Source organism: Scleropages formosus, chromosome 21 (assembly GCF_900964775.1).
Source record: "Scleropages formosus chromosome 21, fSclFor1.1, whole genome shotgun sequence".
NCBI classification, from domain to species: Eukaryota; Metazoa; Chordata; class Actinopteri; order Osteoglossiformes; family Osteoglossidae; genus Scleropages; species Scleropages formosus.
Genome location: NC_041826.1, coordinates 2,568,958 through 2,713,136, shown reverse-complemented (window position 1 = coordinate 2,713,136; position 144,179 = coordinate 2,568,958).

The following is a 144,179-nucleotide window of genomic DNA, read 5'->3' as shown; positions in this document are numbered from 1 at the left end:
TCAGTCCAGATTCCACTGAGTCGGAAGGTAAAGGGTCTAACCACAACATTACCTACTGCTCACAAATCCTCACATGTGCATGTACTACTATTTGGTGTCTACGGTAACCTCACACATCCACCTTCGATGTATATGAACTGATGAGATCGGGAACACCTGGGGTGCTAAACAATGCAGTCCACATCTGAAAATACAAGTCTACAACAACCCATTTGATATGTTATTATTATGACTATAACAATAGAACTGGTGTCCCTTCTCTTGCGTTACAAATCAATGTTGTCATTCACTGGACTGTATAAAAGACACATGATCACCAACCAATAATACGACTTTGCGGCAGTACCCCTTCTGTGAGGTTTTTGTTAAAGGTTTTCATTTCTGCTACTTAATACAGGGAATACAGGCTCAGTTTCACTTAAATACAAAACTATCTTATATTGCTACCCTGTGGGATATTTGACATATGGCTAAGTTTGTATCCAATAGGTCTTTGGTTTACTCATCATAGTGATATATAAGACAAAGTCGGATTAGATCCTATGTATCACATTGCCTGTGTAATATGTGCACATGCTGCTCTGTTACTGAAAGATCAATGAGTTATTGGCTTCTAGTGCTACAGCAGTCATAGTATATGTTGTCTCCAGTCAAGTCTTGGCTCCAACCCACTCACATTTCCTTCTTCATCAGATGATGCACAGCTTCCCTGCTCTGGTTTCAGCCCTGTCCTGTGAGGTGGCTCACAGCAGCACTCCAGAAGTTCCAGCAGCTCTCCCAAGTTCAAGAGCAGGGAAGGAGAGCTGGAGGGAGGGAGGGAGCACCAGTTTTTACTGCCCCACTCATTTTCGTGCCCCTGCCTTCGTTAAACCAGTTAGGCCTGTTACATTAGCCATTGGAATGCTTTATGTACTTGTACCAATTCAATTATTTGTTTCTGCGAGTCAGCGGCGGGGGAATCCGGGGAAGGCACTCACATAAATTCCAGCTGTTAATTTCCAAGTAATGCAGTTGCAGCGATCATTTAAGACAGCGCAATTGCTACTGTTGTCAGGGGCGATCCCTCTCTGCAGGATGTTTTTACAGAGCATCATGGTGGTGCTTTGGCTGGACCGGCGCCTCGGACAGCTCCTGATTCACCTAATGTAATAAAAGGGATGGGGACTAAAGTGGCTCCCCATGTCTCGTTAACGACTGATTCATGGCATGTAATTCTGGACCACAGGGCTACCCCCCCCCGCCACATACTCACAGAGAGACGACTGCTGTCATTTTTTCCACAGATCAATACCTGTGTCAGGGACGATGCCCAGGCTCCCTACCTAAATTCCCTACTCACAGAGATGTACTTGCCAATCTTACCCTTTCGGTAGATATGTGCTTCCTTGCTCATCTTCTACGGCTGTGGAAACACAGTGCCAGTGCTGGGAGATGGATGTGAAGGTAATTTGTTTTCTGATATTTAAAAATCCAAATCACTCCGTGACTGGATCACAAGGTGCTGATCACAAGGAAGCACAGCACTTGTGCATTATGGTGTATCCACCAGAGACTTGCTCTACACACCGTCATACATCATAGGTCATTTAATGGCAGTGGACTTCTATTGCTTATCCTTCACATGCATGTCAGCAGCACATTTACTCACAATGGAACTTTTAAAAAAAATTTTCTAAGATACCTTTTAAAAGAACAAAATGTAAAACAACTGTGTCTGTGACAACATATGCCAAGAAAATAATAGATTATTTGTCAACTGTTTAACTGTCAAAAATTTTTGTATAGTAACTGAGACTTTTCCCTTTCTCTGAAAAGGACTCATAATGCTTGGATTGGAATAAGATGGATATCTATTTTTGCATCTATCTTTCTTTCTGTGTATTGGGAACTTCACAATGAATATACAGGTACACACACACACACACACACACATTTTCAGAACCGCTTGTCCCAGATGGGGTCGCGGGGAACCGGAGCCTACCCGGCAACACAGGGCGTTAGGCCGGAGGGGGAGGGGACACACCCAGGATGGGACGCCAGTCCACCGCAAGGCACCCCAAGCGGGACTCGAACCCCAGACCCACTGGAGAGCAGGACTGTGGTCCAACCCACTGCGCTACCGCACCCCCCGAATATACAGGTATATACAGTATATTGCAAATGTAAATATTTACAAAACATTCTGTATTATTACACAAAATTGTGGTTTGGATTTATTGCCTTCCTGTGACTTATATAACTATTTCTTCAGATATAGATTAAACCAAGTCTTGAACAAAATTACTGACAGGTTCACCCAAGAAGGGACCCCTGTAACTTACAACAAGTTCCATAACAGGAAACTCTTTCTGTAAAAAAATTCCAGCAAACCGAACTTTCAGAAAATAATTTCTGTAGACACTTGCAAAGGAATCGTAAAAAATGTTAAGGGTAATATCAGGTGCAAAATGTAAACAGCGAACAGTCTGATTAAATAGTAAAACAAACAGTGTAAAGCTATGTCCTCTGTTCAACCCTCAAAATGCTTAACAATGTGCCATGTATCCACAGCTTGATGGCTTGGGAAAAGTTGTAAACTTTGACAGAAGGCTACGAGCGACATCCTCTGCCAAGGCGTGTGTCAGTGTCCCAGAGTTAAAACCAGCGGGCTGCTCTGTCCGTCTGCTAATGTGTGCCTGAGTCCAAACGAAAGCTCCGTTCAGCAGCTCAGCCACAGCTAAACAAACACGGCTAACAAACAAAATCACTCAGCGTCGACAGGAAAGCTGCTGATTTTAATTCAAGGTAACAGCCACGTTCTGACAAGAGGAGCAAGAGGCCCCATTGAGTTTTGGTATTTATATCAACTCAATGGAGCACGCTGCCCATTTCAGTCGTTTCTTAGTGGAACTAAAACATTACAGCAGCGAGAAGGTCGTGAGAAAGAATAGTTTTGATAGGGGAACTGCAACATAAAACTATTGTAAACAAAGTATTATTCCACTGTTACATGGTGGTATGAATAGGCAAAATTTATTATGCAAGCCCTATTTTAGAATTTGCACCCGATATACTGAAGTTAGAACAGGTAAACAATCTTATAAACAGAACAAACACAGCAATTAGGCATAATCAGATCTGAATGTTGTGCTTATGTAGGGTTGCTTTTTAACAGTCAGCTGGATCTAATTTCATGGCATTGAATGGTTTTGAGTCTCCTAATCTTTCTCCATCTTTTTCTTGGATTTATATTTATGAAACAAAGCACTGCTATGTAGCGTGATGGCTATCACAAGGGTTTTGGTTCCGTCTGCTCGCTTCACTGAACTAGATTTTTTTTTTTCAAACATACTGCGGGCTCCAGCCCAAAAATTTACCTTTCCAAGATTCGTGAGTCAGTGCTTTTTACACCTGGATGAGTTGTGATCTCACCTGGTTAATAAATACGTTACCTGTTTAAAGTCTAAAGAACAGGACCAGCCGAGCAGCAAGGGATCTGCAGGCATCCTCAGTTAAAACCTGACACGCTTCGCGACGCAGCTGTGTCGCAACGAGCGAGCTCTTCCTCTTTTGGTGTACCACACCTGGGAGTCACTCGACCTGCCGTCTAACGGTTAACTGGTGCTCCTCTCCAGCGCAATATCCTGTTGCGCCAGCTCCCCTCGACATACCTCAGTAATAACAAGGCCGTAGGAGGTGATGTAAACAAGTTGACAGTGAAGGATGGACTCTCTGGCCAGCCATTGAGGACACAAGCATCTTTCCATCCTGTGTGCCGCTGACCTCTTGAAGGAGGAGTCGTCAGGGTGGAGGTATTTCAGGTAGATTTACAGCTGTGTTAATTTGTATTCCTTTCCAAACCAGGAAGGCACCAGTGTTACCCTGAAGGCAACAGGTACAAGGTACAAACTTTTCATCACCTCACCTCCCTTTGAATTCAAGACACAGCCCTGTACCAGTTACCCTGTGTAGTGAAAATTTACTTGTTTTTGTGTAAATAACACTCCTTGCTTTTTTAAGGGGTTTCCAGAGAAATGAAACAGTAAAATGTTTTGGTCATTCAAAAATTTTCATGGAATGAAACTATATAAACAATTAAAAAAAGAAAATTGGCGATTGGTTGCAGAACATATAAATCAGACACTTTGGGGGACCTTGCAACAAAACTGCTTTTCTGTTTTCTTCTTTTTTTCCGGTGACAAACATTCAGCTAGAAAAGGAGAGAACAAGATTGGGGAGGAGGGGTTGAAAGCAGTTCCTCCTACGAGCTGTGTTTTCAAACCACCAATATTGCCAAGAATACTTACTGGGAAAATGAAAAAGTTACATATACAATAAATGAAAAAGTTTGCCTGGACAGGGCAATCAGACAGTAATCAAAAGCACTGTTGGCTTTCGTCTGGTTTGGCTTTGTTAGTGTTTTTATTTTATTTTTTTTTTTTGGCCTTCTTTTCCTTCACTCCTCTTTTGTGGCCCTGCTTCCTCTCCCTGTCTCCCTCTTCCTCCCACTCTTTCCACCTACACTGATTGTGCTGGTACAATTTAGCAATTCCACAGTCCCACTACCCCTCGCCAAAGAGCCTCCAGTGCCCTGTGGTCCAAAACACACTTCACGACAAAGGTGCACATGAAGAATGAAGATTCTGTATATGAAAGCTTTGTGTTTTTGGTAGAGGGTCTTTGTACACCCTGGTGTCTAGATCCTGGAACAAAATACAGAAAGAATGGAAATTTCAAAACTAGTTAGGAACACAGGGTCCTTGTTGCTGTTTATGCTTCCTTTAATTGCCCATACTATGTAGGGCTACCATGTTAGTTTGGTTACAGCCAGTAAAAAAAAATAACTGAAATTTATGTTGACGATGTTCTTTCTAGAGTAAAATGAACCAGAATAATTGTAATATATTTTTTCCTGAATTCTTTTTAAACTGAAAACCTTATCTCATTTTAAAATAGAAGCCTTTTTAAAAGCCTTTAAAATCCGCAGAATGTTTTACTTAGCCTGCTGAAACAAAAAACAAAAATATTGTAAGGTGAACACATTTTTTGCAACACCTTGCTTGAATTCACAAGTGATTTCAGTAAGCTTGTAAACAAATTCATAAAATTGCGTTACCAGTTGTGATGTTGGCAAACATCATAGGCGATCTTGTTGCGCATGTTTATCGACACTCGCACTCACCCACCTGCTAAGAGGTGCCACGCTTTAATGAAATTGTTTGAATATCCAGGCGCGTTGCTAAGAAACCATGTTCTTGTTTCCCGGGATGCGATGCTGACGGATTCCTGTCATCAAATAATGATTAGAGATGTTGCTAACCTCAAGGTGCCGGGTGCGCTGAGCGATATATTCAGGCTAAGATGTGCACACTGCTCGAGGAAGGAAGGGGAGCCTTTGTGCAGGAGCACTGGCACTAGTTCCAGCTATGGCAATTAAATGGTATGTGTGTGTTGTGGAGGATATAACACTTTCTCTCTGAACTCTGTATCCCTGATACCTCTGACGGCTCTGTATTGTGATGTGATTGGCCATGCCAGATATTTACACTTCTGAAGGAAACACAAACGCAGGTCTCACACGTTGGGCTGTGATGGACCAAGTCCACTGATTTGTTCAGCACACCTAGCTTGGTGGTGCAGGCAAAATTCTATGCTTCGTATAAGCATGAACGTACTTTTTCCTTGGCTTTTTCACTTAAGCTTTTTATCTTTTTTTTATATATATAAAATGGTCATATAGTTATTTCATACTGATATTTGCAGAGCTGAAATTCAATCAAATCTGGTTTGACACTGTTGTAACATCATAATGTGCTGTGTCCCATTGTGAAAAACTGAGGACTGATGCATATATGGTTGAAAATTTATTTTTAGGGTTTTAATTCCCTCTGATATCAGCCCACCAGTAACCAAATTCATGACGATATTGTCATCTATTTGTTTATTTATGTTTACCCAGTCAGTAGAAGACCATGAGACCAGACACATCATGGACATCCCAATTTGCATCCAGTTGACAGACTCCTCCAACTAGAGGAGTTGGTTCATGTTGCAAGCACCCTGGGAAGCTGGGAAGTGCAGCAGAGGAGGACATTAGCTGGTTCCTAACCCTTGTACACTGGAAAGTCAGCAACAGTGAAATTACTGGCCAGTTCACCCTTGGTTCAGATCAATTGTTCCCTTTTAATGGAGAAAAACTGGTGCCTTGCTTTTCCCACCACGGCATCTCGTACAGAGAAGACAAATGTATTTAATTGAAGCAGCCTGACACGATAGGGACTTAAACTGGCATCCTTGTACACTCCCAACAGAGTCATCCACCCACCCAAGTTATGCTTTGCATAATCACTAAGGCCTTAGTAGAAATTTGGGATACAGAGAGATAAGAGCTGTAGAGAAAAAAGGTTCCCTCCTAAACATTAAGTGTTTGAATGGCAGAATGGCAGTTTTAAATCGTGATGAATGGAACGGCTGTCTCATGCAGGACCAAGATACGTACAGAGCAGCAGCTAACATGTCTTGTGACCTGCATCTCTAATGTAGACCGAGAGGTACGTTAACATGTGAAAGATAAATTTCATCATTAGCCTTTGATTTAGGATCCTTTCCCCAGATATGAATTCCACGGTGGAATCTGCATTCCAAATCAATCGTCAGTGTTGCAGCCCATAAGAAATGCATTGTAGATTTGCCACACTTTCTGGAATGCCCCTTTCTCATAAGGCATGTTACGCTGTCTAGTGACTCAACAACACATTTAGAAACAGAAAAGCCACTCCCAACCATAGAAGGAACTTGACCTTTCCTTGCATTGCCTCCCACCTGAATCAAAACACGCGTCAACAAATACCAATGCACAAAGCAGACACAGGTGATGTAGCAACAATGCTAGCAAGGCGTTCTGGACTTCTAACAATTTTTTTTTGTTATTTCAGAGACACAGACAGCCATTGTGAGAGGTTATCAGTTTCTTAGGGTTCACTGGGTGAGTGGAAAAAAAATGGCAGAGGAAAATTAAATGGAGAAGAGAGTACGATGACACACCAACAGGGACTAACAGGAAGAGCGAGACTAGTAACATTGACCAACATGAATGACACTGCAGCCGTGCTATTAAAAACCACAGACTGTGGTGGTTGATTACACACACCTGTTAGCCTGGAAATTTAGTAAGCCGAGGTAGAAGGGGGAGAAAACGGAACCATGGCCAGTCCATCTTTGCCAACAGTGAAGAACCACAATCACGCTTGCAGTTAAACAGAAAAGAGACAAGGCCGGGTCTGATTACATAACTGCAGTGTAACACTGGGTATGGTGTGTGGGAAGCAGAGATAGACATGGAGAGGAAGGGGGGGTAGCGCTGTAGTGAACTTGGGTTTGGGAAACATTCGCTGTCATGGCGACGCTTTTAAGCGTGAACACCTGATAAGGCCATCATGTCCTCCATCATGGTAAACAACAGGACAGGACACTACATGCCTCCTTCCTTCCTTCCTTTAGCCCATAGTGCAAAAGTGGTCAAATGAGATGTCATCCTGCATATCATCCAAAATTTTTTTTGGGATATTATGAAGAAAAACATTAATGTTTAAAGACTAATGTGATAGATATTGTTTGAGAAGTCAACCTGGCCAAAGGTATCAGCTAAGTATTATTTAACAGTCACAGTTAAAAGTAGCCTTGGAGAAAAATGTTGGCTAAATGATAAAGGCAAATGATTAACCAATGATGATAAACTCTGTGCAAGTGTTTTTGGCAATAAATGCATACAGTGACTATAATGACTACAAAACGTTTATCCTTTGCAGAACGACAGCGAGAAGTGTAATGTTTGTGTTAGCTTCACGTTTGCTCAGGAACACAACAAGGAAAGCTTAGGCCATCCAAAAGAGCGCCTACCTTTGGGACATGCAGAGCAATGGCGTGCAATTATATCCTGCCAAGGGTGGCGAGGATTCAGACTTAAAAGGCCCTTCTGAGTGACTCATAACAGGCATCCTTGGCAGACGCACACCGACTCAAGACTCCAGGCTGCCTCACCTAAATTAACATCAGGCCGGCCAAGATTAGCAGTAATTAAGAGGACGTGCACAAGCCAGGTTGCTTCTACTTAAACACTGTACGGGACCTTCTCAATGAAAACGGCATCAACACAATTTTCTGAGACCACATCATGCAATGTGCATGAACACACGGTGGTATCAGGTAAGAGGGCTATAATCCCACTAGCAGCCAGCTTCACGATATTTAGACAGCATTATTTTTCGTGAGGAGCTTAAAGAGACAGTTGCACAGTACCATTCAGGGCTGATTGTTTCCAGCATCAGGTGCAGCAAACTCGCTCCCAGAAGGGATCCAAGTTAATTATAGAGAAGAAAAGAACATTTACGTTTTCCCAGATGCAAACATGTCTTGGAGCTGAAATACTACAGTGCTGAGTAGAACGTGTTTAAGCTGGGTGTATGCATTGTGGGACAGGTGAGCTGGCTGCACTTAGTCAGGATGGGCAAGGCTATGGGGGTGGTGGCTGGGTGAGCGGTTGTGCTGTCAAAGGGCAGTAATTAATGATCAAATGTTAATGGCGACGGCAGGGTACCCGGGGCCCCTGATGCCATTAATCCGGCCCAGTGGAGCCCGACTTGCTCCGGACCTGCCACAGCTGTCACCGTGCTCGCTTAATTACGGTGCTGCTCGAGGGCACCGGCTATGCTCCCTCTGCCTAAGGGCCAGCACAGCAGCAGTCGAGCGGCACTGTGAAGGGCACATACCTCCCAGATCGTTCAATGTGCAGCATCTTCCCTTTGCTGTTGACAGCTGTCCTAATGATCACGTTCAAAAATGTGCAAACAGGTATTTTGGCTGTATATAACTAAAAAACACAGCATAAACATCTACATTTACAACCCTACTTATAGAGCAGTAAGTAGCAGAGTTCAAAGAAATGGACTTGCAACTGGAAGGTGGCTGCTTCCAGTCCTAGAAGGGAACCTGCTGTTGCAGCATTCAAAAAAATAAACTGAATTGTTCTCGTAAAATATCCAGCTGTACGAAAAGTTTGAAATGTAAGGTGCTTTGGATGTGTCTTGACTAAGCAACAGAATGACACTAAGATGGTTTCAGAACATAGACATTTTTATATTTCAGTTTTTACTTTTTACCTTTATTAACCTTCTATATATCTTTATTAAATGAAAACACATTGGACAACATGTAGTGACTATAAATACGAAATTTGTATCAAAAAGGCGTGAAAACAATCCAAAGGAAGGAACAATGCACATTGCGTTTTTTTTTTTTTTTTTAAAAGCAGGGAAAATTCTTCTGATAACTTTACTATCATTGGAGTTAAAAGTAGGGTTACTAAAAACTACCAACTTATGGTAAAAAAGAAGTTACTACATCCCGAAAAAGTGAAAAACTAGATATGAAACTGAAGATTGCATTATTGTGGTCAGAATTATAGTGTCATCATGAGTTACCCTTAAAATAAAGTTAGTGTCAGTCTATCATCTTAAAATTAATACATGACTGAGGAAAATAAACTAGCTTCCAAAAGATGTAAAAGCCATATACATACAGTGCCTAACGCACATAATAATCCCTCTCATAATTCTGTATTCTGCTTGGAATATCATTTTGAGTTATATGTGTCCCAGATCACCTGAACACAGGATTCTACTTGCAGATCAGTGGGAATGGTTAATAGCATAACACACCAAATATTCTTTCAAAGAGAGCTGTGACAGTGGTCTGGTTGACATGCACTTAGAAGCAGATTCTTTTAGAAATAACCCTCATAAACAGGAGAGCATACCTCTTCCTCCCAAAGCATCAACAAGAGTGGAAGAGGAGTGTGTAGTGGTGTGTTCTCACTTTGACCAAAAACATTCATATTTCATAAGAGCAGGGTGAAACGGTGCATTCAGGGAAGCTCTTTGCGCAATGTTGTTCCTGTTGTGTGGGAGAGAGATGTAACCCTCCCTCTCAGCTCGAGAAGATTACTCCTGTACCTGTTCTCACACACATCTTTAAATTATTCATCCTGTCGGGGCCTCTCTGCTGTGAAATTTTGCTTTTACCTGTAGACCCTGAACTGAAAGGTGCACTTAAGTTTTGCAGATAAAAAAACAGAGGCAACTGAGACATTATTTCTGCTCCTTGAAGGGAGAGTGGTCCATGGAGATCGGAACTCAAATGAAACATTGTGAGGTATCAAAAACGTTCCTCAAAATATCACAGACAGAACAGGAGAAGAAAGTAATGTTTTCAGATCAGTGTGAAGAATATGACAGGACTGCAATGTGGGCTGCGTTTACTGGGGAAGTGAGGTGGGCTCAGGATAATTCCTTGAACCCCTGCCACAATCTTGGTGTTCATCAAGGTATAGGCACACTTGACTAACTGTGCATGTAATACGTAACCGATAGTTTTGAAAAGGCCATGGTTTTTTGGATAGGCCTGAATCACCCGATTACTGTTATGGAGACCAGTGACTAGTAATCGGGAGAGTTGAGACAGGGGTCTCCTGACCTGCAGTAGAGGAAACGTTCCTGAAACCAGAAGCACCTCGGTTTTAACCAAACAAATAGGCATTGAGGGACTATTGCTGGAGATCAGCCTTTCATTGTTCACTTTCAACATATCTAGTTCATCATACCAAAACAAAAGTGGACTTTCAGTTTAGTCTTACACTTAGGTCTTTTTGGTTCTGAAAGACATCTAAGATTTTATCTACTTCACTCAAATATAGAGTGGTTGCTCACAAACAGCTCTGAGGAGTAAGAACTCTTAAATTCTCAGTTATATATGCTGCTCTTTATGTTCTTTTCAAAGAACAATGGAAGTGTCCTAAATGCAAATGTGGACTGATTCTTTAATGAATGCAGCGGGGCCTCGTCAATCTGAAATAATCAGGGAAGAGCTCCTTGAGATGAGAGATTATCAAAGAGGCTTTGTATGATGGCAAGTAGATTAACACCATCAAATGTTCTCAGATTTAATGCATACAAAAGGTTGCGCAATCATTAGGGTAAAAGGAGCAGAACTTTTTTCCGTACAGATACCATCGTGATTGTGACTTATTTAATTATATTACACACCTCTCTGTCTTGAAAGATGCTATTTTTGATAGTGAAATAATGTTGCTTAGAAGAAAAGGGTTATTACATTTACCTTTACATTTATTCATTTAGCAGACACTTTTCTCCAAAGAGACATACAACTCAGAGAAAAAACTATTTTTGCATTATATCTGGAGAAAGAGAGGCATAGTTGCAGACATATGATTCTTAAGTAAAACCTAGTTTACTTTCCACTTGATGCACTGATGTTCATTGCTCGAGTAGGTGCACAGAACTCAGGATATACTAATCCTGATCACCTTCCTACAATTTTTAAAAAAAAAATTTTTTAAAAAAGGTACATAAACATTTACATACAATGCAGGAGTAGTGGTTGTGTAAAGATTTATCTGGGCATGATCATAAAGTTACGGTGCATAAACATTTACACCATACATGAGCTTTAGAGATCATAGCCGGAGTGAAACCGGAAAAGGTGAGTTTTCAGACCCTTCTTAAATGTAGGGTCTCAGCAGTTCTGAGTGAGAGGGGGAGCTCATTCCACCACAACAGAGCCAAAACTGAGAACCTCCGCGCTTTACCTTTTTTGTGCAGGAACACCCGCTATATATTCTCGTATTAGCTAAGGAAATAAGGACGGAAACTGAGTTAGTCGCTCAAAGTTGAAATAGACATGGGAAACACAGGTGAAAGCAGGCTTATCTTTTGTCCAGAGAAATCTAGAAATCTCTGAACATAAGCGGGGGTGGGGGGTGCGAAGGCGCGGTGATTTCAGCTGGTGCCCGCTATATGACGGGTCTGGGGTTCAAGCCCTGCTTGCGGTGCTTTGCGATGGACTGGTGTCTTGTCCTGGGTGTGTCCCCTCCTCCATCAGCCTTGTGCCCTGTGTTGCCAGGTAAGGCTCCGGCTTGCAGAGACCCCACTTGGGACAAGTGGTTGTTGAGGATGGATGGATAGATGGATGGATGGATGGATGTAACAATACCTATGTCTCAGGGTTACAGGAAATGGTTTTAATGCTCTGGGGGCTTTCTGGGGTTGTCTGGTGTGTCTGACAAAGCTGGTGAGTCGGGGCATGGGCATTTGTCCTGGGGCTAGACTCTAGACACACCCATCCAGAGATGGTTCCAGATGTTTTAATATTTGGAGTCTGAAGCTGAACAAGGATTATAGCAAAAATTATCATGGAAATCATTACCTTACTTTTCTTATACAGTCTTATACATCGAACTGCATAGAGTGAATCTGAAGTTATTGTAAACTTATTTAGCAATTCTATCATAATGAATACTCTGAAGTATCATAGATAATATTTGCAAAAGTTTAGTTTTAATTATCTTAACAGATGACTATATAAAGGCAAAATTGACATTACTTATACATCCACACACACACACACACACACACACACACACACACACACACACAATTGTCTGAACTGCTTGTCCCATATGGGGTCGCAGGGAGCCAGAGCCTAACCCAGCAACACAGGGCGTAAGGCTGGAGGGGTAGGGGACACACCCAGAACGGGATGCCAGTCCGTAGCAAGGCACCCCCAGTGGGACTTGAAACCCAGACCCACCAAAGAGCAGGACCCGGTCCAACCCACTGGGTCACTGCACCACCATGCCCCCCTCCTACCTATACATCCAAGTAATTTAAATGTTTTATGTATTAAATGTATTAATTCATGTATATGTATTAATTTTGCTACTTTCAGATGTTATTATTTTGTTTTAACAAAGATACAGTGCATAAGCTTTGAGACACACACAACACATTTGGATTCCTGAGAGATTTATAATTTGGTTATGTAACCACACAAACATATATGTTTAATATACACACACACACACACACACACACACACACACACGTCTACGACCGCTTGTCCCGAGCAGGGTTGCAGCAAGCCAGGGCCTAACCCGGCAACACAAGGCATAGGGCTGGAGAGGAAGGAGGCACACCCCAGACCAGACGGCAGTCCGTCACAAGGTACCCCAAGCAGGATTTGAATCCCAGACCCACCACAGAGCAGGCTCTGACCAAAACCGCTGCGCCACCACACCTCCCATATTTAATACAGTTAACCAATAAAAACAATGTTTTAAATGAAATTATATCATGCGAATGTAATTAGGCACGTTGAAACATGTCCTACACAGCTTCAAAACCCAATATATATATATATATATATATAAATCGTTGCAACACTGAAAAAAAAAAAAAACATTATGTAACAAGTGAATTTTATGGCACTAGGTTACAACTATCATCTGATTCCAAAGAACTAAAATATCAGCCTAAAAGTCCTTATTTCTTTTACTTATAATGTTGAGCCGTTTTTTTGGGAGGGGGGTAGAAATCACACATTTGTCCTGCTTTAAATTGATTAGCGATCAACAGCAGCAGAATGGATTTGTCTTGTTTCCTTTAAAAAAAAAAAAATTGAAATAAATATTTAATTTTGTTGGCAATTAAAGTGTGTGCATCACCCCAAATTTCCAGACAACAGGCTCATTTGCAAAAGGGAAAAGAACTACCTTATTATCTCAAGCTGTAGTTTGTGCTTCTTTTTGTGTGTGTGTGTGTGTGTGTGTGTGTGTGTGCCCACACTTTTACTCCTGAAGTACTGAGCAGGGAGGTCTACAGAAGCACAGAGGAGGTTCTGATATAAGCCTTTTCTCTGGGCTATGGCAGCATGGCAGGATGCAAGTCGTGTACCCGTCCTATCCCATGCCGGCCGAGCACAGCAGAGCCGAGCCGAGCCGATACGAGCAGAGCCTCCTGCCCCCACACTCTCCTCCCGGCACCGGGGGCAGCTTTCTGCATCAGAAGAATTCTTGGCAAATGAATGTGCTACCTCTCAGGCTAATTAAATTAGAGGGGATCAAAACTACAGAGCGGCTTTTGTGGTGGACACAATGTTGTGCTTCATGCATCTTCGCTCAGGGTGGAATCTCTGCCATTTAGCCCCCTCTCTGCCCGCGGCACCATTCTGGACTTTCTAGCACAGTCAAGTTTCCTAATTTGCCTGAATGAGGAAGAATTATTAACTGATAACAAGGATGCCGGGCCTTGTGGCTGCAGGCAGCGATGAACGGGGACGAGCGGGGAAGGGTTGAACTCCACGCCACCTGAAGCGCATGCAATTTTTATTAATTCCCGCCTAAAACGAGGCATTGAGGAGTAAAATTGCTGTGCAAATGACAAAAACAATTATGGCTGCGATTCCTCTCTTGTGGAAATGTGCGAAGCTTTGTTTCAGAAATAACTAGATAAAGCCACTAAAAAGATTACCAGCTTTCTAAGTTATCGACTGCTCATCTGCCTACATTTGAAGGCCAGAGTCGTTTGTTAATTTTTCTATTTATACATATTAGTATACAATATGTACAATTTGTACCTTTATGTCACATACAGTATTTGGCCTTATATGGGTGATAGACACTGCAATGGACTGGTGCCGTATCCGAGGTACACCCACTGATTCCGGGATAGGCTCCGAACCACCCCGACCCTCATAAGGAGGAGTGGTTAGCAAAAGCTAACATATAACAGTTAACATTACTTCACTGAAGTAATTTTACCGTTTGCACAACTGGATACTGTATATCACTGCACACATATTTCTCTGAAAGAAATAAAATCATAGCGCACCGTGGCATGTGAATTGCTTCAGCTTACAAAACCATATCCTTAACCCCTGGGCCACGTGCTACCCAAATGCTTTGCAAGCATCACATTTTGAAAAATTAAAAAAAAAAAAAAGAATCTTACAGCATAGGCATTCTTGCCAGCATTTTAGGTCTACGCTCTAAGATTCATCCATTAACATTTAAAAGTAGTACGCATGATCGAGGTATTGTATAGACTCGAAATGCTGCTGTAAATGATTTGGAATTGGATGAGCAACAGAATTTCAGAGTGTGTTTTGCACACCTCCGGATAATCTCTCCGAAGTCTGAAGATGGACAGCCCCCTGCGTAGTACTGGCCTTGTTGCGGAGGTTGGTGCCAAAGGATTAACAGTTAATACATTCATCAAAGGGCCTCACCTTGTCATTAATATGAGGATACCTCGTAAGAAATGTTAAGAAAACATTTGCATGTCATGTTGGGCCCTGCCTCTATAATTACCTCCTCGTTTCACATGCTGGGACACCAAAGGCCAGGCGTCTCTTTCACAGCTCTGCAACGGCAGCTATCCTGCACTCTACAGATAAATGAAATGTACAACTCTTTTTCTTTTTTTCCCCTCCTGTCTCCTGTCCGCCAGAGGCGGCCCATTGGGTTGTCTGTTCTCAGACTCTTCAGAATGGAACAGGACCTAGCTATCTGCACAGAACTGGGACCGCAGTATATTAAATCTTACATTCCCTGCCTGCTCATATTTGGCTTTCTTACAGAAATGAAACAAAGGAGAACCTTATTACCATTTCCTTTGGACTGTGTAACACTTCAGTCTCAGAATCAAACATGGTTTGGGACTCGGACAACATGTTCTTTAACTGAAAATGGAAGAGTAAAAACAAAATACATGGTACATATGCCTGCAAATGGTACAGCATGTGACTCCTGTAGCTATTCTTTGTTGTTCTGTCCGATTTCAGCGAACATGTTTTTTTTTTTCCTTTTTTTTCCCTCTTTAAATGCACTAACTGTGACCATTCTTCATCCAAGTAAAATTACAAACAGATATGCTTTTTGTCTTCTTTGGGGGCTCTAACATAATGGAGCCTGAGGGGGTGGGATTTTTTTTTTACTCAGTGTTTGGGTTCAGCAAATGGCAGGACAGCTGATGGGCCTGGCAGAGCTACAAGTCTGTGATTCCTTCTGTTGTGGAGAAAAGAGAGGGAAAAAAATGGGATTGTTTTTCCTCTTCTGTGGAATATGAATTTAGTGTTTTACAAGTAATAGAATAGTGCTCCTTTTTGCAGGAATAAAAAAAACAAAACAAACAAGCATGAGCTTGTCTCCAGTTTCACTCTTTCACCTTGGTGACCAGGCCCGGTCGAGCAGTTTGTATGATGATCTCCTTAAAGCGCACGGATCGAAACCTGTCCGCACGCGCAGACCGCTTGAAACGCTACTGGAGAAACATCCTTCTAACATAGTGTGCAGCTTGCTTAAGTGACTCATTACCTTGTTTTTGAAGTGTTGTAAAGGCACTGCTTTCCCTGGGAGGAGATTTAGCACACGAGGCGTGGAGTAGCGCAGCCCTTTGATTCTGCTAGCGGGGTACGAGCGCGCTCATCGCTGGCAGGTGCCTCGCACCCCGGACAGACCTCGCTAATTAGCCGCAGTTCACAGAGAACTTCGTTAGTGCCATCCAGGAAAACCAGAGCCATAATCACAGAACTCCCAGGCATGCCAGCCATTTTCACTTGATCAGCACTTAGTGCAAAATTACAAAAGAGAAAAGGAAAGAAAAAGCAAAAATAATTTAGCAGCATCAATTTTATATGTTGCATCAGAGAAAGAAAAAATACTCTGAAAACTTTGGAAATTAATGACAGAACCTCACATCCCATTCAGTAAGAAAACAAAGTCTCTGAGGCTAAAGTTCCTCCTTCTTTCCGTGAGAAGGAATCCATGTGGTCACGCTGACAGTTTCACATTCCTGCTTTGAGCAGAAAGTTACAACGATCATACTGGAAAGTGACAGTGACGCCGCTTGAGACCTGTAAAATAACAGTAATGGCAAAGAGATTTAACGACTTTCAAAGACGCACCATGGAAACTGGACCAAGAGTTCAGAGGCTGTCATCAAATGTGCATTACCATGATTTACACCATTCTTAAAGTAATTAAGAACTGTAAAAAAAAAGACAGAAATGATGTATGGCTACAGCATAACTTTAATAGAAATATAGCTGTAATGAAGTTTAACCAAGGGGGTTATTTAACATTTTTCTAAGCTTACTCCTTGCACAGCGTTTCGAGTATCAATCAGTATCGAAAAAGTAGTTAATATTTTTTCTGTAGCTTTGGTGGTTGTGGGTCTATAGAGGACAAACTTTTGGTCATCTGCCGGCTCAACTGAGTTAGATCTGGATGAGATGTGTTTGAAATGAAATTTGGAAAACAAAAATAGGACACAGTAACTAACTGGGCATCACAAGAGGACAAATGACATTAATTTCCATTGCTATCATTCAAATGAGAACTGTATTAATTTGATCATAAGCATGAGATTCAGCCTCAAACATCGCCTCTGTTATGTTCCAATACACTGCATTTTCTTTTTCTAGTTAATTTCATTAAGTCCAACATGAGGGTTCTTGCCATCAAGTCTGTCACAAGTAAAATTATTGTATGGTATGTTCACTCACATGGTTGAGAGCAGTGAAGGATTTATTGGAATATGGCATGCTTTCTGAAGATTTTCAGTTCATAGTCAAATGCAACCAACTTATCCCAACATACAAAACCCCTTTTATGCAAACAGTACAGCAAATTGCTATGGCAACTACAAAACAGTGTGTTGTCATGAAGAAAAAAAAAAAAAAAACATGTTCCTTGCTGCTTTCCTCCGCACTCTGCATTTCTTCTTTCCACATTGTTTTCATAAATTTGTGATTTATCGAATTAAAGACTAAAGTTTTGATTAATTTTTTTCTCAGCTTTGTTCGATCCATTTCGATCTGTGCAAGTACTGAGCATTTTTAGAATCAGCACAATGAAAATATTAAGTATCTGTGAGCTCATACCTCTGAGAAAGGTTAACACACACTGGTTAGCCCCCACCCCTTCTATTTATACACGCACACACACACACACACACAGATGGTTAACGACGATGGCGTAGATGGCCCAAGTGTGAGCTGCGTGGTGGGAGATAGATTCATCTCTCGATGCTGGGGTAGGCTTGGCTAATGCACCGCGGCGGGCCTCACTCACAAAGCCCCCAGTTTGATGTATGGGGGGAGAGGAGGGGCAGTGCCCCCTGGGTGAGCGGGACTCCCTGCTGCTAAACGCCGTCTGGGTCAGGCCACTCGGGCCGCAACAAAGGCTTCTGCTGTCTGCCCCCCACCCAGCATCACCCTGCACCCACAGCCACAGGGGCGCACTGGCAAGCTTTGGGGTCATCTCTTTAAACTCCAAAGGGGAGCCAGGGAATCAGAGAGCTCTGGGGACAAAACCAAAAAAGATCCACTGCAAATGAAATGGATCGCTACAGGTTTACACGCAGGAATTGGGTGTTCAGGCACAGTTACACTAGCAGCTGTCAGAAGAAGGCCGCTCTGTGTTCACCTGGACAGGGTAAATAATGACGGAGGTATAACACTGGGGCAGCTGATAGTGGATAGAGGTGCTGCCTCAGGTTCTGAAGGTTGCAAGTTTGGATTCTCCATACTGCTCCAATACCCCTGAGCAAGGCACTTCCTCTAAATTGCTCCAGTAAAAACTAGCTCGCTGTACAAATTGGAACGTAATTGTAGGTAGCTTAACATTGTAAGTTGCTTTGGAGAAAGGCATCGGGTAAATATAGCACAAAGCCTGTGATTTTATGCTGTGCTCTCTCTCTAATACTTGGGATGAACGAGAAAGCATGTGCTTTAGGAAGTGAAAGCAGTCATCAGCGCTCTCATCAGCAATTCCCGTGCATTTTTAACGTAACAGCAACACATTAGTTCCTCACTTCAGGCATGTCCACCTTCCCTTCACTTTATTGATATGTGTGCTTATTTATTCATTATTCATTTTTTACTCTTCTGTTCGCAGGTTGTGAAAAAGTGAAATCCTCTTGCAGGAGAAAATTAGTCTGAGGGAAACATAACTCCGCTCGATGGGTCATAACACAACTCCGGGCCGCTAAAAAAAAAAAAAAGGGGACCACAGTTTTAACACAGCACTGGCATCAGTGATAGAGGTGAACCATCCCACTACTACCTTTGAACTAACCTGGTTCCAACAGGACAGGTTTCTGCTGAGGTGATGTTTGCTGGGGAAGAACGTGTGGAACTGATCGAACAAACCATGCAGTAGACGCAAGACACAAAGCAAAGCTTTTTCTAGTATAAGTGTTTCTGAATGCTGTAGCCGTTGAAGCCCTTTCTACATGTAGTTGATGGCTCAGAAATACTGTCTGCCAGGCTGTCGGTGAGTGAAGCCTCAGGGGGGATGGAGGAAAAAAAGGGTTAATAGGCAGACAGCTGTCTAAATTGTAAGTTGTGTACTAATCCTGTGAGAATTAAGTCCTTCCTGTGTACCAGGGGATCTCCCGGTCAGCTCCCAGGACTGTTTAGATTTTAGAGCACGATAAACCTACACAGCCAACAGGTCTGTTATGAGTGGGAACAAAAACGGGAGGGGGGGAGGCACACCGCTTTTTCTCATCGCTAAAGTCAACTTGGAAATAATACCTTGTCTCTAATGGGGCTCAGAGAAGCATTATCCAGCATAAATTGTTTTTCAGCATTTTTCTTTCACTCATGTGGAAGGAGTTGGTTTATAGCGCTGGCTGCACCGGACACACAAACCTGTTTCGATTGTGAGCAGTGTTCCAGGTAGATAACCGAGTCGCGGGGCAGAGCGAGCGGCTGCGTCGCAAAGTACAATTAGTTTTGGGCGGGAGATTTGTTCATATATGTGAAATGATGATTTGCGTTTTCACGTTTGTTCCCTTTCTATTTTTAAACGTGAGCAGATAAGCTTGATTTTTTGCATTCGGCGGATAACACAGGAGCTCGAGAACGACTGCGCCTCGTGATTGCTGGATGGTGCGCGCTGCCACAACAGCGAATGAGCTGCTCGGCTGCCAGAGATTAAGTAACGATTCCTGTCGAAATGAATTATAGAACCTTTTGCAAAAAGTTCCACTGAGCCATACATTTCATAAGTCAGATTGCTGTTTAAACTGATTATGAGCACATTATAAAGTGAAAGGAGTTAATGGCAACCAGTCAAAACTTGCCTATCACCTATAAAATGGGACAGCAACAGAACATAGCCCCTTTGTCCATTAGTTTTGGACATTTACAAGCTATAAAAACAAACATTTATTTCAGTGCTGTAACCTCTCAGCATGGAAGGTAATGCGAAAGTCTTTCCTGATGGAAATTTCTGTGATGCCTCACAGGCCTCCCTCACCATATGAATAACCAGATGCAAAAGCGAAGGGGGGGGTGGACGAGTTTTCGAACCATCTCATTTTTAGAAAGCACGTTTGTCTCAGAGACAGTGACAAAACAGCACATTGAGGACGTGTCTGTCACTTCTCACAGGTGATGGAGTAGGGAGAGCGGCTCTAAACAGATAATGGCTGCCCTGTCCTAGGAACAGATGGTGATGGGCCTGTTGCTAGGATAAGGCCTGAAGAATTTAGTTTTAATTCCAGATTATTTGCCTTGGTGCCATGAATATCCCTGGGTTTCCTAAGGCTAAATAAATAAACAAATAAATAAATAAATAAATAAATAAATAAAATACAAAGAAACACAGGGGGCTAGAGCCAGGTCAATAGAGGCTTCTGGGAAAATGTCTGTTCAGCTGCTGAAGATCACCTGGGTAGATTGGTTTGGCATGATAACTAGGCCTTTGATGCCTCAGATAGCATAGAAAAACACCCAAGATATTCCTATAAGATGTCTGTTGACTTTGCTAATTAAGACAAACATGTTCCTCAAGGAAATTTAGCTCCCCATGTACACCGTTTGTGAAAATAACCAAGCTGTCAAAGAGCACAGTGCATGTGCACAGAGAGTCCTGAGCCAAGCCGTAAGTGTTGGTGGTCCCACTACATTTTTTTGAGTGAGACCTCTACCTCATAAGTCAATATTTATTTTTAAATGAATGTCTTTTAAATAAGCTTAGTTGTGAAATGAAGGAGGAAAGGCCTATTTGCCTTGACTCAAAGTAAAAGCTCCAGTGTCATTAAAAAAACAGTTAAAATAAATAAAATAAATAATTGTTATAAAGAAATACAAAACAAAAAAAAAGATCTTCATAAGGCCATAAAAACCTAAAATACTAAAAAAAAAAAAAAAAAAAAAAAAACAAAGGCCTGTGGACAATCGATCCCATCGACATACTTGTTGTACAGCTCCTTTCCTTTGATTATGGAGACTGAAAAGAGAGGAAGTCCTTAAACTTGACATCTCAGAGAGGCATCATAAATATTCATAACAGAATTCAACCAAAATAGGCATTGCACTACTCATATTGCCCTATTATAACCAATTTGGTGTATTTTGGTATTTATTGAATACGTTCTCTTGCAAAAGATAGTGCACAGAAGTATGTTTTGTATAATGAATACAGAAGGAAGGAGTCAGCCATCATGTGCTGGTAATGAAGGAAAATTACCTTCAGATAATACTTGTGTGGAAACACTGCAGTTTGAACTTGTCTCCCATTTAAACAAGGCAAAAATGTAACATGAATCTGTTTCAAACATCTGAAGCATTAACAAACACAGTTACTATGGCCTTGTACAAAATCCAGTTCACAAAGATTGTCAAAAAATATCAGTAAGCATAGTAATTATTTATGTTTTCAATGAAATATTGCCTTCCATCGGAAAATATAGAAATAAAAGTGATTCCGCACCAAGACCACATTACTGCAAAGTTTCAAGTACATATATTAGTCCAGGTATCAGTAGTTCCATAAAAGCAGAGCAGAGTTTGAGGAGAGATGCAGCTCTGTAATTAGTTAAGGTATAAGACTGCCATGTAGAGATAAACATTTATTTTTTTCCAAATTGCATTTATCAACAGATTAAGAGCTTTATACACAAACACACAATTCTCTAAAAACAGTTTCTCCAGTACATTTTTTTTCTTTGCCACCAGCTGCGTATGGAATCAATAGAAAATATTAGCGGTTCTTAATTTACGACAAATGCAACTTATGACCATCTTGACTTATCATGGCTGTCAGATCAGTCTTACATCATTTTTTACATATATTCCTGATGATTGGTCATAACAACTGTTTCATCTGTTGTATGATAACATCAGCTTGCTGTACTGCTGTAAGGCACCATTTTTCTTATTGACTCAGTCAGTGTATATCAGCGATTGTGTTTTATTTACAAAGGTTGTTTTATTTAGAGAATGTTTTGCAGTTCCATTTATTATCTTTTTTCTAAGTGCAAGCAAACGAAAACATGAGGGTTCTGGTGGTGCAGAAAAAGAGATTTTGAAATGGAAGGAAGAATAATAGTGCAACATGAGAACTTTATTTTTCTGTATTGTTTTAGCATGCATGTGTGAAAGTGAAAACATAAAACAAAGCCATGTTATTCAAAGTAGCATTCATACATGTTGATTACATACTTTCATGGTTCATATAATACAGTTTAGGAGGGTTTGCACTTCTGATGAAGTCGATTTATGACAGAACTGAGCCCCGTCAAAAGCTGAAGATTACCTGTACAAGGGTGATTGACAGATGGTACAATACAAATTATCATCTGTAACATTTGAGCAGTTTGGAGATCAAAAAAAAAGGTGCATTTTGAACCTCTTTTTCAATGTTGAAAGGAATTTGGCAGGTCTGATGTACAGAGGAAGCTCGACTGTGCAAAATCCCATTTGCAGTGGCATCAGGCACCGGAGTGGACAATGGCACCTATTAAACTGTAAAAAAAAAAAAAAAAAAAAGAGTAGGATGCACCAAGACATTTTTTCACTGATTGTTTTTCAAAGATATACAAGGCAAAAAAGACTCCACAAGAGAATCCACTCCACAAGACTCTTCACCCTATCAGTCATGCTACCACTTACATGGGAGCTCAGACAGAGTTTACTGTTAGACAAAGGTTTGAGATCCTTCTCAACCATATGAAGACCAAACCTTCTTTTAAGGGAGCCGAAAAGCAAGACAGCTGTGTATGGAAGGATAATGACTTTCATGGTGGGCTGACACCGCACCCCTTCAGTTAGCTCTCAGTACTCAAGGGACTACCCCTACTAGCTTCCTCTTCTTCAGCTCATCCCCTCATCATTTCCTGCCCCCAGGTGAGGTGCATAGAGGTGGGGGCTCTGGAATCAGCCAACCCTGCAGTGGGGTCCTCTGAGGGTAAGGGAATGTGTTTGCAAACTTATGAACAAGGAAGGAGTTATATCTGAGTAGCACAAGAGTGCGCACACATAGACAAATGCAAATAGCTTGCAGGTGTCACAGGAAATCTCAGACACACACACACACACAGCTCACAGGTGTTGCGGCAAATGACGCACAGTGGAAAAGTCACTGAGCCTCTGACAAGTTTCAGAACTCGTGAGCATACCCCCCCCCCACACCCCAACCCCCAACGGTGGCTCCCAGGTGCTAAAGAGAGCGTCCCATGAGCTATGGGACATCTGGGCCACAGAACCCCATGCTCTTCCCTCGCTGGTTCCATCACTGACTGAGACATTCCACATTAGCAGCACAGGCTTTCACCACTCTCTCTGCCACACCGTGTCCCACTCTGTCCATTTCCTGAACGGCACCTGCCTCTCTGCCAGTGCCGCTGCAGTCGTCACACTGGCCAGGATCTGCGTGGGTGGCTGGCAGCCGCACAACACAAAAGTTACATGGAAACAGAGCTAAGGTTGAATATTTATTAGAATAAGCCATCTGGCGTCGGCCCGTCTGTACGGGGGCTCCACTCTGGCAACAGCGCCTCTTCACCTCTCTTTGGTCTCCTGTTGCTCCATCTCTGCCTCCCTGTGCAAATGTCCCGTGTACAGGCCCACGCTCAGCTGTTTACAACCTTGGTCCGTACAATAACATTCCAGTCGCTCTGAAGCTCATCTCTTGAGCTAAGTAATAAAAAATCAACCGAGAGTCGTCCTCCTTTTTACAGAAGAGCTTCGAATGCGGGTCACTGCACTTTCGGGTTGTTCTTGGTACTGCCATCGTGAGGCCTTCCAGAACAGGACCATAATGAACACTGGTTAAGAGAAAGGCATTGACACTCTGCACTCCAGCTCCTTAAAAAAGAAAGTTACAGAACATTCCGGAACCAGTCCACCTCCTAAACGACAGCGTGTTTCACAGCGACACAAACAGGCTGGTATTGCGGCCCAAGCAGTTCCTGGATGCCGTTTGAGCGTAAGTGCATGCGTGTTTGTGAGTGAGTGAGCGTCATGTACACACCAAGCGGTGGCGGCAATCTGACTGGTGTGTGTTGGGGGGGTGATGAGCTCCCAGAACAGATAACTGAAAACCAGCTGTAGCACATTCCAATCCCCCAAGACTATGTCACATTCACACGGAGGGGAATCACGAAGCATCACATGTGAGTTGATATTGAGACGCAGTATAAATTAGGGAGAGAATTATTCGCTCAGCGATGCCCTGTGATTACTGAATCGTATTTAGCTGACACCTTTGTCCAAGTTGACTTCCAGTGCTAAACATACTGCACTAAACTCTCTGGAATCATTCACCCATCTATACAGCAGAGCAACACTCACCAGTTCACCTGAAAACAAATGTCTTTGGACTGTGGGAGGAAGCCAGAGCACCTGGAGAAAAACTATGCAAACAAGGGGAAAACATGCAAACCTCACAGGCAGACTGAAACCCGTGTGTGAATGCACACTTTTGTGTAGTCCTTTAAACACAAGAGGACTGCGTGTGTTACGAAGTTTTGTAAATTGAAAGTAGATGTTTTTATGGACTTCTAGGCACCAATGAGAGTAAAATACTACTACGACAAAAAATTGTTTCCGCTGCAGGAGCTGACCACTACACAGATTTTAAGATTTGTTTTGAGGTTTTTTTTTTTTTTTTTTTTTTTTTAAAAAAAGAGACCTTGAGCAAAACAATTTTTACGAAGACAAAAAACACCCATCAATGTATATTTACTTACTTCTTCAAATGAAACCACTCATGGAGTGAAGTATTTGTGATAAGTACAAAGAACGGAATTGATGGTTATTTTAATAAAAGCCGTTTTTTTCATTTAGGTGAATTCATTTTGCGAAAATATTCTCTAAAAAGAGAAACTGAGCAGTTTAAGAAAGGCACATGGATTACTCCTCTCAGGCTATTTGCATTATGCTGTAGCTTTTACCTAAGCAACACTGAAATCATAGTCATATAATTTTTTCCGTTTAAAAGTCTACTACACACAGGTCATGGCGGAGCACTCAAACACACATACGAACGAATGCCTTTTATACAATCAAGGGAACAATTTAACTTTTTATAATTATGCACAGCATTTTTAATAAATTTTTACAGAAGATCTTTCCTTTTAACATCTTGGGAATAAGAAACATAAATATAGAACCTGGCAATATACTGTATAACAATTAAAAAGTATTTTGTAATTATTAAGTCAGTAATAAAGTTATATAAAAAAGGCATTCTGTGACAAATAGCAGTGGAACAATATGGGTTCCATCTTGAAGAACTTTTCTTCCTGCAGCCTTTTCCCCACACTTAGGGACACCCTGGGACAACCCACCCCAGTCACTTGTGACACCCACTTCCTGTTCCTTTACAGAGCCGTGCATGAACAACAGAGCTCACTTTCTGAGTTCACATCGTCTCACTGGGTTTTCTCAGACGTTGTGCTGCCGACAGACCCCCCAGCATAAAGATGCATGAAGATACACTGCATAGGTGGTTTGGGGAGAAGAACACCTGTCTTTGGCAGCACTGCTTTCAGTGTCATTCACTACATCTCCCCCCCACAATAGCTTCAAGATGACTGCAGTGGGATTTTTGACATTAATTATTGATTGAAGTGACTTTGAACCTCTATGTTACTGGCATGTCCAATTCAATGTGCAAGAAGTGATAGAAAAAGTCATGCTTAAATAAAACATTAGCACAGCACTGCACCTCAACACAGTGAAACGGCTACAGGCCTACTGTAAAAAGGGATGCTGGCTGATGGAGACGAAGGATGGATTCTAAAATGTTTGTGCCTAGCTCTTCCATCGTTTCAGCAAACACCTGAGGGTGACGGGAAAGTTGGCTCCTTTGAGTGTGTGTTGTTTGGGCCATGGTGCCCTTTTAAGAGATGCCCAGTAACAGCAAATTTAAACGGTCTAGACTGTCATTGCATGTTGGAACTAATCACCTGCTGGATGCTTCATGTTCACCAGAGGAACACACAGGTGAAACTGTTACATTTTTAGGTTGCTTTTTTAGCAAAGCTACCAGGACCTAAAGGTAGTAGGCAAGGTAATGGACCCTAAATGGTCTCTGATCTCCTTCTTGATCTCCCTTTTATTTCCACATTTAATCTTCCACCATAAGTGCTGCTATAAGGAAAATGTCCCTCAGCTGAATCTCTCTGGCGTCTGTGACTTTTATCGGGATTATGACTCAAAATCGGGATAAAACACATACAGCTTAGAGAGAAAGAGGGGGAAATGTTTTTATTTTTGCTTTTAACCCCTTTTTAGGTCTGTTCTTGTCAACAAAGTGTCTGTGCAGTTCCGGCTTGCAGAAATCAAACTGGAACATTGGGGATGGAAATAAATTGGTTTTCATGGAATAACTTACCTTTTCATAACTAACATTTTGTCTTTCTCAGCTTCAGGTTACCAGTATAATCTAATGATATAAAATTACTTTATATACATGCAAAAACAAAACATTGCAAGCATTTTTAACAAATCTGACAACGTAGACCCTAGATGCCTTATTGAATAACATAATAGATTCAATTTTTTTAATGGTTTTTAATTTTTTGCAAGCTGTTGCAAAAATTGTATCTCTTTTAATAACAATTGCAATAGTAATTTTAAACTGGTTATGTTTTTATAAAGCATGTACTTCCTGGAAATAAAGAAAAAACTGAACCAAACAAATTGGTTTGTGTCGTAGGTACGCTACTTGCATCGAAATTGCAAAGGAATAAAACCAACTTAACTTCTCATTACCATTCAGGAACGTACTGTAAATGCAGTTTTATAGAGAAAAAAAATGCCAGCAAAGTAAATACCTTGCCAGCCCCATGAAAAATGACACCAATTAAAGCTTAAATTGCTTGTTTTCCTCATAACACACACATTTTCATAACTCTGAAATCAAATAATTGCTACTTTTATATTAAGTACAATAAAACAGAAAATATTGTGCTTGAGAAGAGTCACTGCAAGCATTTTAATAGACTTTTCCAATCTTTTCAAAAAACACAACGGGGAGGGGAAGAGTGTGGAAAACCATGATATGAATGTGAAGTTCTAAATGGAACTCCAAAGAATTATGACATCATTTATCTTTGGAGGCTGAGAAATGTGCACATGATTTAATTTTGACAAAATGCCAGGAAGAAGCATGCTGGTTTGAAAACAGACATAATTTTTAGAGTGTAATAATAATAATAATAATAATAATAATAATAATAATAATAATAAAGGTACTGTGTTGGTGTATTTTTGGGTGGCTGGAAATCATTCCTAATACTTGTGTGAGCATTAGATTTGTCGGGCAATTTCTGATTGACATCTGACCCTATTTTTTTTATTTTTTTTAATTACCACTTTATTTGGAACATTTTGCAACCATTTGGAGAGGAGGGCTAATGTCAACACTGACACCATGTTACCCCTCAGGCATAAAATATAATTTCAACACGATAAAACTTCATACAGTCTTTCTTTTTTGCCTATATCACTGTGTTTTTGACCTTCATGTATAAAACGCCATTGTCTTTTTGGATGGGGCTGCTGTGATGGAAAACAAAGTTTCTGAGAATTCTGACAATAAAATTCAGTCACAATGCATCGGATCATATTTGTTTTGTCATTGCTCCAAATGTTTCCTCAAAACACCACCTTGAGAGCTCTTCCAGTCATTGATATCGGCAAGATATACAGCAAGATACAGAGTCATGAAACCCTTACAGTTTAAGAGAAGGGCATTCTGTATGCATGAGGGTCTCCCACACCCATTACATTTTCATCCTTTGGAATGTCTTCAGTCTGTGAGCTTAAACCAGCAATAGACTAATTTATGTTGTTTTCCAAGATGATCTTTCTGGGACCAGTCAATCAGGAATTTCCTGGAGAATCTGATTATAAGGGTGAAGGCAAAGCTCCAGACCATTTTAAAATGTTAGATTTTTCCACATAAAAAGAAACAAAATGCAATATTAGAATTGTAGTTGTACCTTCCCAGAAGGCTGTGGTCTCAAACCTTGCATCGCTTTAATATTAAAGCAATGCGTTTGATTAATTTCATTATAAGATGTTTATGCAGCCACAGGGTATAATAAAAGCTCAAGGTCACTCTTTACAAACATATTTAACTTAACATGTTTGTGTTTTTGTGAGGGTGCAAAGTTTAAACTGAGTCCACTTGACTAGAGGTGTGAAAAACTAAGTCACAGATGACAGAAACATTTGTCTGTGGAATAAACAGCACATTACATTGAAACCAATGTGGTGTCAAAGTACTGTTACATGAAACGATAAGCTAATTACTTAAAAATGTGTTCATATTCCTCTGTGTTGCCCATCATTTTACAGCGCATATTTTTCCTACCAGTGAAACCTTTTAGTAGGAGCCCTTCAAAAGTCAATTCCACCGCAGTAGGAACGGATAAAACAGAAAAAAGGATTCCAATATTTGAATTTCAGTTGAGCAAATACACTTGTGGAGTCTAAACGGAATCACTGCGAGTCTGTAGATTAGCACATTAAACAAATCAGGGATAATTATGGTACAGACAGTCCCACATCTCTGCAATCCACACATGAAGCAATTTTGGCTTCGGTGAGGCTAGAAACAGTCGGAGGAGTGGAACACAACATAGTCTTTGCACTAGCAAGCAGTCATGGGAATTCATTTCGCAACGTCACTCCTCTCGTGCATTTTAATTATGGAAGTCACCACAAGCACAGAGCCCCGAGATGTTTTTGTCTGTTTTCAACTAGCAGGCCAACAGAAGTGGAGGGTAAAAAACGCCACTCCTGGTGCAAATTATTTATATGTTCCCCTACGAGGGGCGTGCCTCTCCGATGCAGCCATTTGATCTTCGTCAGGGTCACATCCATCTTGTCTTTGTTCTAGATTAGATCCACCCACATTAATTGTGACTTTAACTGTGCTGTTTTTCCCACCGCTGCAAACAACACCATTTCATAGAATAACGGCGCAGTGAGAAATTAATGTCATGTGCCTGCAGGATGCCCGACCACCAGCCCCATCAGCTATTTGAGGTGGCGCCATAATGCCCATGCTGCAAGGCTCCATGCTGAGGAGCCTCACTTAACCGTTACATTTGACAGCAAACTCCCCTCAAACCAACACCCACTGAAATTAAAACATTAGCTGCACGTCTCCCCATTGATGCTGATGAAGGAACTGCAGGAAGTTTCCTCCTGTTTTTCCCGTTTGATACAACCAGCAATAACGCTACCCTTCCTGCTCTGGTGTGACCGCAACCACAGTCGGAAAGACTTCAGTCCCTCCCTGTTGTAAAAATTTCTCATCTGGAACGTTGCTCTTACAATGTCCTGCTTCAGTTCACACTGGCATCTGCAGGACACTTTAATATTTAATATGTTTCTGTTTGCATGTGTCTGTGTGTGCTCTCCACGTAGCTGTGGTTTCATGACTCCTGCCTGTCGGGGCCCATTCTGCATAACTTCTGGCCAGCAAGGCTGGTGTCTAACAATGTGACATGGCTGGGGAACGGGGGGGGGGGGGGGGGGGGGGGGGCTTTTGTTAAGTAATTAAAGAGCTGCAATGCAAGAAAGGCATCAGTCTCGGTGTCAGTCAAGGTCTGCTCTTGCCCTTACCTGCTTTAGAGTGTCAACTTAATTTTCCCAGTAATTAATCACCTTCCATGCAGAACATGAAGCAACTTGTTGGAGGGGATCACTCTATAAAGTTGACTCATTAATCAAGAGGCAGAAAGAATTTCTAGACCATTTATAAATGGACTTTGTCTACATATTCAAAGCACATTTGTAGCTTGTACTGAACTCTGTGATGTTTCAGATCTGTGTTCTTAGCATTACATGATGTTTCTCAGAAAGGACATTGAATGTTTAGACCATGCAGGCATTACTCAATTTACAAATTCTCCTCCTCCCAAATTTTGGCTCAGCAGCTCTTCACCAGTTTTTCGTTTATAGATTTTGTGGGGGAAATCAGTCTAACAAAATTTGAAGAAAGTGTGTCTAAAAAGTTTAAAGTCATGGACTGGATGCGCAGTCATGTTGTGTATTTGTCGCTAGTGTACCAGCTTTAATGTATCAGCTTTCTCCCATCTTGTGCTGGCTTTCTCCAGTCACTGTACAAACTTACAGAATACACAATAAACTTTACTTGGTGAGTACATTAATAGGGGTGTGCGGTGGTGCAGTGGGTTGGACCACAGTCCTGCTCTCCGGTGGGTCTGGGGTTCGAGTCCTGCTTGGGGTGCCTTGCGACGGACTGGCGTCCCGTCCTGGGCATGTCCCCTCCCCCTCCGGCCTTACGCCCTGTGTTACCGGGTAGGCTCTGGTTCCCTGTGACCCTGTACGGGACAGGCGGTTCTGAAAATGTGTGTGTGTGTGTGTGTGTGTGTGTGTGAGTACATTAATAGTCCATAACAGTAAATTGCCTACTTTAAATTAAGAAGTTTCATTATTGAATGTCTGTTTCTGTTTGCCAGATATAAGGAAAGCACAATTAGTTTCCAAAATGTACTGTGTAGAAACATACCCACTGATGACTTCATTAAGTGTTTGATAATCATGAAGTGATTCACATGTCTAGATCTAGATCTATCCATCTGCTGATGTAATGCACTTCTGTATTGTTTTCTGAGATGTATATTTTAAAAAATGCAAATATTTTTTATACTGTGCTGAAATCATGGGTTGATAGATACACACAGGAGGTGTTACTGTGTTCTAGTGATATTTGGGAAAATTGGTTTGGGGTTTTCAGATGGGCTGGGAATGCATTCAGTTGTGCACTATGTTTAGGAACATATTAATTTAGTAAATTGAAGGATTGCTATACTATAAATACCTCCCAAAGACCTCTTAATGTTCAGTCCCAACAAAATCTGTGCATGAGAGCTCAAGCTGAGATCAGCAAGTAAGAAAAAATATAGCTAAACAAGTCAAAATCAATGAAAATATGAGTTAAATTGGACAAAACACAATGTTATCACACTATGAGGGAGCACAGGAGAATGCATCACCTGTGGCTGGATTTGGGCTCAACATTATGCCCCAGAGATATGTGCATGCTTTAAAGGGCTCACACCAGGGGACCAGGCAGCACAAACAATGTGTAACTTAGCCCATTAGGTGCAGAACACCATGTCCAAAATGCAGAGGGGACTTTCTCTTCACACAAAGAGGTGAGTGTGTGACAGGAGACATAGGGTGTCTCTGAACTCAACTCATGGGTTCTCACATCACGTGGGTTGTGTCCCTTGAAGACTTGGGGGCAATAGAATGGGGGTTGGGCACCAGGAGAAGAGCTGGAATCAATAAACAAAGGTGAGAGCAAGTTGCTTGGATTTCCCACAATGCAATAAAAAAAGGCACTGTTCACTCAGTATTGCAAGTATGTGCAATATTCCCGCCCATTCATAAAGTGATCTTCTGCTATTTTAACTTTGTATTCATTTTTATGATGTTATCATGCACTGCCCATGAAATATCCAGGTAGTGGACTGAAATTTCAGAGTGTAATTTACTGGCAGTACTTTTACAAGTCAACAGTGATTTTTATAGCTCTTACCTTCATTCTTTCAACATTGAATTGCTGAACCCTTGGTCCACAGATTGGTCCCAAGTATATAGCATCATGTACTATTTCCAAGACACATGAAGTATCTAGTCTAAAGGCCCATGGTCATTTGTCATCATTTCCTCAATAAATTGACTTATTTTCTCATTTCTTTTGTGCTGAACAGAGGCTGGTGAAAGAATGTATAATAGGTCATCCTCTGTGTTATTTCAGATGTTTATTGCTACGACCAGTGCTATTCTCTTAACCATGTAAAACAGGAGTCGCCAACCTTTTTTTTGCCAAGGGCAACAATAGCATACTTTTTTTTGGTCTGACATAATTCTTGTAGAACTCCACAATGAAAATCAACACGCTAAAATAATATTCCTCTGATGGACTGGTGTCTTGTCCAGGATACATCCAGCTTGGCCTTGTGCACCATTCTTGTCCTTTATGAATTTGTCATATGAAAAACATTTGGACATCCCAGATGGAAAACTTGCTGACGATATGAAGTGTCTTGCTGTTGACCTCTCTTCACACCATTCAGTTTGCTTACTGCTTATTCTTTGCCATACCAATGTAAGTCTTATGTGTCAGTGTACTGGAAGCCTTATTTATAAGCATATTTACTCAATATTTATGATCCAGAGAATCATTTGCTGTTACATAAGGGGTTTTGGCTCAAGACTGTACGGAATGCAATATATATAGTGTTCTCTAATAAAAATATTTTAAAAAAATCTATGTCAGTTTCAGGGGGTGACACAGCGGGTTTGGCTGGGTCCTTCTCTCTGGCAGGTCTGGGGTTCAAGTCTTGCTTGGGGTGCTTTGTAACAGACTGGCATCCCATCCTGGTGTGTCCCCTCCCCCTTCAGCCTTGCGATCGCTGTTACTCGGTAAGGCTCTGGCTTGCTGCAACCCCTGCTTGGGACAAGTGGTTTCGGACAATGTGTGTATGTCAGTTTTTCAGTCTTGTCTATTTTATAATATACAGCATACATTTGTAATTTAATTACCTACAGAAGCTTTATTTTTTAATAGCGTACTACAGAAGTTGTCAAATCCACTACAGTTTTTGTTCTAGCCAAGGTCTTGGCAGATTTTGATTGGACTTGTTTTATAGTTTAAATCATTTCCAGTCAAATGCACTAATGTGAGCTCTCCATTCTTCACCATGTTCAGGTCTTCAACTTTTACTGCACCTTAAACGTGAAAAAGTAGAGCTGTTTCTAAATGCTTTTATTTTCACTCCAAAGGTTAATCGCAAATCTCAAACACTGCATAGCACACAAGATAGCACATCTTCTTTAACACGATTTTAATCTTTCAATATATTTAGTCAAGAGAAAAAAGTTCAGTGGAAACAGAAACCAGCAAAACTCTCCAGGCAGCCAGGGTTAGAATTGACTAGCCCTGGCTTATATAAAAGACAACTACACAAAGATATAAATATTCCTCACTAAATTCATTGTATTAGGTCCCGACTGTTCTCCTGAAAAAAGCCAACTGATTCATAGACCACATCAGGACTGTGATAAAAATAGGCAGAATCAAAGACATTTTATTGAAATTTAATGAGAAAAGTATGTTTTCCCAAACTGAATACCAAATATTCCCAAGTTAGAGTGAACTTTGAACAGTGAAATCTGTAACTGTTTTCTCATGTGAAAGAGTGAGAAGCAGCCCTTGGCAGGAGAAAGGATGCATATTTTTTGTTCAGGTTCAGCATACTGCTTGTGAGAATCATACAACACAAGCATGTAACAAGACAGGGAAGTGGCCAAAATATTGAATATCCGTTTAGTCCAATGCATATTTTTCTCTTCACTATCAACACCAACAGAGAGCACAAGAAAAAACAGGAAAAGATTAAAAAAAGTATCTGCGAGTTTCAACATTAAATACATATGCAAACACAGATGAAGAAGCATAAGTAAAAGAGGAGCAACAAATCAAGGTAAGTGTGCCCAAAACTTGTGGGTGGCACAACAGCTAGTGCAGCTGTCTTGTAGCTTCTGGGTGGTGTGACAGAATGTGGGTTTGATCCTAGCTCAGCCTGTGTGAGGTTTGCATGTTCTTCCTGTGTCTGCTTAGGTTTTCTCTGGGTGCTCTGGTTTCCTCCTGTAGTCCAGAGATATGCTGTTAAGGTTCATCCATAGTGTGTGAGTGAAAGAGAGCGTGTTCAACTGACGTATGGATGAATGACCCATTGTAAGTAGTGTATGTAGCAGTGTAAGTCACCTTGGTGAATAAGGTGTGTGGGCTGGTAACACTACATAGAGCTCATTGGAAGTTGCTTTGGAGAAAAATTTCTGATAAATAAATAAATGTAAAATCCTTACACTACGAGGAGATAAAAAAGCTGTAGATGACATGTAACTGTCTGGGCTGCTGTTTTTGGTTATGACGGTCATGTTTTAAAGGCATATGTAATCAATAAAAAGCAAATATTCTGGATTTTATGTTGAGCTTTATTTTTTTTTTGCAAGAGCATAAGAACTACATCTCCATCTGACAGAGAAGATACTGTTAGTTGCCTTGAACCTTACATATTATCTGTGCAATAATTTAACCCAGTAAAAGCATAATCTTACGTATTGCTAGCTGACTAGAATTTTAAAGTGTCCAACAATATCTAACAGTGATTATTTGCAACCCCCCCCCGCCACCTTTTGATTTGACATGGAGTATCAACATGTCACTCTAGAGTGCTCTTCCTTGAAAAGGAAGCAAATAACCTTTAAGGACTGCAATGACTGTGATAATGAACTGTGCTTTCCTAACAGCCTGTCACGTCTGTCAGCAGCTTTTACAATCAGATCCACAGGGAGGGAAAAAGAGGTTCCCTTCCAATAAGAAGTGTAACGTGGAATCTCTGCTCTTCACACGTTTTGCCAGATTAATTCAATTTGAAAATATTCAGCTAGAAACTGAAATTATTAGCAGCTTGGGATTTTGGCGTCACAAGAGGAGTGTCTGCTGTGACGAGGTGTCAAGGCACGATCAGTGAATCCTGTTGGATTCAGTGTTGTGACACAGAGATCGCTGTAAAGGGAGTGTATGAACCTCTGGACTACTTCCAACGAGGAGGCCACTTTTTACAGTTCTCTTACTCGCTTGTAGGATCTGCCACTGGTCAGTGCGCTCAGCAACCAGCCATTGAGCAGCACACGAGGAGCGTTCACCAGTGACCAACAGGACCTTTTATTGGCGAAGACATGCTGTAGCCGACAGCACCTGTACAATCCTAGAAAACAACATTTTCCTCCTGTAAAATTAACTCTGTTGTAGATTTTCCCGAAGCACCATGCTGCAAAATTGAAAAAAGATGAGTTTTACATTACTGCGTGTCATAACACTTCAGGCAGTGAGTTTCCGGTATCTTTTTTTCTTTTTTATCATTCTCAAATGAAATATGTAAATCTGATTATGTGTATGCCTTTTAATATGAAGATGAAAGATATTCATCTTTGAGGAAATCCTAGCAGATTTATTCAACATTTCATTTGTTCATTTCTTCATATAACACCCAGGAGGAGTTTGGAATTTGTGCACAACATTTCTTTAAATTGTCACAAACTTAAATTAATTCCAAACACCAGTCGCTACAGAACAAAATAATGTTTACCGCAACAAAACAAATGCCACATGTGTATGACATTCATTTTTCCAGCAGCTTAACCTGTTCCTTAAAATGCTAATTAATTTCTCACATTTAATCACAGTTAAAGTACTAGCTGTTAATTATTCTGTCATTTCTCAGCATGATAAACTGGGGGCTTAGGCTCACTCCTGATTGGACGCCAGCAGGAGGATGAGGGTCTTTAACTGTCTTATTGGAAAACTATCATCTGTGTGTATGAAGAGCCAAAATGAGACACGCTTGGACCTTCATGGTCCTGTCAGACTTTAGGGTTCACTGACACTGAGCAGTTGCAAAATCTAAGGGGTCAAATTGAGGCCTCAGCTGGGAATGGGACTAAAGTAAGAACCTTTTTTGTAGACCTGACCTCAAGATACCACAGTTTGTGACTGTTCTTGAGAAATCGTTTCAAAGGTACATGGTTTCATTATTATTTCGACACCGAGTTCCGAGAATGAGGTGCACGTTTTGGATGTTACGCAAAATTGTACCACTCTCACTTGAACTCTGTTTGAAAAAATAATAAATACAGAAATAAATAAATAAATGAAGTCATATACAGTAGGCATATGCTGGAGAAATGCTTGCTTTGAACCATCCAAACAAATTATATTGTTCAAAGGGCCTTTTGACGTGAGACTCACTCATTCTTGGGCTTTGATGCGGCTCAGCTGAGGGTAAAATGGTTTAAACTCATACGCGGCTCTCACGATGAGTGCACTCCATGTGCCTGTTATGCCTGTGGTGCCATATGGTGGCTGAGAGGCAGGCCAGATCACTCATTACCCTTCAAATGGCATAAAGCTTCAGGTTTTGCATGAAGGTGTGTTGACAGCACCTTGGGGTTATGCACTATATAACCTTCTTCAGATTCTCTGCACATAATCCAGATTGATTTATGGGCCTTACAGCTGTATGCATTAATCATTTTCTCAGATGAGTATGCTGCTGATGCAAATCAAGTTAAGCACCACGCTACTTTTAGTACTTGAACCAGAGTCCTTTTAGTCGCTACTTTTGCCAAAACCTTGTTTTATCCACCATTTATCCATCAGGCAGTGGTTAGAGTTGCTGCCTTTGGGCCCAAAAATGACAGATTCAAAAACCCCCTTCAGCTATGATACCGTTGAACAAGGTACTTGCCCTAAATTGCTTCAGTAAAATCACCCAGCTGTATAAATAGGTATAATGGGTAAATAATTGTACAATCAGTCCCAGGATTACAAACGAGTTCTCTTTCTAACTCTGTCATTAAGTTGAATTTGTACATATCTTGGAACAGTTAGGTACGGTTCGTATCTCAAGTCATTTAGTCAAAGGTTTGTCTTAGTACATAGTATGAAGTGGGGGGTGCGGTGGCGCAGCGGGTTTGGCCAGGTCCTGCTCCTTGGTGGGTCTGGGCTTCGAGTCCTGCTTGGGGTGCCTTGTGACGGACTGGCATCCCGTCCTGGATGTGTCCTCTCCCCCTCTAGCCTTGTGCCCTCTGCTACCAGGTTAGGCTCCGGCTCGCCGCGACCCCGCTCGGGACAAAGCAGTTTCAGACAGTGTGTGTGTGTGTGTATATAGTGTACCTGTCTATGTATAAAAAACATTAAAGAAACACTTCCAGATACACTAAAACATCTTTAACATAATAATAAATATTACTACAGGGTTCTGAAATGTGTGTGTATTTATAAAAAAGGGAGCAAGAGAAAAACATCAGGACAGAGTTTTTTACATGGCCATTATTTTCGCTTTGTCCATTAGAACATTTTTCGACCGACTGTAGCTTAACGCTTTTCCAATGCATTGGCGTTTCACCTTTTTTTGATTGCTTTATTATTTTCACTTCAGCTTCAGTCGTGATCATTTTCCTTTTCTTTGATGCATCACCAGCACTTGTTTCACACTTACGCTTTGGTGCCGTGGTTATGAAGGTAAAACAAAAAAATTTAAAGCCAAAAACAGTAACACACGAGAAACTGTTAAAAGCAACATGGTCCGACTGAAAAGAAGTCTTTGTCCTACCTCGGGCTCAAGTGCCCCACCCACGAGCCAACAAACTGCTGTAGACGCACAGTGTTTTGACGTGCTTCGCAAAGCAGCGCCCATTTGTTATTACGATTGTATGCAACTCAAATTTTTAATATAGGAAGCCTTATGGGGTGTGGTTCCTAACTACGGGTTGTACGTAAGTCAGATGTTTGTAACCTGGGGACTGCTGGTAAATAGATTAACATTATAAGTCACTTTGGAGAAAAGTGTTAGCTAAATGTAAATAATTTCCTTGAGTTATATCTGCTCAAGGGTCATGCATTCTGACATATAAATCATTGGTATGAGCACAAACACAAAAATCACCACACATTATAAAAAGGCTTACATGCACTTCAAGTCAATTTCCCCTCGTTTAAAGGTTTGAAAGTGTTTAAAACTATGTTTGAAGAAATACACAGCTGCCGAAATAGCTAATCCATTGAAGAATATGACACTTAAGAACCCTACATTTTTTGTTCAAATGATTTTTGTAGAACTGTCATTAAATTAATAGAAACACTGAACTGGTTTTTTCACATTATATTTGATATTTTTTTTTCATAATGCTATTTTTAATACATGGAGTGTGGAAAATTTGTAGCAAGTTCTATCAGACAAGGCTTTGCCACTGTGGACGAGACAAACAAGTATTACTCATAACAGGCAAATATTCTACTGAAATAGGCACTCAAAAAGATGTTTAATTTCTCGTTATTTAGCATTATTATTTTACTGACAGCTTTTAACCAAAGATATTAGGATTACATAGTCATTTAAACAGCAGGGTATTTCTACTGGAACAATTAAAGTTAAGCACCTATATGAATGATGTTTCAACAAAAGTGGGATTTGAATCAGCAACCTACACGTTACAGGAAATTAATTAAGTGCTTTTAACCTGCGGCTCAATGAGCCACAAGGTCTACTGTGTTCACTGTAAAAGATTATCTCAACTACTGGTTGTTCATCGTCAGTGGTGAGGCAACCTGCCCCATCCATTCATTTACATTTACATTTATTCATTTAGCAGACACTTTCTCCAGCGTGATGCACATCTCACAGAAAAATACAGTGAGTGCATTACACCAACAGAAAGAGAGACTTGGATTCAGATGCGTGACTGTAAAGCACAGTTAATTTGTTACTTTCCACCATTTGAACCAATGCACATCACACGAGTTGCTGTGTAAAGGTTTATCCAAATAATCGACAATTCCTAATCATATTTTTTTCCCCTTAAGATCAACTGAGATACTATATGGAGCTGGAGCTGGAGCAACAGTACTAACTTTGTTCAGCAGTACTAACATCGTTGAAGTCATTGCTAAATTGAAGCGCAAATGATGTCCGGCAATGATAGAGCAGTGGCCTCTACAACAAATTTTCTGGCGGTGAACTATGATTGGCAGAGGATAAGGAATATTCTCTTGTGGGACAAAAGGGTAAGAAGTGCAAGGGAAAGATGTGGAAGCAGATTGAATGTACAGCACTCAGACCTAATAATGATTAAAGGTGTTTGAGCACAGGAACGCTGACAGCAGTGTCTGCAGATTTTGTCCAAAACACACTCCCTGTTATTTCACTTGAGAAATGACCTGCATCCTCCATCAAGCGGACGTGAAAAACGAAGTCCACTGAAAGACCTTGGACATATTAACGAGCATATATCAGCTTGAAGACAAAGCGGCTGATAGGGGCAGACTGAGTCTGGCAAAACTCTTCTTCTACATGTTTTTAGCAGAAAGCCAGATGCCCTAAACACATGTACAATTGAGTTTTCAGAAAGAAATTATTTCTGTCTTCTAATAACAGAGAAGAATGCTGTTACAACTGCTCAAGGTGTTTGTTCAGTGCTCTCAAACAGGGCGCTCCAGGTAACTTTGTTCCTTATTAATGCAGCTCTGTTGCTAGAAGGTGTGGAGCATGGGAATAGTCACAGGAAACAAAGAGGAATTAACCCAGCTAATATTCACAAGTGTGGAATGTTTACCTTTATAAATGTTTCCAGTCCTTTATCTTTCTGCAAGAACATGCAGTCCTCACCCTGCACCACATGACCTCAGTTATGAGCACATCACTTATTAACATGTGCTAGGAAGTTGCAGCTGTTGTGAAGTGTCCCAGGGCAACTCAAGAAAGGTACTGTACTAAACAGCCCTATGTGACTGCCAATATTCTAGGCCTGAAGTGGCAAGTTGACACACACTCTGGTTTTTAAACTGCAGTTGAACTGAGTTGACATCTACAACTGGACCAATCAGAAGCATTAGAGCTTCTCAGATAAATAGTTAACAGGAGGCCAGGACATCCCTTCACATCAGGGAGGAGAAGAAAGAAGCAGTTTCTCCTGTAGACATTTGGGAAAAGTGGACTAAAGCCAATTAAATCACTGCTCTGGATGCCATTGTTTCAGTGTGTTGGAGGTCTGAGAATCTGCAGCGTCCATTAGTGCAAGTAATGTGACAAGTGCAACTGGGGACACCAAGAATGAAACATTAGTCATCTTGGACCTGGTCTTTTAAAGACTGATCAGGAATCTAGTGCTCTTAATGTGATCTAATACACCACTCCACTGACTTCCCATAGAAAAGCAAACACACCAAGATCCAATAGAGTGACCCAAACAACAGCAGAGGGCACAGTTTAAAGCCCATGATTTTATTACAGTCTCTACGGCACATTTCAATGAGTTTATAACTGCCTTGTTGCTTACGTTTCCTGCAACTAAATTATGTACAGAAGAATTCACATCCAAAAAAGTTACAAAAAAGCTATCAGCAAAAATTTTAAAAAAAATGTGACAACTGGCAGAAATAATGTAATATTTACATAACGAAGGCCTTACTTTGATCAATGATGCTCTTTTTGGTACTGCAGACTGACCACCAAAAAGAGCTGAAACATATCTAATCTACTGTCTGTGACACAGTGGTCATTGTTTTTTGTGGAAGGTTTAATTCCCATGGACGTGTCTTGCCCCGACCTATCCACTGAGTGAGTAAGGACAAGGGTATTGCTTGTTGTACTTGACACGAGATGCAATGACCGCAAGGCCTATTTTTAGGATTAGGTCTGCAGTATCTATGTATTTCTAATGTGGGAAAAGTCTGTCCTTTTCACTCCCCGCTCATTTGGTGCACCCCAGCCCAGCTGCAATTTTTTATTTGTGTGTGTTTTTGGGTCTGTGTTGACCAGAGACTGGTGGAGAACTTCCTCTTTGGATTCTCTCTGTTTTCTTTCGGGAGGATGACATTCCTAAGCCGTTTCACTTTCTGACAGGAAGTGGATCTAGGCCAGAAATGATTAAAGCTGGAGAAAGCATAATAGCTCCAGCTCTGCCGTGGTTCTTCGGGAGTTTGGAGTTTAACACTGTGTCAAACACATGTGAAATATTGTTTAATAAATTTGAATAACATAGTGATGAGGAAGCGGGGTCTTGGCTCAAAGAGCAAGCCCTCCTTCCAAGATATGCAAGAGGCTCTTCGCCTGTAATGATCATACATGCATCTCTAAATAAACTCAAAGTAGGAAGATACAAATCAGTTCTGCGACACAAAACAGCGACACTAGTTGGGTTCTACAATGTCTTTATGATGGAGTATATGAACATACACAAGTATCCTTTCCATCAATCATTCCAAAGACTCCTTCCATACATTAAACAAAATTTCTCACCATTTTTTACCTTTCAAAGACTTCAGATTAAAACTCCAGAGAGCATGCCATGAAACCTCACATTTACTAGGTATGGCAGAAGGTGTCTAAGTGTATTCCTGGTCAGTATTGTTTATTTTCAGCATTTCTGTGCGCAACAACAGAGACATAAAAGGCATATTTTTGGAGGAAAACATAGCTATCTTGCCCCCAAGTATTTTTCTCTGAAATATGCATGAATCCATCCAGGGGTTTAAAATTGTAACAAATGCATTCTTCATGATGGTCTATAACCCTATCTCTAACACAGGTTCATGAGTAGTGCAACATATCGCTGTATTCACCACTTGGGCTCGGAGTGCCTCGATACTCTTCTGCTGTTAATATTTCAGCAGTAGAAAAGTCAGCTGAAACACCAAGGGCGTTTCCGAAGTCATATTAAACAAAGAGAAGAATCATTAAAAGGAAAAACAATGAAAATTGCATAAGGCAATTTTGTGTGCTCTGAGTTCTTACATTTTGTTCAGGTTGTATTTCACCATCCATTACCTTGTTTTGGCCTGACAAATATGACCAAACATTCACCTGCAAAACCCTCCAAGGTTCAAAAAGAGAAGGAAAGCTTAAAGATGAAAGAGGACTGAACATCTATTCCCATCATACCCACAGGTGCTGCGGACGCAATGACTCTGCAGTTTTCAGTATAACCTGCAACTTCAGCCAGTCAGTATTTCATCACATTAGAATGAAAATGCAGAATAACAGGTAAACTCCTATGCCTGGTGTATTTTGCCATTTCTCAGACACAGCCAGGTGCAATTTCCTTTTTTTTTTTTTTTTTTCCAGAGCAGGTATCTTAAGATGGCATAATTTAAACATTTGATCATTTTTTACAACACAAAACCTATGGCGGGAGGGAAAGGTTTGATTCAGATGTTTTGCTCCAAAGTGACATACAATGATTACTATGTACTTCGGAACTTAGCTGACATCTTTAGCAATGGCAACTTTTACTGCTAAAGTTATCATATTGTCCACCAGAGCAATATAACACACACATACATGCACTAGGGACACTGTAGGCTCACCAGTTCACCGGAAACTTATCTTTGCACTGTGTGAGGAAACCAGAGTATATTGAGGAAATCCTTGCAAACTTCACACAGAATGAGCAGAAATGAAATATACATCCCATCATTCAGCACTTGCTACAGCTGTGCCACTGGTTCTTAACTGAAAGTTAAAGCCATGGCAGTTTAGATCAAGCCACAATATGTGCAGCAAATATCATGAAGCATTAAATATAAAGCTGATATTGTACTGGTTAGACTCGAGACCTCGATGCCCTCAATATTTCAGGTCCAAATCCCACCTCCAGCTCCAGTACCCCTGAACAGGGAACAGGTAGTCCCCCATTTACGATGATACGACTTTTTCGACTTCATAATGATGAGCTGGCAATGGATATTCTGTAGAAACCGTACTTCAGATTTTGAATTTTGATTTCTTACTGGGCAAGTGATATGTGGTGCGGTACTCTCTTGTTATGCTGGGCAGCAGCAGCGGTTCGCATCTCCCAGTCTGTCAAGCAGAAGTGTGTATTAGGTGTATTAAATGCATTTTTGACTTACGATATTTTCGACTTATGATTGGTTTCGCGGAATGTAACCCCATCAGAAATCGGGGACCACCTCTACTTACCCTAAATTGCTCCAGTAAACGTACCCAGCTCTATAAATGGATAAATATTTGTGAGTATCTTAACATTTATGTAGTTTAGGAGAAAAGCATCAACTGAATTAAATAATGTAAATCATGCTCACGGAATTCACTGTTATTAAGCTATTTACCCTTCAGATAGTATATAGTGAATCCCTAGTCATGCCAGAATCCAGTTGAAAGAATCACATCACCTGTTCCATTGTGGAACCCTTTGTTAAAGGTAAGGGATTTAACACTAGAGGAGGTACTGAAGTAACGCTCTTAGTAAGGCTCCTCATCCAGAGGTCAAAGCTGGATTAGTAATGATTCACTGTCCATCAAGGATGATTGCAGATTCAATCACATAGCCAAGAAATCATACTGAATCAGCCATTCACCCAAGGTAGATGCCCCAACCAACCAATGTCTACAGGGTCACAGCAAGCTGGAGCCTTACCCGGCAACACAGGGGCAAGGCAGAAGGGGGAGGAGACACTTCCTGAACAGGATGTTAGTCCACTGCAAGGCAGCCTAAGCAGGGCTTGAACCCCAGACCCACCACTCAGCAGGCACCGGCTAAGCCTGCCGCACCACCGTGGTAGAAGTCCCATTGTGGTTTAAAGCATACCTGCTTAAGTAGCCTTTAAATAAACCCAAAAACGTCTGATAAATGGAATCATACATCATGATAGATCTTGCACTCTCCCTCTGTAATTAAAACTCTCCTCTTCTCTCTTTTTAGTTTATCACTGTATTCCCAAACTGGGATACAGTGGCACAGTGGGCTTGGCCAGGTCCCGCTGTGGGGTAGGTCTGGGGCTTGAGTCCTGCTTGGGGTGCCTTGTGGTGGCCTAGGATCACATCCTAGGTGTGTTCCCCCCGCTCCAGCCTTGTACCCTGTGCTGCCGGGTTGGGCTCTGGTTTGCTGCGACCCCGCTCAGGACAAGCAGTTTCAAATAGTGTGTGTGTGTGTGTGTGTGTGTGTGTGTGTGTGTGTGTGTGTGTGTGTGTATTCCCTAACTGACCAATGCTGACAAAGAGAAATGCTGCAGCAGCCAAAAATGTAAGGGGGTGTGACGTGTAACAAGTGTGTGCTAGATCTTTCATTTAAAGTTGTGCCACAACCACAACTTGAAGGCATAGAGAAACAAGCTCAGCTCACATTTGCATCTCAACAAACTTGCATAAATATGTACTTCTACATGGGAACTGCTACTAACCAGGGGGGGGGGGGGGGAGATATTGTGGTCAATTCAAGTGCAGAGTTTAACTACAGTGATTGTAATGAGATATGAAACTAAAAACGAATACGAAACAAAGGATCACAAACCACTAGCAGACACAAGGCCAAACAAACTTCAGCAGCCGTTAAGCAAGAAATCAATGGACAACCTTTGGCAGTAACCACCTTAGTTAGGTTCCTTTGGAAGTCCTCCTTGATGCCTGATGTGAAACTGGTTTGCATGGAGGTGGTTGGTCCGCAGTCTAGGCAGAGTACTGTTGTTATTCTGTAGCCCACCACTTGGGTTTTGTGGCATTAAAGGACTGAAATCATCCAAGGTAAATGTCACACATGTTGTCCAACGTCAGGACCCTTTACAGAACCAACTGGCAAATTTTTACACGAAAAAATCCATTTTCTTACTTTGTTCCCGGTTGACCTGAGCCTAGGCCAACCCTCTGAACCACCTGCATACAGTATCAAGGTGCACATCACATCTGACCAGGTCACCATACATACTGGTGAAGAGCATATACTTTAACAGCAGTAACTCACAGAGGTCTTTCCCCCTGGGAGGAGCTCACATGGATTCAGATTTGAAACATCTCTTAGTGGAACACAGAATGGCAGGCTACTATTAATGCATTAATGCACAGTGACTAAAGTGCTTCAAATGGAGTATGTCTGAATTATGAGCAAACAGTGGAATCAATCCTTGCACACAGCCTGCCAAGATGTAGATGTATAGTTCCGTTGAGCAGTGTGGTAACATTCCCGCTTGGGTGTACGTGGAGGAAGTCAAACTTCGTCCGGCTATTAGAATGCAAATAGACAATTGCCTGACGGCACAAAGCGATAGCCGCACAAACAGTAAATCCAAAAATCAAAACTCAGCATAGCAGCGTCCTGAATGCACTGCTGTCATGAGAGCATTTCCATCGACAAATGAGTCTGGTGGAAAAGGTCAATAGCTAATTAAATAATCTATCACCTAGGGGTGGGGAGCGCGTACCGCTGTCTGCGATCAATGGCCAAGGCATTAAAAGGTCAGCAACACACTTTCCTGATAAGTCACCTGGTTAATGTTTTCTTTGAGAATCATGCGGGTTAGTACCGCTGGACAACAGTCAATACACCCTCAAACCCTGCACCCATCCCAGCTGTGTACAGAGGCTTGCAATTTAATATAAAAAGACATGTCTTCATGCATTGATTGAATGCATTACTGTATAAAAATAAAACTTCAGCAATGGGTTAATAAAAGATATGGCTAAAACAAGACCCCCAGGATGTTGTTCTATGACCTCGACATTTATGCATACTTTGTCTTTTCAAGGTTCAGTAAACCTTATTTGTCAGTAGAACAACATTCTTACCATAATTTGTTTACATTCTAGGGCTGGTGGTGAACATACTCAGAAAAAAAGGAGAATGATCTGAAAACAAAGCAAGGATGCAATTTCAACAGATACTTGTAAAAGAAACAATAATTATGCAAATTTGAAACTGAATAATCACTATCATATTCATTATTTATAAGGTTTATTTTCTTTTTTGCTCTTATAGACTGACTATGAGGTAAATAAAATTGCATGTTTTGCAACTTTAATTATGCATATAAGTTTCTATCATTTATTTCAAAAATTACTTTTATAATTTCAATATGACTATAGGGTAGAACCACAATGATTACTAATTTGCTAATTTTTACATTTATATGCGTATGACTCAAGACTTGTTTAATAATGGAAAGCATAATATTTCTCATTTTACTGAAATATTTGAATGTGGACAAAGTACAGATCTGAACAGAATATTTTAAATGATTATTTGATGACTCAAGATTTTCCTAATTTTTCTCAGTGTCTTCCAAGTTATTATCATAAGCATTTAAACAGTGTTACAGCAAAATATAAACTTGGATAAACAAGATAAACAAAGCTTTACGGCAACAATTAAATATTGTTAAATAAGGGAATGTATGTGGGGACCTGACCAAAATGAAAACTAGAATAAGATGGATGTAGAACAGTCAATCACGGTTCCTATTCCCAGTCCTCCAGCCTAATAATTTCTGCTACAATCAGATTATGATTATTTATTTAAGTTCTTTCTCAGATACAGCTGGATGACAGGTTAAAAGTGAAAAAAGTTTGAAAAAGCTTGTAAGTCATAACACATTTGATAGCCCAGGAGTATTAACTTCACCTAGAAATTCAAAGTCAGAATGGCAGGACTGAGGGTTTTTTAATTCATAATTTCCCTCTTTGGGGAAAAAAGTCACCAGTCTGTGCTTAGCTATGTAATGCAGAATTTGTTATGCTATGTAATGCGTTACATTGGAGTCTCCACTGCATTTAAAAGGTGTGCACATTTTTCCTGTACTGTGAGCACAACAGGGACTTGCACAGAACTGACATTTCTGCGAGAGGAAAGTAGTTTTACAAAAGTTTTTTAGTTTTCACTCTTAGTTTGTCTGAGATATTTCAGAAGAAACTTGAGAATATAACAAAAAAGTGTTGATGTATTTGGAAGGGGGGAACCTGACTGAAGTATATTCAATATTCAGTAGTCGAAATGGAAGCTTGATTCACAACCTGAAGTGCAGAATGACACTGGTTCAAGATCTATTTACCTGTGCTGTATCTGCAGTGAGGAGTGTGGTGGCACATCGGATTTGGCCAGGTCCTGCTCTCTGGTGGGTCCGGGATTTGAGTCGTGCTTAGGGTGCCTTGTGACAGACTGGCGTCCCACCCTGTGTGTGTCTCCTCCCCCTCCAGCCTTGTGCCCTGTGTTGCTGGGTTAGGCTCCGGTTTGCTGCGACCCTGCTCGGGACAAGCGGTTTCAGACAATGTGAGTGTGTATCTGCAGTGGTCCTAAATGGCGGCCCGAAGGAAAACTGGCATCTGTGTTTGTGACACCTCACATTCACTGTTGTTGTACTATTGGGATACTAATATTAAATAATGTACCACTAGAACAATGTCACAGATCACAAAAGCTAGCTCTCTTATTTACATTGATGCTTTTCACCAAAGCAACTTACAATTATTTACCCAGTTAGACAGCCAGGCAATTTTACTGGAGCAATTCAGGGTAACTGCCTTGCTCAAGGGTACTGCAGCCAGAGGTGGGGATCAAACCTGCAGTCTTTGGATCCAAAGGCAGTACCGCTATGCTACCAGCGGTATTCGGAAGGGTCATGATCATAGTCATGAGTGGTCAACCTGGGCTATGATTAATCCCACCTAATGCTGTACTTATGTGTCATGTGAAAAAAGATATTAATAAACAAAAACATGTTCACAACTTAATTGTTATCATTTCTTGCGTATTGAGTATTTTGTTAAAAGCTGTTCCCTGCATTTTACCCCAGTGCTTACACAGAATAAAGACAAATAAATACAACTGGCCAAAACAGTTAAAGTGACAAAAGCAGAATAATCAAATATGAATGAATGGACTAAAACTGTTTTTTTTTTTCTTTTTCAGTTTTATTGGTGATATATGGTTTCTTTCTGATTCATGCAATTGTATAGCTTATGTATTAGCTTATAGGAAGAGCTACTAAAGCCAGCTGTCGGAAACTCTTGAAAGGTCCATCAGTGCTCTACACTCATGAGCAGTGCCCAAAAACAGCGGCAGAACTCATTTGTGAGCACAGTTAGAACCTTCTTGGCCCCTGCGTTCCCATGGCTGACCTGCTCTACTGCAGAATTTCAACACATATTGGCGTGTGCATACACCCTATCAGTGATAATTTACATCAGGAGCTATACTAGACCACTAATTAGGACCTGAAACATGTAACATAAGCAATTCGTTCCAAATGCTTACATTATTTCTCCAGTGTGTATGTTCAGCGCAAGTGTGAAAGCGGCACTTCAAAACTTGGTAAGTTTCGGACCCTCCGGAAGGCATATGAAAATAAACGATCTGGCTCAGAATGCTGGCCGCAGTGCTGGCGTCCTGAGTGCGGGTGTTCAAGTTGAGTTGGCGTCGACCGCGCCATCACGACAAGAGTGCTCTCCACAACTCCAGCTTCCGCCTCGGTCACACATCTTTCGCCAAGAAGCCAAAGAGCGTCTCGCATTTACTAAACATCATCTATTATTTTTTATTATTATTTTGTCATTTCCCCCTCTTATTGGAAACCCTTTTTTTAAAACACAAAAAAGGGACAGCATGGAGAAGCAGGAAGCACCTCGCTGGGGCCAGACATGGAACCGGAGGGTCCCTCCAGCTGGCCAATCACATGCCGCCTGTGGGGTTCTTTTGTAAGCTGCATTTTCACACATATTTATTAAATACAGCTTTTTGTCTTTTGGTGACATGGGCAAACAGTGCCCCTTTATCCTGGGTTTAAATGTGACAGGGCTTGGGGGGGTCAATATAGCACTAAAACAGTATTATGAACTGAAAAGAGCTTTCTGCAGCACAATAGTATAAGATTTAATATATTTCGTAATACAATGAAAGATGTTTCTTAAAAATTCCAACTATAACTGCCTGTTCAGCTTTAATAAAATGCAGTGAAAATAATGTTCTGGTTTGTGTTTGAATGCAGAAGAATATAAGTTACTCATGCATTTGAACAATGAGCATCTTTTATTGAAAAAATAACTTCAAGTTACTGACACAGTGAATTGCATTATAGTAATAAAATTATCATTACTTCATTTTTTTCCTTTAAAGTGACAGCTAGAAAAATGTCTGTTTTGTTTGGTTCCTTATAAAGTGCTCATCGGGAGTTGTTACCATGCTTGTTAAAGTTTATTATTCTAATATTAACAGTAAACCAACACAAATGTGCTTTACAAATGGGTTCATGATGTGATTCCTGACAATGTTTTTCTTAGGCTGTTAAGTACAATCAGTGTTTTTGGTTTCATAATTTGTAAATGCTGCCTAAACTGGATCTGTTGTAAAGTTTACAGTAACATTTTTTCATTTAGCTGACACTTTTATCCAAAGCAACTTACAATGTTAAGGTTACAAATATTACAAACTTACAATTATTTGCCCATTTATTCAGCTGTGTAATTTAACTGGAGCAATTTAGGCCAAGTACCTTGCCCAAGGGTACTACACCCAGAGGTGAAATTGCTCTGTCCAGTGTAGGACTCCATTTCAACTCCTACGCTGTAACACCGTCCACAAAAGTTGTACAACTGATTAAATTAAAAAAAAAAAAAAATCTATTCTATTCTCTAATTTGGAGTGCAATAAGCTGTTAAACCAATACATCTACATATCATAACGTATCCTGGAAATGAAGCATAAAACAATTTTCTGTCTTCTTTTGGCAAGGCTTCGCATCTCCTATAAAAACTACTTCCGCTGCCATGGGAAAGTGCCTTGCTAGGTAAGCAGTAATATGCATGGATTCCTCCCCCTGTTTATTTTATGAAACAGAGCCTTTCTCTAAATGATACCCCCTGTCACTCACTGGCTTCCCTTCCGACACTGCTGTCAAAATAGAGCCTTCCCCAGTCCACCACGCTCGCCAGCATCCAAAGGCAGATTTAGACATGCAAGCAGAGATGGCAGATTTCATTGGTCACGGCAATCGGGACGTTCACCGTCCTAATGAGAATGGGAGTCTGTTTACTGAATCTTCAGTTTAACTTGACTCCAGCTACCATTTCTATAACAGAAAGTGACCTTTTCTTAAACACACATTTACCCATCACGAATTCCGAGGAAGGACACACAGACACATACACACACATCTCCTCTAGTGTTTCACCCCTTCACAGCTCATGTATATCATGGCAAAATGTTCTCAGTTGCCAACTTCCTTTATTATGTTGACTAATATCATTCTTGAACTTCACTTGTATCTGGGAAATGTTTCTTCCTTTGTAAACGGGCAAATGGATTTGTCAGATATGCTGTGCACTCATCAGCGTGATCACACAGCATCCATCTGCTCTGCACACCTCTCAATTATTTTTCACAGACTCCTAGTCCAACCACTTTCATTAAATATCAGTAGGCAGCAAGGTATAATTTAACAGCTTTTATAAATTAAATTCCCCACAGTAATGGATGAGCTACTGCTTTTCTGTACGTTTTCACTGTTGAAGAAAGGTTAATTATACGTTAGTTAAATATCAGGCGGAAATCAATTCCAGGTACTTCCACACAGACGTTCGTCAGTCTAATTCAATATGCTTATTCAAGTGAATTGCTTCTTCTGCCACTGTTTCACTCCTGTTCAGAGAGGAATAGAGTACCAAAGTAACAGGCCATAATAGCTATTCGTGTTAGGCTTTTGTAATGATGCTGTAGTCAGCTGCAGTTATGTACAGGTAACAATCTCAGTAGTCGGTCATATAATAGTGGCATACACAGATGTAAAGGTGTAACACAATCAACCAGCAAGTTCTCCAGTTTCCTCCTACAGGCCATAGATGCGCATTTGAAAAAACACTCTTTTCCAACTCACTCATTTTACCTACCTCCTCGGCCAAGAGTCTGGGAGTGATGATTGACTCAAGTCTATCTTTCTCTCAGTACATTGAAGCCACAACCTGGACCTGCAGATACATACTGCATAACATCCGCAGGATCTGTCCTTACCTCACAACAGACTCTGTGCAATGACTTGTCCAGGCCGTGGTGGCATCCTGCCTGGACTACTGCAACTCTCTTGTGTGACCTGCCAGTTACTGCCATCAAACCTCTACAGCTGATACAGAATGCTGCTGCACGAGTTGTGTTTGACTTTCCAAAGAGTTCCCACCTATCTCCTCTACTCGTTTCTCTGCATTGGCTTCCTATAGCTGCCTGGATCAAATTTAAGACCCTGCTTATGGCCTACAAATGTATCAACGGAACTGCTCCCACCGATATACCAGGATCATTTGCTACACACCAGCCAGACCGCTACGCTCATCCGCATCTGCCCACTTGGTGGTCCCCCACACGGGAGGTAAAGTACGAAGGTTCTCGGTTCTGGCTCCGATGTAGTGGAACGACCTCTCCCTCTCACTCAGAGCTGCTGAATCTTTGTTCACATTTAAAAAAAGGGTCTTAAAACTCATCTCTTCTGGACTCACTTCACCCATGATCTCTTAAGTTCATGTAAGGTAGAAATGTTCGTGATTATGCTCGGATCAGTCCTTTACACAGCTACTCCTGCAATGTAACCTAAATGTTTATATGGAACTCCAAAAAAAAAAAAAAAACTGCTAGGAAGTGGATTAGGAATTGTCGATATTCTGGTAAAGTTTTATGCAGCTACTCATCTGATGAACGTGGATGCATATGGTGAAGTAAACAAACTAACTCACATCTGCATGTAAGTCTCTCTTTTTCCTGATGTAATGCACTCGTATTTTGTATGAGATGTACGTCGCTTTGGAGAAAACGTCTGCAAAATGAATAAATGTAATGTAAACTGGTGGCTATAAATTGCCCTTTGTGTGTATGATTGCTCTGTGAGGCATTTGTCTCTTGTCCCAAGGTGTACTCTGTCTCACACCCTATGCTTAAAGCAATGGTTCCAGACAAATGCGACCCTAAATTGGGCAAGCAGTGAATGATAAAGAATTGACATATGGAAAAATTGAAATGTAGTTGTGTATTTGGGAAGTTTAAGAATTAAGATTTGTTACACTAAAAGGACACACCACTGCTCATTATTTGTCTCTGGACATAGAAATGCAAAGGATTTTGTGAAATACTGAAATTAATACTGAAAAAAGTTGAGGAGTTGCACACCTGCAATCACTAGGAATCAGTAATGTAACATCACAGAGAAAAGAGCCAGTAAACAGTAACATACATTTCATTGCTTGTTTGCATTTTTAAATTCTCATTAAAAAATGGCATTTGCTGTTTATTAAACAATGTCAAAGTTCCCAGTGTCTTATGTGGTACTTTGGCTATAACTAGGTAAAGTCAGTCTTACCAGGTCATCCTCTGAAAATACACATTATTTATTTATTTTTTAATAATAATAGTTTTCTGTTCCATAAGTAGAACCACTAATTCATTCAAAGGAATTAGACAATTTTTGATTTTATAAAGAATATACAGTATTCCCACTTGAAGCAATTTCTGTGTTTTTACGTAACTCCTGCCATCAGGACTGCTAAGAAAAATGACATGTATTTAAACGGCCTTGTCACATGGTAGAAAACAAAAATTGCCACACCAGAAGAAATTAAGACTGAAGACTTAACAGAAAGCATAGGAATTGTTCTTAGTGACATTTCCATCACTTGCATACACTATGCCATTGAAAGTGCACTTGAAATGCTCCTAATTGGATGAAACCACAAAATAAACAGATGAAACCACAAAATACTCCATGCTGGGCTGGAGTGATCTTGTCCACTCCATCTCCCCTCTGTATTGCAGAAAGAGAACACAATCTGACATCACATACTGCTCACTTTGCCGACAGGATAGAAGAGGTTTGAAGGGAAGACTCATCAACATCAGCGTCAGTTGAAAACAAAGTTTCTTGAACACAAATGGGAATAGAACACAATAAACCTACTTTAATTAACTATGTCTGCCCTTGTTTTTCTGTTACAAAAAACATGCCAGTAATCGTCATGGCTGGTGGAAGAGTAAGGAGGTGTGTTATGTGGGAAAAAAAAATCACAACTAATTGTTACACTGAACAAAAATGTGTGACATCATGGACAACAGCATTTCAGATGGCAGATTTACCTTTAGAACAACTTTAGACCTTGTGAGATTGTTGAATCTTTCTAGTCAAAGCCTCCAGCTTTAGCAAGGAAGGAGGTGGATTTCTCATAAAAAGAACAATAATCATCTAATCCAGCAATTTTTTAAGGATGTGGAAGGCATGTTAATTTGTTCTGAGGTTCATTAATTTGTTCAGTAGTGTCTACTGTTATTCTCCTGGAATAGGAGAAACCACCAGAAAGCATGGCAGAAACATCTCATAAATGAGCTGCATGCACTTTAGATGATTGTCCTATATGGGTGGTCAACACTGAAATCAATGAGATGACTGGCTATACCATTACAGAGCTACCATAATGTTTAACAAACTTGAAATACTTCTTCATGAATATTGCAGGCAGTTTTGAATGCTTCTGGGCCATTTTGAAATTTCTTTACCCCCCACCAAGACCTGTGATCCTGAGAATCACTCTCCAGTCACTTTCACAAACCTTCTCCTTATTGGAGACCCCTGTTAATTACTGCTCATTAAGACACTTCTTAGGTGATTAATCTCATTCAGATAAAAAAAAAAAAAATAGATACGACTAAAAACGACTGTTATTGGAAACAGAAGCATTTTCACCAACGGTCATTTACAAATGTGTCTAATTTACACATGCATATACATCTCAATAAATTAGCAAGTTAAATTTAACTAAAATCAGATTGTTCTATACTTTCACATTGCACATTTTGTCTTGCAGATAGTATATTGGTCAAGGACATGTATCTGAAAGTTCCTGCTTAGAATCCTTGGAAGAACCCTTAGCCACCACCATCACCAGCAGCAGCAGCATAAAAAATAATAGTTATAATAATAATAATAATAATAATAATAATAGAATAGACAACATGGTAGTCTCTCAAAATTTAAATTTTTGGGAGCTGGAAGAATCAACTTTTCTGCCTCTACTTTCCAGGACTGCTCAGCCACTTGCTCTCCAGAGAAAGAAGGGCCACTTGTTAAAGCAGATCCAAGTGAACGGAGGACAGCAGTGGAAAGAAAAACGTCTCCTCTGAGGTCAAGCAGGCCAGATTGAAAGTCCCAGGTAGTGGCTGTCGGCTTAATAAAAGGGATAGAATTTCCATTTACTCCTGGCAGTCCTAATGTATTATTCTTGTAGAGAGACAGTCTGAGTGACTCAGGAGCCAAAGAATACACTTTATAGACACAAATAATCGTAAATTGGGAATGTCACCTTTAAGCCGAGGCATTTTTATTATTGTTAGAGGAGCAGCTGAGCGAGGTTGATTTTTTATTCTCCCTGGGATCTCATGCCCCCGAGAGCTCCTAAGTCCCATCTCTGTGAGAGCTACGATGAGGAAGGAATCGAAGCCAAACTTGTTTCCCATACTTCTCTGTGAGTGATAGCAGATGGCACGCTTTAAAATAAAGCTATCCATTATCAACACTCAGTCTTTCTTCTTTTTTTCTTTTTTTTTTTTTTTTTTTTTTTTACTTTCAGCATTTACAGTGCTCAGAGGCCCGACAGCAAGCACAAGTCCACCCAGGGGATGTTCCCACAGTACAGGTGGAGCCCTCTTTATTTACTGCTGCTGTTTTTGACATTTCAAAATCCCTGGTTTCATGAGAGAAAAATTACAGTGTGATACTACACTTAGCTTTACAGCTCCATGTGAAGGAGAAGGGCTGTGGAGTGAAGCAAAGCTCTGTCCAGGTAATTGCCTAATTGACATCTCGCCAGAGGACCTGAGACAGCCAGGAGGCAGCAGCGCTGCCAGTGACTAACGGCCAGACCTGGCGCTTTGTGGTTTATTCCCCTCTGCTTCTTCTCAGCACCGAAGACTCTGCATCAGGGTGATATTCTCAATTTGCTGCAGTGTAACAGAAACTGCTAAGCAAAATGGACAAAGTAAACATTCCTATATTCAAATTACATTTGAAACGTTTGGCTGGTTTTCATTGTGTAGTGAAGACTAGAGTCCTGTTTGCGCTTTCTGTTTTGCATTATACGTAAGTGCCTCTGCAAATAAACTTAGTCCTGTTGATTTATTTTCTTAGTTATTAATGCAGAAAAAAATGTAAAGTATGATACATTTATTCATTTGTGTATAGCAGCGTGTTAAGAAATAATATAGAGCAGTTCCTTTTCATTTTGGGTGCAGATTACGTTTGTAATGTAAATACACTGCACTGTGAAATATGACATGGAATTGATTCATAGAAAATGTGTTTTATTAACTAATATTTAATTAGAGTGATTTCAACATTCGCACACATTTAGTGAAAGTATGACAATATAAGACACAAAAGAATAGAAAATAAAGACAACCAGCCCGCTTGGGTTGGCAAATCTATGTGTGTTTGAATGTTAAAACACAACAAGATAATAATTTTAAGTGATATGGGCATCCAAAGCACATTTAATAAACATCGATCCATCCATCCGTCCATCCATCCATCCTTCCATCCATCCATCCATCCATCCATCCATCCATCCATCAATCAATTACTGCTTGTCTAATGTAGGATTATGGTGGTCCAAAGCCTATCCAGGAAGCACAGGTCATAATGCCCAGTATACCCTGTATGATATAAGCCCATTACTGGGTACTTAACACCATCATTCACTCATGCCCACACAAACTAATGATAATTTAGAAAAGACGAAAGCAACTATCAGAAATAAATAAATGAATAAACTCAATAATACAAGTTCAGCTGCTATTTCAAACCATTCTCCTTATGTTTTCAAGCTAGCAAGATAAGCAATTTAACATCCTTGCAGGGTAAGAGTTTTGGAGTGTCCCAGAGCACCATGACAGCACCTCAGAATGAAGAACCCTGGAGTCCCCGCTGCATTTGATTAAGGTGAACCTCAAATTAGCACCACTGAGGTTTCCTTTATGTTGGCCAAGCCATCTGAACAGGCTGTGATTCTAATTGTATGTCTGAGGAGAGCACTTTAAAGGAAATAACAAGCAGACTTGGTCATTCAGAAAACCAGCATGGTTTTGGTTTTCTGTTGAGTTTGGTAAACCTCCTCTCTGTTTCATCAGAGTGATAGTATAATAGAGCCCACATATTTAATTCTGCACTACTGGCTTCTATTCCTGTGACTTACTTATGTTTAAGCCCATGGTATACTAGAATGATAGTGTTATGAACACTATCAATATTATACCACTGTATTGAAGCTGTACAGCTACTAAATAAAAGACCTCTGTTAACATACTTAAGAGGCAGTTCTTAAAGATCCGAGAAGACTGCTCTCACCAACAGTCAAAAACAACTCTGGTCATGATTTTAGGGTCAGTGTAACACCATATCCAAGGTCCACTTGCTTTTTCAATATCTGATTGAAATCATCTGTCTCTATAATAGTAATGGCTTCAAGTGTATCCTCCATTCGGAGGAGTTTGACCAAGGCCTTGCAGCTCATCTGGACTACTGCCAAGTGCTCGAGCAGGGATAAAATAATACGCTTCAGCCTAAATTTGAGCCTTGTGTTAAGAATAAACTTTGTTTCCCTCAAGGAGGATTTGAGGAGCTGACCTACGTAACATGGAATAAAGCTGACAAAAACCAAAAGGCAGCCTTCTTTCACCGTATGGCGAAAAGAAGTGCCTCATTTATTGATTTTGGTATACTTTATTTTATTTTATTTGCTCACTTTCAGTTTCAGTTGTGTACATCTTCTGCTTCTTATTCATAATAATGGTCCATTTCACTGTAAAAGTAATGCCATTTGATGGCCAAAGACATGTGAACATATTAATGGATTTTCTGGATATGACTTTAATCAAAAATAATTAAAATGAATATTATTTTTAGACAAGCAGCAGTGGTTTGCAAGTATAATGTATTTCAGGTAATTAAATAAACATTTATTTTATATAATTCACAAATCATTTTTAAAGAGGAGGATTCTGACATAAATGTGTGTGATAATACCTTGTAGGCATCTGACAAAAAATTACTGTCAACCAATCGCCTTGGTCATATCCTTTCTCTTCAGTTATGCAAGACCATGTTTAACATATGGTGTTATAGTCTCATTAGGAAGAAGCAATGTCTCAGTTTTGTTCTCTGAAAAGGCAGGAGGAGCTGATTCTCTACCTGCATAATATCCTCAGGCGAACCTATTACTGAACCTTGAATAAGCTTAACATCAGATACGCCACTCAGTAATTCGCTTAACTGCTCGAGCAGGAGACCTATTATTGTTTCACACCAACGGTTAGTCATAGAACACTTTGAGCCAATAAAACCTGTGAAAATTACAGTCAATAGGAGAGAAATTTGTTACTAGATAAGGTGGGGTTACTACACATTTAGCAGCAAGTGCCAAAATGTAGTCAATTAACCACAAAAAAGACCTGATGCATCTCACAATTACTCCATCTTTTGGAAATGCTGCTGCAGAGCATGATGGGAAATTCCATGGGCTGGAAACCCAGGTTAAGCATGGAAGCTCCTTCACAGCTTCCTAAGTAATAGATTAAAAGTGAATTTGTCCTTTATGTTGAGGGTATTTTCCTGGCTCCCCCAGACAGACCTCCAAAAAAAGAAAGGTTTTGCAACAGTTAGTGGAAAAGATAAATAATGGATGCAGAATAAATAAACAGGGTGTTCCCACAGTAACGGAGGGCAAGACAGCAACGTACTCAGGCCTGTGCTCGCGGGTGTGACCGAGTCTCGGCACAACTCGGCATTTCAAGCCCCCGCTTGACAATCTTCTGGTCTCGGGGGAGAGACTGTGGTATGGAAAAGATGCATGCATCTCATTTCACCTCCACAGCTTATTGCACTTGGCTATCTTATACAGAATTAAAAACACCACGGTCATCGCTCGTGAACTGCAGCTCCTTCCTTGCAAAGCTTATGTATTTCGGACAGAGTGGCCGTTCCAACTCTTATTAGTATTAATATTTAGTTAGTCAAAAGCCTCTTACAGTTTTGCCCCTTTATACAGCTCAGTAATTTTACTGGATCATCTCAGTTTATTTAAAAAAAAAAAAAAAATAAAAAAATTATATATATAAAAAACCCCCTACTCAAGAGTTCTGCAGCAGGTGCCCACCTGAGAATTAAATTCCAAATCTTCTAAGCATGAGGCTATGCCCTTAACTACCACATTACCTATTCCTTCTTCAGTACTGGTCAGGCTAAATTTTTGAATATCAGCAAGTGGTAGGCTTGTTGAACATCAGTTGTTAGGCACTACATCAATAAAGGACATGGCTCCTGTTGTAGTGTAAATCTGCAACTGTGCTTCATGAATATAAACAAGTGCCACTTTTTCCCCTTTTCTTAACACAAGATTTCACCATCAATCCAAAGCATAATGTTGATCAGTGAAGTGGAAATCCTCTTAAAGAATGTCCTTATTTGGTTACACAGACAGCAAGGGTTGCATCTTTAATGCTTTATTTTGGAATCTATATAGAGCTTATCAGAGACTGTCATTTCATTGGGTGAGAAGCACAAAAGAGGACCAAATGATTTTAAGCTTGACATTAGAAATATAAAGTGAGTCTGCTGCCCATTTTTAGAAACTGGGTTAATATGCAACACATCATGACATCTGCACCCATATTTCCCGCTCTTTCGAGTTCCTCCGATGAGTTTATAATTCCAGGGATAAATGCTTTTATGAAGCTGGGTGAAATTTTGCACTTTGTGTTTAGGATGCTTAGTATAATCAGATTACGTACTGCTTGAAATTGACCATTTTGGGACAAGCACGTTCTAACACATAACTTGTTTCATTTTATAAGACCTATAGTGCAGGTGTATGTATACTGCCTCAAAACTCTCATATGAAATTCTGAGAATGTTATTATCCAAGCATCTTAGTGCAGTTCACAAATCTGCCCAGATTACTGTTTCAAAATACTGAGCAGGAACAATAACATTTCTGAGAAAATACCGTGTCATTTTGTGCCTATAAGAAGACCGTTTTTGCTACCTTTTTAGCCAAGGGGCCTTGTTTGTTTTTGTCATTCTGAAGATTCAAAAGATTAAAATCTGACTAAGTCATCATAATACAAAATGAAAAAAAATCCCATACAGGATAAAAAGTTGACAAAGGGTCAAGCAGAACTTTAAAATGTTGCTCAGTACTCATTAATTTATATGCATATTGCATAATGATGCAAAATTATTTGCTTTTGAATTCTGTCAAGGAAAAAAACACGTCGAAGGAGACACAAAAAACTTTTAGTACACTTTTACATATCCTCTGTGACTTTTCTCAAAGGATGTGGAGGTGGGTATTGTGGCCTCAGTAATATTAATATTGCTCATTGTGGGTCTGGTGGGAGGAACTGAATGCTGGCTGATGAGTTCATGACTCACTAAAGCAGAACAATTTATTTCAATTTATCCTTTTGTACTGAAGTGAGTGACAATTATGAAATTAACAACAGCACATTAAAGCAGCCAGGAAAGACGTACAGGGAACAAATATAAATCATACATATTTCAGAAGAACCATGTTTTAAGACAGAGGTTAAAGCAACTGAGGATGGATGAAAAATTCTGTAACTGGCCAAGGTGTTCAGAAGCCTTCAAGAAAAATGAAATTTGAGTTTAAATGTATTTGGAATATAAAGATGACAATTTCCCCATATCTATAAGCACTCTTTGACCTGAGTCAAAATCAAATCCAGAAACAAAAATGTTTTCTTCCGTATATGTGTATACAGTATGTACATGAAAGGCCAAGATAGTCATGAATTCCACTGACATAGCAAGAAGGGATTAACAGAGACCTAGAAAACATACACTTGTTGGCAGAGAACATCATCGGTAGATTCAAATTATATAGTACTTGTGCAGCAGAGACACACAAAATTATAGCACAGACACAGCTAAGGACAACATATAATTTAAAAACGTACCAAAAAATGTATACCACATTGGAATGTAAATTATTCTGGAGTTCAATTGATTTGCATACGACAAGCTACAATTATCCAATTTTGCAGAAAAAATATTTTGTTACTCATCTTTCATGTTTAACAACACAGGTCCAAGTGTTTTCATGACTTAAATTCTAGGTTGATATTTTCAATCTTAATTATAATGAGGTCTCAAGATGATGCTATTTCCTTAACAATAATGATGGAAAGTAATACTGCTACTTGAAGCATTAATATTTCATGAGAAAAGACAGTCCCTTTTTCTGTGGTCGAACAAACACCCACAGCTCCAGTGAGGGACAATTGTTTCACACTCAAAAAACAATCCAGCATTAATAAACTTGGAACCAACAGTAAAGCCATTGGTGTAAAATTTGTTTCTTGTATTGACAACGTGCATTTAACACACACGGAAGCAGGTATGTGTAGCATTTTCTCTCACTCAACACAACACAGCTATGGTGCCAGTAGCAGAAAGGAGTCCTCATGCAGGGCACATCCTCTGGAAAACAACTCTGGTTATTCATTTAACCTGACAGGTTGTTTCATTTGGGGCCAACAGGACTCCTTCCTCTGAGTCACTGACCAGGGCTAATCTGTACATCCGTGATACCCGGACCCTCTGTCTTGTGTGATTACCTCACATGTTCCAGTAGTGACTGCAATTGCATGAAAAGTGCAAGTGTCACTAAACACCTTCAGTGGCTGAGAGGACAAAAAAATCACTCAGTCACTTTACAAGTTTACAAGTAGTTTTCATTGTCATTCCTCCATACATCTAGTGTACAGTGGAACGAAATGTCATTTCTTCAGAGACCATGGTGCAAGACAGAACATAGCATAAGACAATGAATAAGTAAATAAATTAATAAATACATAGGATAGGACACGGGTATGGCTGTGAACTGTAGGCAGTTGTAGAGTAGTGTAGTGATAGTGTAGTTTAAGTTTTGAAACTGAATGCAAGCAATATCAGTCATTCTGCTTGTTTTGTAGGGGGCACGGCGGGTTTAGCCTGTGCCCGCTCTCCGTCGCGTCTGGGGTTTGATTCCTGCTTGGGGTGCCTTGCAATGGACTGGCGCCCCGTCCTCCAGCCTTGCGCCCTGTGTTTCCAGGTTAGGCTCTGGTTTGTCTCGGGACAACTGTATGAACACATTTTTCCCAAATCACCAGAACTGCACCCACTGAAATGCTGCAAAGACAATTTTATGTTCAAGGACTGGATCTGGAAACAAATATAATTTTTTGCCACACATGACAAAATGTATGCACACCACCACCTTGCTTCTCATGAAACTTAGGCCCACTCATGCTATGGCCATAATAGTTACATAATTTCCTGTAATTAAAATATGTTTTAAAGTTTTAGCTCTTGCAAAAGATAAGGTTTTTTCCGAGAACTCTTACATTTACGTTTATTCATTTAGCAGACACTTTTCTCCAAAGCGATGTACATCTCAGAGAAAATACAATTTGTGCATTACATTACGAGAAAGAGAGACATAGCTGCAGACATGTGGCTCTTAAGTAAACAGTTTGTTTCATTCCACTTTACTCTTCACACTACTTACAATGGGTCACTCATCCATACATCAGTCAAACACACTCTCTCAGTCACTCACACAGTATCATATATATAATTACAGTTTTATAAATACATTTAAAAAGTTATTTTAGGCAGTATTTACTCCGATACTCTGTATAGACTATAACTATTCCTTAACCTCTCCGCTGCTTTCCACAGCAATACCCTGATTCCTCAAGAAAGTGGTTATTTAGAGGTGCCACACAGCAGATTCTGGAAAAAGACAGATCCTGGAAATTTTGGGGAGTCAAAGCTGGTGGAGGGAGTGGTGCAAATTTGTACATCTAGTGCACAGAAAATACAATGCAGAATCTCACTGATGGGTCCCACTTCCTTCCTAGACAGCGACACACATCACCCGAGAGCTCTTACCTGCATTGACCCGACATGTTTCACCTCCTGTCATCTTACTGCGCTTTAGATCTTCTGGCTGTCCTGATCCTATGGACAGCAATGAGCACAATCATTTAAGTCTTAGCAAAATGCTGTTGGATCAAGGAGAAGTCCCACCTTTGTACTCTTGAAAAGGTACTTAACCTGACTTGCACCAGTGAAATACCAAGCTGTAAAAGTGTGTCAACGTACAATTTGCCTTAAGTAAAGGCATTAGCTGAACAACAAAGTAATGTTGTAAGGACCATTTTCAATGAAAGGGAAATAATAATTCCTAGCAAAAATACTGTTTAGGCACACAGTGCCATTTTCAATATTCGAGTACTTGAGCTTATTCAGAACTCCAAATTCTGCAATATGTCAGAATCAACATAATGTATCTCCGAACAATACTATTACCCAGAAATCTGTGAATTAAGATTTGTTGTTTCTGCCGGTTCACCTCTAATAAGCAGCCAGTGGCAAATAGGGATGTGCTTGCAGGGAGATGGATGTAAACCTTATGTGTAATGACAGCAGGGCTGACATTAGCTTGACCTGCCAGTTACTCCATATCAGGACTATGCTGCTTTAGAGTGGCCCGTCTTACACACGAGGGAGCTGCTCAGAGAGCTTTTGCTACCTTGGCTCATACTGTACTACATCTGCTCTGGTGGCTCAGCACACAACAGAAGAGGATCTCATCAGTGACAGTTACCAACCTCCACCCATCCTTTCCCCAGACCAATCTTTTCTATACTTCCCTCAGTTGGGCTCTCTACAAGTCAAGTCTGTCTTTTTTAAATTCTTAGTTTTTTCATTTTGCCAAGATCAAGACAGAACCATCATTAATACACAAAATGCCCGAAAATACAATTAGGCCCATGACCCAGATTTGAGTGTGGCCGTATCATCGCCCCAGCCGTCCCTGGTGGCATCCCCTAGACCCCACGAGCGGATGATAACGAGGGGAGAGCTCCGAGTTTGAAGAGGCAGGGAGGGGTGAGGATGGGGGATGCAAAGTGGTTCATCAAGAGGGGAGGCAAGGACTACTGATCGGCTGCTCGGGGTTCTGTTGGGCTTCCATTTGATCTGCAGTGCTCAGCCACAGGCACAAAGCATTCTAATAGTAGCTCTGGAAGAGCAACACACTTTCTCCTTGATGACAGCTGCAATCACTGCTTGGACAAATAAAACAAACTCAAGTAACTGCCGGTGAACTGCTGCCGTCGATTTGATTTAGCCACACAATATGTTCACACCAAGACATCCTACTTACAGTTTTATAAATGCATTTAAAAAGTTATTTTAGCCAATATTTAGTCCTATATTTAAAGACTATTTTCTCCAAAAAAACAGCCAGATTCAACAAATCAATCTCATGCATCTACTAATTTTGGAAAAAAAAAAAAAAATACAGTGATTTTAGGGCAGTTGGTGAGAAAACTGAGAGGAAAGAAGTATTTTTGATAGTCCTTTATAGCAGGGCAAGACTTCCAGGATTCTGCAAAATAAATACCCTGAGAGACTCGAGCCCATTTGTGTGCGAGTTTGTGGAAAGGAGGAGAAACAGGAGTCCACCCACCACTGCTCTAGTGCTGGGGATTACAAGCTAGCCTCCTCTGCCAAGATCCTTTTAGATGAGTAACAGGAGAGAGGAGAAAAAGAGAGAGAGAGAAACAGAGTGATACAGAGAGTCAGAGAGAGAGCAGAAGTGGGGTTTCAGGGCAGAAGGCTGAAAGACATGAAGTGGGGGCAGGGTGTGGTGGAAGTTGATCTGAACAGAACAGCTGTTCTCTCCTAGGTACACTTTATGTGTAAACCTGTGAGTGTGCATTTCTATTTTTTTTTTGTCCTGTCCCAGAATTATTCATTATTGGACCCTGGGAGATTTGCGGTAATGCTCCAAGTCCTGTAAGAAACACATGCAGGAATCAGAGGTTCGCATGTGGAAAAATCATTAAAGGACTCAGGGATGTAATTGGTGTCCACATTCAGCTTGCACTGGAAGGCTATTGATGGAAGTTTCTGTGAATCTCTTCCTTCCCACAGTTACTGAAAGTCCGCGGAGGTGTTTAATTATCAAAGGTGCTCAAAAAAAATCCTGGCCCGAAAGACATCATTCTGTGGTTTTTATTCTTGACTTGCACACACAGGAAGGGTTATGTTCCCAGGATGAGACGCTGCTTTATTTGTTTCAACATGACTTCAGACATGCGTGCAAATATGCAATCCATCCTATCTCCCTGGAATATTAGTCACTGAGATCCGTGGCAAATAGTTTTTCCTGATGGTTATACTGAATGACTTCTGATTTCCTAATAAAAAAATAAATAAATAAAACATGAAACACAAAGAGTGTAAAGGTAATGTGAATTAATGTACTATTAAGGTACTTTAGTATGTATGCATGAATACAACAAATAGTCAGCACTGAATTCCTAATATTTCTAGGAAGAATGTAAAGCAGTTGACACATTATAAAGTACATGACAAGAAAAGATCCTTTCATACAATGTCTGTTCTTCATAGCAGTGCCCATGTAGTGAATACACTCAAATTAGGCTCCAGTGCCTCTACATGCTCAATTTCCAGTTTATAACAGGTTTTGAGAATAGTGGTGAAAAGCTTTTTTGCTTCAGTCGGTTTTTTGTAAGTTTCTTCTGATTTTTACACATTTTAAAAATACATCTGAAAACATGTTGTGTGACTGTTATACCTGGAATGTCAAAATTAGTAAAACAATAAAACACAGGCTGAAAAATATTAATTATCATTAGACATATTATTAAAGGGTGGATTTTGATGGGAAATAAATGTGGTAATGTAATTTTTCTGTTACTGAATAAAGGTCCTGCCAGTATGACATGTATACACCAATCAGCCACAACATTAAAACGACTTGCCTAATATTGTGTAGGTCCCCCTTATGCCACCAAAACAGCTCTGACCCATCGAGGCATGGACACCACAAGACCTCTGAAGGTATCCTGTGGTATCTGGCACCAAGACGTTAGCAGCAGATCCTTTAAGTCCTGTAAATTGTGGGGAGGGGCCTCCAAGGATCGGACTTGTTTTTCCAGCACATTTCACAGGTGCTCAATTGGATTGAGATTTAGGGAATCTGGAGTCTAAGTCAAAACCCTGAACTCTTTGTCATGTTCCTCAAACCATTCCTGAACAATTTTTGCAGTGTAGGAGAATGCATTATCCTGCTGAAAGAGGCCACTGCCATCAGGGAATACCGTTGCAATGAAGGGTTGTACGTGGTGTGCAACAATCTTTGGGTAGTTGGTAGGTGTCAAAGTAACATCCACATGAATGCCAGGACCTAAGGTCTCCCAGTGGAACATTGCCCAGAACATCACATTGCCTTCGCCTCCTTCCCATAGTGCATCCCGCTGCCATCTCTTCCCCAGGTAAACGATGCACACGCACCCAGCCGTCCACATGATCTGAAAGAAAACATGATTCATCAAACCAGGCCACCTTATTCCATTCCCATTCTGATGCTCATATGCCCATTGCAGGGGCTTTCAGCAGTGGACAGGGGTCAGCATGGACATTCTGACTGGTCTGCAGCTACGCAGCTCCATATGTAGCAAGCTGCAATGCATTGTGTGTTCTGACTTCTTTCTATCATAGCCAGAATTACGGTTTTCAGCAATTTCTGCTACAGTAGCTATTCTATGGGATCGGACCAGGTGGGCTAGCCTTCGCTACACGCGCGCATCAGTGAGCCTTGGGCACCCATGACCCTGTTGTCAGTTCACCGGTTGTCCTTCCTTGGACCGCTTTTGGTAGGTACTAACCATTGCATACCAGGAACACCCCGTAAGACCTGTTGTTTTGGAGATGCTCTGACCCAGTCATCTAGCCATTACAATTTGGCCTTTGTCAAAGTTGCTCAGATCCTTATGCTTGTCCATTTTTCTACTTCAAACACATCAAATTCAAGAACTCACTGCTCACTTGCTGCCTAATATATCCCACCCCTTGACAGATGCTGTTGTAATGGGATGATAAATGTTATTCACGTCATCTGTCAGTGGTTTTAATGTTGTAGCTGATTGGTCATTCATTCATTCATTCATTTATTCAATTTCCAGGCATGCTTTTTATCAGCAATATTAAAGTATTTCTCTTTGGAGAATGAAACGTATGAGAAGACGCTCCTAAGCTGTTGTTTCTTAGCTGACCACTACGTGCACAAGACAGGACACAGTGACAAAAATCCAAGGCCTCATCTATGTCAGAATGGACAAGAAAATGTTTTAAAGGCTACATTTCAAATATATGTTATTAAACCAGAGTTTAAAAAGCAACCACAACAGTAACAATAATAATATTGGTTATATTAAATTGCCCATAGTGTATGATTGGGTGAGGGTGTTTGTGTGTACATATGTGTGTGTGTGTGTGTGTGTGTGTGTGTGTGTGTGTGTGTGTGTCCGTGTGGCTACCCTGTGATGAGCTGGTGCACCCCCTCTGCCTTACACTCAGTGGTTACTGGATAGGTGCTGGACCTCCAGACTCTCATCAGGACAAATGGTTAGCAAAAATGTGTGAGTGACTGAAGTTTGGTTAGTGTGGCTTGTATTCCGAATACCAAAACTGAGATACTTACCAAAAATGCAGCTGAAATTTAGAAAAAGCTATATATTTTTTTTTTTCTCAAAGAATTAAACATTTTTTAACGTTTTGCATTTCTAAGCCAATTTTATACTGCATTGCTGTCAACATCAGCACTGTAATGCTTTGGAGTCTGACCATGAAGCTGCCATGAAGGTCACGGTGGCTTTGTCCAGATACCACAGAATGGGAGACCAGAGCAGCCTTGATCTCACAACATTTACTCATCACAGCTCACACAACAGGGAAAAAAGTGTTGGAGTTCAGACATGCTGATGCCCAATGCTTTCTGTCAGTTGCACTGATCTTTTCCATTGTATTCACTTTAAAATTCCTTGTTTGCATTATTTTTTCCAAGACGCGGTATATTAGATACTGCATATGTGTACATGTCTTTAACTTTGTATTACGGTGCACTAAAATCCACTTTTTTATTCTTTGGGTTCCAGTTCTTTGAGAATTGTGGGAGATTATACAGGTTTTATTAGATAGTGTACAAAGTGCAACTAAAAGAAGATATGATTCCTTCCTGTCAACACACTGAAGAAAATGCTGAAACAAAGATTATTTTGAAGACAAAAGACTATTTCCAGCATCAAATTCAAGAGGAAGGGTATACAAAATAGAATACCACAAGTACACAGAATACCACAGCACTCCATCATTCTGTGGCACTAAAATAAACATTTAACATCTTGCAATTGTCATGCTCGGCTGGAAAATTATTTGAACATTCTGTATGTCGGTTAATTATTTTAATTTTATCAGTATCATATCATTGTTCAATGGATCAGGATCAGACATGTTTCGTGATTTTTCATGGCCCCATTAAATTTAATGTGTTAATATAACTTATGGCAAAGAAAAAAACTCATCCAAAACAGATATTTGCTCCAAGCAATTTTCTTTTGATGGGTGAAACAGAATTAATATACACTCCAGTTACAGCAGCCCCACATGATGCACTGACAAACAGCCTTGCATTTTTAAAGTCTTGATGATGATATGCTCCGTTTCACGTGAGAAATTACCAGCAGGATGACGTCACAACACCGCTGTTCTGGAACCATGGCCTCTCAGCATCACAGCTCATATATTGTACACGTTGGCTGCACATCACGTCCAATAAGTTTGAAAAGCCTGCGCCCGCTGGCTAATTTTGAGCGAAGGCTCGGGAAAATATAAATGTTATGCCTTGCTTGGAATTATTAAGGCATGCATCAGGGGGATGGAGCGGATTCGGAGGAGGGAAAATCCACCGAGTTTCCTTTTTTAATACCTACCTCAGAGCGAATAATCAGATCCAGATGTTTCCCAAGTACACTACACATGTTCGGTCACTTACCCCGCTATTTTTTCTCAGAGATGACTTTGGGTCAATGGCTTCTAGTTCAATGGCTACACTTAACTGTATTCCTTCAGCCTTCGTTGTGCAAATTTGACACTCCAGGAAGTTTTTAACTGCAAAAAAAGTGAAGACTGATGTCCTATAAGTGAATTTGTGAAGCTTTCTTTGAAATGAAGGCAAAAATGCTATTTAGTTTGCAATAAACTACTAAAATGAAAGGAAGGAAAGAGCATAAAATAGATTTCCTGATTATTACAAAAATATTATATACATATCACTGCAAAAACTATTAAATAAAAATGAAAGCGATAGACATGCAAAATAATGAAAAGAAGACAACAGCATTGTGTTCGAAAGAAACTAAACTCACATTTCCTTTGGAAGTGTAAACCAAAACACCTGGTGGGACCCTCAGGACCATTACAGGAGTGGAAGCATGTGGGTGGTCATCTGACGGAGACTCGGGAGCAGATCTTGTATCCTGCGCTGCGGAGCCATGAGAAGGCATGAGCACGAGGCCTCCGGGTGAAAAATTCATTCCCTGGGATTCCTGCTGACGGACAGAGCGCACAACAACGCTCAACACCCGAGGAGTTAAAAACTGATGCCCCTTCGCTCACTCGGCTGATACCCAATTATCTCCATCTGTTATAAAAATGTAAGCTGGTCAACTGAAACCCAACATCACCTCCTCTTAATTTTACAGCAGATTAGGCAGTGTAAAACTGATAACCTGCAAGTTTGTTTTAAAAGAAAACTAATCAAAGTATGCTCCCTTAGTTTCTTAACAACTCTTCTCTTACCATAAATGCTTATTAATTATAAATCATCAAGCTCTGTTCAAAAGGGCATGACATGGCATGGTATGGCCAGTGACTGCTGTGTATTGGGTCTGGGGTTCGAGCCCTGCTTGGGGTGCCTTATGACAGACTGGTGTTCTGTCCTGGGTGTGTCCCCTCCCCCTTCATTCTTGCGCACTATGTTGGTTACCTCTGTTAAAACACATTATGTTTAAGTGAAAATCACAGTTAAAGTGCATCTAATATTCATTTAAAAACACTCAGACTTTGATGAGTGTTTATTCTGGAGGTGTTCAGGTATGAGGTGGCACAAGGTGTGCTTAAAGTTTTTTTCTAATATCGGACAGGCAGTGCGGAGACAGTAATCCAAACAACAAAGGAGCGTTCATCTATAAAACCAAACATGCTAAAACATCATAAACTTTCAGTAGCACCTCATATTTCCTTGTTGTTCCTCGGTCCAGCCTTATTCACTTCCCAAGGTCCGCTTATATACCTTTTTCAATTGCACCTCGTACTCAGATCATCTGCAAGTGCAGCTGACAGTTTGAAGGCATTATCTAACCTTCTGCCTGCTACACAAAAATTTCAAAGTTTGGAAAAAGTTTCAACTGGACAGTTAAACAGTACACAGTGGTGCAGTGTGTAATGTTGCTGTCCCATAGTGTCTGGGTAGTGCAAGAGAACATAGGTTCGATACCAGCTCAATCTGTGTGAAGTTTGCATGTTCCCTCTGGGTGCTTGGGTTTTCTCTAGGGGCTCTGATTTCCTCCCACAGTCCAAAGACATGCTGCTGAGGTTCACTCATAGTGTGTGAGTGACTGAGAGAGTGTGTTCCTCTGATGTATGGATGAGTAACCCATTGTAAGTAGTGTATCTAGCAGTGTAAGTCACCTTGGTGAATAAGGTGTGTGGGCTGATAACACTACATAGAGTCCATTGGAAGTTGCTTTGGAGAAAAGTGTCTGCTAAATAAATTTAAAGAAACAAGGAGGATTATTACTTAATACATTTTATGGACAGATTGAAAACTTTTCCTCAAAATAAAGCCAAAGCATTAGTTTAGAGTTACATTACAGAGACAGACCTATGTACCTCGGTATTATAGTAAAACATTATTTCCATGTGAAGAACAAATACATTACAGTTCACTATACATACAGTCTCACTCAGGGCACAGTAAATCAAAGCAGAATAAATGCTGCTGCTTGTATGCTTAGCATTCTGACATCATTCTTACATCATGCTTATATCAGCGTAGCACTGCGCCTGCACCAGGATGGAGATGCACTATTTGGGTTGATTCTACAAAGAGACTGGTAATGAGGTGTTTGGAGGTACCATAGTGCAGGCAGGGAGTCTAACAGCGGTGCACATCTTCACTGGCATACTCTCAGGTACCGCCCCGTACCACAGTTCCGCGAATGTGACAGTAACCTTCTAATAACTCCACACTCTATTTCTGTCCATAAACTGGGATCACTGGGTGTTAGAGGGCTCAAAATGAATAAAACATTTCTTTAGCCTTGGCTTTTGTACCACCATGTCTGACTGTGGAGAATTCCAAAGTGGTCTACAGTACGGCTGCTATGATCTCCAAGGGAGCACAACAAATCATTTGATTTTGACATTGTGAAATAAGGGACATTTAACAAACATTAAGGAAACTTCCCTGCAGTGAGAAGGATTCAGCTCTTTGCCTTATAGAAAGTAAACTTCTCAAGTTGAACATTTAATATTAGTGGTTAGAGCTATTGCCTTTGGACCCAAAGGCTGTAGGTTCAATCCCCACCTCTGGCTGTAGCACCATTGAGCAAGGTGCTTACCCTAAAATTGCTCCAGTAAAATTACCCAGCTGAATAAATAGGTAAATAATTGTAAGCTTGTAACTGTAATAATTGTAACCATAACATACTGAGTACCTGTAAGTTCAGTAGACAGCAAATGGCAGGTTTTTAAAGCACCAAAAGTATGTTACAGAAAGCAGGTTTTGAAAAGACACACTTTGGAATTTTATTTCTTCACGTTCACTTTATTTTCTACACATTTTCTCCATGCAGTCTTTTCATGAAATTTTATGCTGTTTACAAATATTTACATACTGAAAAAGTAATTGAACATGCAGATGAAATGGGCCTACATTTTGGAACTCTAACTGGTCCTATCCTCTGTTCTGCTCCTCATTCCCACTGAATTGCCCAGCTTTCTGGAGGACTGAGCACAGATGGGGTGGGGGGGTCAGCATTCTGCATTTTCTGATGATGTAATAGGGTATTACAATGCAGCGTGGGAGAAAAGGCCAGGGGACCAGGAGGCTTTGGATAGTAATAAAAATCAGGCCCCACTCATTTTCCTTCGGCAGCTGAGCACCTACAGGTTGTTATTTCCTGTGCTCCTCAGCGGAGCTGCGTGTGAAAGTCCCAGGCTCAGGCCAGGAAACTTCCCCCGGTGAATCAACAGATTACCGGGACTTGAGAAAGCAGGGATGTTTGGCTTTGCCTCTTTTCCCGCAGCACAGTTTAAAGGATGTCATTTCCTGTACAGATATGTCCCTCCTAGGTCACAGTAATGCCTTGTGGGGCTCCCATGGAGAGAAGCTGGCTGGCTGGTACATCATAACGCTGTGCTTACATTCAGTGCACCCGCAAAACACACTGCACTCTCAAGGAAATAGAAGGTACAGTATTATTCTACACTGCTGTAAAATATAAGGAAATACAAAAGAAATGCCACCCTCATAAGAATTTCCAGACATGGCTCTGGCTCTATGTTTCCAATAGATGTGTATGTTCATCCATCCATCCATCCATCCATCCATCATAAATTACTACTTGTACAATGCTTGGTCACAGGGTTCCAGAGCTTATCCCAGAAACCTAGGACATCAGGCAGTGAAAACCCTGAACACAGGGCTCATTTCTGTAATTTTGTATAAATGTTTGAAAATCCTGGATGTATATTTATATAAAATTACAGAAATGAATAAAAGTTTGCTATTTTTTGCACCAAAAAGTCTTTCACCAATTTTTACATAACCCCACAGATTTGGACCTTAGTTCTGAAGCCTTTTGCTTATAAACAAAAATTATTAACATCTACATGTGAAGCTGGGGCAACCGGAACAATAATGACAGAAATGACAACTGTGCTATCTTATTTCTCTCCAGTTCCATTGGCCTATTGGACAGAAGGGTCTCTAGAATTACCTAGAATCTTATTCAGTCAAAAGCTTTGGGAAATCAGAAATAATTGCTGTCTAATTTGCTCAGGGTTTTAGGAAAACGAAATATCAGCGAAGATCTAATTTACTTGGCTTTGTGGCAGAGCCATTGCAAGGCGTGAAGATACAGCTTGCTCCGAGGCACTTTCTACCAAGGTACTGGGGGAGCAAAGGGGCTCCTGCACTCACTCCGAGCAGCGCCATCCAACACACTAACAGACCGATCAAACGCTGTTTCAGCCTGTTGCTGCAATTGCCTATTGGAGCCCTTCACATGGGGGGGGCGGGGGTTGCGGTGGTGCAGCGGGTTTGGCCAGTGCTGGCTGTGTGGAGGGTCTGGGTTTTGAGCCCTGCTTGGGGTGCCCTGCGGCGGACTGGCATCCCGTCTTGGGTGCACCTCCCCTCCGCCCCCAGTCCTGCACCCTGCGTTGCCGGGCTAGGCTCCAGTTCTCCGCGACTCTGCTCGGGACAAGCTGTTGTAGACATTTTGTGTGTGTGTGTGTGTGTGTGTGTGTGTGTGTGTGTGTGAGCCCTTCACATCCCTGCACAATAGAAGAGAACATGAAAGGTTCCTAAGGAAAGACTATTTCACAAGGCAGCCCAGCCCTTCCCACCCCCTCAATGCTACAAACTTTAAAACCCCACCATGCATTATTCAGTAGATTATATTTGTGCGAGGACCAACCAATTCTCTAAGAGACATGAAAACGGAGTGTGAGAGATGCAAACCCATATGTTGCTGTGTCTTATGAGATGACCTACATAGGCGCTCACCTTCATTATGCACATTTTCTCGTCTTGCATCAAGCCACAGATTATTTGTGATAATCCACTAGCGGACATTCACACAAGTTGGGCATCTTCGTCACTCACCGTACGCTTTGCCCTTGTACAGTTGGGGCGTGGCAATCCAGCCAAACATCAAGGAGACCAGTCACCCATTCAACACCACGTAACAAGGTGAAAATTTCGTACGGCACCGAGCTTTATTCAGGGTGTTAATCTGTATATTCTTTTCATCTGCTTTGTGTATGTACGCAGAATGTTAAGTGAACATAGTTAATTATTGTGTAAGAGGCCAGGGGGCATGTAATCATGTGTCTCTGCTTTTTAATTTAATATTGCATAATGTAATTAAACATGTAATCACTGAAAGATGATTTACTAAAATGGAAGAGAAAGAAAAAACAACAAAAAAACAGATTTTTTTTTTTCTACCCTAGCAATTATCTGAGAAACATGAGACCCTTATACTTTATTTTCATGCATTTCTGAGTATTTGAGTGGTGCACATGGAAAGGAAAATTAATATGCTCAGGACCACCAAAAGTATAGACAGACGTTTACTCTAAATATGATCATGTAACCTTTTAGAGAGTGCAATGAAAATAAATTAGGCAGTCTTCTGTGTTTTACTATTATGCCAAAACTAATAACTAATAAGGGCCAACAGTCAGCAAAGTGGTTACAGTTGCTTTCAACTAGAAAGGGTTTGATGGGTTTGGTCCTGGGTTTGATTTGCACTGCCTGCTGTAGTACACTAGATCAAGGGACATATCCTAAACAGCAAAACTTACCCAGCTGTACAAATGCGTACGTCAATGTGAGCAGTTTAACACTATAAGTTGCTTTGGAGAAAGGCATCAGCTAAATAAACGCTTGTAAATGCACATGTAAATAAAATATACAATAAAAGTCAGCAGAGAATAAAAATATGGAAAAGCATGGGCATGAAAAATCGTTTTTTCTTTTTTCTCCCCCAAAAGTCCTCCCCCGCATAGGTCACTTGGAATTCATTTGTCTACATCCTGGACTGCACGTAGGGGGAAATCACATAAGTGCCTGGGATCTGAAGAAAGAATGTGACAGGGCATGGGAATCACGGTGTCATGGCGGTCGCCACCGCATACTTTGGCTCAACTTGAAGCAGCAGCACACCGTCACTGGGCCCCTGGAACGCCCGCGCAATGCGGTTGCTATCGGACCAGCTATCAGGAGCTCGGATGGCCTGAGAAAAAGCCTCTGGGTTAATTATTTATTTACACATGGGGACCAAAGGAAAAAAAAAAATTAAAAAAGAGGCAGGGTCATCAGCCCCTTACTGTTAGCTCCCCAAACAGGGCCACCAGAATCCTCACGACAGGAAGAAGTCCTAGCTGAACACAGACAAACGTCCTGCACTGTTACATGTTACACTTTATTTCAATTACTTAAGGGGCTAAGGCTGACAGGAGCTCGAGCCCATGAGGGAGAGCAGCACCCGGTTCCCATGGAAAAAGTAGAGAGGGTTAGACTCTCGGGCTAAATACCACAGACGTGACGGCGAGCACTTCCATGTAGAGTACCAGAAAACTGTGGAGTTAAACCAGCAAACCTAATAGGGTGTCAAACCCAAATATGTATCAACGGTCCATAAACAACTACAGACTTTAAAATAGTACCAACTGATGGTATGAGCTTATAGACTGACGTTAATTATTCTTCTTTTCTACCTTGTGTTGTGTTATTTAGAATCTTGCCAGAACTTTTTATGGTATATTGTATATTTTTGTTTAATATGTCTTGATGATGACGTCTGTCAATTCATGAAATGTTATTTAATGTACCATGGTGAATAGAGTTTTATTTAGAAGAAATAATTTTTTTTTATATATATATATATATATATATATATATATATATATATATATATAGGGGGTGCGGTGGCGCAGTGGGTCTGGGGTTCGAGTCCCGCTTGGGGTACCTTGCGACGGACTGGCGTCCCGTCCTGGGTGTGTCCCCTCCCTCTCCGGCCTTACGCCCTGTGTTGCCGGGTAGGCTCCGGTTCCCCCGTGACCCCGTATGGGACAAGCGGCTCTGAAAATGTGTGTGTGTGTGTGTGTGTATATATATATATATATATATATATATAAAATAAAAAAAATTTAAACTTTAAAATTTTAAATATATATATTTAATTATTTCTTCTAAATAAAACTCTATTCAGTATATATATATGGAGTATATATATATGAAAAAAAATATATAATCTATACTATATATAAATATATATGTATATATGTACAGTGTATATAACTTGCATATGGCTCTGAGGAACATAATGGAATTTTAGAAGAAGGTTAATCATCTGATTGCCATGATGATATATGTTCCTAGTTTTTACATTATGTACAGATGCCATCATGAGGGCAGTACAGGGAGTCAAGAGGCAGCTATACTTTGTCACAGCATTTGCCGTAACCACACAGGAATTGCTCACATGGCCCAAGACATAATTATGCTCAGATTATGATAATTGCGATCGTGATAATCCTTTCTGATGTTTAAGAGCAATTTCTATTTTAATTCTGTAAATTATTGTTGGTGTGCATGTTTCAGATTTTTTGTATTTGCATATTGCCCGTTTCATAAAAATTTGAATTCATTTCCATCACATGTGATTCCTGTCACAGCAAGCGCATTACGGCTATTATTGAAGGAAAATATGTCCAGCATTAGTAACGTGGAAAACTGACAACAGTTTGTACCAATTGGCACTTTGGAATGACAACATAAGAATCCAGGGCATTTCAAGCTCATGGTGACTCATGAAGCCACTTGTGCGCATAACCCAACGTTACACTGAGATATTTTGGCAAACAGCACATATAGTACACTGCATGTTTTTACAACTGCTTCCACCTCTGCCAAATCTTCAGAAATTCAGAAACCTCAGAAGTCATTTTTTTTTCCTCTGTGTTGAATACTGTTAATGCCGTGAAGCTGAACACCAAATGTAGCTTGCTGTTAATATTAGTTGCAGGTTGAAAATTAATTGTTTCAGCAGACAGGTCTCTTTATTTGGTATGGGTGGCATCACAGGGAAACACTTAATATTTCCAGTTTTCAGAATGTCTCCAATCATTATTATTATTTCTCATTATAGAAACATGCTATCTGTTGTTACTCCAATTATCACAGCAAATATGCAAATTAGGATTAATTTGACATGGTAGAATCTAAAATAAACAACTAGTCTGACAAATAAGATGTTCAGATTTAAGACTGGGCGAAACACCAAAGAAAAAAATTGCTTCCAGATGGAAAATTGAATAAATAAATGGTCTAGATATGTACTCTGTATAAACTAAAAGTTAATTAACAAACTGTTAATTGAATACAAGGTCTATAATTGTTGTATTACCAGCATAAACATAATTTTCCTCAAATATTATTAATGCGTTTTTTGTTGTACCTATTAGAGATTCTTGTCTCCAAGTTAATTTCATTATGCTAATGAGATCTCATCCTTACCAAACCTACGCTTTGATCCATGTTAATTGTTGTGATCTTCAAAGACAAAGTCGCTACTTACTTTAAATGAATTTTACATTTTTTTTAAAGAATCTTATGGAAATGAGGGGTGAAGTAATTAAAATTTTATTATGTGTCTCGGTATTTTTAACAGAGGAAGTCAATGGTTCTGGCTGGATTTCATTTCATATAACTGGGGAAAACGGAGAGAGGCGAAAAAACGTTCAGATGCGAAAGATTAAAGAAACTGAGAATCCGAGATGTACAGTAATTTGTACTGATAAACTCAAATGTTTAATATGCTCCTGTGTGTTCCCAGCCCGTTGAGGAGCCTGGAAAAAAAAAAAAAAAAAAAAAAACTTTGCTCTCTCTCCTGGGCTCTTTTTAACTTTCCTCTTGTTTAGTGCTTCCTGTTGGCCTGTCTGACATGGGAGATTGCGTTGATAACATCCAAACCAGCACACAAATATGGAGTTAAATGACACAGTGTGTGTGTGTGTGTGTGTGTGTGTGTGTGTGTGTGTGTGTGTGTGTGTGTGTGTGTGTGTGTGTGAGGGGGGAGCTGACAAGAGGAACAGTGGGAAAGCTTAAGGAGGACCAGACACTCAAAGGATACATTAGCTCCAATGTAAAAGCATGCCTCTGGGTGCCAAAACTATGAAAAAGAATGTTGCCATATGAAAATAAAATTTGTGTATGCATGTGTGTATGTATACACACACGTATGACAACAGTCTTTTTCAAATTTTTGGAATCCTTATATATATATATATATGTGTGTGTGTGTATATACATAAAAACTAAGTTCAAAACATTCACATCTGTAATGTTATTACCAAAGATGGTGTGAAACATTAAAAAGGGGCATCATGTGCTTACTGATGACTCATATTAAATACTGTTGCTGTAAAATAAATACATTTCCACTGAACCAGAGAGTCCAAATGTGGCAGAAGAGTGAATTATCGTCGAAGAGAAGTCTTCCAGAAAAACACTAAAAACAACCAATTGAAATTTTCTCTCCCATTTCATTAGTGTGGCACAGTAATTCAGTAGAAATTGTAGTTAAATGCTACCATCTCAAAGGTTAATTGACCCCAACTTTTTAATCCTTATTTGAAGCAGGACTCATTTCCTTATCACTGTAATTTTACCATTTGTCCAATTACTAAGAATGGCAATTTTATACAATCTGATATGAAGTCATGGAAATGGAGTCTGGTGACTCTTGACTGGAATTCCTGGTATGTAATTCAAATATACATACTATATATAGTTTCTGTTGATGTGATAAACTTTTTCTTAGAGGCTTCTGAAGAAAAAACTTGTCCAAGAATGACCTTTTCACACACACTGTCTGAAATTGTTTGTCCTGGCATCTAACCCGGCAACACAGGAGGGGGAGGGGACATGCAAGGCACCCTAGACGGGACTCACACCCCAGACCCTCCAGAGAGTGGGACCTGGACAAGCCCGCTGCACCCCCCTTTATACATATAACGATTGACGCACACACATGCACATGCACTGGCTGGAGCTGCTTGTCCCGAATGGGATCACGGTGAGCCAGAACCTAACCTGGCAACACAGGGCATAAGGCTGGAGGGGAAGCCAGTCCCCTGCAAGGCACCCCAGCCTGGACTTGAACCCCAGACCCACCAGAGGGTGGGACCCAGGCAAACTGCGGTGCCACCGCACCCCCCATGACACCCACATAACAATAATATATGTACCATCTTTACCATAACTCCTTTTGTACCAGGAGGCCAACAGGCTATTAATGTATGGAGGAAACCGACAAGGTGTATTTGTCTTCTTTTAAAGCACTTGTATATCACTTTCCGTGCTCACCTACTATGATGCCCTTGTTTTCTACAGACTCTGGCGCTGCATGTTCGAGAATGTGATGTTGTATAGGTGAACATGGGCAGATTGTGCTTACCTTTTAAGTCCAGCATTAAATGAAAAAGCCTCTTACACACCAAAATCAAAATCCTTTCTGTCTGTTTGAGTGCTTAGGCACCAAGCCAAATGTGTTCAGGTAGCAGACTGTACAAATACCCCTCAGGCTGTGCTGAAATATCATTACTAGGTCTTTTAAATCATTTGCTGCTCACCAACACTCATTGACATGTGCAGTTATTAATTAAAAAGATAAATACGATGTGAAGGGTTTACACTCGTGAAACTTGTTGAGATATGTGCAGTTATATTCTGAAATGGACGTTCCAGTTTATAAATGTAGACGTAAAGGAAGAAAAAGCCCTGTTTAATTCCCATGCTCATTTTTTTTCCCTGCCCCAGAACTGTCCTGGCCTGACGAATGCGTTCCTATGCGACAGGAATGTTTCACCTCTGTGAATTAGGTAGAAAAAACATTTTTATTATTAGACAAGGATGCATATCTGAGCATCATTTTCCATTACAACTGCTTGCTATTAAATTAGAGGAATCAGACATGATTCTACAGGCAATATAAATTCAAAGCTCAGGCATGAAATGTACACTTTAAATAACACATAATAAAGCCTATTGCTGAAAATGGACACAAGTTGGAAACAGAGAGTCCAAATGTTACAACTCCTTAGCAGATTCAGTTTTAATATAATTTCATCATTTTAGTTTAGCAATGTGTAGCAAATATATATTTACATTTATTCATTTAGCAGATGCCTTACAAAAAGTACAACTCAGGATAAAAAAAAGTGCATTTAGCAAGTAGCATAGAATTTTAGTTATAGATATGGCTTTGGAAGAACTATCAATTTGTCCAATACGACCGTTTTTACTGGTGCGTATTACACAAATTTAAAATTATGAGTGATAGGAAATGGAAAGATGGCTTTCACACATGGTGTGGTGGAACTTATGAAGCTATTAGGAGGTCAGGACAAAAAGGGGGTATCCGAAACAGAGGCATTCTGAGATCCTATCAACAATATTACTTAGCGGCACAAACACTGACAGTAAATCCAAAGTTTAATTAATTCTAAAATTTTATAAAAATGATTTGTTTTGCTGTTAGCCTGAAAAAGTTAGTTATTGCTTACGGGGCATTCCTGTTTGACTTCAAGCCGAAATGTACCAGAGCATTTCATACTGCTGCTGCTATTCCTGGAGTAATAGGTCCAAAGCAGTAAACATTGGTTTCCTGTCTCTGATAACCTTTCTGTGCACATGAAGAATGAAAGAATTCCTGGGAAATCATGCAGCTCATATAAAACTGATGAGAAGCCGCACTAGCGTTTTCTTCCCCTGCGCTGAACATCACACGCACACATCCTGATCACTTTATTGATCACGGGTCATGAGAGTGGTGGAGCGGATATCAGAAAGCACGTTTATTTCGTAGGCTCTCGGTGTAGCAGATGTAGTGCTCACTTCAGCATTCACACGTGCATTTTCTTCACTGGGTCTCTGCTGAGGGCAGAGGCAGCATCCCACCGAGGCTGAGCCCGTTTCTCAAAGCAGAGGTTGATCTTTAAAGTGAGTTAGATTAAGTGCGGTAAATTAGAGTGGGATACGGATCTAAGGACCCTAAACTGATTGGATTTCAAAGAGCTTGGGCAAAAGCCACAAGATGTGGCAAATGGCCAAGAAAGGTTTCTCTACATCTCTACCTCTTTTTTTCACTACTTGAAATTGCAGCCAGGAAGTTCCATTAGAAAAAACAATGTTAAGCTGATAATGCACTTTTTTTTTTCACGATATCGGCATTGTGTGTTTATATTATGATACTGTACAGCACAATCACAGAGTGCTTCTTAAGAGGAAGGGAGACGTTTATTTACTCACGTCTGGTTGAAAAAAACAGCACGTTTTCCTTTATGGTAACTCAGTTTGGTTTATGATATTCACAGTAACCTGGCACTTTACGGTTGATAATCAGTTATAGAAACTATTCCTCAACAGCTATACGAAAAAAGAAAAAGTTCACTTATAATAGTGTAAACACAACTAAAAATAGCTTTCGTTTTGCTTTTCTCTGTTCTCCCCTGTGAATGAATGCTCGCTGTGAGATCTGTGCTGCTGCTGACAAGACGAACTAACAAAGGAAATAAAAAGCTGTCCAGATGGGCCATAATAACCGTTACGGTGACGTATCTCGAGCACTCCTTCTCTGACAGTGCACCTACCGCCCTGTTTCCATCAGATATGAGCCCCAATAAATAATGGCCTGCTAGGCCTTGCTGTGATTTGGCAAAATTTGGAAGACTCTCGTCCTATTTTCTGCCCCTTCTTGTGAAAACCCGACATGCCGTTGAGCCGCTGCAGTGTAGAGGCTATTTTTACAGTGCTGGATGGGATCCAGCATGCCTCTCTCTATCTCACAGTGGATTAATTATGTAAAGAATACCGCATTGTACATCATTGGGGTTACAACCTCAGAATGAGAAAGAGTGTTGGAGAGCGAGAGAGGCAACTGAGAGAGATCGGAGAGGTGGGGGGGGGTTGGTGGCAACAAAAACATGCTGTTCAAATTCACGTCTGGCAGCCGTTCCGTGAATTCTCGCAGATTTATGTCACCACACCCACAGCATAATAAAAGTCTCTCTCTGGTCCCAGAGGTTTTTTTTTTTTTCCCCTGCTTTCCCCTCTTTAGTTTGGCGGCCCCCTCAAGAGAGCACACAATGCGGAAAGACGTACACAAAAGTCATCCAGATGTTATCTGTATCCGAACAGGCTGTTTTGTACATAATCAATCTTGCGGAGGACTGTGCAATTCATTCAACTTTTGTTTTTCATGTTCAAGAGCATTCCTTTGTTAATTGCAGGGGATACAGCTCCGGCTGTTGGCTGAGTTCGGCAAAATGCTAACAGCCCTTTGACAACTGAATAAAAGCGTCATACTTCTAAAAGGGCTCTCTGATAAATCTCACCCAAATGAGCACGTCAGGGTTCATTTAGTGTGTGTTCACAACATGGCACTGTCCTGTAGAAAGGTACACACAGAAAGAAACACAGGAATGAGTAAGTAAATATATATAAACGTAGTAATGAACAATCAGGCAGCCATGCTACATTAGATTTATTTTTTCTTCTCTACATGACGATCCCTCTTACCACAAACCCACTATCTCCAAGCTGTAATTGATAGCAAAGCTGTGTAATCTAAAACATACTTGGAATGTACATTTTTGACACAAATATGACAAGGAAGTAGGATATAGTTATAGTTATATAGTTGTTTCATTAGCTTACAAAGCTGTTTCCCTATGGGAGCACAATGCCTAGACAGACTGTCGCTATTGACTGCTTTAAAAAAAAAAAAAACTCCGGCGGGGGGGGGGGGGTTTGAATGAATGAATGAATGAATGAATGAATGAATGAGCTTTATTGCCAAGTATGTTTACATATACAAGGAATTAATCTTGGTGACAAAAACTTCCACAGCACAGACAAAATGACAGTGACAAGACACAGATAATAAAAGTAAAGTGGGCTAATAAAAGATTAATAAAAAAATATATGTATATAGAGTATAAAGCACACAATATACAAAATAGACACTAGACATTATATGTTTGTACAGGTATGTTATATACAATGCAAGGGAAAGTAAATAAGAGATATGATGTGAAAAATAAATATAAATATAAATAGCGTTGTTCATTGCACCAGTGACGAAAAAACAAATGTTCCACTATGATCGATGATTACCATGTATTAATATGATTAATATGTACATTAATATTACATAATACAAATGAAAACACTGAAAGTCAACATACTGGAAGACAGACTACTGTAGGTGAACAGGTAGCGCAATACCTGCACTGAGAAACAGCTACAGTAAAGGAGATGTTTTAATGTCCATCCATGTTTATGTATGTGTTAAATACAATCTTTAACACACACACATAAAGATAGCACATATTAAAATACAAAAGATTTTGCTCTGAAGGACCTATCAATAGAATAATTTTTTAAGATTACAGCCACATCTCTTCTTGTGTGTGTGTGTGTGTGTGTGTGTGTGTGTTTGTGTGCATGTATTGGAAAAATTAACAGGCATCTCACACAGGCTTCACCTGACTGAACCTGTCTCATGCAGCTGGTGTATAATGCATTTCCGCCCAGCACTCCTGTTAACCTAACCCTCAATTTGCTGGGATTTGAACTCTGAATTACAGCTTACTAACAGAGTTTAACAGCTGGTACAAGGGCTCCTCCTGAATTTTTAATCACATGAATTAAAGATGGCCTGAGATGCTTCCCGGAACCTCCTGAAGCACAGATACAATGTACAGAAAGTCAAGTATAGGTAGTCCTGGGGGGATTTGAGGCTTACCGTTGCTTTGAAAGAGGCCAGATTCCTGGTGAGAAAACAAACAGCAAAAAGAATATTTTGCTGGGCAAAAGTACGAGACCTAATAGGCCACATCCATTGTGCAACTCGACAAGAGAAAACACAGACCGTTATTGCCTGTGGCGTTGAACTTCACCAATGGTAAAAATTACACTACATTTTTGGATACACACACAGACACAGTCATACAGAAGGGACTTGGGGTGATGGTTAGGGTTAGGGTTAGGGCATGGGTTTCATTCTGCAACAAGCATGTTGACAAAATGTGTGCAGTTGTGTGTTGTCACTTATGGCGCAAATGAATACGTATTTAAAGGAGCATTTATTGTACTTGTTCTGTGCTGCTTTCAGAGAGGAGTATGAGGTTATGCCACCCTGGGCTCAGGAGTGCGTCTTGTCAGGGTAGGGTTAGGGTTCGGGTGTGTGAAGCAGTCCCACAGCACGGATCCCTATTAATCCACCACAATTTGCCTCTTCCTGCAACGGGTAACTTGTCCACCCTGCATAGAGCTTCCAGGTAGCGGAGGTACAATGCAGGTGCCCAGGAGGCCGTTGGCACTTTGTCGCAACTGTGGCTCGACTGCCCGACCTAGTCACTTAGCACAAAGAGAGCTCGTGCTCTGGTGATCCCCAGCATGTCTAACTTCTCCATTATCAGAACTCCCAGCTCTTAAGTCCTCTGGTTAAAGACGTGAAGAGAGGAGGCATTAGCAGAAGTGAACGCGTTCTTTGCCGGATTGCTTTACACCCTTTATGATTGCTGTTGTCAGTGCTGGTTCGAATATTGGCAATTAGAGAGGAGATACTTGTATTTGTAGATGGCTTTTTCACACCGTTCGGCTCTCTCCATCTCAAAACAAAAGAGAAATTGTATTTTCCCCCTCCCGAGCATGACTCCCTAATAGACTCGGTACATCCGGTGTCAGGGAGGAATCTGAATAATCTTTGTTGCGAAGTAATGCCTTATGTTTACAGCCCATTATCTGGAAAAAGTCTTCCCCCGGTTTTCAGTCTAATTACGTTAACCAATATCGGCTCCTCTTTGATCACTTAATGGCACTTAAGGTGTCTTCTAGTGTTGCTCAGAATTGTCGGGGTAAAACGGAGGCTGCCCAATGACACGAAACGGCGTAATTGCCCAGGCCTTGCTTTCGTCAAGGAGATAGGTGCCACGGGCAGCACTGACATGGTTTATGCGAACGCAGAGTCCATATCTTCTCCCCGGTTAAACACACAGTTCAAACAGGCGCTGAAGTGGGGGAGCTGGACGAGATGTTTCTCTCCACCGTGCGCCCACTGACCTCTGAGTTATAATCAGCCCAGACGCCTCTGTGGCCCTTCTGTCATTAGTAATAATTATGCTGTTAAAATTACAAATTCCGCCTCCCTGCCTGGGTCAGGCCTAATGTCCGCTATCTCTCATGTCCTTGTTTGCTGTCTCCAGTTGCCCCAACTCCCCCGAACAGCGCAGTTTATCAAAAACCCCAAGACCAAATGTTCGAAAAAACACAACACACCACACACACACACACACACACACACACACACACACACACGCACATGCACGCATACCTGTACACAAAATTGTCTCAGAGACACATAAGTTGGTCCGCAGATGTTATTTACATATATATGAATAATGCATTAAGACTCTTTGCTAAGAGAAGCTAATTATGAAACAAGTAGCTGAAATGTATTCATAGCAACATCATGCCACCGAGTTCGGCTCAGAAAGAACCGCAGTCCCAGCAATGGATCGGCCTTCTGCCCTGGGGCTGGACAAGCGGAGGTTCTAGGGCAAGCCCAGGTACACTTTCTTCATCTGGGCGGCTCCAAATCTGTGTGTCTGAGGCTCAGCTGGGTTTAGCTCCCCCTGCAGGCACGGCTTGGCAAAGAGGATCTCGCATGAACTTTCGGACAAATAAATAAACAGACGAACGAGCTCCCAGATAATTGAAACAGGGAGAGGGAGGGGAAGGCAGGGAAAACAATTTCTCCGGAGAGCTAGTGACCAGAGGTGGCAGGTGTGATTAAAACCAGGCTGATTTATGGGAAGGAGAGGTTACCTCCATCATACTCATCACCCACATTTTCATTGAGGCTTATCACAAACTTGTATTGTTATTTCTCCCCACTCTCCCCTGGTCAGCCCCCCCATCTTATTTATTTTACATTTTTAATACAGAAACAACAGTGCTGCCATACAGCTATTACCACTAAACCCTCACCACACTGCCATGGTGGCAAATAGTGTTAGACCTCAAAGAATACCCTGTCTGACCCCTGACACGTAGAGATGTGTGTACAATGAGCTACAGCCCTGTCAGAGTAGCTGCGAGTCCACAGAGAAGCCCTAAAACAAACTGTGCCACAGACGAGGAACTTTCATTCTGTGCTCAAAGGCAAAGAATGAATAGCGGGCACACTGTTTGCTTGCTATGCTTGCACTGGTTTGTGCTGTGAGCTTGCTTAAATATTGACCAGCGAATGCCAACAAAGGCAGTCATGCAAATAATTTAACAAGAAATGCAAGGGACCCGCTCCCTGCTGCAAATCAATACCAGAACGGATACATCAGTACAAGGAAAACAATATCAATTTGTTGCCTCGTACAATCTGTAGCTGTCAGAAGAACATAATCTGCTGGATATTACCATTATGGAAAAGCGGTTCACAGAAGTATACTGAAGTGTAAATAAAGTGCGCCAGTCCACGATGAGGCCTTAGTAGTTACTAGAACACAATCTATTCGCTGCCTATTCATTCTGTTCGCTGTTAAAATATTTGTGCAAAGCCTACTTTATAATTCATACTTTAAAAATGGCTTAACAACTACGCTTGTACCACTGTGTTTAGAATAAGTTGCTGATGATGCCGACGACAGTGATTACGATAATAATAATTATATCTGTAAGTGTAATAATAAAAATAATTTATTAACCATTAGAAAAATTTCGTTAAAACATTGTGAAAGTGAAAAGCTTTAGGCAAGTTCTCAAAGAATATAAACACACACACACACACACACACACACACACACACACACACTTTCTGAACCGCTTGTCCCGTACGGGGTCGCGGGGCACCGGAGCCTACCCCGCAACACAGGCTGTAAGGGGAAGGGACACACCCAGGACGGGACGCCAGTCCACCGCAAGGCACCCCAAACAGGACTCGAACCCCAGACCCACCAGAGAGTAGGACCTGGTCCAACCCATTGCACCACCGCACCCCCCTAGTATAAAAACAGTGAATGAAAAAAGATGCTCCAAATTAGTCTGCTAAATGAATTATACTATATTACCTTAACTACCATCCATTTGCCTTGCTCATGCAATATATTGCTTGTATTTTGGTGATCACTGGCATTACTCATTAAAGAACATTTATTAAATAATTAGCACTACTCTTACATTCTGTCACTTAACCACAGCTATTTCTAGTTATTAATGTGGACCTAAGTTTTTAACAAGCTCTTACTATGTTTTCATTTGCTACTTTAAAATAATTACTGTTCACTCTTTGTTTTAACTATGATCAACTTCTTAAACACTGCTTTTAGACATACCACTTTATTAGTTGAACTTCTGTGTAAAGTTACATTTATTTATCTTATAATTTCTCCAAAGCAACTTACTATCCACCCTCCATAGTTACCGAGAGCGGGTAGCTTCCTCAAGGATACTACAGCAGTAGGTAAGATTTATGAGTTATTATGACTTATTAATGAGCAACCTTGGGATCCAAAGGCAGCAGTTCTAACCACTATGCTACCAACTGCCCCGTAAGCACTTCCAGCCATCTTTTATATTGTTAATTTTTTCAGTCACAAGTTTTCCATCCAAAGATGACCTGTTTTACTAAATGTTATTAATGGCTTCTTTCGTCTTATCGGTGCACTACCTCATTCAGACATAGTCTTTCAGTGTAGCCTCATTGAAATGTTTTTATCCAAGAGTTAGTGGACACGGGGCATGGTGATGCAGTGGGTTTGGCCGGGGCCCACTGTGTGGCGGGTCTGGGGCTCAAGTCCTGCTTGGGGTGTCTTGCGATTGACTGGGATCCCATCCTGGGTGTGTCCCCTCCCCCTCCAGCCTCGCGCCCTGTGTTACTGAGTTAGGCTCTAGTTCGCCTCGGGACAAGCGGTTGTAGACAGCGTGTGTGTGAATTAGTGGACAGGTCTGAATAAGAATCTGATATACAATTGCTTTCTGTTCCCAGTTTTTTTACTGTTGGTCATCAAAATTGTTGGTCAGGAAAACAAAGTCATAATCATTTTACTTGTGCCACATCTGTCAGCAATAATTTAGAACTATGATAAAAGAGTAATGTGGGCAACATTTTTACCTGTTTAATATAGTTTCTAGAACACCGCATCCCAGTCCCATTTATGTAAACGGAGATACATTTGAGTCCCACCCCCTGTTCTCGGACTCCCTTGAGCAAGGTATTTGCCCTGAATTGCTCAAGTAAAATTACACAGCTATAAAAATGAGTGAAACATTGCGAGCAAAATAAGACTGTAAGGTGCTTTGCAGAAAAGCTTCAGCTAAATAACAAAATTTACCATGCAGATTTTGACAGGAATTGGTCATAAAAACCACTGTGTTGCAGAACATCATAAAATCCTATGAGCAACTGTAAAATACATAAATCTTGAAAAGTTGTATATACTTTCAAACATCACATACTGCAAAGTATTGAGAACTGAAAATTACAAATGTTCCAGTTTTATGGCTAAAACCAGTTCAAACACACCTTGAGATCAGCAAATACACACAAACACACAATGCAGAGAGAAGGACATAAACACAAGTGCATAAAGGCACATGGGTACACGCATGGGCACACGCGTGCACTCAGACATGCACACACATGCGTACCCTAGCACTTTCATTAAACAGTACTGAGCAGCGTGGTTCTTTTCCATCAAAGGGACTCTCAGTCAGACTGACCAGGGAGTAAAATTGATAAGCACTGGACCATTAACAATTACCAATGGTAAGGAAAGAGAACATTAACCATAACTGAGTCTAATGCTGGGAATCTATTGACTCCAAGTAACACGCTATGAAGCATTACAAGGAGTGCACTCAGAACAGTAAGCAAAAGTATGCCAAGCAGAATACATATACTAATAAGCACATATATTAGCAAGCTGTAACAGCTATGAAATTGACCACAGGAAATAGGGAGAAAGTGGAGAAACAGCATAAAATAAACTCAGCAATCAGAATATGAAAATACATTTAAAAATTGTTTACTCACTTATGACTAGGAGTTTGTGTTTCTGAATGTGGCGGGTTAGAATACAATTAAAATGACATTTTATCAACCAACTATAAAATGTTTGTCCATGAATAAAATATTGTTTAATTATATATATTTTTTTGGATCTGCCTTCCCGAAATGGTAGTACTTAATATATATTTTTAATAATAATAGTGTGCATAATTAATAATGGAAACAATATTAACTTTACAACCATGACTGCTGCAAGACACTTGATCTCTTTTTTAATGCCTCCACACCATACCCCTTTACCCTTAGGGAAGAGCAGTTGTTCCCCAACCTTCCATCTGGGGGACAAAGACATATACACATTTTCCGATGACAGAATTAAAAATTTATTTACTCCATCTCTTTTAGGCTAATGACAAAAATGAGCCAAAACCAAATGTTACAATCCCTTTAAAATAAAATCTAGGACAATTCGGACACACATTTCTCCTTTGAATGTGATTGCAGGACATTCTGTAAAAGGTGAGTTCTACTGAGAATTGCTCCGCATTTGGTCTGGACTGTACTTTAACATTATATTTATATTTATATTTATTAATTTAGCCGGCATTTTTTTCCAAAATGATATTCATCTCAGGTAACAAAACACATTACATCAACAGAAGGAGAGAATGTGAATGTAGACAAGTGATTCTAGAGTACAGTCGATTTATCACATAACCACCACATGACCCAGTGTATATTACATGAGTAGCTGCATTATTTAACAAATTGTTATTTAAAAATTTAACATAAACACATTTTTAAGCACTTATTAGATCAAGGAGAAGTGAATCTAAGAGACAGTTTTGCGACCTTTCTTAAATGCAGAAGGGGACTCAGCAGTTCTGAGTGAGAAGGGGAGGTCATTCCACAACATTAGAGAGAGAACTAAAAACTTTAATACTTTTCTTTTTTTTTTTTGGTCATTTCTTTGTTTTATGGGGGGTCCCACATGAGGTGCATTGCAACGGACTGGTGTCCCGTCTTGGGTGTGTCCTCTCCTCCTCCAGCCTTACGTCTTGTGTTGTCGGGTTAGGCTCCAGCTCGTCGCGATCCCACTCAGGACAAGCGGCTTCAGCCGTTGTGTGTGTGTGTGTGTGTGTGTGTGTGTGTGTGTGTGTGTGTGTTTCTTTATGTTAAATATAAGACTTTGAAATTTGCTTCCTGAAGGCATCTGTTCAATGCACACCATTACATCCACTGATAAAAATTTTCTCTGTACAGTCTAATCTGAAGTCATAGATAGCACCAGGAATTCCAACTTTCAATAGTGGGATAATAAGTGGGATAATACAAGAAGAGCTCAGGTGGTTGATATTAACCTGAAAAAGCATCTTCCCACATGCTAGCAGACAGTGCTGTGCAATTGAATTCCACACCATTGTACTAAGCACAGTCAGGTTTTCATGGAGATTAATCGCTATTAGGGTCTCAATCACGTGATGAAGATAACAGCCATTTAACATTCTGGGTGCATGACCAGAACCTTAATACCACAAAACAGAAAACAAATCCCACAATCTGATTTTATCTGCTTTATGATTATGAAACCATTAAATGTCAGGAAAAAAAAAAAAAAAAGATAAGAAAACTGTTGCCTTTAGCTAGGATACACTGCTTAGATTTCACATTTTTTCAAAACGCGTGTATCATAGCAAACTGAATGTGAACATGAGTTTTAATTAAGGTAAATGAGAAAGGTTTATTTCCCTGCAAGAAGAGATAATAAAATCATTGATATTATTCTCACTAATAGTGAAAATAACAGTGGTGGAGGCAACCTATTAAACTGCATATATGGTCTACATATAGTCCACAGTTGATGCTTATGAATAAAGTATCCCTAGTACTATTATCCATGTGTTTGCTCCAAAGGTAATAGGACTGAACAATCAGTCCTGATATAGTCGATGTGTCCTGTACAACGGCTTCTGAAAAAATTTACCCTTTTTCCAGGCAGTGGGCTAATAATTCAGTATTATTGCATTTGTGCCTGTTATGCCGCCGTTTTACATTAATGTGTGTCCTACATCCAGTCCTGAGAAAGGCATAACAGTACAATCACATGTGTGTGGTAAACACAGCAGCTCCTATTCCTAGGTCTGAGCAGTTATTCAAAACGTCAGAAACACAGTAACCATGGAATGAACACTCATGGAAACATTTAAGAATATTAGAGGACAACCAATTAATTTAACTGCTTACAGAAACTTGATTATGTTTAGTGCAAACCAACATAGGTGAACTACTTAATCAAACTAAAATTGTCAGTCATCACCTATAATTTTAGCACCACAACTGATATAATACATTAAGTAATATAACTGAGGCCACATGGTGGTGCAATGTGGAGCGCTGCCATCTCACAGAGTTCTGGTTGTTTGACAGTAGGTTCGAATCTAGCTCAGTCTATGTGGGTTTCCTCCAAGTGCTCTGGTTTCCACCCACAGTGCAGTTCAGCTGAACTGGTGTGACCCTAAATTGCCTGTAGTGTGTGAAACGGTGGGCGAGTGTATGTGGCTACCCTGTGATGGGGTGGCATCCTGTTCAGTGTATACTTCCCCAGCCTTGCACCCAGTGATTTCTGGACAGGACCCCAAACCACTGCAATCAGTACCAGCAATTAGGAAAAGTCAATGAGTGATATTGTTATTAATTAATTTACCTGATATTTTTCTTCAAAGCAACTTACAGTGTTAAGCTACTTAGAATCATTCATTCATTTCAATCATTCACCCAGGATATTCATGACAGGAATCCAAGGTGAGTTCCTCACTCAAGGGTACTAGAGCTGAGGATCAAACATTTGTTACATTTATGTTTATCTACTGAACTGATATAGTGTTAAGTCACTCACCATGTTTTACCCATTTATATAGAGAGGTAATTTTGCTACAGAAGAAGGTGAGATTTAATAAGGGTCTTCTTGGTGTCAGGCAGCTCTCTATCCACTGTGCCACCTGCTTCTGCTATACAGCTCCTCAAACAGCATAGTACCCTTGTACTTTGCAGAGTATGAGGCATAGGCAATGACCTTGTTAAATCTATTTCTTTAACATAATTTACTGTCTGCCATGTTATCAAAATGCACCCTGCCACACATCCTCTGCTTTTGTGATAGACTCTGGACCACTGTGATCTTGCACTGGACAAGCATTTGATAATGAATAAACAAATGAACAGATGAATGAATGAATGCACAAACAAAATAACATACGAGGGGGCGAGAAAACAAACAAATGAACAATCGATTGATCAATCGGATGGACGGACGAACAAATGAATGAATGAATGAATGAATGAATGAATGAATGAACGAACGAATTAAGATATACTGCTGAAAGCACCTACAATAGGCACGTGAGTGTCAGAATTGGACCATGGAGAAATGGAAGAAGGTGGCCTAGTCTGATGAATCACGTTTTCTTTTAAATCATGTGGATGGCCACGTGCATGTGCGTCATTTACCTGGGGAAGAGATGGCAGCAGGATGCACTATGGGAAGGAGGCGAAGGCAATGTGATGTTCTGGGCAATGTTCCACTGGGAGACCTTAGGTCCTGGCATTCATGTGGATGTTACTTTGACACCTACCAACTACCCAAAGATTGTTGCACACCACGTACAACCCTTCATTGCAACGGTATTCCCTGATGACAGTGGCCTCTTTCAGCAGGATAATGCGTTCTCCTACACTGCAAAAATTGTTCAGGAATGGTTTGAGGAACATGACAAAGAGTTCAGGGTTTTGACTTAGACTCCAGATTCCCTAAATCTCAATCCAATTGAGCACCTGTGAAATGTGCTGGAAAAACAAGTCCGATCCATGGAGACCCCTCCCCACCTGGCAACTTACAGGACTTAAAGGATCTGCTGCTAATGTCTTGGTGTCAGATACCACAGGACACCTTCAGAGGTCTTGTGGAGTCCATGCCTCGACAGGTCAGAGCTGTTTTGACTGCACGAGGGGGACCTACACAATATTAGGAAGGTGGTTTTAATGTTGTGGCTGATCGGTGCATATCGTTAAAAGAGAAATTAGAAAAAAACACTGGTTTATCATTTTCATTAGTAAAAGTTTTTATTTTGGCCGTGACCCTGCTCGGGACAAGCAGTTGTTGACATTGGTTGGTTGGTTGATTGGATGTTTTTGTTCCTTGATTTTTTTTCCTGAAAATATAATGGTGATTCTAGCACCTCACAATGGAAATTTGCCAAACAAGGTGATTTCACAGAACAAATTAACTCTGTTATGTGAGAAATGGGTGTACAGAATGTACTGTTGATATTTTAGAAATGCTGTAATGTCTCTGGTTTCTAAGAAATGTTCTTTCTGTTTCTAAGTAAGATTTTTGAGGTTTTGATTAAAACAAGGAGGGATGCAGTGGTGCAGTGGGTTGGACCAGGTCCTGCTCTCCGGTGGGTCTGGGGTTTGAGTCCCTCTTGGGGTGCCTTGTGACGGACTGGTGTCCTGTCCTGGGTGTGTCCCTTACGGCCTGTGTTGCGGGGTAGGCTCTGGTGCCCCGTGACCCTGTATGGGACAAGTGGTTCAGAAAGTGTGTGTGTGTGTGTGTGTGTGTGTGTGTGTGTGTGTGTGTGTGTGTTTATATTCTTTGAGAACTTGCCTAAAGCTTTTCACTTTCACAATGTTTTAACAAAATTTTTCTAATGGTTAATAAATGGTTAGGCTCCGGCTCCCCATGACCCCTGTGTGTGTGTGTGTGTGAGAGATTGAAATGACCTGCTGGAAAATTTTGAAGAAACAAAGAAGTCAATGTAGGTGCCACCTGAATGCAATTACAATAAGAAAAAAAAAAACTATAGCAGTCAACTTCTTTCCCCTTCAACAATGGAATGAATGTGATGCAAACCATAATGTGATCTCATGAAGAAGATTTATAGTCATGCTGTTTATGAGGCCTGCATGTTGCAGTGCAGCACACAACTAGTCCATGAATGACCACTTAATGGCACTCAAAAAAAGCCAGAAAACATCTCTTGTCACTACCCTTCTGTTCACCTGGAGTCTTCACTCATTTCTTCCAAAGAAAGATCACCAAGAATCCATGTAAACTGTTCACAAATCAGTAAAATCACAGAATAGAAGAACTGCGACACTGTAAAGTAATTAATAGAGTTCAGGTAGAGTACAGTAGAACCAAGAAAGTTTGGTGATGATGTACATGCTCGTTTGCCCATGTTGTCATTTCAATTACTGTACAAGTACATTTTTCACCCTACTCTCTGTACATGTAAATCTGACCTTTTGAGGGATGAACTGATGAATACGAAGACAATAGGTCCATGGGCGAAAGAGCACATGCATATTTATGGCCTCGCACTCACACATTTCTCCACAGATTTTATCTTGCGGATCCACTCTCGAATGGTGTAACATGCACTGCCTTTTATTAATTAAACTTCCACAGGTCGAGGTCTGCTTGTAAAGCAGCCCAGATACCGTTCCATATCAGTGCACATTTGACCATGAACAAAGGGATTAGGCTCAGACTCTGGAAGCATTTTACATTACCTGCTGAATTAGAATGGATATTTATATCTCCTTAGAGTCAGTGAGATAATGGGACTTTGGAAGTAAGGCAAATAACCAAACACCACAAGGCTGCTTAGCTCTGAACATCCTCGATTCCCAAAGTAAAATCATAGTTATTTATTCCATGTTTTATAAAAATTAGTAGTAACCATGGGGATAAACAAGAAGTCTTTCTAACTACCGAAGACCATTGTGGACTGTCTCCTTGATGACATCCAAATAAATGATCTGCTGTTTTTTTCCTGTAGTTCATCCTGAATTTTCAGCCCCATATTGTTTTCCCCATCTTCAACCATTTTGCATGAAAATCCCCTATTTAAAGCATCAAACCATCTGGGTATAGAGTGGTTACATTATAACAGGATGGGTCCAAGGTGAGCACTGTCACTGATCCACTGGTTTGGGAGAGATGAGGGAATGACAGACGGGTATGGCAAGACTGGGGATCAGGGTCTGGACACTGTGGTCAAGATGGATTGTAAATATGGGCACTAGACAAAGGCTGACTGGAAAAAATAGGTTCTTGTTGGAGCATAGGACTGAAAAAGCTCAGAATTTAATGTTGGATTTCTCAGCACCCAAATAATAAGGAATGTGTTCACTGGAAGTCGCTTTGGAGAAGAATGTCTGCTAAATGAAATAACATAAACACAAATAAAGAAAATGAAAATATAAGTCTGAAAAAAGTGAATATTAAGGTAAAAGTTCACACACACACACACACGCTAAAGCACGTATTCATCCTCACAAATGCTTTTAAAGTGTTTAAAAGACACAGAAGGAAGCCACAGCCAGTACAAGAGTTCAGATGATTTAAAAAAAAAAGAAAAAATAGTTAAAGGCAAACTTGAAGCAGCTATTGAGTCAGTGGTCAGAGATGCACCTGGATCTATACAAATCCAAAGAGATGCATCCCATAGCTCTATACGAGCATTGATTGTGTGGACCATTATCAGCGTGCGATAGAAATGCATAAAAGATGTATCATTGCAGCACTTGTCTCCATGCAAGGCGGCTTTGCATCAACCCTCTATCAAATTGTAAAGACTTCATCTGGTGTGCCAAGGAAGGGAGAGGAAATCAGACACTTCCACATGATGATGGGCAAAATATTAGCTGTGCAAAGCACTGACTCACTCCTCCTATAAATATACACACGCTCGGCCCATTCTACTGGGACGGAGGAGCAGAAAGGTACCAATCAATATTGAAACACAGAAATTAAGCATTTAAGGCAGTAATTAGGGAGAAGCAGGATTCTCACACCTGTATAGTGCAGGGCCAAGCCAGCCATGCACATCTGCTCCCCTCCACCTGCCAGCCACCTGGTACCGTTTCAATGGCATCTGATTGCGCTTGATGGCAGGACTCCTCCTAGCTTCTTAGCGCTTGCATTCTCCCTTATTTTCCATTTGTTTGCATCCGCTTGCGCCAAAACAGGTGCTCGCTCTGGTGTTCCTCCAGAGTGCCTCATACAGGAAAATCTTTATCATTCCTGACCTGGCCATTTTATCTATAAGATGCAAGACTGCACACTGTAGGTCGGATGAACCTCAATGTCAATGCTAGCAGTGCCCGAGCTGCAAATGAATCCAGGGCCCTGCCAGAATATTTCACATATTTAATTTCTGAAGTTAAGTTTGGCTTTATTAAACAAGAATGGATCCTCTCTTATCTAATTTCATATTTATTTATTTATTTATTTATTTACGGTTTTGCTTTCCCTTACACAATTATATGTCTAGACTGTACATACAGTACAACAGCAGTCCTCCACAGGTACAGAAAGAGGTACAGTAAATACCAGTCAATGCATGTCCCCTTGTAAAGATGTGTTTATGTGTTTGCCATACATGTCAACTAATACACAATACAGGTGGAGAATGTTTAATATTTACTTGTTAAAATTGAAAAAGAGCAGTATTAGTGAGGCACAGTTTCCCCCTTAGTTGTTCCATTACCCTCAGTTATAGATTACCTACCTTTCAGGAAAAGCTGATTGGATCATTTTTAGTCCGCTACAGTAATCCAAGGTTTTTTGTTAACCTGAGCCAGATGTGAATTCTGCTACTGCAAGGTAAAGCAGCTTGTTTAATGACTCTTAATCTTTTCTTCAATTAAACCGTGCAGTCAACCTGAAAAATGTGTCTTCAAGCAAATGAGGAGCTCCTTTTTGGCTCCTGGTTTCTGTAATGCACTAATAAGGTTAATTTAATAAAAATCAGTTACAGTTTTATAGGTAATTACACGTTTTCTTAATCTTCCCTTTAAAAAATATTAAAGTGAAGGAATAAACCATTTCAGTAAGGTGGAGGACTTGAAAGAGGTCTGAAATTCTAAATGTCCCTCCAACTGACAATTTGTACATCAAGGTACAAATTATCACCTGAATTTTTCTTAGGTATCTTTTTATGTGTAACACACAAAAAAATTTATTTCCTGACAGAAAAATATGTAAAAAAGCCATTTTGCAAAACAGACATAAATGTGATTTGTTATTGTACTGTTTTAAGATTTAAAATTTTAGGACAAATACTAGGCAGAGGGGGGGGGTGCAGTAGCGCAGTGGGTTGGACCACAGTCCTGCTCTCTGGTGGGTCTGGGGTTCGAGTCCCACTTGGGGTGCCTTGCGATGGACTGGCGTCCCGTCCTCGGTGTGTCCCCTCCCCCTCCGGCCTTACGCCCTGTGTTACCGGGTAGGCTCCGGTTCCCCGCGACCCCATATGGGACAAGCGGTTCTGAAAATGTGTGTGTGTGTGTGTGTGTGTGTGTACTAGGCAGAGGGTTTTGTTATGGTTTTTGCTTTCTGAGTGTAATAAGGTGAAAATGTATAACACTCATTGATTTTTCACTAACAGAGTGTCCTGATCAGGGTAGCAGCAGTCTGGAACCTATCCCAAAATCACTGGGCAGAAGGCCGGGGTGTCCACTCTGGACAGGACTCCAACGCATCATGGAAGAATCACACACACTCACCTCTTTGCATCCTGAAGGCAATTTAGCATCATCAATCCACCTGGACTACACATCTTTGGGAGGAAACCAGAGCACCCAGAGGAAATGCACGCAGACACAGGGAGAACATGGAAACTCCACACACACACACTGAGCCACTGAGTCAAATCTATGCCAAGGCAGGTTAGCTGCTATGAGGCACTAGCACTATCAACTGCACCACCATGCCACCTGCAATGCATGACACACAATACGTAATTTATACATTGCCAGAAACAATGCATGCAGTTTGTCATGTATTTACATACAAACAAAAATATCTCTCTGTCATAACTGACGTTTAAGCTCCAATCTTTCAAATAAACTGCCAGGCACATTAGGAAGCTCAAAACGGCTGTTCATCAAATTCCCAAAGCAAGTATTCAATATTTATAGAGGAAAATGTAATGTTACGACCACATTAAACCAAACAGCAAGCATTTGCTTTTATGAAATGCACATGGTAACACAGTTATTAAATATGTTTTTATATTTGTTTCTGAAAAAATTATAACTTATCATGAATTTCACATTCTAGAACAATGAGCGTGCAGTGATAGCACTAAAGAAACTCAGCTCCAGTACTTTTTTCTCCCGTGTAAAGGTCTACTCAGACTTCTTACATTCAGTAAAGTTAATTGCAAATCTTCCATGTAAGGAAGAACTCCTTCCAACTTTCTTTTTCTCAAGAGACTGCATTACTGAATGTAAGGTTTTTTGGAAAAAACACAAAGATGTATCTTCATGTCAACCCCTACCGTTGGAATTTCAAACTTCTCTGAATTTTCTTCCCTTCTGTTTGCTTAAAATCCCAGGGGAAACCTTTTTATGGCATTATTTACTTTCTTTGTGTCTCCCTCAGTTATCGTAATACTTGCGCTTGATGGACTAAAGCTTTTCCATTTGACGGATGTCGTTGCACATGCCCACGTCTTGCTGAGTCTTTTACACAAAGAAGTTGAAATCATTTAAATAAATCGGCATCATCCAAGACATTTGTATTTGAGCAAAATGAAAGATTGGTTGGAATGTTTGTATCTGGGACCCAAAGGCGTGTTGAACATTACCCACCATTTATAATGGTTTGTTTTTTTAAATGACATATTCACTTTAACAAAGTGATTAACTGAATTTTCCTTTCAATGTAGGGTAATATCTGTCTTTTGAGAGGTGCTGATGAGAAAAAACAAAGAGCAGCACAATTCATCCACAGAAAGCAAATATGAAGCGTGGAATGGGAGTCTGGTAATAGGGGCGCCCTGGTTTCCTCATGGGCCTGTAATACAGCACCAGGTGTTCTACAGCTTACTGAGTTAACTGCTTCACAATCAAGTCACACACTGCTCAAAAAGCCCACCGCAACACTAGGAAAATGAAGAAGGCAGAGTGGTCACCAATTTGTTATGAATACAAGGGGTGCTCTCACTGCACCGGTACCTACTGTGTGAAACCAGAGAGCTAAAGTATGTTAGCTCTGCACTTTTTGCTTTAATGGTAATTTAAGTCTTTTCTTTTATGCATAATGGAAGAAAAATGTTGATTTTGGAAAAAAAAAAGATTAAATTACCACATGAATTATACATAGAATATGAAGGAAAAAATACAAAAATACACAAGAAAATAATATGTATATACTGTAACGACCCATGTTACTCAGAGTTTGGGTGGGAAGATGGGTGTGTTGTAGATAGTTGGATTGTGGGTAAGATGTGAATAAAGTGTTCAACTGCTGGAGGGACTTATAGGGAATGTAAGGGGGTGACTGTGTTTGCAGGCAACAAAGACAGAAAGCTTGGGGGGGGGGACTAGGCAGGCTGGCATGGTTGGCTTGAGGTAAAGGTCTTTGAGGAAAAGGGGTCCTTAGAGCAAAAGCATTGTTTCACCAATCACCAGGAAATGTTAATGTTTTTGAAAGAATTGATACATACTTAATTAAGGTACCATCATGTTGATTTTGAAATATAGCCAAGGCATCATTCCTAATGCTGCAAATGGCAATTACTAGTTATTATTATTGTATCAGATTGTCATGAAACTGAAGCAGAAGAGAATAAGTACATCAGAGTCTACAGTCTGAGAAAGAAACCCCTTATGGGTCCTCAGTTGACTGCTCCTTAAATTGTTGACTCCAAATACTAGTGTCATCTGCAACAGTGAAATGACAGCTCCAGGATGCTGGCTTTGCAGGCAGAGTTTCAAAGAAAGAGTCGAAAACCAGCAAATACAAAGAAGTAAAGTTTTAAACAGGCGAAACAACACAGACACTGGATGGCGGATAACTGAAAAAGAGTATTTCGGATCGATCAGTATAAGTTTGAGGTGTTTGAACCAAGGAGGCGAATATAAGTAAAACTCAAATGAAATGAAAAGATGCTGGAGAAGTGCTTCATGCTTACAGTCAGGCATGGTGGAGGAAGTGTAATGGTATGGGGCTGTTTTGGTGCTGGTAAGGTTGGAGATTTAGAGAGAGCGCAAGGAATAATGGACCATAAAGGTTACCTCTCTACTTTACAACGTCATGCCATCCACTGTGGTCAGTGCTCTATTGGTGCAAATTTAATCCTGGATAATGATCGGAAGCATACTGTACTTCTTAACTATGCTGAAACTTTTGGTGAAGAAACAGGAAACCAGAGTACTGTCTTCAATGAACTAGACAGCACAATGGAAGATTCTTTGATTAATGTAAAGTTGCATGCACAGAACAGTTATATGAAATTAAAAAAAATGTTATGACATTTTCAATGTTTTGACTGTCATTTTTGATGAATTTAGTTCTACCTTTGTTAATAGATGTATCAATTTTTATCAAATAACATGAACATTTCTGGATGGCAACTTTTGAATGCTAGTGTGTATACTCAATATATGTGTGTGTGTGTGTGTGTGTGTGTGTGTGTGTGTATGTGTATATGTATACACACACACACATTTTTCCTCCCTCATTATATATACAATTAATACAAGTTCGAGTCCCACTTGGGGTGCCTTGTGGCGGACTGGCGTCCCATCCTGGGTGTGTCCCCTCCCCCTCTAGCCTTGCACCCTGTGTTGTCGGGTTAGGCTCCGGCTCGTTGTGACCCCGTCTGGGACAAGCAGCTTCAGACAATGTGTGTGTGTGTGTGTGTGTGTGTGTGTGTGTGTGTGTGTGTGTGTGTGTGTGTGTAATGAATACAATCATTTACAGTATTGATAAATAACAACTTGTTTCATTACTTCTTTCGTGCCACCGACATAAGAGGAACTTTTTTGTATGAATACCACACTAAGAAAGTCTTAAAAGAAAACTGGGTTTCAGAAAAGAAACTGAGAAATTATCTCATTTCGTTGTCCAGTCACTTTGTTTCAGAGGACAAAATTGTTTGTGATGTTGGAACGTGATCATCTGAGGGAAATTTGTGTGAAAAGTATGGTTTCTGATCTGTCTTCCCTTTGTGGTTATCTTGCAAAACAGTCATTAATTAGATTACGCTGGCTCTGAAGGCTTACTGAGGATTAATGTCAGCGAATGTACACATTCAGAAGCAACAGATACCTGTGAAGTGCTTCAAACCTGCTTAGCGCTTTCACAGTTGAGGAACACGAAGTCTGACAACGGCTCTACCTGGCACTTTGCAAAGCCAGCGCTTTACACTAATCTCTATTCTCTACTTTCAAAGGTTTAGGCATCCTTTACACTTCCAAGATAGAGTTTAAATAATGTCTTGTTTAATGCCACCCACCGCAAACCAGATGAGCAGCCCAGCTACGGAAGCCATTATTGCAGGTGCTTCAGCGCAGAGAAGCAGGTGGGTCATGTCATTGCTGTAACACTTGTATGGCACAGACTGCGCTGACAGCCTCATGTTTGATTTCTGCTGCCTTTTTTTGCAGTGAAAATGGAGGGAAAATGACTGTGTCAGTCAGCTGACGGAACCCGGTGACATCACCTACTAGAGTTATACAGATCGCACCTTTGCCTAATGAGCTCCTTAAAGGTTTAAAGATAGCAGGTCTCCTTACAAGCTGTCGGGAGGGGGTCGCTCATTTACAGCTCTGCTTCTGACAGAAGCGAGGGGGGAAATGCGAACATGTGCACGCGTGTGTGATGTGTTTGCACGCATGCTTCAGATTTAAATGTGTGTGCTGAGGGAGGGAGAGGTTAGGAAGGGGGTGCGAGTAAAAGGGTTGGCGTGGCAAATTTTTTGATTAAAAGAAAAAGAAAGTAATTATGCATAGATAACAGAGCTAAGTCTGCATGTTGCTGTAACATCGAGAAGTGCCCTCCTTATCTCAAACAATACACTGCAAATGGTCATGGAAAATTAATTTTTAATGTGTTCAATTTAAATGAAAAATTTTGCGTTCAATTTGTAAGGGGGGGGGTAAAATTGAAAGTTAGATTTTATTCCTTAGCTTTGATGCTACTTTAATACACAAGATCCCCCAAAGGTAGTTAGAAGTGTAAGTGAAGAAAAAAATCGAAATAAATAAATAATCATACAATATTTCCAGGAGTTTTATGAGACCTTATATAAGCGCTTTAATACACGGGGATTCCTTAAATACCTGGCATTAACGTGTGTAATCAGCTTAGAGCAATATTACCGGATGTGCCGTGCTTGTGTGACAGGTGTTTGTGAATTAGCATCTATTACAAAAGATTATGCAGCTGCGACAAAAATTCATCTGGAGTACGGGAGGGGCAAAAAAGTTTGGATTGACATAATGCTGACTGTAATGTTCCTGTACGGTGTGAAACGCTACATTTTCACAAGGCCATATATCTCAGGAACGGAACAAGAAACTCTGTGGTGACAGTGCCATAATTATGAAAAGCAAATGTTAAACTGTGTTTTCACCATGGAATTACCTTATTTGGAGATTTTTGTGAAGAGGAAGGTATAGTTCTCATCCCTTTCCGAAAACTATATTGTTTTTCAGGGAAAACGAGTGTTCTTAGTTTAAATCATTATTCTTCCAGAGCAAAACCACTTCTGTTGGATATTTGCATTACATTTATTTATTTAGCAGACGTTTTTCTCCAAAGTGACTTCCAATTAACTCTATGTAGTGTTATCAGCCCTCACACCTTATTCACCAAGGTGACTTACACTGCTAGATACACTACGTACAATGGGTCTGTAAGAGACGAAGCAAGAGACAAGAGGTGCAGTGCCCGTTTGTGAGAGGTTTTATTTGCTCTTAGTGCGGGGAGAAGGAAGGGGATGGAAAAGGGGGGCCAGGGAAGAGGTAGGATGGGGCTTTGTGCAGGTCGGGGGGCTGGGAGCCTCGGGTCGGTCTGGACACCGCTGTCGTCTCCGGGTTCGGGTTCGTCTCTGTCTCTGTCTCTCTGGATTCGCTCTCCTCCTCCATCTCTTCCCCCTACTGCCAGGTGTCGGGGAAGAAATAGGGAAGGTAATCATCCCCATCCTTGGCCCCATCTCCGCCCCCTTCCCAGGCCGCCTCGGCATGTTACAGGGTAACTCATCAATACATCAGTGGAACACACACACTCACACACACACACACACACACACACACACACACACACTGTGGGTGAACCTGAACAGCATGTCTTTAGACTGTAGGAGAAAATCAAAACACCCAGAGGCCATGCAAACTCCACACAAACTGAGTGAGGGTCAAACCCACTTCCTCTCGCACCATCCAGGCACTGTGAGACAGCAGCACTACTCGCTGTTCCACTGTGCCGATATCTGTTACACAGGCAAAAGGACTTGATTAGAGAGGCCTCAGTGCTCAGGTACACTATTGTCACATACTGTATCATACTGTACATCATCAGATTTTGGCTTGTCTTCCATAACGAGATTGTCCCGTCCAAGGAAACCCAGAATAGACCTGTTTATTGGTGATAGTAATCAAGTGGTCCTTTTGAGTTCCCCCATCAGTGTAAAGGACTAATATTGACTCAAAACCAAGTTATTTCATTTCTTTCATGCTTACTTCACATTTTGTTATTTTAAGTTGTGTACTTTAACTAGCTTATGATAGATTTCAGCAATACATTAATAATAATATGAATCTAAAGGAAATTTTTGGTGGAAGAACCAGTGCCTTCTGTTTCTGCAATAGTGCCAAAAGATTAATTTTTAACTTAGTTAAATATCTAGTTCACATTTAGTACATAAGAAAGGAAGATAACACTTGATAATGTCAGTGTTGTAAAGGGAATTTCTCTTAGGCATTGCAATAAATCACCTACACTTACTCAGGTCATGTTCAACTCCATGTTTACAGTACAACACGCCATCTGTCTTGTGTACAAGTGAGACACATTCTATTCATTTATCTGACACTTTTCTCCAAAGCAACCTACAATTATATACCCATTTAAACAGCTGGGTATTTTTTACTGAAACTTTTGAGGATAAGTACCTTGCTCAGTGTATTATGCAGCAGTAGGCGAGATTCAACTCTGTGGCCTTAAGTTTCGAAGGGAAGAGCTCTAACTATTATGTTACTTGGTGGCCCCGTGTAGATGTTTGACACACGTGGCCAAAAGCCAGGACTCTGAAAGTTCCTAAGAGAGATTATGATGCTTAAAGGTAAAACACTTGCCGTATCTCTAAATGACCAAGTGGCAAGCTTTGCTGTCCTTAGACGTACATCATGTATGCAGTTGAAAGAACGGGTAACACATAAGACAGAGAACTGAAAAAGTAAAAAGAAAAACACTTAAAAGAAAGGTTGTTTATCATGTCTTGTATAATAGCGTCACTGGATGTCCAAAATGCATGCAGACATATCCATAAAAGTAGCAAAGTTAGGATTATCTTTTTGGTGGTCTTTTTTTCAGTATGAAGAATTTTGTGATCCCATACAGTTCAAATGAGGAGAATTTGCTTTTTCGCCACATCAGATCTCAAGCCTAACTAAACCTGATAATGAATGTCTCAAGAACAGAAGTGGCCAATAGATAACATGGAGTAGAAATGATCTGACATTAGGTCTGGGTGACACGGTGGCACAGCAAGAAGGGTTGCTGTCTCACAGCACCTGGGTGATGGGAGAGGATGTGGGTTTGATCCCCACTCAGACTGTGTGGAGTTTGCACATCCTCTGGGTGCTCTGGTTTCCTCCCACAGTCTAAAGACTTGCTGTTCAGGTTCACCCATAGTGTGTGAGTGACAGAGAGAGAGTGTGTTCCACTGATGTATGGATGAGCGATGCATTGTAAGTCACCTTGGTGAATGAAGTGTGTGGGCTGATAACACTAGATAGAGTTATTTGGAAATTGCTTTGGAGAAAAGTGTCCGCTAAATGAATAAGTGTGAATGTTTGAAAGGGGCAAACTGTGAATTTCACATCCCGAATACTGTACTTGCAGTAAACCAGAAACATTCCAGACTTTGTGTTTCATGATAATTATCATGTTTTAGGCAATCCAACCACAAGCCACTTTCATTGCTCCCAGTAAATGTGCACACACACCATCTGAACCACTTGACGCATACAGGGTCGCGGGGAGCCGTAGCCTAACCCAGCAACAGAGGGCATAAGCCTGGAGGGGGAGGGGACACACCCAGGACAGGATGCCAGTCCGTCCCAAGACACCCCAAGCGAGACTTGAGCCCCAGACCCACTGAAGAGCAGGACCAGGTCCAACCCACTGTGCCACCACACCACACTCCCAGTAAATGACCTTAGCCAAATGATAAGTGATTAACTGAACTCAATTTTTAATAGGAAGGCAATGTAGGAGCCAGTACTCTGCCAAGGCCATACTCTGGAAGGTTCCTGCATTCTGCTTCTGGGAAGAACGAGGAATCACACCAATGACTCTTGTACTACGCGGAAAACAAAAACAGCCTTGACCTAATCAATATCTTTGATTAACAACACTTTCCCCAGTCATCGATATGAAGCACCCTCATTCTGGGATAACTTGAAAGGGACTGTGATTTACACGGTGCAGGTACATTACTCAGGAATCACTGTTACTCTGAACTTCCTGCATAACCTAAGGCGTCTGCCGCATATGACTGAAGGAACACAGGAAAACCCAAAACTTCACACATATTTACTTTCAAACATTTTGGATTTAAAACATGGAAATTATTACTTGCACCAATTAAATGGACAACTTCTGTTGTAATGTCATGATATAATGCTGAAAAATAAAACCTTTACGCTTTAGGCCTGGAAGGGGGTCAGATGGATTAGCCACAAACCTTTTCAACACAGAAAGAGCTGTTAATTTGCTAAGACAGAGAGGGCACAGGGGGTGGTGTAGAAGGGTGGGGGGGTGCACAGCATGCACGAAGCATGGACAGTCGATAGCAGCGCCGCATGATAATCGATTGCCATTTGTAGCAGCAGGGGAGGCAGAGGGGGAACAATCAGCGCGAATCATTGTCACCGTGTGCTTTTGCACCGCGTCGCACAGCCAGCCAAAAGGCCTGCGCAAGATAAATGACAGCAGATTCGCAGGAACAAGATAGCAGTTAGTCATACCTGGGAGTAACAGAGCGCACATCAATACGGCCGTGGAGAGGCTTGTGCAGATATGACAGATTAGGAGGGGAAGCGAGGTCAGATGAGCCAGGTGACAACTTCTATGACATGCCGAGTGCTGCGCTATCTCCTACTCTCTCTCTCTCTCGCTCTCTCTCTCTCTCTCTCTCTCTCTCTAGCAGTCAGACCCTCTCTCCAATATGTGCATTGACTCATATGGTGGGTTTCTGCAAGTACATCTTTTTCCCCCTCGGGTGGAAAATATTTTTGTTTTGCGCCGTGTGTGCTCACGGACAGTGGGGGCTGTGGTACGGCGGTACAGATATCTCTCCTCAGTCCGTCACCACACAACAGGGCCGCATTGATCCGCTTCAGCAGCGCATCTCGGCGCCCGTGAACATCTGGGCTGGATGGAACAAGCCGCCACTGTGTAGGGCAGCTGTTTGGTTGCAGGGTTCACAAAATCGGACACCTATTAATAATGCTCTGTGGTCGCCTCCAATTTTCTTTTCACAGTCAGCCTGAACAAGGGTTCGTGTGAACTCAACTAAGATTTATTATATAAAATAAACCCTGCAGTTCCATGGGTTTATACTGGCACAGAACTTCACAGGCTGCTCAAAGAATGTGACAAGGGCTATATTGCCACTGACGATTCAGAGTTTTGGATTATTGTATACCAAAATAATAAACATATCTCTATAAACTATTATTTAGATGTTGCAGAATCTGGGATGGAATGAAACAAGGGTTTCCCCACAATTTTTACTCACCTTAAAAAAAAAAATAGGAAAAAATTTGAGCATATCTAACAAGCATATTAATTTTAAAATGTAGCATTTCTTGATAAAAAGTACCGTACTAAATTGTAAGAAACAGTTTTAAAACTGCATTACATATTTTTCTATAGAGAATGAAAAAATAAAAGTACAATTACTACTATAAAAAAAGATTTTAGATGAACTTCAAGGAGTTACTAAATGAGTCAGTACATATTGCATTCATACCACCCTTATAGGATCATCAAGGAAAGGCAAAACAACAAAACAATTGTATTTGCCAACTATGTCAAAATATCTTTGTCCTGAAAATGTGGGCCATTTCACTTTTTTGTTTGCTGACCCGCGAGCAATATACAAAAAAGACTACCAAAATAATTGATCGCTGAGCAATCCAGAAAGTTTCCTGTAAGGGACAACTTTGCTAACAGCTCACTTTACTATATTATTGATTTCTTTAGCTGTTTTTCGTTTCCTCGTAAGATATGCTGGTACATACGTACTTTGAAAACACTAACTTGTACATGTTGCATTATGTGACAAACATTAAGGTAACTATTTATGATGCACACTAAATGGTCCATCTAGGGCAGCAGGTGGTGTAGTTATTACAGTTGCCACTTTGTACCTGAAGGATCCGGGTTTGAATCCCACCTCCTGCTGCAGTATCACCGAGCAAGGCGGTTAATCTGATTGATATAGTAAAACCCAGGGGATGCAGTGGCGCAGTGGGTTGAACCTCAGGCCTGCTGTCTGGTGGGTCTGGGGTTCGAGTCCTGCTTGGGGTGCCTTGTGATGGACTGGTGTCCTGTCCTGGGTGTGTCCCCTCCCCCTCCAGCCTTACGCCCTGTGTTACTGGGTAGGCTCCAGTTCCCCGTGACCCTGTATGGGACAAGAGGCTCTGAATGGAATATAGTAAAACACACTCAGCCATATAAAACCGTACACTGTTGTGAGAGGAGTGTTGACTAAGGGCTGAAATATTGAAGGTTGTACTTTAACATAACAAAGATATCCTGACTGTATAGGCTGCATGCTGGAGGAAATTTACAGGTGATGTGAATTTTGTTTCATATTAATTGTCATGGTAAGATACACAACAGGCTACTTTAGAGAAAGCCATTGGTCCCACCCTGCTTTACATATACTGGATTTGTTGCAAGTGCTGTCCAGTGAGATTTCGTGTGGCTGGATGGGGGTTAGGAAAACTAGGCACAACCACGTCAAAATGCAGGAGACGTTTTAGGACTAAGAAAGCAGATTCTAGCCAAGGGCCAGAGATGCAGTGGAGGGTAAAATGACTGTTTGAATCCATTCCACTGGTTCTACTGATCCCATCCTTTCTGTTTAAGTCAAATAAGCAACGCGGTCTATGTGTCATCCACTGTGAGGTCATTTCACATCCAGGGCCCAAAGTAGCCAAGCACTCAGTGCTGTGAGGCCCTGAATGTGGTATTGCTCAGGGAAACACAGACAGACACTGCTTCGGTGAGGGTCCACAAGCAGAACACTCCTCAACTTCTCTTTTGTCCTGCTATTAATCAATAAGGAATGAAGGTACAGGTTGAGAATCCCTTTCTTATCCAAAATTCCAAAATCTGAAAAGCTCTCAAAAACCCAAAGTTTTTTTCTTTTTTTTTTTTTTTTTTACGATTGGCAACAAACCTGTAAAAACAAAACCTAATGGTGACACTGGCAACATTCATGTTCCCTTTTCTCCAAGACTGAAGCAGCCTTATGTAATAAATATTTATTGCATATGTACAAGTATTTAGCTTAGCAAGAACCTATATATGTTTTACTGAACACACACACACATTTTCTGAACCGCTTGCCCCATACGGGGTCATGGGGAACCAGAGCCTAGCCAGCAACACAGGGCGTAAGGCCAGAGGGGGAGGGGACACACCCAGGATAGGATGCCAGTCCGTCACAAGGCACCCCAAGCGGAGCTTGAACCCCAGACCCACTGGAGAGCAGGACCCGGTTCAGCCCACTGTACCACTGCACCCGCTGTTTTACTGAACATTTTCCTTAGAAATAATAAATACGAAGGTATTTGCAAGCTACATTTATCCCACTATTTCATTTACCAGTTCATTAATGTATAAATAAACTGTAACACTATTTATCTTAAATATTGTGAATATTCATATGTTTCACTGCAGAAATATTAATGTGCTTCATTATGCAGTACTAACCAGACCCTGCCGGAGGTGTTATGTAATATACCGTATATGCACCATATTACCCTTCTAAAATCCAAAAAAATACTGAATTTACAAACACTTCTGACCTCAAGAATTTCAGATAAAGTATTGTAGAGCTGTAGTACCATTTACTAGAATTTCATCTACAATCTAGAAACAGCTAGAACTCCAACACCATCCATCCTGTTCTGACAAACTCTGGAAGAGAACATGCAATGACTGGTCAGTTTCCATTACTTGGAGAAACATACATCTGACATGAGCACTCTGATCTTGTTTAGGGTATTGTTTGAAAAAAGTATCAATGTAATATGAGCTAGGAAAGGTCAGATGAATACCTTTTAATGCCCTGCATATTTTACATTAAGCCAGTAAACAAGAAACACAGAGTTGTCAAAGTAGACAGATAGTATTTCCCTCAACTCAGCTTCTTTGACTCAGAGCAGCAAAGGCAAGCGGAATCTAACATTTTAACAATGATACCTTCAGGTAGATGTCTGCCTCTTGTCTGAATATCAGAATGGGAATGATAGCCTTAAACCATTCCACATAATTTGTGAGAAAATATCACAGCTCTGGTAAAAGAGGTGATGTTAATCAGGGGGAAGTGAAGTTTTTTTTTTTTTTTGGATTAAAAATGCTGCCGTTAACAGATCCTGTGATAAATGTCACTGGAATCACCACAGGAACTCCATCTAGAACTTCACCAGTCTCTAGGCTTCTCAGGACTGCTTTGTGGATCTCTAATTGAAGTACAGCTTACATCTGTTTTAAGATGAATGGTCCTATCATAAATTCACAAGCCATAAATTACTAAATGAAATGTCAAACTGTCATTGTACAACTGGCACATCCTAAGATCAACTCATTAGCTTGTCCCCTACCTGTTAGAAAATGACATAAAGCAGCAGGTTCATGAAAGGTAATTTTTAAAGAGGTTTGATTTATTGAGTGTGTGTGTGGAAAAAAGCCCATCATATTATTTCAAAGTGGTAACATTTTTTTTGATGTTGAATTCTTTAAAAATTGAATGTCCAGTTCTTCAACCATTATCTCTGTCTGATTGATTCACAGTTGGAAATTTTTTGGATAGAAATGTTAGGTATGAAAATATCTGAGCTTGTAAGATGGTGATGAATTTGAGCCCCTTCCCTAACATGTCAGAATACTGCAGGATATATGTGTCTGGTTATTTATTTGTTTGTTTTTTTAAAAAAGATAACTTGATTAATTTTAAAATGATAATGCGGTGTATGAAAAAATCCTTCCACTCAGCCTACAAGGAGTAGCCCTCCATCAGAAAGAATAAATTCAAAGTATACATCTTAAAGCATGTCTCAGAAATGGAGCATAGATGGGGCATCTGCAACCAGCCCACCAAATGCACTGGGTCTAACTGCTGGTCCACAGTTAAAAATTATCATTTACAGTCAGTCTTAAAAGTTTAGCGACCAGAAAATGTACAAACGCTTCCACTGCAACGGTAACTGAAAAGCACACTGGCAGACTGAGGCTAAACCTTCAGGCATAGGAGAAATAAGAATATATGGAAGAATAAATTCAAAAGGCAGGCACTGATTAGCTTCACTGATTTCACACATTAAAGGAAAATCTAACAGAGGCATAAGATTCTACACATATTTGTTTTTTTTTTTAATTTTATAAAAAGATATAAATGGCTGTAAATAAAATTATCTTCTTCTGCTAATAGTTACCAACTGAAAACATTAAATTACAGTACTACTCTTGTTTCTAGGCCCATGAAATTATTGTTGTAGTGATGAGCACTGATGTGGACAGTGAAGAGATTAGCCTATCTATCTATCTATCTATCTATCTATCTATCTATCTAGCACACCAGCCAGAGGGTATAGCCAGGCAAATTAAACGGTGGTATTCCTCTTTCTGTACCAGTAACCCCACTCCTTCCCTGGGAGCCAAAACCCCAAACCAGCCTACACACTAAAATGCCAGTGCCAACCCATGACCAACGCACACTTGACACCCGATATCCTGGAACAACACCAAACAACCAAGGCGCAAAGCTTCCCCAGTCTAAAGGTACGTACAATAAACAGTAACCTCATAAACAGTACTGGCCATTAACAACCCATTATTGAAATAATCCCCCATGGAACAAAATAGACATAATCACTTGTTAATATGCAAATTAATAACCCAAATATATACTCTGCAATTTCTAGTGGGGCTCCTAGGGGAAGCCCCAGCGTAGCAGATGATTATTATTAATATTTTTGTTGTTGTTCCAGTAGATATCACTGCACTCCCTCAAAGACATCTTACAGTGCAGTTGGTTATAATTTTCATGTTGTTTCCATGATGGAGGGTCTGTGTTTCTCAAAGGCCTTTCCATCCTTCCATTGCACAATCCCTGCTGAGACTCTGGCCTTCAAAGTTCTGCCTCAGTTGGTGCTGTTGTGAACTGTGGCCTGGCCCTCAACATGTCAGTCTCTGACAATCTCCAGTCTCCAGAAACTTTGGCAAGGAGAAGGTTCAAAGTGGCAGTTCTGTACTTGTTAATTGGATACTGTGTGAAGGGACTGTATAACATCCACATTCACAAGACAATGTGATTTATGTGTAAGCACATGGGGGGGGAAACAAAGTTGGGAAGCAAAGGATTCCATTTGACAGAAGGCCACAGAATGGTTAGCTTTCAATCTTTCACGTTTTGAGATGACCAACATTGTTTTTGTACCTAAAAACATAAGCAACTCCAAAATATACTGTAGACACTGCTGAACCAAATTTCTCAGACATTTAATTATATACCAATCCAGACAGTACTCTAGTCAACAAGAGAAGGCATGCGCCATGTCTTACTCGTGTGTTTCCCAACAGATGGCTTAGTGTACCAGCATACCACAACACCAGTATCAGAGGGGGAAAAAAAATGCTTGTAACAGTGGTGCTGTTTTGGAACGATGCACTTTGCCTGCTGTAATGAGGGCAGGTAACATGAGGATAAACAGTTAAACACGTAAATCCCACTGCGGCAGAGCGGATTGTGGAGGACAGCTGCGATGCAGTGGAGCTTACTGTTAGATCATTGTACCGCTTCCTTAAAAAAAAAAGTTTGATGCATCTCAGCTGGGTTTCCAGGGTATTATGCAAAGTGTGTGCACCTCTGGGATATAAAGCAACTATGAATCACCACAGATGACATCCACAACCTGTTAAAATGTCCGACCTTAAAACACACACACACATTTTCTGAACCGCTTGTCCCATACAGGGTTGCGGGGAACCGGAGCCTACCCGGCAACACAGGGCGTAAGGCCGGAGGGGGAGGGGACACACCCAGGACGGGACACCAGTCCGTCGCAAGGCACCCCAAGCGGGACTTAAACCCCAGACCCACTAGAGAGCAGGACCCGGTCCAACCCGCTGCGCCACTGCACCCCTTACCTTAAAACAATTTTTATTAATTTACTTATTTTGCCAGACAGCATACCTGCCACTTTTATTTTTTGCTATCTTAACAGCTGGAACCGTGCCTGGAGTTTTATAGGGTAAGTACGTTTTCAATGGTACAACAATGGAGAACCTTCTCTGTACTAGCCTCTCATATTAACCACCACGCTACCTGATGCCCCTATTTTTGAGTTTTTACGAGTGCTTATTGTACAAGAATAACCAGTCTTTTTTTTTTAAATGAATCCATTTATAAAACAATTATGTGTTGTCTGTCATTTGGAAAAATACACTTTCCAAATGCCTCATATGATTTATTCCTCCACGCTTTACATCTAGAATGAAATCATATGTCCGTGTGTTCATACCTCTTTATCTTCAATTGTCACATGGACCAAACACTAAATAAGTAACAGATGGTATTTACAGTGCCTTACAAAAGTAGTCATACAGTTGACCAATTTTCTTCTTTTACTGAACACAAATATTATATAGAAATTTTGTTCTCACTGGTATGATTTATTTCATTACACTGAAAGCCAAAATTAATTTTTAAGATATTAAATGTTTTCTTTACCTTAGAAAATATTAAATATTATGTTTGCATAAGAATCCAGTCAGCACACATTAATCATTTTTGCTGCACTAAAAGCTTGAAGTTTTGGGTAAAGTACACACCAGTTTTGCACACTGCTCAGAAGTGATTTTGATCTGTTCTAGGGACGATTACTCCAGGATATTCAGGATTGTTGGATGATGCTTGTGAACCACAATTTCTGAATACTGCCACAAACTTCCAAAGGGATTGACATCAGGACTTTGACTGGATCACTGTAGGAAATTCATCTGTTGGTTGTTGAGTCATTGAAATGTTTCTTTGGCCTTGAGTTTTAATCATTGCCCTCCTAAAAGGGAAACTTTTTCCCACTCTTAAGTATCAATTGCATATTAAAGCAGGTTCTTTTGCAATAATTTCCTAAAATTTATTCTGTCTGTTATTTATTCAGTTTAAACAAGATATTCAGTCCCTGCTGATAATGAAAAAAAAAAAGAAAACCAGTCCCAGAACATGATGCTGCCACCACCATACTTCTCCGTAGGGATGGTGTTTTTTCGAGCATAGACAGAGTTTGTGTCCAATGTAGTGCTTTGAATTTTATCTTAAACGCTCTACCTTGGTCTCATCTGATTACAAAACCTTATCCCAAATTGCATCTGGGTCAATCTCATACATTCCGGCAAACTCCATACATCCACTGAAATAGGTATTTTTGAGTAATGGTTTAAGGTATAAGGGGCACGGTAGCGCAGTGGGTTTGACTGACTCCTGCTCTGTGGTGGGTCTGGGGTTTGAGTCTGCCTTGGGCTGCCTTGCAATGGACTAATGTCCCATCCTGGGTGTGTCTCCCTCCAACCCTATGCCCTGTGTTGCTGGGTTAGGCTCTGGCTTGCTGCGACCCCGCTCGAGAGAAGTGGTGAGTGAGAGAGAATGCTATTTTTAAAAGTATAAATGTCACGTTAATAGAATAAGTTTCAGTGATTTGACATAAAATTCTGCAAGGACCCCAGTTTCAATAGAACTTTTGTGCTTCTGTGAAATCAAACAAGGAATCCTTCGACAAGGGTCTAAATACTTTCGTACTCTAGCAAAAAAAGTCTGTATTTATTCTCACTAAGAAATTGGAGAAAGTGGTTCAGCTACATCTGAGTATCATTTATTGTGTCCTTAATATTTAATGGCTTGTAATCAACCCAAAAACATATATGCCTTAACATTTCACACATTTTACATTTTTCTCATTGTGTGCTAATCCCTTACGTTGTCTTTTTATTCAGACATGGTTTTTTCAGATAACCTTTACATTGTCTTTAAACAGATAGTATGCTAGAACAAACTCAACCCGTTACTCATTTAATGTGACAATCCATATTTACACACCTTATGAACTCATTGCTTCCAAGGATCACTTATTTCAATAGCTTAGGATTTAGTAACTGTTTTTGTTACATTTGATGAAACTGAAAAGGAGCACTAATTGGGGCCCTTCTTCAGTTAAGATGGTCCCTGAATGGCAGGGTTTAAAGAAAATTTAGACTTCAAGTTCAGTTAAAGTATCTTTATTAAATAAGAATACCTGCAAAGTAGTATATATTTTATCAGAAAGGGTATAGTGGTGGAGGGCGTGGTGGCGCAGTGGCGCAGTGGGTTGGACTACAGTCCTGCTCTCCGGTGGGTCTGGGATTCGAGTCCTGTTTGGGGTGCCTTGTGATGGACTGGCATCCTGTCCTGGGTGTGTCCCCTCCCTCTCCAGCCTTATGCCCTGAGTTGCCGGGTTAGGCTCCGGTTCCCTGTATGGGACAAGCGGTTCTGAAAATGTGTGTGTGTGTGGGGGTATAGTGTCATGCAAGCATAAAAGGAATATTATAAAGAAGACACTGAAGACTGTTACCAGAATTAGCCCTTGGTTTAGATGCTTTTTCATTGGCAATGAGATACTATAGCTGACATAGCATAAATACAGATTTCACACATTTTATTTAAGTTTCATAAAATACAATATTTTTGAAAATAATAATAAAAAAAAAACAACGATTGCTTTTCAGTTGGAGACATCATCACATGTCCAGGTCTTTAAATGGCGCTAAATTTGGAAACACAGTCCCTTTATCACCCGGGAATCAAGATGATGTTTTAAAGAGAAATTGTCATGGTCTCAGATTTAATAACAAAACATAATTTAAATTAAGATGTAAGTTCATTTCTATGGACTGAACACAACAGAACTGAGTTCCATCAAGTATTTCTTGATAGGAACAATTTCCTGCTCACAGAAATTCACAGTGATTGTGGGTCCAGTACATTTCAACACTGAATCACAGATATCAGGCTTCAGCAATACACAGACTGCTCTGACACCATATGCTTCTCCATTACATATTAATTAAATGTCCCATCGACTACATTGCTTGGCATCAGATTGAATAAATCCTTCAGAATTATTATCTTGCACTAATATCCCTATTAGCTAAGGCTTGATACAGACATGCACATTGATTGAGTATTAATCTTCAGCAAATATGATATTGGGAGGCACGCCATCGAAGGCAGTGTTTCAAATGTGTGTTTTTGAATACTGAGCATATAAAAGTCAAAGGCAAAAGGCATACTAACCATTTCCTTCAATGTTTAAAACAATACAAGGTATGGAAGGCATGGAAATCTTGGGAATAAATCAGTAGACAAAGCTGGAACACCTCCAAACAGAGTACCACTGCAATTCTCAGGAGCCAGCATCCCTTCGACAGCGGCCAGGGCCCCTGGGCCAATCAAAAGCATGTTCTACAGTAAGTTCGCCTCCAAGCTAAGGTAAGATGAAGATTAGCAGTCCGATACAGTGCGACCCACCATAAATCAAGCATGCCAGCAGATTTTCTTTCACCTATTGCTCCATGTCACAGGCCAGACAGGCTGTAATTACACATGGCTGAGCACAGTGAGGCTGAGGAATGAGTTTACAGCATAACACACAATAAACTCTGTCATGTTGGAAAAACATATTAAATAACTGGATAAACCACTGGATCACATATTTCAAGTAAATTAAGTTCCTTTTTCTTTATAACCAAATTCTGACTGGGTTTTTTTCAGGATTTTTTCTTCTGATTTGCTTATATTCAGCCTTGAAAATTTCTTTGGATTTTTTCATGTTGCTGTTAAAAAGAGAATCATGGAATACTACTGCTTGCAAAATATGTATAAAAGTACAGCAGTAAGTTATTTATAAGACAAAATGTATGCAGAAACCAAACACTCTGAACACATGCTGTTTTTGGAGAATCTCAGGGTTTCCAAGGAAGCGTTTAGGATTTCCCCAAACTAAATATATCAGTGTACCTTTCACAGTAATGTGGGTTTCAGTTCTAAGAATTAGTTGCACTCTAATGAGCACTGATGCAATAGACATAGAAGTGACAGATATCATTTAAGCCTTTTTAATTCAAATTACACAGATATATTCCTCACAAATGTACAGTAAGTTGCTATTTGCACTCTAGTCTACATAAGAACACTTTCACCCCTCCTCCACACTCGTACACGGATGCTTAACTTGTCACAGAAGCAAAAGAGACTAATTTTATCACTGATTCAGACTCACTGCCTGGAATATTCAGCCAATGTTAATTATGATCGTAACACTTGACAAATGTGTTCCAAATAGCTCTGTTCAGTTAATTGAAGAACAAAAAAAACAGCTATTTTAGACAGTGCACCTTTTTTTTTTTCCAGCCTTTTTAAGGATGTTGCTATTTCCAAATTCTGACCAAGGTCTACGGGGACCCTCAAAACCTCATCTGTAAAATAGTTACACTAGTAACACACCAGTTTTCAAGTTCTCGTGAACACAGAGGTCATGGTCAAATGAATTCCTTCATCAATAAAAATGAAGATATGTGGACAGTGTCACACAAAAGCAATGTCTTTAAGAAACTTGCTTGCTGGGAAAACTGCTTTATTACAGATTCACATTTAAATCAAGCAAAAGCCGTAATTATTTCTGTTGATTTAGATTAATCACCTCTTAATTAAGTAAACAAAAGTAGCAGCTCAAAATGTTTGAACTGACAATGCAGAGAGTTAAAATACACATTGCATCCACAAGTGTGACAGAAAATTGTGCTTCTGGATATCTGCCATAGCCCCATAGCCCCATGTGGTCATTGGCCTGTTGCAATCACACAGGACCCCTGCACGACACAGAATGCAGGGGTACCACCTTGCACTTAATCCGCCACAGGAGAAAAGCATTCTGTTGGGAAAAGAGGGTAAAGCTCTAATTATTATATTTACAGCCTTTCTAAGGCAGAACTTGGGATGAATCAATGTACCTTGGACAGGGTTATGTGCCTAATTCTCCTACCTAATATCACAACTATAACACAACTCCCTCTGTAGCTCCTGTAAATGGTTAATAACATTATTTTATGTGATTTCACAGAGTGGTGTAATTTTGTTTACCTTCATATGTTTCATTATATTTTAAAAATAATCTACATAATTATGATTGTGATAAAATTAACATAAAAAATGCTAAATAATTTGGTGACATTGATATAGAGTGTTGTGCAGGATTTAATGGCATATTCTGGTGGAAGCAGCTGCTGTGAGATTAGATGGACTAAAGCCGGACAAAAGCCCTTGAATCTGGACTTTGTCTGGGGCTGGTCTGACCTCACTGTAGCCAAACTGGCTGGGCAGTGGGAGAGAGGGGTGGCGTCCGCTTTGACTTTGTGGAGATGGGATGTGGTCCTGTCGAGAGCGTTCGGAGCCCACCTTGCCGGCCTTGGTGCAGTCCCGACTCCCCACAGGCAGAGGAGAGATGTACGCCATCGCACAGCGACTGATCCTCCTCCAGCTGGTCTGTGGCTACTGTGGGCACGGGATTAGTTAATGGCTTCCCAACAGGTCGGCGACGAGGCATAATGGGGGGTGGTGGGGACAGCAGAAACGTGAAGGGAAGGATGTATGAGGGGAGAAGAAAGAGGAAAAGAAAAAACAAGGAAAGCAAGAAAAGCAGCATGGGTATTTACCACTGCCGTTCAGGCTTGAAATATAGATAGCAGAAAAAGTCAGATCTCAACAGGGGCTGTCGAGAAAACAGCACGCTATAACCTGATTTTGTTCATTATGGTGTGGAGCCAGAGGGGGGAGATGGGAAGAGTTATGCTAACTTTCTCTAGTAACATGTGTTGCACTCAGCCGCAAGCCCTAATGGACTGAAGCATGGGAAGAGCCCAGAGTAAGGATCAATCAGAATCCAGGGACGTCTTTAGAGCACCAGAGCCTCATACACATTTTAAAGGAAATCAGCTCCTCCCTTGAAAGCAGTTTGTACATGGAGGAGATTTTTTGTTTTTTTTGTAATTTTTTTATTATGCAGCACAGCATGGCTGCCAAGTACTTCAACTTTCGTCAAAAGCACAATGGAACAATACGTACAACGTAAACAGATGTATTCATAAAAACAGTGATATCAGTTTTTTTAGAAGGTACACCCCACTTGGTAAAACCCTGCTGTTTTCCCTAAATGCTTTTTTTTTTCAGCAGCCAGGGAGAAAATCTACCCATGTGTCCCCCTTTCAAATGATCAGTGGTGTGTAAAACTGCATGTGTCCACTAAGCAACAATATTCAAGTGATATCTCAAATGCACGGCTGCTGTGCCATTAAAAAACAGCCATTAAAAGCTCACTTTTTGGTCACAGTGAATGAGAATGGGGGAGACACTGACGAAAAGCATTCGACCTGAAACTGTTTTTATACACTTAATTGCTGGTTATGAAGAGGCATTTGCCGCATAATGTTACAGGTATTTGGGCTTTTTCAATTATTTGTACACATATTTTCAGGGACCTTTCCAACTTTCAGATTCTTTGTTGAAGATATTGTACAGGTACATACAGTCTGCCAAGATGAAATAAAGTAGTATGATTTTTTTTTTTAAAAAAAATCAACATTTCATTGCAGCAATTTGTAACATAAAATCTAAATCTCAGCTTTTCAGTCTGTATTAGTGTGTTTGCTATTCTCCCCTTGTGAGCAGTCATGGCCGAACAGAGACACAGACGCTTTTCTTACTCTGACAAAGCTGAGTCTGTGCACCCCCACAGCCCCACACCCAACCCCACCCCCTGCCTGGATTCCTGCCTTGTTCTGGTTGCCTGTTACGGTCTAGATCTTGGAAGCACGCTCCCTCGGCAAGGCGGGGGTAAATGAAGATATTTGTTTCCACTCAGGTAGCACTGGCGTGCTCGTCACTGCCGTGCGCTCGGAGACAATTAGCCAACACCTGCTAGCAGCAGATTGTTCTGGCAGATTTCTGCTGCTCGCGCCATCCCCCCCCACAGCCATCTGTCCTGATAAAGGTGTTGCACAGGTCACCACGTGCCGGCAAGCTCAGGAGGGACTTCAGATGGGGGTTGGGCAAGGGATCCGTCTGTCGGCTTTTCATTTTTTATATCTATCCGCCCCCCCGGTCTGTGTAAAACGGCTGCCTTTAGAGAAAGCACGGTATGATAATGAGAGCCACTCGCAAGGCCTTTTATCCTCGGCCTCACCTTCTCCCTCTGTGCTTCACACCTACAGCACAGACCCATCTGTGCCATCCAGTCATGTGCATGCATCACACTGGCGTTCGCTCCACAATTATCGTCCTCATCATCTCAGATTACCTGAGTGACACTTAGGTGTATTTGACTCAACGGTGATCCTAACATCCCTAATGGCTCCGCATGAGATGGATGTGGATGCTGCAGAACGCAGCTGATTTCTGTGATTATCTCACTTGCTTGCACTCCAGTTCCCTTCCACGGGGATTCGAGTTGCATGGGTGGACGGAACGGTGATGGCTGCAGGCACAAACATTTCCTTCCCTGTGAAGAGACACAGAGAGATGCTTGCGGGCCCGCACACACACACACACACACACACACACACACACACACACACACACACACACACACACACACACACACACTCCTAGACCTCCTGATGCTTCCTTTTCATCTGTGCATCGGCACAGCTGCTCACCTTCCGGCCAGCCGTGTTCACTTCAACCTCCAACCTTGCCTCCAAGGGAGAGCAAGGGGCCTGCACCGGACGGGGAGAAGGGGGCTGAGGCAGAGGGGTGGGCAGGGCAGGCGGCTCGCCCCTGGCAGACCCTCCAGTCACAAATGCACAGCCAGACACAGGTACTGAGCATCATGCATTATTCATAGGGTCACAGGAAGTGAAAGTATCAATTGCAACTACATCCTGATCTGAATGGTGTTCCATGCTGTCCAGAGTTACCTTTCAGGTTTTTACACACAGTACTCTGATAAATATGGAAAATTCTATGCATTTCATATTATTATATTAAAAAATAAATAAAAAATTATGCATTCATAAATTCTGATATAGACTGCATTTGACCTTACACTGCATTTCAGGAAAACTTCACAGTTGGAACATCTCATATAACACCGAAATGTGCTTACTGCAAAAATCGTTAAGTACAGAAATATGGGTTCTCTCTCTCAGATTCAAGTATGAACTAAAGACATGGACTCCATTAAAGCACTCTAGGAGGTCTGCGTTAATGGGCAATTATGAAATAATTTCCTGAAATTCTTCTCTTGTTATATTAATTTGCAAGATGATATTGGCAGGCGCATGCATATTGGGAACTCACAAATACACTTTTCTGGCTGCAGGAGCCTAACCCCTCCTTCGGCTCAGTTTACTGGACTTCACAGCTAAGTGGAAGATGCAAGCAGCTTAAATTGAATAACTTATGTGAAAGCCCCTTAAAAATTACTATGGCATGATTTCTCCTAAATAGTACATTTTGGATGAGACTTTCGGACATTGCTGTCTTCTTTTAAGTCCATTTCATTATTATTTTTTTTAATTTATAACTACATTTCCATTTAAATGTTAATTTTATGCAGATGGTTAATGCATCAAGACTGGGATCAAATTCAAACTCTGAGATATTGGATAATCAGAAATGGAAAAACAAGACCTTGAGACTTGCCAGTAGGTCCCTGATTCTAAGACCGCAGGTATGTACACTGGGTCAAAGTTGTGGCTTAATCTCATCTTTGATGTTAAGATGTACATTAATAGATTTGCAATTACTTCCCCCATGAAATATTATTATTACAAAGCACAGACTTGAATACTTTTACTGCTTGTGATATCTGGTTCTGAAAATATTGCCAGCCACTATTTACAATCCAAATAATAACCGATAACAAAGGAAAGGGATCAGCAACACTTTGAAATCAGTTTCCATAGAAGAATATATTATATTTGAAATAGCACTTTGCAACATACAATGCACTTTTAAAAAAAGCATCTCCTCTATTATAATGTAATATATAACTTCACCTAATTGGCAATTTTTTTTCTGGATTTATATCTAATGTCTGTCTGTGTCTCAGAAATAAAATCACTTGTTATTTCATGGCAAAATTTGTTTAAATATGCCTGTTTGTTTCATATTAGGGGTGCGGTGGCGCAGTGGGTTGGACTGCAGTCCTGCTCTCCGGTGGGTCTGGGGTTTGAGTCCTGCTTGGGGTGCCTTGCGACGGACTGGTGTCCTGTCCTGGGTGTGTCCCCTCCCCCTCCGGCCTTACGCCCTGTGTTACCGGGTAGGCTCCGGTTCCCCGTGACCCTGTCTGGGACAAGTGGTTCTGAAAATGTGTGTGTGTGTGTGTGTGTGTGTGTGTGTGTGTGTGTGTGTGTGTGTGTTTTTCATATTAATGATGCATTTCTGGAGCTAATTAAGTAAGTGAAAGGGAAGGCTGAATGAAAAGAAGTAAAACTCATATACCGTCAAGACTGAGCTTCGCACACCTTGCTCAATTTGTGTCACATTCTGCTCAATGTGGAACTGAAAAGTCACACACAGTGACTTGGTAATGGGTGCAACTGCAATGAAGAAGGACCCCAAGGCTGAGTCTCACTCCATGCTGCTGATGTGGCTACAAAGAGCCTGTAAGATCATAAAAAGTTTAAGGTCTAATCTTAGACCTGCCTGTTTAACTGTAAATTCTGAATCTTTGTGTGGGTGTAGCCAGGCAAAAAAAGCATGAAGAGGTGTGAAGAAGAGACAGAGGACAGTGCAGATGCCAACCTGTGTAATGGAACAGGAAGGTCCTCTATGACACATCTTAACACCTACTCAGTCCCGTGAAGGCAGACTGAGCCCCAGAGGCCCACTGGGAAAAGACAGGCCACAGCTACCAATAACAAGTCCATTCATTTGGGTAGCAGGTTCTCTGAGCCTTAAGCATGGCACAGTAAGGTAAAATATGATAGCACGTCCTTCACGCTTGGTGTATCCTATGCTTCATGCTCCTGCTGTTGCCTTGGTGCTTTGCTTGTGAGGCACTGAAGATGTAAAAGCCTCGTCTGGCTCTTGTGTTCTTCCGTACCTACAGAACCAGCAAGAGAGCTGAAACAATAACAGTCCCGCTATGCTGGAATATATTTTCTGTCTATTGATTTCTGCTGCAATAAAAGGTGTCTGGACTCTGTGTAGCTGCATTACATTGCCTGTTCCCTCCAAAGGTGAGCAGATACCTTCTGATAGGGGCTCTGTCTTGTCTTCCCCTCGGAGCTTGTACTGCTAAAACTTTAAAGCTACTGTGAAAACTTTGAAATCCAGGAATTTCGAGCTTTGCTGTGGGCTAGTCAAGACTTTAAAGCATTTATTTACCCATTAAAACAGAGAAAAAAAAATCAATGAAGACACCACACAAGGCAATAACAAGAATGGTACTTCTGTCCGAAAGTACATTTACCAGTTTCAAAATCCACACAGACCACCTCTATGTTACAAAAGAAATATCTGAAGTGGTAACAAAATTCTTCAAAGGCTCTTGGGGTATAAAAATTGTGTTTCTGGTGCTTAATGACTCACATTTTTTCTTCATGATATCTTTACAGAACTGTAAGACAATATGTGGCATAGTTGCTCTTTACATAAAAGTACACTAAATATAATGTACTATAATGTATATGTATTAATTAATATGGTCTATATTCATAAGTCCTGAGGCAAAAGGGAGTCCCAAAGATTATTTCTGTATAATACTTCTTATTATATGGAGTTGTTATTGCCCTTTAGGTAAATAACTTTTTGATGAAAGTCCTCTTTTACTCCTCATTTTTTTTTAGTTTGTATATGTGGGTTAACTGAGAAATTGATCGTTTGTAAGTTACATGTCATCATTGTTTTATTTAAAAATTAATTGTGTTATACAGGTGATATTTTACATTGATTCATCTAGCAGAGGTTTTTAATCCAAAGTAATGTACAGCTCAAAGTAAACAAAAGTGTATCAATTCAGGCTTGTTGGGGGTTCTGCTGGACTGATAAAATGAAAACAATCTGCTCAGCCATTACCAAATGTAACATGAACATCTTTGTATTTTACTACTTTTAAAAATTAGTGGTGAAATAGAAGATAACAAAGTTATTCAGATTTGGTCTGCTGTACAGAATGGGTCCGACTAAGACTGTTTTAAGTAGATTTTCAAACCTATAGTACATCATAAATAACCAGATCTAAACAAGGTTAATTGTTGTTTCATTTATTTGTTTGTTTATTAAATATTTATTTCATCAATTGTGTTTTGTATTAGATTCTTTAGTGTTTTCGACATTCATACGGTACTTTTTGTTTTCCAGCTAAAAACATATAAAAGCAGCAAATTTTGAAAAGGAACTCATTGTGAATGAGAACATAAAGAAGCCAGGAACGACACAGTATTAACTGATAAAGCATAGAATGTGATCCAAGTTTAGTCCAAGTAACCATGTAATTAGCGTTTCCAAACTTTCCATTGATGAGGTGTCGTGTGCTGCATTTAACGAATGTGAGCCTTTAAACGTGTTGGCCTTCTCGTCTCTGTGCACTTTCAGCCCTAATTAGTGAGTCTTAGTCGTTAACGGTGCGGCCCATCGCCAGCACCGTGTCGTGGGGGTTCTGCCGGTGGTAAACGGACAGGGGTGTGTGCTTCTCGTTGTCGCACTTCAAAGCCAAAGAAGCGAAGAGAGGAGGACAAGAGCAATGACTTGGGAGCGCTGAGGCGGGTGGAGGAAGACCAGGAGCACAAGCCGAGTTCTGAGAATCGGGTGTCCTTTTAGTTGCTGCAAATTAACTAACAGGTGGTAGCTAGGAGGCTTGGAAGTCAGGATCTGAGAGACGGTGGCCAAGAGGTAGAGGCCGGGCTCCAGCATCTCTCGCAGCCTGTGATCTGTCTCCAAGCTGGCAGACGTGCTATCAACAACGGAGACTGCAGATGTTGCTGGTCCCACTCTCCAACATGGCCCTCAGCTCTCCCTGTTCTGCTTGTGTGTGTGTGTGTGTGTGTGTGTGTGTGTGTGTGTGTGTTTGTGTGAATGCAAATACGTGTCCTTTTGTGTTTCTGTGTATCTGCAACTTCTTTCATATTATGTTGACTTTCTCAGTGTTACAGTTTGAGAACACGGGTCTGTGTGTGTTCTTAACGTTGATGAACACGTGAGTGCATGTGTGTATGTAAGGCAGACAGATCCCATACTGTACAGATCACGCTCAAGACCATGCCCCCAATTGCTAAGTAACCCTTGCTTCTTTTGTCCTCTGCGTTTTTGTTTCCTTGTCCTCCTGCAAGTTCAGTGTTCACAGCCCAGGTGGTCAATCCGACATCCTCTTCCAAGCGTTAGATTTCATTACAAAGGGAGGAGGATTATTGGCGTCACCAAGCCTGGCAGCACTTTCTTGATTTTGAACAACTCGGACACACGTCCAAGCATAGGATATAAAAGTGTCCTTTTCATCTCCAAACTTCTGTACTTTACTAGAACTACTTTAATTATTTAATTTTCTCCTTTACAAATGACATTAATTTAAATTTGCTGATTCATACCCATTTTCTACCTGCCAGTACATATTGTGAAACCCATGATTCTAGTGATCAGTAGATAAGTCGTTGTGACTGACTCACACCTTTCGACTTGGCTCAACGCAAGGCGAAAAAATTTCCAAAATAATAACCAGTCCGATTACATCCATGAATATTCCAATGTACAAACTGTCTCCTCTCGAGTCCAATGGCAGAATCAATAAATTGTTGTAAACTTCTATAGCTGAAACAGCGCATTAAAGCTCCCGTATGGAGCTGGCGCCAACAGTGAGGCGATATGAGTTCGATAAGAACTCCCCAGCCATGCTTCTGAAGAAACGTTTCAAGGTACAAGGTGCAGTCTGCTCCTCTGCTCTGGCTCCGAGCAAAATTATTCTTGGCAGTCCAGGGAGGCCTCTCTGTTATGTGCCATTTGAAAGCATTATGAAATCTGCCATCTTGACAGTGGGAACTAATAACAACAAGAAGCATTGTACGCCACCTGCTACTCACATTTAAGCAGTTTTAAATATGCAGGCCTAATGGCACCTATTCCCTCGATTAATGTTGAGCACATCAGAACTTGGAGTAAATCAAGATTCCAACAAAGGGGGCAAACGTCTGCACGTCCTGCCTTCTGTCACCGTTTATTTCATGAAAGAACAACCACGCCACTGACAAATCCCCATTTTGACCTTCACAAGAACCAGGAAGACCTGTGATTATCATTTGTCTGCTTTCTTTCATAACTGAAAACAGCAGCTAAACTTACAGTCCAAGGTGTGCAGTGAAAGAATAAAAAAAGAAGTGTAGGCATTGTTAAATAAAAATATAGTACTGCAAAAAAAAGAGGCTAGTAAGAACATGGGTCAACGCATAGAGAGAGCTGATGCAAATGTAATATACTTTTTCCAGAGATCTGAATTCTTCTCATTTTCTGCATCGATGTTGAGCCATATCTTTTCACACCTTCCTTTCCAACCACGTTATTTATTACACACACACACACACATTATCAGAACCGCTTGTCCCATACGGGGTCACGGGGAACCGGAGCCTACCCGGTAACACAGGGCGTAAGGCCGGAGGGGGAGGGGACACACCCAGGACGGGACGCCAGTCCATCGCAAGGCACCCCAAGCGGGACTCGAACCCCAGACCCACCGGAGAGCAGGACTGCGGTCCAACCCACTGCGCCACCGCACCCCCCGCACGTTATTTATTAATCGGAAGTATTTAAACATAGCTATTTACTGACAGGTAAAATGAATTAATATAAATTGTCCTACATTTAAATGTATTTAAAGAAGTTTAAAAGATTTGAAGATGCTTCTGAAATGATGAAAAGGAGCACATTGCCTAAAACAAAAAATATCCAAATTTCACTGACGGCTACCTCCCACTACCTACAGTGCACAAAAGATAAGCGCTTTCTCTCTCTCTCTCTTCCTTTCTCCCCTCTCTCTCTCTCTCTCTCTCTCTCTCTCTCTCTCTCTCTCTCTCTCTCTCTCTCTCTCAAGCTCCAGGCCTGATCATTTTAGTTCGAGTTGTGAAGGCTAGAATAATTAGCATACCGAGGCAGTTTGGCAGAAGTGAAAACAAACCGGTAGGAGAGCACCTTGATGGTTTATTTGTGCGTGGTGTAAAAATCCCCCCCAAAACAGCGTGGTGCCACACTGAGTTTGTACCTCGGGTCTCAAGTCGTTCCTTTTAGAACACAGCAAATAGTGAATTAATGAGGTGATAACTTGGCTTTGTGATTTCCCACCTCTAGGTAAAGCAGGGATATTTCTGTCAGCTGTTAATTACTGCCACACAGCTGTGGCATCTGACAGAAAGTGAAAAGGTGAAACCGAGGATTTCAAGTCGACTCATTGAGTGTCACCCAGTCACACCTGATCGTACAACAGGCAGTACTTTTTTCAGTAAGTCTATCATTAAACGAGGCTGCATTTTGCACTTCAGAAAATACATCGAGAGCTATAATGCAGTTCATATAAATCATTGTTATGCATTGGCGGAATCACTTTAAGCAGAGGAAGATGGATGGTTTGTTGGTGTACCTTGGTGTTAAATGCCTGAAAGTGCTCTATATCACTCACTTGAGTTCTTTTACTTCATATCTCCAGCATCATTCATCCTGTCCCGCCCTGCAGCCTTGCAATGAGAAATGCACAGCAGGCCTTGTTGCACACAGGATGGCAGCAAATATTTCTGTCACACAGTAATTAAAAATGCCCACATTCCTTCGTAATTTCAGACAGATGGGGGTCACGGTCCTCAAGGAATGACCCAAGCTTTCGGATACTGGGACAGTTCTTACAACTTCATTTCCAGGTACACTGCTGCTGCATTTGACCTTTCAGATACTTTCCCAGGAGGATGTAGGGTAACCCTGTGAAAAACTGCTGCCTTATCACCCCCACAGTATGTTAGTGCCACTTTGTCTTTAGCTGAAAAAGGCAGGATGGAAGCCTGACCACATATGTGTCACATCCAACTGCTGGTAAAAGCACCTTTCACACTGGCATTAACCTAATGCCACTCGGCAACTGGCTAAGTAATGTCTCCATTTCTTGCTTGACCAGTTTCCCCCCTCCTACAGTGAAGCCCTTCGTTCCTCTTTCCTTCACACTGGTCTGACCTTATACCGGTGGCTGAAAAGAGTAACCTTTCTTGCCCCCACTGCAAATTAAATCAATAACACTTTAAACACAAGATGCCTTAAACAGAGCGAATCCAGACACTTGGGCATTAATCTGCCGCTCTTCCATCCTTGACTACAGAGCATTTGGCTGTTGGCTGAGACCAGGCTAAGTTTTCCACAGCCAAGATTGCACCTACATCTCTGCATCCGCTGTCCCCATGTTTTTCACTGTCAGAATCACATTCCAATGGGGCCTGAAAATAAATACCGGAGCACTGTCCTCTCTAACAACGTAAGGGGTTAGAGCATAATAAGCACTTAAAGGTGCTAACCTGTAAGGTTGCCTCTCATTCATAGAACAGGAAGCAAGTGTGTGTCTATTGATAGCAGAGGGAAGGTGAAGTGCTGTGTAAAAATCAGTAACTTGATTGTTATGTGGTCCCCCCCAGTGTAATAACTAATCACTGATCCAAACAATTCCCTTCTATTTATATATCCAGGCCAGGTGGCTGTGGTTGGAAGAAAAAATTATTATTCTGGACAGGTTGTCATTTTTCAGTAAAGATTACCTCGGGGAATCCTACCACCTGGGTGACGGGTAAATGACTTATTCCAGTATTGTTTGTCATGTTTTAGTGTTTCCTTGAATACAGGAGTAATGTTCATCATTGGAATGGAAGAAACAGCATGTGCTTAATTTATTCCCCAATTACCATGCATTATGGGAAAAAAATACAAAACAAAAAACGAAACAACTGCTGTTTTGTCATTTGTACAATAGACAATATTATTCGATGTAAAGGGTCTATTTTATAATAAATATTTATTATGATGATGACGATGACACTATCTGTTGTCATTATTGCTATAATTAGATAGTATTGGTAATTGTAGCAACTGCAAGAGTGTGTGAATGGAAAAGACGCATTTAAAATGAATAATGAAGAAATGGGTACACACAGCACTTCTCTGATGGACTGTCTCTGTGCTCACACTTTCCTGCCACCTTCCTTTTCTGTTTTTCTGCTGTCAGCCTGCCGCCCTCCCAGAGCTTTCATAGTTCTTCTTAATCTGGGCAGCTAGGAGTAGCATTTGGGGTCCAAGGGTTCATGGATCAGCGCAAACCTGTCTGTTCACCCTTTTACAAGTACCAAATGTGCAGCTAAATCCTCAGATTACCTGCATGATGTACGGCAAGGCATCAGAACACATGACAAAGTCAGACTGTAATCAGGCCCGCCTTCATGAGCATGGACTAGGGGCAAGAGATGGGAGGCAGGCCCAACACCCGAGTGTGGTACATGGGCTGGCTATGGCAGGCTTTTTTTTCAGCCAGGAAAAAGGTGCACTGGTTGTTGTGCAAACACTGGAGCCCGCAGTTGGCAGGTAATAGAGCAGACATAATGAGCTCTAAGTACCTGTAATCCTAGGAGACATCGCTTGGAGATAAAGGGCTGTGAGAATCCCCTCAGGTACGTGTAATTGCTCCCCAGTCAGGTTGGATGTGTATCAGGTGTAGGGTGTCAGCTGCACTGAGTGCGGCCTATTGATCTGAGAGAGTGCGCATTTCCTGCCCCAAATCCAATTGGGGACGGAGCCAGCTGGCTGGGCCGAGCTCTACCTGCTTCACGTTTCAGGGGACATATTGTGGGAGCAGGTGTGTTGGAAGCGAGGCGTGTTCCTGCACTGGTGTTCGATGGATCGGTGACAATGGTTACGGTGCATCGTGAACATCACACACAAATATGGGTCTTTTTTTTTTTTTTTTTTTAAAGAAAAAGCACAGCATCACACTTCTTGTGAACTATGAGTGTGCCATATTCTGTCCTTATTTATATGAAATGTGTTTTAATGAGTTTGTCAAGTTGAGGACCTGTACGAATTTCTAGCAAAGCTACTGAAATGGTGTTAGTTACGTTGATCCAGAACACACAGATTGTGTAACCTTTTTTGGACAGCCAAAAAAGCACTTTTACAGTTTGTTGAAGTGCATTTTTTTATGGAGGCCCGTTAATTGTGCATTTAATTTATGCTCAAGCGATTTTACAGAGGCAAATGAATAGCGTTTGTCTCTGTTTGCAGGGAGGGTATTTGTGAAAAAAAGATAAGAAACAGGCAAGACAGCTGCTTTTTTCCCTCTCATTTCATCCAGTTATTGGTTAACTTGGTGGAAAAAGTACATTTTCAGGGGATTTTAGGTCTGACTTATCGCAGCCAAGGTAGATGTGTGCTTGACTTGAGGTCTAATTTAACTCCTGTGTAGTATTGATCGTGCTGAGCCACGGGGGAGCCCCGCAGCCTCCTTTTGGAGAAGGTAGACAACAGTAGGAGAGAAATGTGTTATAAATGCCCCTGTCCACTCCCCTGTTGATATCAAGTGAGGATTTTTGCGCCATTTTGAGTGCTCGATTTTTTCGCATTTACTGCAGTGCGATGAAACACCTTTAGGGAGGTGCAGCGGGGAGCCTCAGGCTGTCATTGCTTAGGCTGTACAAATTGGAGGGAAGAGACGGACAGTCATGCAGGTGGGGCAGGCAAAGAGAGGGGAGAGGAGGGGGGTGGGCGTCTAAGGTCAGAGCAGTCTGGGTTAAAAGCTGATTCAGCTTTTACATGGTATAGGAGACAAGTGGATACAAAACCTGCAATGAGAAAAATATGGATTCCTGCCTCCAAGACAAATTGATCTCACATGTGTAGGAGGCTCAGCCTCAGAAGAGCGTTTGTTGGAGGGGAAAGGAGGAGAACGGAGGCTGCATATGATGGATGTTAAAAATGTCTAAAATGCTGTACAGAGAAGTTTCAAGCACATACCCCTTTCTAGTAAGCGCTTTATATAATAAGTGGAATCTATTTGTTGTCTGTTGATTGTCGCATTTAAAGTGTGCAACACACCAAATTCTTCATTCACTAAAGATCAGCAAAGTATGTCTCGATCCTACCTTACCTTAGATTGCCAAACACAACTGTGGTAATAATTCTGGCATTTTCTAGATTGTCAGCACATCTCAGTAGTTGTTTGTACAGAGTGAAAAGATAATAAAAGGTTTCCTGCATAAGCTATGAAAAACACTTCATGTACACACACATTTTCAGAACCGCTTGTCCCATACGGGGTCACGGGGAACCGGAGCCTACCCGGCAACACAGGGCATAAGGCCGGAGGGGGAAGGGGACACACCCAAGACGGGACGCCAGTCCGTCGCAAGGCGCCCCAAGCAGGACTCGAACCCCAGACCCACCGGAAAGCAGGACTGTGGTCCAACCCACTGTGCCACCGCACCCCCACACTTCATGTATTGATGTAAAAAAGAAGCACAACATTTTGAAACAGGCCTTGAAACCTTACCTCACAGTACAAAAAATTTGCAACCCAAAGACAGATAGATAGATAGATAGATAGATAGATAGATAGATAGATAGATAGATAGATACTATTTGGAATTTCATAGCCTTCCCTAACGCTGATTTACCATGCCATGTTGGACTGCACGCTACAGCTTGAGAAAAGGACAGTGGTGGGAGAGGGAGGCTGGGACTGATACCTGTTATGGACAACTATATTCCCTGCCTCAGCAGCCCCACCTTATAAACACCAAGAGGATCAATGTGGGCAGGGATGCAAAATGGCCACACTATCAAACCGACCATTCAGGATTTTAACAAGGGAAGTCTGCAGTCAGGTTGAGGACTCATTTTTATGACAGAATGGAAGTGTGAGTTGCAAACAGAGACGTGTAGAATCTGCAAGTCGATATTGCATGGGCTTGGGATGAAGACCTTCTTTTGCCTTGTATTTATATTATGAAGTTGATATATTTTATTTTTAAACAAGTGTTTGAATAAATCCATTGTATGTGTCTATGAAATGAACACCACTTTCATTCATTGATACAGGAATTCATGAGATACCTTGGTGTAAAAGATGACAGTATATAAAGAAATTTAAAAAGATTTGATGCCTTCTTGTCCAGTGCTCACAAGAAGTTTATATATTACAATCCATAAACCACTTACAATGCTAACATCTCCAGTTTTTGAACATCTCACTTCCTTTTTTAAGAAGTGGTGAAGTGACATTATTTATTATTGTCATGAGCTGACACCTGTCAGTGACCGTGTTTCCTGTGAGTAACACAGACAGACAGTTTGCAGCACACTTCCCGGGGTGTACTTCCAGCACTCCTGACCTTCATCTCAAAGCAGCTGGTAGACGAGGCTGGTTGAGATCACTTTTTGTTATTGTCTTATTAAAGACATCCACACTTGTGGATCACATACAACTGTTTTAGATCCTTTACGCTCTAAGGCTATCAGTAGGCTTGAAAGAGTGTGGACAGATCCTGGACCTCACCATGTTTGTACAAAGTAATGGTGCATGGAAAGGACATATAAATGCAAAACGATTTCCATTTAGATTTTCATGTTAAACACAAAATATTAATAATTTGCTATACATACACTGTCTGAAACAACTTGTCCCGAAGCGCACCGGAGCCTCACCCGGCAACACAGGGTGCGAGAGTACACCCTGGACAGGGCACCAGTGTGCCACAAGGCAACACAAGCAGGACTCGAACCCCAGACCCACTACAGAGCAGGCCCTGGCCAAACCCACTGCACCACCACACCCCCCACTTACATATGTATGTGTGTATATACAATGTGTGTGTGTATATATATATATATATATATATATATATATATAGGTCTCTCTCTCGCTCTCTCTCTGTATATATATATATATATATACACCCAGAGAGAGATATTTACACATATGTACATATTATGTATATGTATACCTATTTTTCATATATATTTTAGGTATTGATAGTCAAAAAACCCTTTGCAAATTTTACCTCCCAAGGTGACAACTTTTTACAGACTATTTATAGATATAGTGTTCTTTAACAGTTTTATCTGTTTTTAAACAATTGTACATTTCAAAACATAAATGCAAATTAAAATGTTTTAAGGGGTACAAAAACCTTCAGCAATTTCCTTTTTTCCATCATGGAATCAGGGTCTGCTCATCACAGAAAATCAGAAACATCCAGAGCAAGAAAATCCCAAACAAAGAGTGCTGTAAATGAGGAGAAGTAACTATTAATTAATGTGCATTCACCTTTAATTCAGTCAGTTTAAACATGTGTCTGTTAGGTCTATCTATATATTTATATATCATAATTAATCTGTATTGTTTGCAGTGGACTCGGCTTTAACCTCAAGCCAACTGAACTCGAGACCTGTCAGCATCATTGTCAATATTTGATTTACAGTGGCCTATAGCAAATGTTCATTAAAGCAAGAGAGATCCACACTGCTATTGTTAGCAACACTGTTGCATGAAAACAATCAATAAATCAGCGCCAAAAAAGAGTGATCTGAAGTGCTTGAACAAATATATCAAGTTGCCTTCTAGTTCAAATGTCTAAAGTTGTACTCAATTTTTAATAAAAGCAGCATACTCAATTATACATTTTGGATTTTTTTAAATAATTTAAGGTTTAGTTCTAAGACATTTCATCCAGTTCATTTATCTAATATGCAAATCTGATAGTAGTGCAATATCTTACGTTACTGTTTTGTGTTTTTTTACAATAATTGCGGTAGCATAATGACTCTTTCTGAATATTTTAATCCCTATTGTTCGGCTGAAGTCAGACTCTTAATGACATCTGACTGCTGGGCACAAAATCTGTTTAATGGGAAGGTAGTGGGCATCACAATTTCTTAGACCTAAAATCCTGACCTCATTAATTACACGAGGTTTGAAAATAAAACACTGGTCTTGATATTCTTTTGCAGCATCTTCAGTGACTAGAACAAAATGACACCCACACACATTAAAATAATAAAAAAAATACTTAGAGATGACAAAAAAACAAAAGGATCATTTGGAATCCAAGACTGCTCTCTACAGTGCATTTGTGCCTGACTTTGTTTAAAAACCTTGAGTATACGCGTAAGGGAAGAGGAATTTCGTTCTGCTAAGGTGGATACATAATTCAATAATGGAATGAAAGGAAATCGACAATAGCTTTATATGCAAAGATATGCAGACAGAAATGCCATACATTACATATTACAGATCTGTCTTAATTAATTAATCTCTATATAAATAAACAAGATGTTTAAAGTTCTGTAATGTGTTCCTCATCAGCTATTGTGTACCAGGCACAAGCATTAACTACATTTTTAGTTTTGATTTATATCCATGAGTCAAGGCCTTTCTCTACAGTAAATATTACAAAAGAACTTACCCTCACCATTTCTCATCCCCCTAAATCTGTGTAGAGCATGTCTTTTCCATGTACATCTTACAAGGAAAACACAGGCAATGCATCAAGCCCTGATTTCCACCACAAGTCGAGGTAATAACTTTTTGAAACCTTGTTGGACTGTTGCTCTCCTTTTCAGCAGCCTGATGTTATGTCAGCCATCGATCTGCTGGTGGACAACTCATTTCATTTCCCCGACACGCCATGATGGACCCGCCCAGACTTATTTGAGCCCTTCAATTTCTTTGCCTGAAAGCTGAAGAGTTCCCATGCTTGGGGAGTCTATTGATCCGCTGTGGATGGACAGCTTGGGAGGCACTGGCACATTTCTTACGGTCTTTTCCTTTCTGTCTTCACAGGAACTTCATCTATATTCTGCTTCTACGGCCTGCCTCTACGCTGCGCTCATTGTGTGTGTAAAAGAATTTACGTCTGAGGAGCTCTTGATCTTGGTATTCATACTTCTGATCAACGAGGTTAGACTGTTTGTTTTTTTTTTCCCAAAGCTAAAGTCACCTTTACTTCACAGCAGTACGGCTAATATCCTGACACAAAATGACCAGCAGTATTACCCAAATTATGGAAAAAAAAAAAATCCCTATTTTCCTCACTTTTATTTAGACCTAAGAATTTAGCTAAGCTTGAGCACTGCAGGCATCTGAATCCATATTAAATTCATTAGCGTGGGCATGTGTGGCCGTGCTCACAGAGGATCTGGACCGGCAATGCAAACGACCCTGTCGCTTCACTTCCAGAGACGCACGGTGACAGAAGGGAAAGGGGAACGGGGAGGGGGAATTCAGGCCAGGCCTACGCTGTAAAATCGGAAATATACCTCAGGCTAATCGGCGCTTCAACCTGAACACAGGACTTCATTTTGCTTCCCAACCGTAGTGAAAGGAAAGGCCCTCGAGGCACGTCTTTATATTTTTGCTGAAATCGGGGACATACAGGGAGAAAAGGTAAGTCACAGTGAGAGAACTTATTTCCAGCTTTTCCTAATTGTGCCGACAGCAGAGGCGTCTTGTGTAGCTCCTTCCTGGCAGGCTGAGGGGGACATTGCTGCAAATGGACATGAATATTTAACTCTGCAAGCGAGAGAAGGTAGGATAACGTTCAAATATATATATATATATATATATATATATATAAAAAAAAAAACAGTTTCCTTTGCCATCATCTTTTTGTGATGCATTTATTTAAAAATTATAAGGAAAACTAATTCCACATTTTCTGCATTTTAACCATTATAAGCATCTTCCACCATGACATAATCATGACTGAATCTATTAATGTCAACAAAAGAGAACTTCAACAATACGAAGTCGGCACCTATGGTGTCGCCTTAACTTGTTAAAAGGTACAAAACCCTTGGCGGAAACACACATGATGCTGGCTGAGCAGCGTAAGAATAAAGTTAATTAAAAGACCTGAGGGATTACTGAGTGCCATAAGCCTCTGAACCCCAGAGTCTGGCATCTGCGCTGGAAACGGTTAAACCGCCTGCACCTGCTGCCGTTCCGCTGACAAGCCCTCCCAGCATCTGAGCCACGCTTGCTGTCGAAAGCCACTCTTGCCTGCAATTCAAAAAGGCGCTTCACCTGACTCTAATGAAATCAGCCAATTTGGCTGAAACAGAAGTCGGGCCTGTGGACGCCAGTGAGGCATTTATTAAAGTGGAGTTCTACTTCAAAGGGTCTGAGGAGCACCGGTGGAACATGGGGAGGGCAGGAGCGGTAAAGTGTTGGAGCTGAGCGGAGCGAGTCACCTCATCAGGGGTAGATTTTGTCAGCCCAGGCTGCTCTAATCCTGACAAGCCTGTCTAATATGGAGCAGGAAGCGCATTTCACCCAAAAGTCTCATTTCCATGCTGAAGACATCACATTTGGTTTCTGAATTGTGTCCTTGTGTCCGTGGCTACGGGAATTCTGACCACGCTGGTTAGGTACCAAGGATGGAGCAGATTACACCGGAATAACTGGAACACAAACTCAAAGACATGCCAGTGCTGCCATTTTTTTCACAAAATTTGCATATAGAGTATCAAAAAACTATATATATAAAAAAATTCTTAATTCATCAGTTCTCGCAGAAACTGCACGCAGCAATTATCAAATTATATGCGACAGTTTGCAAATGTGTATATTCATCAAATATATGCCCATCAGTTTGCAGGATGCCGCTTACAACTCATTTGCAACAAATACAAGAAAAGTGAGTTTTTATTTTTTGCTTTTTCTCTACTTTGACAGCAGCAGGCTTGGAAACAGATGTTCAATAAGAGCAAATGTCAGCTAATTATTTCCCCAAAGTGTGTTTTTAATTGATCGGCAGGGGAGCAGCGGTGGGACGGGGCGCGAGGCTCCAAGCATGCGGAGCGAGACGTGCGTGTTTGGCAAGACAGAACCTAATGCACTGGCTATGGAGCAATAGAGCTCCGGTCCTGCTGTAATTGGTCAGTCCGACTGCAGCAGCAGGGTGGCTGAAAGCCTCAAACAGTTGCTTAACCCCGTCACTTGGCAAAGCAGGTTCCGTTCTTTCACTGTCTGGTGTTCCTATGGATTTTCAGCATTTCTAAACGATCTTTTCCTAAAATTGAACAAGTGTGTAATGTATGGAACCACATGAGCGGCCAGACAGAGCACAGTGTAGCATCTCCCCCACGCAGCTTCTTTTAATTATTTCAGAACATGCCAAGTGTTCTTCCACCACTGTGCATCGCTGTGGGCAGCCTTTTATCCCCAAGACCATCCCAGCTGTCGCCTTCAGGTAGGCATCAGACGCCTGCTCAACCCAGGGCCTGTGGGGAATCTGGGTTAATTTTCTGGGATCTTGTCCCTCCGGGGGAGCTGTGGACCCCACCCACCTAGTGCTGTCTCTTTGATACCCTCCACTGATACGCCCCTATCTTACGTGGCTGCTGTGATTTGGACGCCGGTACATTCCGGCAGATCATTGTTTCCTATTATGAGAAGGAAACTAAAACATATTTGACATCGTGCTAAACTTGGGCTTGGCCGGGGACATCTGAGTGGACATGAGAAGGAAACGCTCATTTAGAGAAAAACATCAAAGCAACAAGCCCTGTCCCCCCCCCCCTCGACCCTCTGGGCATAGTTGTATCACAAGGAGCCCCTGGTGACTAGCCGTTATCAGCAACTTTTTCCCAGTTCCAAGTCTCAGCGCTCCCCTGAAATCCATCCTGCAACACAACACATGGAAAAGCAAGGGAGAGGTACAGAAAGGAGTCAAGGGAAGAGGCAAGCAAAGACCTCCGCTGCTGGGAGTGGACTGTGCGGGGGTGGTGGGGGTGGTGGTGGACTCAGGCATGACTAAAAAGTACATTCACCGCTAGTCAGTGGATTCTGCTCCCTATTTGTCAATGCCACCTTGGAGAGCGCCGAGCATTAATAATGCATGGGAGCTGGGAATGTATTAGCAGCTAGCCTAGCGAAGAGGAGTCAGTCGGGACCGAAGAGTTAGGTGGGAGCAGCCCCCCCCATCCCTGGCTGGCCCACATGCCCCTATAGCTCTTATTTATTGAAGAGATTTTGGAAGCTGCATCAGGTGCGGACCACGCGATGCATCATTGGAGGGAGCTGGAGAGCATCCCCAGGAAGGGCCCGTAATTGAGTTCATTGATCAAATGCAGGGAGACGCGCAGCACCCCCCCAACCCCCAGCCCGCCCCCTCAGATTCACTATCTTGTCTGCTACCTTTGTCTAACATTAAAAAAAGCAAATAGCTCTGAGGTTAGACATTCTCCCAGCCGCTCTAGGTAAATAAGATGGTGTTCAGTCCAAATAGTCTCATTGTTCAATTTGCATTAAACACGTGTTCTCTCCCAGTCTTTTCCTATTTTGTTTCCTGGCTCTTTCATATTCTTTTCCTTAGATGGAAATCGATTTTTATTTGTTGTGAATATTTTTTAAATGATACCAGGTTTTTCACAGTCGTAGTTGTGTGATGTGTGGTCAAAAGAACAGATTGACATGTACAGTGTCAGGGCTCCATTTCTGTAAATCCGTGTGTCTGCATACCTTTTTAACTAGCCAGAGCAAAGTGGGTTATATTCTCCATTGAGTATGCACGGATCTGTGAAAATAAATCGACTAAATAAATAACTACTAAATTCAATACAAATAAATTTATTGGGCTGATTAATCAATTTCCTTGGTTTTTTGTGCATAGCTATGAAAAGAGAAGGGGTAGAAAAACACATTTATATTTACATTTATTCATTTAGCACACATTTTTCTCCAAAGCAATGTACATCTCGCAGAAAAATACGAGTGCATTACATCAACACGATCCACAAAAATGTCACAGCATATTGTTGTTCTACACTTATTTGTAGGATGCAGCCAGGCAGATTCCTTTGTCACAAATTTTAGTGTTGCGCAGAAATATGTGACAAGTCAGTCACGCAAAGCCAGATCTCTGTTATTCTCATTTTGTCATTTAATGTCATTTAAACACTTCCGTCTGTTTCCTTTAACGGAAAAATCCTTCATTGCTGGCCAAGTTTTTACAGATTTCGGGACCAGTTATGCGCACTTGCACACACACGCATGCACACACACAATAAAGGTATAACAGTTGTGGATTCAGATGGGTGTCTAATCCTTTGATCACATCACTTAGCTTTGTAACACTGCGATTGGGCCAAGTCACTAATTAAAACCGAGGCCTGTACACAGGCCCGGAGCCTGAGTGTGACACAGCCCATCTGCTGCTCGTGCTCCTGAGCCACGCTGCACTGCGCAAAGCGGACTGCTAAAGCACTAACCTTTGTCCATGCCAGTCCGTTACATGAGAGCATCTAATAATGAGCTGTCATCCTCTTCTCACAAGCAGTGTACACCCAGACACCCCTGAAATAAAGAAATACTCAAAAACACAGAGGTTATTAAAATGATAGAGCACAAGTTTGTATTTCAATATATTAGCAATATACTACTGAAGAAAAAAGATTGCAATTGCAACAAAGTTGTAAGACATTTTCATTTTTACAACATGAATAAACATTATGTATTCAGAGGTGCACTTTTTTTTTATATTTATTCATTAAGCAGACGCTCTTCTCCAAAGAGCACCATGTAGTGCGTAGTATTTAGCACACACCTTTGTCCACAAAGGTCACTTACTACCTACAGTGAGTCACTTCTCTGTCTTACACGCTCACACTGCGGGCAAACTGGAGTCACCGATTCACTTGAAACGCATCTTTGGTCCTTGGGAGAAAACACAAACACTTGGAAAAATCCAATTGAAACAAAGGAACAACATGCAAACTCCACACTCACAGCCTGGGGATCAAACCCATGTCCTGTCAAACTGCCCAGTTTTTGTTACAGCAAGAGTAACTGAGTGTCTAGTGCTTTCTGCCATTGTCTATGAGTTGAAGTTCACCTGGGCCGAAATATCGGATTGATTTTACATTGGAATGTGATAAATTAACTGTGCTTTAGATTCACACATTTGCATCCAAGTCTCTCTTTCTGTGGTTTAATGCACTTATTGTCTATTTCTCTGACATGTATGTGGCTTTGGAGAAAATCATCTGCTAATGAATAAATGTAATGAATGAATGAATTAATACTTGATCAACTGTTGTAGCTCAACCAGACCGCTACGCTTTTCCATATCTGCCCGCTTGGTGGTCCCATGCACGAAAGGTAAAGCACAGAGGTTCTCGGTTCTGGCTCCATTGTGGTGGAAAGACCTCCCGCTCTCACCCAGAACTGCTGAAACTCTGTCCAGATTTAAATAGGCTCTGAAACCTCTCCTCTTCCAGACTCACTTCACCCATGATCTCTTAAATTCATGTCAGGTGTAAATGTTCATGCACCATAACTTTAAGATCATGCCTGGATAAGCCTTTACACAGTTGCTGCTGTAACGTACGTAAATGTTTGTGTATGAAAAAAAAAATTGAAAAAAATTGGAGGAAGAAGATCAGGAATCATCGATATTCTGAATTTTATGGAATTACTTGTGTGATGAACATTGGTGCATATGGTGGAAAGAAACAAACTAACTGTACTTAAGAATGACACATCTGCAGCTATCTCTTTCTACAAAAGTAATGCACACGCTGTATTTTCTATGAGATGTACGTCGCTTTGGAGACAAGCATCTGCTAAATGACTAAATGTAAACTAATGCAAATTTCAATGTGTAGTGGTTGTCTAAAACATCTGGCACGTGTTTCACTTTACACAAATGTTTTAGCGTTCCTTAAGCTTGAATATGACTAAATCAGGGGAATGTGACATTACGCGGTCAGGAAGGAAGCACAATGTAGTCGTCTGTGATACAGAGACTGGATATCCAAGTTGATAGTTCAAGGCTGATGGAATGTTAAGGCCCTTGCTGGGGTCTTCTGTGCACATTAAAAAGGTCAAAATTGTTTTAGATCTACCCGAGAGTGTAGTTTGGAGACTGGTTTTGACAGCACACCTTTTTTCCAATACTAGGAATAGTTTCTGATTCCCCCAAGCTCAGTACTATTCACTCAGCATTTCAAAAGTCACAAATAACACTCAGAGAACGAGTGAGACAGACATCTTTTTCCACATATCCATGTCCTTCCATGTGAAGCAAAGAAAGAGGCTACAAAGAGAGTACAAAGTTTCAGCACACTCTAGCAATTTCCAACAAGACGAGACCAACATGTTCCTCGTAGACCTTTGGTAATTCCTTCAGGACCCCTTTAAGTGATTTTTTTTCTTCTTATGACACAAATGGACAAGACAACTACTAGTGCTCGAGCACTGCTTCCAACAGCAATCTATCCATGGACATCGCTTGGGTGCTTTGACTCTGAGGTCCACGTTCCACTTCACTCACATTATCCCTCCCTGCAGTTGTCAGTGGTTGCAGCAGGAGAGCTCCTCAGCTCCTCAGACTGGGCAAGATAAGACGAGCAGCGCTCAATCTCTGCCTTTCGGGCACGTATTGCGTCCCACGGTGCCATCTGCATTTCAACTCATTAAACATTTGATCTTTTTAACGGCGGCCTGTCGTGGACTTCAAATACTAAGATCAGAGCCTGCAATGTTCTCGCACCATGTTTTAAAAGTTAAAATTAATATATCAAATCTGTGAGTTAGCAATTCAAAGACGGAAATATTGATGCCAAATCTTAACCTATGGAAGACATCCTTTTGAATATTTAAGTGCAAGGAAAAAAGTACCTAGGATAAGACGTTCATCAAAAGCTGTTGGTTATTCACTTATAAATAATCTAAGACATACTTTTTCAAGTTGCAGACTTGAACTGTGTCTTTGAGTACAGAATCAGGTAATAAAGTTTGGTGTTCCAATTCTGAGTTTCAACCGCAGCTCAAAAATGGTTCTGGTGATTTGTCGAAGTGTTACCACAAAGTAAAAATTTCTCACAGTCCTGACTGCCAACCTGGCCAAACAAAAATGTGATAATATAGTGAAGTATCTTGTGCTCATCTCATTATCAGGGATACAGGCAAGGGGACCTCTGCCTTCACCTCCTCTCTCTTAACGTCCCTTCTGAGCTACGTGTGGCTTGGGGATGATGAACCTACTGTTGTATCTGGCTCATAATAAACCAGAAAAAAACAAACAATATAATGTGGGTGATATTATGAGCTATTTTGAAGTGCTGTATGAGCATAGTAAATCACATTTAAATCTGGTTCTGTAAAAACAGAAGCATATTTCTCACTGAAGGGTGTTATAAAGGACGACTGTACGGGAAACACTGGGCAAAGACTAAGTATTTGTGGATGCATCAGTGACAGATATGGGAGTCTTTCACAGCTTCTTCTTTGTGTGTGTGTGTGTTACGGTCCAGCGTCTTGGCTTGGCTTGGTGAAGCGTGTGCTGTCAGGGGTACCCTTTGAGGTTCTACCTCAGTGGAACGAGCTTCGGATCACGTCCTGTAGCGCTGCGCTCGTTCATCTTGCACCGGTCTGTGGTTGTTCCCTCTTCGTCATTGCATCAGTCATGCTCAATCATGCCCAACCTTATTGCGTGTTCAAGTGTGCTCACATCAACATACATGCATGCATACTTACGCACAGGGAAACACATACACAACACAATAAAAATGGATGTGAATTCTGCAGAAGGACAGAGATGAAAAGGGCATGACTGAACATTGGAAAACTTTGTTAGGTCAAAGTAAGTCGTTCCCTTTGCAAACTGGCAGTCACAAAGGACAGCGAGTGTGCAGGCCTAACGGTACTGAGAGTACACTTGTTCTGAGACAGTGTTTACACCCCAGAGCAGCTAGACTGCAAAGGCTCAGCAGGGAATGCCTGACACCCGTCTCCAACACCCTGAAGGGCACCCGCCAGCTCTCTTAGAGCCAGATTTCAACGGAGGTCCAGAAGCTTCCTTGGAAGGAAAGAGGACCAGAGTTTTTTTGTTTTAATTTTTCCGTACGTGGGCACTGAGTGGGAAGGGTGTCTGGAACAGGACTGCTTTTTCAGGTCAGCCACTCCAGGGGGACAATGATTTTGGACCACCTCAGATGGCAGTGCTTGCAGCACGGCAGGAACCCGGCCCAAGAGCGCTGCCAGGCTACAGCACTACCAGCTTTCTGCATGCAGGGGAAACAGAGGAGGTGCTGGGAGACACTGGAGAACCAGCTGGTTGTGTCACGGACCTATTTCCCTAAAGGTGTGTCACTGAACTGTACCGAAAGAATATGGGAACATTTAATGACAAGAAACTGGAAACATATCAAGAAACAAAAAGAGTCGATATCATATTACAACAATTTAAAAAAGATATCTGATGAAAATAAATGTTCTAAAAAGTAAGAGGATGGTTTCTTTTTTTCAGAAAAATGAAAATATAGCGAATTATTCATAAACATTCAACCAAAAAGAATACGATACAAGTTCCCAGAGACCTTGGCAATTCTGGATGCAGTCGCCATTACTCTCCCTTCCTGCTTTCTGTGAAACATGGCTATACACCACACATCTCTCATAGGGATCGATGTAAAAAAAAAAATCGGCAGAGCTATCCAAAGGATATGTCTGATTCTAGCGTTTAGATAAGGTTCCAAATAGACCAGAAGAAAGGACCTATAAAACAATTGGTCCCTGCATACATCGATCCCCATGCAGTTTATTGCTTGTGTACTCAGTATCCCTGCTGCCTACCTGTGCTCGTTTTATTTCCTACATACAAGTGATTAAGTTTGCAAATGGATCAGAAATGCAGCATCACTGATGCTCTTCAGGTGCAAACTTGGGAAGAATGCCTTCTTACTTCACCTCAGTTTAGTGGCCTACTGGTAAACCCCTGCTAGACTGACTTGGATTTATTTGTCTTACTTTATTATTCCCCCTTTCCAATGGTCTGGTTGAGTTAGAACAGAATGCTTTGAGATTCTTTTGGAAAACTGGTAATTATATGAGTCTACGCATTTCCCCAGCTGCAGCTGTAGGCACTCTACAATAATAATAATAATAATAATAATAATAATAATAATAATAATAATAAGACAACGAATAGGAACAGCCTGAGCAAACCCCGTGTTGTACAAAAGTTACCCGGTATGGGCAGCATTCCCCTTATGAAACGAATTTAACAGCAGCACAAAAGTATCGCTGTATGATCTTAAAAGAGACACTGGAGGTCTTCTCACATAGTATGTTTCATACTACATGTGTGGTAAGCCCTTCAACATCTGGAACCCATTCCTTTTTATTGAGTTTAGTTTTTTCTCCCATTTTCTTTTAGAGCCATGCGTGAGTTTTACAAAGTTAAACATAATTTAATCCAAAATGATGTGCCATTATCCAGGAACAAAAAGCAAGCCCCCCCTCCCCCTCAACTGTTGAGTGCAGTTGTCTGACAGGTTAAATTATTCCAGGACCAAATGCCAGATTGCAGAAGAATTTTTCCCTGAGCTATATTTCAATGTGAAAGGAGTACATCTCACTGTTATGGGCAGACTGGGGACTGACTGGGGACTGTTTGTTAGCACCCATCACCTGGCTCTTGTTTAAGCTGACATAAAAGCCCATGACACAAGAAAAGGCTTTTGCAACATGATAGGCCATTATATAGATCCGCAGTGTATCGGTTTAATGAGCTATCCCCATCATTTAGAAAACTGTGCTCGCCTCTGAAAGAACCCGCACAAACATGAGAAATAAAAAAGGGCAGCCAAAAAAGAAAGACTGCGGCATCATCAGCCCGATCGCCGTGCCTGCACTGCTGCTTCAGTGCATCAGACGATGTCAAAGTTTCACAGATCATGAAATTTTCCCGTTGTTAGTACAGGCATCCTCAGATGTACCAGTAAGTAAATAAATAAATAAATAAATAAATAAAGAAATATTTTAACAAAATTAAAAATCCTGACAAAGTGCCATAGAATATTTTCAAAGACATAAATCACTTTCCATTATAACCAGTATTCTTGTAAATAAACATAATGTAGTCCCTTCTGAGACAGATTACGATTTGTCTTGCGTTTAGCTCCATTTGCACGTTTGGGAGAGAACTAACTGCACAAATGCTATCAGCAGCTCTTTATTTTACATGTGGATGAATATATTTTTGTGTAGACCGCCCACACGTCTCCTGGCTGCTTGCACCCGTGCTGTTTGTTGTTACGGTTCCCCCCACCACTCATACTGAAGACGGTAACCCACACCGATAGAGACAGATCTGGGCTCACAGCTTGGTTGCAGAAACAAACAAAAGCCACACTCGGCAGTGAGGTTCAGCCCCCAGGCGACAGATCTTCCTTGGTGGCACGCAGGATCTCTTGTACACTCTGGGCCCAGAGACATGGCAGAGGTCACCAGGGGTGGGCCCATGTGGATGGGGAAAGAAACATGGAAGTTGGGCTGGAAATGTGATTCTGCCCAAAGATAAAGACAAGAGACACAATCACAGGAGATGATCCTGTATTTTTTCAGATGCGAATAATGCTGGTGAGCATTAAAGGAGATGGCCTGGGGATGGCCTGGGGGTGGTTTGGGGTGCTCTGACCAGGTCTGTTTCCTGCCTTGAAATGGATCTTCAAACAAGATTTCAGGCAAAGGTTTCTACTCTGTGGGAAGCCGGACTACTCCTTACTGCTACAAACATAAGACCTTGAGTTAAATAAAAGGTAAAATGTGTTCCCAGAGCTACTTTTTTCTTGCCATATTATTTTGGCTGAAATGTTTCAAATCAACCCCATCTTCTAGCACCCTCAGTGATAGTTGTAGCACATTTCTGCATCTGAAGACCTCAATGTTAGTTGTGTGAAAACATGAAAATTGCTCAAAAAATATCAAAGTGTTAATTTTCCATTAAATCCCAGGTAATCAAATACTCTGCAGTGTTAACTATTCCTATGCTGGCAACACGGTGCATGTTGAGATTTCAGTGAAAGGCTGAAAGGCTCAACAAATGTTAATCACTGATGTAGATTTTACTCTCACAGTCCCATCACACCACAGGACTTCGGTCAGTTGATTAACTCACTAGCAGGAGATGGAGACTGCTCCTGGGAAGACAAAAATTCAAACAAATATCCCTTCAAAAACAGGCAACTACATGTGTTTACCTGTCTACTGTCAGGAACACTGAGAGAGAAAATCAAGTCATTGGTAATGAGGTGGGATTTCATCGAGCAGAGTGAACTGCAGATATTTTCATAAATGTGTGAAGAAACCTCAGCTTTGCTTGAAAGGATTGAATTAGATATTTCTTTTGGCCAATTTTTGGTTTTTCTTAACATTCTAAATTTATCAGTGGGGCTTCTTTGGCCCGACCAGAACGTCGGAAGGTCTGCTTCTCCAGGCTGCAACCGAGCAGCCATCTTAGATTTAGCATCGAGCTGTGTATACATGTCTTGGCAGCACAGAGTCAAGTCTCATGCTGTTCTGTCTGTTACTTGCACCACCGATGCCAGTACATTCTTCTCAGGAACCTCGTGTTCCTGGAATACAAGAGCAAGATGTCCACTATGAAGAACCTGCATTAATCCGAATATCTCATTTGC